Here is a 144,179-nt window from a genome sequence, read left to right on the forward strand (position 1 = left end):
GATCACATTTCTGTTTGCATTGTATTATAAAGCCAGCACAATAGAGCAAGCATATATTTGAATTATATTATGAAAGAGAAATGCAGTTTTTTTTTTTTCTGAAAATATTTGCCTTATATGCAATCTGGGGTGATAGAAATGGAGGAATATTTCAGAAAATTTTCCTCAAGAAGTTACTATAAAAATTATTATGAAGGTAGAGGGATTAAATTTCTTCCTTCTTTTTTTTTTTCACCATAGTTTTTCTCCTATTTTCTAAATCTCGTGTCTGAAAATCATTAAAGGGAACTAACTTGCATAATCTTATTTTAGACTGTACAGTTAATTATCAGCATTCTGATAAGGTATTCCTTTGAATGATTTAGATTTTGAGGTTGCCTATTTCTTTCTCCACTATATATAGCCAGCCTCACGATGTTCTTCACTTGCAGCGAAAAATTGGCAAGAGAATTTCACTGATGTCACTGAAAATACTATTCTAGGAACAACATAATAAATACTCCATCTGCGAGCATCTGTTCTGTAACAGTATTATTTCACTAAACCTTTTCATACTTATTTTCTTATATTTCCCCTCTTTTTGATTTTGTCTAATAGAAGCCCAGATACCAAAAACACAAGATGATCCCAAACAAGGATTTACTCAATTCTTAACAACAGCAGGACCTGCTTTTTGTTTCCTATGAACCGTCTCTCCAAAATGATATGCAAAATGATATGCACAGTGACTGTCACGGCTGACTCCCCAAACACCATCCTTTAATATTTTGTCTTCAATCTCACTGCTTCTTTGTACAATAAAGGATTTGGGCAGTATATGAACTGTCTTATTTATATGCATATGAAACAACATATGTATTCCTGATCCTTTCAGGACACTTTGTTACTCTGCACAGAGTAAGTTGCTTCCAATTACTGTTTTTCGGGTGAGTTCACTGTATCCATGTCTACAGTTATTTCGCTCCAGGCCATTCAGCTAGAACTGTTAAATTAAGAGAATTTCCCTGTGTAGTTACACATGCAGTGAGCACAAGGTGGCAGTAGAATAGTTGCTGAAACGTAACTTATTTTCCTAGCTGTACTTGTTACCTTCTCAAAAAGGTGTTTCATAATTAGTTCATGGAATTGGTTAGGGCTGTCTGATGATGCTGCTGTTAGAGTGGGAATCATGATGATGGACCACAAGCGCAATGACTTGTCTTGTCCTACTCCCTTGGAAAACTATATCTATATTATATATAATATATATACACATATCTCCATCTCCACACGTCTATGTAAACAACATTGTTCTCTGAAAGTTTTTTTCCTAAGCAGAAGAGGTATTAGATCAAACAGAATCTTATAAAAAAACAATATTTTATATAAATACGCTAAATATTTACGATAAAATGTTACAATAAAGTAATTGCATATTTAAATTTTACTTAATCCAATTACTGTGTTTCCTCATGGTTGGAGAAGGATATATTTTCTTTGCCATAACCATGTAACATATTTGGATAAAGTCATTTCTATGCGCATGAGTCCTCTCAGGAATTACTGAGGTGTAAAGATATAATTTTAGAAAGAAAAAAGATCCCTGGCATATTTGTGTTTCCTTCTGATGTTCAACATCACAGAAGTTTCCTAAACGTTTGTCTGAGAAGCTAAAAGAGCACTGCAAGGAGAATTGGTAAACTGAGAGATAAACTGAGAGGAGAAAAAATGAATCTGCGTTTTTCTAACTCCTCATTTAATTAGAAACACTGGGCAAGTCCGTAATTGTCCTTCCCCAAATTCACTGCCATTTTCTGCTTGCCTGGACAAAACACGCACTCCTCAAACTCCCCTCACTTTTAGAAAAGTGGCTTTGTCCATTTGGCAAGAAATCTATTAATTTTATATAAACTTTGCGGATAACCAGATCTCTCAGCCTAGCGCAGAGGCATTTCGTTTTTATAGAAACTATCTGTAACAAACACCCTGTTTTCGGCTTGATAAACACATCTGCTACTGCTACACAATTGTCTCCTTAGGATGTAGGAGCGAATTGCAGAGGTTTAAGCGTGAATTACAGAGGTTTAAGTGTGAATTACAGAGGTTTAAGTGTGAATTACAGAGATTTAAGTGCGCCAGGAGATGGGAGTCGCTGAGCACAGCCGCCGTTTGCACTAGGGCAGCCTCTGAGCAGATCCCTGCCCTCTTGGCGCTTCTTTCCGACATTCCACCTCACAGAGGCCCCTTAAACATTAAACCGGCCGCCGGATCCCAACGTTAGCACCGGCCGCGCCTGTGCGGCCTGCAGGGAGGCCGCCGCTCGCCGGGGCGGGCCCCTCCCCCGGGCGCCGCGGCGCGTGCGCGCGGCCGCCCCGCGCGGCACCCCGGAAGCGGGCGGCGGGGCGGGCCCGGGGCCGGGCGGGCGCAGCGCAGCGCGGGGCTCGGGATGGTGCTGGCGGCCGCGCGCCGCGCCCGCCCTGCTCCCCGCGCGCGCCCGCCGAGCCGCCATGGAGATGCTGCTGCCGCCCGTGTGAGTGCGCGCGGAGCCGGGTGCCGCCCGCTTGGGCTTCGCCGTGGCTGCCGTTCCGCGCGTTGGCGCCGTTACGTTCGGGGCAGCGCGGCTCCGCGCCGCCGCCTGTGGCGCGTCTCGGCCGTCGCGGAGCCTCCGCTTTGCCCCGTGGCTCCCGAGCCGGGCGGCGGGGCCCTGGGGTCGAGGCCGCTCCGCGGGGCTCCGGGGCGGCCCGCGGGCAGCCGCGGCCTCCCCTGCGCGGCCGGGCGGTGCTCGGGGCCCTGCGGAGCTCCCCGCGCCGCGGGGGCCGCAGCGGGAGCGCGACCTGCCCCCGAGAGGAAGCCGCTACGTGGTTATATATATATGTATATATATATATATATATATGTATGTATATATGTATGTATATGTGAGTCCCTTCTCGCATCCTTGGTGCCCTTTCCAAAAGCGAGCCCGAGACTTCCAGCTCGCAGCGGTCTCATGTGGCTCCCGCAAGCTGCCGCGAGTTCTGCAGGTGGGGTTGTTTGGTTAACCTCTATCTTTCGGGCCTTTTTTTAAAAAAAATACTTTATGTTTTGTTTATTTTGTTTCTTTCTTGCTTGGGGCTTCCTGCTGCGTTACCCCAAAATGTTGTTGTTGGCTTTGGGCTTTTGAAAAATAAAGCCAGCGGTTTACGGCTTGTTGTAGTGCCCGGCATGTAGCATCTCAGGCTAAATTCTTAATTATCCCTGAGTTTTTCTTTAAAGCTCCTTCAGAGGTGCCTAAGGAAGAAGAGTGAGGTGGGGCAGAAGGGGGAGAGACTGGAATTCTGGCAGGCTGTTAAATTTGTGTGTTAAATTTGTCCATTCTTACTTTAGGGAAGTAAGATCAAGTTTCTGGTTGAAATCAGCTCTGATGTGGCAGTCAGCTGCCCTGTGGACTGACCTTAATGACGAAGATGTTTTCTCTGTTTTTACTTTGGAGGTTAGGGAATAAAGTTACATAATATAGGTGAAAACAGTGCTGGTACCAAGTGTTTTCTAAGTACAGCAATAATGTAACTTCCATCGTGGCTGCAGACAAGAAACTTACTTGCAGGGCCTGAAATTTAGGTAGTCCTAGAAAATGCACAGCTGTTTTTTCTACAGAACGTAAGCAGTTGTTGTTGTTTTTGTGAAGAGATAATTATAATGAGCTCCACACTGGAAAGTTTTCCTCCTGCTATCTTGGATTATTATTTTTCTTAATTATTTTTTTGTGAGGAGTAAGAAGAATGTGAGTTTGGTCATTTGGCCTTTTGCCTTTTGAAACCTGCAGTGGACCAGTGCAGCTGCCCCGTTGTTGTCCTGCTGTCCCGAGCTTGGCGGTGCCCCTTGGAAAGGACGGGATAAGGGCAGTTGTGGTCATGGAGAGGGGCAGGAGGCAGCAGGAATCGTGAGCGAGGCCCTGCGGAAGGACAGGGACCTGCCCCGGCTTGGAGACTCATGGCCATGGATGCTTCATCCCAGTGGGAATCTGTGCTGGCGCCGGCATAAAAGCCTAAGCCTCTGCTTTACTTGGGATTTCAGAGTTTCTTGGGAACGGTCTAAGGCGTCATCTTCGTATTCTTGTTTATGGAGCTTATTGGCAGCTTGAAATGCCTCTACTGACCTCGTTAGTAATGAGGACCTACTTATTGCTAACTAGGGACTTTGCCAGCGTTTTCCCCCCTCCATACACTGTTAGTGTGGAAAGGGAATTTGCCTGAAGTAACAAGTAAGTCAAAGTGCATTTTGTTTGGATTTTTGTTTGGATTTTGTTTGGATTTTCCTCCAAGATAACAGGGGTAAAATAGAGCCACAGAACTGGGAGTAGACAGAAGTACTAACCTTGTCCTCTCTCCTTTCCAGATGTACCAAACTTTGCCATCAGAAGCCGTTGGATCTGAAAGATGATAACACTGAAAAACACTGTCCCGTTACAGTGAATCCATGGCACATGAAGAAAGCTTTCAAAGTGATGAATGAATTAAGAAGGTACTACTTTACTGCATGCATCTTCCCACTGTCCATAATAAGTTTCATTTGCATGCATTAAGTTCTAAACAGTGGAATATGCAAACCTAGAGTTGGAGCTGATAGAGTGAAATATACAATAAAATGATATCTGAATGATAGTCATGTGGTGTAATGGGTACACTATCCCTTTGCCCCTCAGAAGTTAGGCAGAGCTGGCTTTATGGGACTGGAAAAACACTTGGAAGATGTTAAGGAAATACAGCTATTGATCCTGTGTTGGATATGGTTGATCCTGGACAGATTAAAAGCTACCTTTTAATTGAGCCTGACACTCTTAATATGTCTGTCATTGATTTTTCACAGCGGTCTGCAGACTGACAAAATGTTAAAATTTTTCGATCTGGCGACACAGTTCCCACTCTAACAAATGTAAAGCAACTGACAGTAGACTTTCTTTTCTTACTATTCTTTTGCCTGTCCCCTGGAAGAATTAATGAACTCCCAGAGGGCTATGAATCTTATGCTGAAAATCGCTTTTTGAGATAAAGTTTTGTAAGACCTTGAGCGAAACCACCATCAGCTTCCGCAGAAGTGGGAGACTGGTGCTGTTCTTAGCACCCATATTGATTTATTTTGTGCAGATGGGTAGGTGAGATGGTGCTGAAAGCTGTGACAGCTGGTAATTAGAGCTCACAACTGAGCTCTGGTAATTAGGGCTCACAACTATCACTGACAGTACTTGAGCTTCATAGCTAAAAGCAACAATGAAGAAATAATAATAATAAAAAACCCTCCAGCATAGATAACACCTGGAGGTGCTAAAAATCCTGTAGCCTGCTGCTGTGTCTTGTATGAGCTTAAAAATTGGAGAGGCTTCATTTGGTAAATAAAACCAGCAACTAAGAACTCATAAAAGATGTCTACTACTTTGATCTTCTCTTATTCTTTATGAGTAAACCTTTAATACCATGGTAGGTACTCTGATGAGTTCAATATATTTATCTAGCTTTGACATTTTTTTTGTGCTGGAAGACTGGAGAAAATCATGTATTCTGACTGAAAATGCTTTAAAACTAGCTCAAGGATTCCCATAATCTGAGGATAATGAGGCAAAAGCAGAAACTATTTCTTTTTCAGTGTGTAAGAGCTTAGTTAGCTGATGCTGGAAGGAGGACCCAGTAACTGGGTTCACTGTCTCCAGCAGTATGGCAGAGCACCAGTAGACATAACTCTGTGCAGGTGAGGAAGACTTTAGGTAAAGAAACCACCTGCTAAGGAAAGATTGTTTTCTGTATCTAAACTCTTGGCTTCTTAAATGATGGCAGTTTCAGAAGTACTAAACCTTACTTAGATTCTTTTGTACTGCAGGTAAAACAGACCTGATCTTCCAGCAGAGTGCGTTGTTGAAGGCTGTGGCTTATTTTAAGAATATACTCTAGTTTCCATGGTTACTTAAATTCAGATCGCTGTAGAAGCGATTTGAGGAATTTTCTCACACTTATAAATAGTCCAAGTTTGAGCAATGCCAGGTGAACCTTAAGTGGGGTTCTCCTTAGGGTAGCTGACACGTCACTATTTAGTTGAGAACGTTGATCTCATGTGAGCACAGCTTCTCTTAAAATGTAATGTGTTAATTAGGTGAGATTAAAATATTTACATTTATTTAAGTTTGAAATACTAAACTTAAATATTTTAAATCAGTTTCAGTCTTCATTACTCAAAATGAAGACTTAACTTTAATCAAGTTGATGATATTTCAGGTTTTATTGACTATATTGTTAAGGAGGTTTCCATCTCAGTTCCTTCTGTTAATGCAGTACAAGTAGGTATTTGCCACAGCTATACTGTCTTGGAAGTGTACAAGTAATGAAGAAATCTCCTGAAACACTCTAAAATCTATTATTTATCCAGAGTGCTCAAATCCGAGGGTGTATGTTAGATTTTTGGCTGCTGTCAAGTTACCTGGTTTTATTAACCAATAAGAATTTTTCCTTGCTTTCAATTTTGACATTTTTTTTGAATTTTGCTTTGAGTAATTTTGTCCTTGGTAATTTATATCATTTCTCTGCTCACCATCACCTCAACACTGAGTCAGAGAACTATTAGGATATCTAATTAATTTACGACATATGAAGAAACAGCACTTGAATGTTGTCTCTGTTCTTCATTATAACTTACTTTTGTCATCATGGGATTTAACCTCACCTAAAAGAGACTTTACTAAATAAGACTTTACTGATTTTTTTTTTTGATGTGAATAGTGACTTTTTTCCCCTATACCCCAGTGGATACAGATTTGCAGGTAGACAAAGACTATTTTTGCTCTCCTTCCACCTCTCGAGGGTGTTCTGCTGTGGTTCTTCGCATTCAGCCAGTCTCTACAAGTGGATTGTTAAAAATTGCAGCAGAATGTAAGCAAAACAAATTAGGTGGCCAACTTGAAATCAGTGTGCCAAATGGCTGTAGAAGCCACAAGATGCGTGCACCAGAGTGTGTAATTCAGCTTGAGCTTATCAGCCCTGCAGGGATTGTTCACCTAGTGCAGTTCCAGCCTCTGTAGATGTGTTTGGGCTCTTCCCAGCATAAGCAATTGTGTCTGTATTGTGCCATGTAGCTAACGAGCTCGAGTTTTGCACTGATGGACACTCAGTGCTTCAGGCTTCTCTGTTAGCTTTGCTATCTCTGTGCAACCACATATAAAACATTTTGTGTTGCTGTTGTCCATATCTCTGGAAAAGCTGGGTATGTGGCTGATGACCGCTTGCTTGGCCACTTTCTGTGTCAACTTTAAACGTAAGGGCCGATGCTCTCAAGCTCCTCTGAATTCCGTGTTTCATATGGGCCTGGTCATGGCACAAATGATAATTTTTTTTGATAATAACCATATTGCAGCCTCAGCTATTTACTGTAAGTGCTAGGAGCTGAAAGTGGAAGAAACAACCAAGCAAACCCTAAGGCAAGGCCTGCAATGTGGCCCTCAATCAGCAGGAAGAGGGGCTGTTGGCTTGACACAGGGCTCTGGCCCCGCTGTCAAAGCACCCTCTTTTCTCTCCTCCTCCTCCTGTTTGTTGCTCTTGCTCCGAGTTTTGTCAGTTTTATGTTAGTTTTGTAAAAACACCTCCAGAATCAGGAGAAACTAAAAGATGGCTGTTTAGCTGCTGGGAAACTGCAGCCTTTTTTACTTCTTTTTGGGGGGGTAAAAAAAAAAACACAAGTCTGATGATAAAAATTAACAGTTGTGATGGATTTAATTGGAAGATTTATATTCAGTAGCTGTAAACTGCATTGGAAACATCTGTGTTAGGAATGCTTAAAAAAAAAAAGATTACTGCAACAGAAGAAAAAGGAAATACCATGTGTTACAGTTAAAAAAGACAGGCATACAAGTGAATATAATGAAGATAAAAATTGCAACAGAATATGGAGTTAACTAAAATTCTAAAGTAATTTTAGTTTTTTTTTTAAAAAAAGCTATTGTGTGCATGAACTGTGTATGAAACATACTTGAAAAATATACCTTAAATATAATCTAGTAATGGTTTTAAATGCTTGAGTAGGCGTGAGATTCCAGTGTTGTACCCAGAGATCACAACTGAACTCTGTGTTTCTCATGATCTGGAAAGTCAGGAAGTTTCTTACCTCAATTTGCTAGTGTTTGTGCATATCAAATTCCTTTTTTCCATCATAGGTGTTAAAAGAGGCTCAGACTTCCAGTGAAAAGGTTTATCAATTAGATCCAAATTTGAGTTATCGAGTGCAGAAAGCTTTTTCTCTATGTCAGAAACCACAATTCAAAGCCCAATTGAATTATTTGCCTTGAGGAAGTCCTGTGTACCCAAGCACCATCTGTAATCCTACTGAGTAAGAGTCATGTGGTTTTGTAACACATTTAAAACATTGCCTCATCAACGTTGTCTCCCACCTCTTTTTGAGGGTACAAGAAGAGAAATCCTGTGATGTTGTATGTTTTTCTGCTGTAGTTTGCATATGTAAAACCCCTTTCTCTGGTATTTCTGAATAGTCAGAACTTGCTGTGTGATGTGACGATAGTAGCTGAAGACATGGAAATTGCAGCGCATAGAGTTGTGCTAGCCGCCTGCAGCCCCTACTTCCATGCCATGTTTACAGGTACCAAAAGTTTCAATACTTTCTTCTAATCCAGTCCAACTGTGTAAAGCTCAAAATTAATTTAATTATGCTTTTGAGAATCTTATTTAATCTGTAAATAAGATAATCGGAGGCTTGTGTGTGTGGTGGGGTATAAATTTGTTCTCAAGTTAAGGACATCCTGGCATCTTAATCTTAGTCAATATGCTGCATGCTTTTATGAAGTCTCCTTTATGTAGACAAATTTACATGTTAAATAAGCCAGGAACAGGAGAGTTGTTATACCCCTTTGTGGCTACAATTATCTCACTCGTACAAAAGAAGGTTAAAAGAACTTTCATTGGAGTTTTGCAGTAAATCGTGTCCCGTAACAGCTGTTCTTCCTGCTGCTGCATTCTTCAGGCTTTGAGTGTTGTGGGCTGCTGGTAGATGGGGAAGCTGCGTGCCTGGTCCTTAATGGAAACTGGCTGAGATAGAGAGAATTCCCTGCAGCACGTTGCTTGTGGCCACCAGCTCGGGTTCAGTCAGAACGGTGACTCTGGCCATGCTAGTGTATGCAAGCAAAATGGAATTTTATTAACACTAATACTTGTTCGCCATTGGAAGGTTGATACAATTTGGAATACTTTAGTATCCTGGGGAAGAAGCTAATTGTTAGCAATCACTTCATTGCAATTGAATAGGTATATAATCCAGCATGTTCTTAGTTTGTTTAATGCATATCATATATAATAGGGGTATTTCGACACAGCCAGAGCTAAACAACGAGTCAGTGCTAGCAGAAACAAATGCTTTATGTCCTATGTGTAGAATATCACGAGCTCCCTTGAGTAGCCATCTCTCAAGCAGGTCTTTGCTTTTACATCTGTGCTGGAGACAAACACTCTGAGAAAGTGAAGCTCTCTGTTTTTGCTTCTGTGTGTTGCATTAACACAAAAACACCTGTCCTCAGTTTCTATCCTTCACCTTAATAACAGAGAAACTCAAGCCTTTTAAGCACTGTTGTTGACTTTCACATTGGAGATGGTCCTTCTCAGAGTTTAATTCTACGTTTCACGCCCCGTGGCAGGGAATCCTGGTTGCAGCATTCCTGCTTCCTGGCTTTCCCACAGAAATTTGTGGCCCTCTGGGTGTGCCAATGCAGCTGCGTGTGGCCGCTCTCCAAATGGCATTGCTGAAATCCTTGTTCTCTCACTTCACTACCTCTTAGAAAAGTTGCTTGCCTTATGCTTTAAAATGCAAGTTTTCAGGGCTACCCTGTGGTGCAGAGCTCACCTCATGGAAGGCTGGGAACCTTTTAACCCACTTATGGAAATGTTTGTGTGGTTGCAGTGAACCAGGTCATGGAGTTTTCAGTAGAATACCAGACTGGCTTCGAGATTTATCGACAGGTTTTGCACCATCGTTATATGTGGTTTTCAGCAAGGACCACCTCTGTTTTTGGTGCATTTCAACAGTTCTCCGCAGAGCTAATTCCAAAGTTCAAATCAGCAAATTTGTTCCATTAACCAGCTATAGCCAAAAGGAAAGTCTCTTCCGTCTATGACTGAAAACGGATGGCTGAAAACAGATTTGAAAAACTTGCACTTTTATGCTACAGGAATACTTGTTCTTGATTTGAAATTAGAAGCTTATTTTTAGCCACGTTTGCGTGTTCCTTCCATCTTCCTCTGAGTCATTAGGTGCTGCCTCCTGTGCAGGACAGGGAATGGCATTGGCTGTGATCAAACCCCTCACCTAAGGGTTTGTCTTTTGCCACTCGTTACAATGGTAGAAGTAGCCACATGGTACCTTTTTCTTTCTAGGTACTTAAGGTTTAGTAAGTTAATAATGATTATGTTTTAAGAAACAAGAGGGGAAAAAGGAAAAGGATAAGAATGTAGGGCAGCATATGTCAGAAGGAATAACTCTTCACTCTATATACAGTGCAGTTGTTCAGAAATGTTGTGAATGCACTTAAAAGACTGGAGCCAGGAAGACACAACCTCGGTGAAGGGGAACTTCAGTGGCCACAGGACCTGACTTGGGACGTGTGTGACCTGAGTTTAGTTTTGTGTGTCACAGCAGTTGTCTTTTAGGCAATTACCTGATTTCTTCACTTCCATACATTTCTTCCTTCTGTAAAATTATATAAAAGGAACCAAAAGCTGAGTGATGTACTTTGCTACATCCCTGGTGTGAGGAACCGGGCTAGTAGGTCAGCTAACCCTTTAGTAACTGCAGCCGGAGGGAGTGCTCTGCTGCTGCTGCTGCTGGAGACGTTGGGCTAGCCCGGTGCTTTCCTTTCCTTGACACCACAAGCTCCCTGGAAACATTCTGCTGCAGCTTTCCAGTTGTGAAATAAGTTCTTTGTGCTCTACACGGAGAATGGCTAGAAAATGAACCTCTGGTTTCCAACATACGATCTTTCAAACCAGCTTTGGATCACAAGCGGACTGGTCTGGAATTGTAATGGGACTGCGTGCCCTTTTAGCGTTGAAAGGAGAAGTAAATCTGCTCTTTTGTAAATCCTGGGCTTTGTTGCTAAACACAGAAGGTGCCTATCCATGGCTCCAGGAGCCTTCACACAAAATCTGAAAGCAAAACGAATGTGCCTGCAGAATATCAAACTCTGTGCTCTCCCACACACACATTTTCCCCAAGGACCACCTCCACAGAAGCTTGCATAATAAATAACTTGCAGCTTGCAGGCGCTGAAGATCAATAGGTTTAATCTGTCAAGCTGGAAGGAGAGACTTGAAATAGATGGCCCTTCAAAGAACACGCTGCAGTCATCTCTCAGAAGTGGAGGGAGATGTTGCCCTGGAGCGGGTGGAAAGAGCAAGTTCTGCAGGGGTTGGGCTTTGCTTTCTTCATGCAGCTCCTCAGTGCTTTGTTGCTCTAGATGGTCTCCTTGCCATTTAAAAGGTTGGTTTTTAAAATGCCGTTGAGCATTCTTCTTGAGAAGGGTATGAATAACAACAATGAATTTCTCATTAGCCAAATGCACTAAGTAACATGGGTTTTGTCATCAGTCCTAGAGCCCACAGTTACAATCATGAACCATGAAACTGTATATGTAATTCTCAGAAATATCAGCAGTGATGGCCATCTTGTTGATCACTCCCCATCACTCCCTGCTTTTAGTCTCAAATGAACTGAATTTGCTACCTCATTAATACCATTTACTCTAGCTGCTTAGGGAAAGAGATAGGCATGTATCCAATATATAAAAGTAAGGAATCCATGCAGCAATCTTGAGCTGTTCCTAAGCCAAATATTATATATCTACCAATGTAGCCGGGGTAGTTTGTATTTCACTTCCCAGTGTGTAATCAGTGAAAAAAGCGTTAAATATCTGAGATGACCAGATCTTTGCTTAGTAGTCATGTAGAAGGCTGTGGCCATTACTTGGTGTATTTTTGGACAGTTATTTCAGATACAAACAAAATGTTGCATTTTGAGAATCATCATATTTTAGAAGGCAGAAGCTATTTTGCAGGCCTTTCTGGGAAGATTAATTCTGGAATATGGCCAGTATTTCAGCCTCCACAAGTTAAGATCCAACAAGTTTTCCATTACTTACCATTTTATCTTAGTTTGAGTTTTAAATCGGAATTGTAACAGAGATGCACATGCTAAGGGACTGATAAGTCAGCAGGAGGGTAGATTTTTGATTGAGGTAGATTTTTTGTTGTTGTTTCTCTGTTTTGTAAAAGCTCTACAGCCTGCATTTGATATGTCCTTTCCATTAAGGAGTTAATGCAATAAATACTTTGGTGGTTTGCAATGTTAGTAAAATATTTTTGTTTGGAGTTGAAGCGTGTTATTTAGGTCTGATAACCATATTTACTGGTGTATATATACACTGGAGAAAATAGGTCACCTGCAATAATAGCATTAACCCATATAACATTCAGGTGGCACTAACTCCTACAGGGAGGAAGGATGGAAGGAAATTGAGTTCTTCTCACAGTGGTTTTATTATTACAAGTGATCACAGACAAAAAAAAAAGTCTGCTGCAGGCAAGAGTAGTTACTATTAAATTCTTTCTAAGTTGTGCTCTATTTTTGCCTGATTTACTTGACTATCAAACTGTATTTTCAGGTGAGATGAGTGAAAGCCGAGCAAAGAGAGTGCGAATAAAGGAAGTTGATGGCTGGACACTAAGGATGCTTATTGATTATATTTACACTGCTGAAATTCAAGTTACAGAAGAAAATGTACAGGTAAGACTGAGATGAGAATGCTTTGTGCAGCAAAACAGATGTAATGCCTGGAAACCTCTAGTTTGCTAGTGTGTTCTGGCCTGGATATGGGAAATCTCATCTGCAAACTGCAACTTTTTTAAGACCCCATGCCTACAAAGCAAGTAGTCATACTGCTGAGATTCTGGGCCACGTGCAGAGGCTATTGAATAAAATAAAAAGGGACAATTGACTTTAATGGCCCTTACAAACAATCATTATTTAATATGATAGAGTAGATGGTCTACTCTGCCAAAAATGCCTGCTAGACACCTTTACCCCACTCCTTCCCTGAAACTTCAGTGCAACTTACTAGTTGCTTACAAAGCAGATTTATCTTCAAATAAGAACCATGTCTTCCACTGTGTTTTATTTGTTTTTTTTTTTCCTGCTAATTTTAAAAATAATTATTTTATTAGTAGCCCATCGTTCACAATTTTTTTGGTGGTTCTATTTTTTTATAATTCAATTTAATTCCTTGATTCTATGCCCTTGTTTCTCCTGTTGCTGAACACTAGATTATTAGCAGTCATTTTGCTGCTCTTGCTGGGGATAACCTGTTACTATTGATAACCTGTTGATAACTTTTATTGCATCCTGAAGTTAATCACTTGTATTAAGAGCTAGGCTGAAGTTAATCACTTTTTATTGGCTGCTGAATCAGGAGTTTTTGTCTTGGCAGTGCTTGATCGAAAACTTTGGAATTAGATTTCATGATAGCAATTCAATAAAAATAAAAACACCCTCCTACTGAACTGCTGTGTTTTAGGCCTTACCACACATCTTCTGATCCTGCAGGGTTATTTCCTGCATTACCTACTTCTTAAGGTACTTTTTACTACTGGTCAGATGACAGGTGTGAATAGTGAAGGACCTGTATGAAATTGTGTTGTATTTTTGCCAATCTAGCTGTTGCCAAATCTCAGCGTCACTGAAGAAGGCCTCTTGCAAAATCCAAGGGTGTCATAGATTCCTTTTGGGTAGGAGCAATCTAGTATATTTTGGCTGCAGCTTCTATCTAGGAGGCTGCATTTTAACAACGCTCACTCTTTTCTCTGCTCATGGGGAAGAAAAATCAGTCTTCTATTTCTTCCTTGTAGGAGACTCACTAAAGGCTGGAAAGCTCCACGTTTTAAAGTCCTAAGTCTGATGCAGGTTTTCATTTTCATATCTTCAGATTACCTGTCTGTTTGAAGATATATCTCGTGATGTTAGGGTTGGTAATATAAATAATATGACCTCATGAGTGGTATTACAGGTTTGTATCTTCTTGGGTACTAGAAAGATAGTTGAGCTTTTAAACAGATTTTCATTTCTTGCAATAATAATTGTAGTTTAATGTTGATATTGAATATACTTGTAGTAAATGTAAAGCTAATCTTCCTTTGTTGCCTTCATCCTCCTTGTACTATCAGTATTAAATATGTACTATTTATTTATATTAAGGTGGAGCTGAACACTGAGTAGGACCAAGTGAACTGATGCAAGCCCTGTTCTATGGATTTAAAAGCAAGGGTCAGCACAGGCTGTCAGTCCTCTGTTAAAGCTGTGTTCTCTCCATAAACATATTGTAAAGTCTTAAGACTTGCTCAAGCTTTCAATTTCCTGTCTGTATAACAGGACTACGTATATCTGGAAGGTATCATGAAATATTCTAATGAATAGGAACCCTCGTAGGAATACAAAACCATGAATACCAAAGATGCAGTAATATAGTCTCTATAGCTTTTAAATATTTGGACTGCAGTGATTAACTGGGGCTTCAGCTTGTAGGTGTCTTAAACTTGATATTCCTCATGGCATTTCAGGCTCCATTATTCCATCTCTTCAGATTATCCATAGCGAGCAGTTGTATTGAATTAGTTTTTTACACATGATATAATGTTTCCAAAGGGCATGAGCCCTTTTGAGCCTTTCACATTTAAATAATGTGAAACTCCTGCCATAACTACACCGTGTATTCATAAAGGTGATAGCCACAGGATAGCCAAGCTCACAAGGTGTTGCTCAACAGGCAAATAACTATCACCCTCCTTCATTGGGGCATTAATGTCTTCCTTGATTAAGACATGAAACAGAGCTTGTTTCCTTCAAGTGCCTTGTGAAGCTCTAAGCAAGGACCATTCTTTTCGTTTCCCACTGTTGAGTTCTCCTGTGTTGGGGCAAGGAGGAGGGGAAAAAGTCCGGAATAGCCAGCTACTGAGAGTGAAAAAAGTGAAAGATCAGGTTAATCTCGTGCATGAGCTATCAGCATTGGTGGCCCGTGAAGCCGGCTGTTGTCACTACGTTAATTAAACGTCAATTAAAATATTTGTCCTTTTCTTTCATTTTAGTTCAATGCCAGTAGCTTTATTTTTTCTTTCCAACATAGGTTATCTGGTGTTTGAAAATGATGTATGCGGGTTCTTGGTTTCCTTCTAGTATTTTTTCGTTATTTCGAATGAGTTATTTTATCATTCATCTCTAATGGCACTCAATTTGCATATCCTGGTGTTTCTATCACATTTGCATATTATGGCACTTTTTCCTATGTGCTCAATTCTCTGTGTTCCGTTGCTTCAGAAGGGAAATTAAATGTCAGACTTAATGCAATATTGCATCTTTTTTGGTGTGTTCTGGTTTATTGCGTGGCAGAGCAGAAAAGAGGGTCGCAGATAATGCCATTTCAGAGCTCTGTGCTGACGTGTTCTGTCCTGGCGTGTCCTGTCCTTTAAAGAATTTGTTAGCCAATGCAAAATCCTGAATAGAATCTTTTTTAGAATGACATGTTTTTGGTGTTTGGTTTTGGAAATCATTCGGTGACAATGCTTGCACAGTGAAGAAATTATTATGAACATAGGGACATATATTGCATGTGTATTTCCTTTATAACTCTTAGGGCCTATGCAGCTCTTAGCACTGTAGTGCAGCAGCCGTGCTTCCACGTGAGCAGGAGCGTTTCAGGACACGGTCACAGGGATTGGTGACACAGTGACCCCGAGTGGCCCTCAAAACGAGGGGTCCAAAGAAGCTGCCTGTTTTCTCATGAAATTGTAAGGAAAGCAGTGAGGTGTCTGCTAAGCTGATCTCGACTGAATGTTTCTCTAGTGCGTGCAGTGACTTAAAGGATATGGGGTAAGAGGGATTTCTATATTTGTGTCTGTGATCCATTAGGAAAAGAGCAGTGACCCAGCTGCAGATAAAAACCTGCATTCAGATGTTTTTTCTCAGCCGGCAAATGATACATTCCTACAAACAGGACAAATTGGTGCGTTTTCCTTTATATTTCCTTAATACTAGAAGGAAACCAAGTATATTCCAATATACTGTATTATATTGCAGCTCTGGGCATTCAGAACCCAACATATTGGGTTCTCCAGCATGTCACGGGCTGAGATCTCCTTTCTGGTACCGTCCCACTGTCATCGGCAGCGGCAGGGGAGGAGGAGGACACGGAGCCATCGTGCAGGGACGCTCGGTGGGAAGAGGCCTCGTGGCTTCCCCTTGATTTTGATACGTGCTAATGTCAGTGGTCTGTTGAACTATTCGTGCTTATTAATGCAATACTTGTACTGGAAATGGAACCGCAAGAAGTCATAGTCTGAATCATAGTATTTTTCCATAAATTTAATAGGCAAGGGTTCAATTTCACATCGGGAACTGATCTATTATAAAAAGGTGCCATTTTGCAAGCCAATTTTCAGGGTACAGCTGTGTTTTAAAATTAGATTTAGATTAAAAAATAGCAAAATTAATTATTTTTGTTTTGGTCAACTCATAACCTTGAATTCAAGAAATGCTCAGTTATCTTTTGGCAAGAACAGAGAAGAACAACCCATTGAATGTTGTGGAAGCTTCTCCCTGACCTTCTGTGAGGGTCTATAAGAAGAAATTGTGTGCAAGGCCATTTAAAATATTTGAGAAATACGCAGAATATCTTTCAAGGATAGTATTACATAGAATGCAGATATGAAAAATTCATATTTGTTTCTGTTGAGGAAGACAAAAAAAAATACAAAGAGTGGGGAGGTTGGACTAGGTGATCAAAATACTCAGACTAAGTTCAGAATAAATATCACATTTAGAAGTGGTGGTCTTGTGATGCATCCCCTACACTTTTATGTGGGTGGGACATGTAAAATGTTCTCTTTTAGGGGCTAGCAGTTTCTTCTGAAATGGCTGTATTTCCAGAGAATCTGATAAGGTTGTTTTTATTTCTGGATTCCCCTCCACCTTCCCTCTTTCTCATGATTGTTTCCAATCCCTTCCTTCACTGCCCTTTTCACTAGGGGTTGGACTCGCTGATTTATTGAAGTTTAATCCCCGAGGGATCCAGGATGGCGGTGGAATTACCTATTTAAGAAATTACTGTATATCAAGAGAACACTAGTAGCTGTTTGTGTGCTTTTAGCTTGCAGAAAGTAAAAAGTGCCTTAGCCTAAGCCAATTTAAGACTCACATCAGTTTATTTGGTATTTGGCAGTGATCAAATTACTGTAGCTTAAGTTCCTGTAAGCTTCAGTAATGTCTTTATATCTGAGCTCAGAGACAAAATACACCTAGGACTATTGTTCATGTTTACCGAGCTTTATCCTCGGAAGAAATATTTTATGTTTATAAGCTGGTGATTAGACTAGAAGTTTTATATGAGTTAGCAGCATTATGGTGTAAAGATCTTAAAACACATGCTGCATTTTTGACTACATTCAGTTTAGATACTCAACATAGAATTTAGTTTTAAGAGTTTGCAGTAAGTTATAATCTTTGAACACTGAGTAGCATCTCTTTTCTCTTACCGAATCCAATGATGTCCCTCACCTCTCAAAGGGATTTTTTTCAGTTTCTTTATGGACACTGGATTTTTTTCATTTTAATCAGGCTCTATTTTTCCCTTTAAAAACCAAAGACTGTCCTTTTCAAGCACATGATTGGAAATCGTAAGGAGAAAGGGAGTTAATTGAAGTATTTGAACAGCAAAGTGCACTCTGTGTCCTCAAAGTAAGCATGCTGCTGTGTAAGTGGGTAGAAGCAAGAACAGAAATATTTATTCAACTGAGCTGACTGTTGCGAAGCTTTAGCTGAATCTTTTATTTAAAACAGAACCTACTTTATGATAATATCATGTACATATATAATGGCTTTGAGTCTAAGTAACAATGAAATTGGTTCCACAGGAACTCAGCTATTCAGAGAGCCCATGAAAGAAAGAACTGGAGAGAAAAATCGCTACACTTGGTTCAGGAACCTAAAAAAGGGCATAAAGAGAATGAGTTTTATCTGGGTATATTTACAGATGTGCTCTTCTGTCTGCCTTTTAAGGAGTTTGTGGTAATCAGGGAAACAAGCTGAAGGCAAAGTGTGTCCTGGAGAGCAGCAGCAGGAGGAGGAAGGCTGGATTTCAGCAGTTATGGGTGGATTGATCATCTCTAACACCTTGCACCAAAAGTGTCAGAGGGTTCAGGTGGGTCCAACACCCCCCTAGCCGTGGTCCCCACTGAGATGCAATAATCCTTAGGCATTAATTAAGGCAGCTCTAGTTTCAAGTGCAGCAGTATCCAATAAGCAGCACAGCTGAGCAATGAAAACACAGTAGCGCTAGCAACGCTCGTGCCTAGAAAAAGACAGAACTTTCTAGCGGATGCAAATAACTTAAGGAAACTGGGTAAGTGCTGCAAAAGCCTCTATCCCATTAATTTTTCTGAATTTTCAGAACCTATAGTTCCCATTGAACCTTTCACTCTGTAGTTTATTTGTCGATTATGAGTTGTGGATTATTAGACGTTTGTTTTAAGTCGGCGATTTTCCATTTTTCTCCCCACAGTTATTTGCACAGCTCTTCTCGGGCACCTCCACAGCCCAGAGTCACCCGTGGAAGCTCCGGGCCAGGAAGGGAGCCCGGGAGGCTCCAGGCCCTTTTTTTTTTTTTTCCTTATAAAATGGCTCTCATTTTTATGTGGCCTGCCTTAAAATTCATCAGTATTGTTGATGGCAATCTAAGCATCTTTTGAGCTGAAATCTGTGAATTTGTGCTTCCTGTGACTTAGCTTTAACTTGCCAACAACTCTCAGCTAAGTATTGGTACAGCATGTAGTTTTTTAGACAAACTGTTAGGCCAAATGTTCATCAAAACTCTACAGATATCTTTCAAGCTGTTCATATAGTTATCTTTTTTTTCTGAATTCATATCTAATGTCCAAATAATCAGCTGAACATTTTGGAAAGGTTTGGTCAATAGCAATTGATAGAATTGCTCAAAACTGGGTTTTCTTTCCATATAAAGTTAAATAACACAAAATTTCTTCTTGACACTTAAACCAGAGTGACCTTTGTACTGTGTTCTTAAATGGGCAGGCCTGTTTTGCTATATATGTTGAGACTTCATCATCATTTTGCAGAATGCCACAACTGTGTGTCTTACCTGCTGCTGTAGCCAGTGGCATAACAAGTGATCCCCCATGATCTCCTTAAATTATTTTTGAGGGAAATATAGAGACCAATTGAACTGAAGTGTAAAGAAATGAGTGTTAAACCAGGAAATTAGACTCCTTTTTTTCTACTTCTGTGAGTTCTCTTGGGTAGAAGATGATTTATCAGATATGAATGGGGTACAGGTACATCAGGTCTCATAACACAGAGACAGATTATGCCCAGACAAACTAAGTTGCATCACTTGCCTTAATTTTTAGATGAAATATGATTGTCAAAAATGTCCAATCAACAGAACTGCTTTACTTATGGGGCTGTGCGCATGTAATCGAGGCTAAAATTCAGGAATGCTACTACAAAACCTTTGTCCTGTGTCTTAGGAGCGTGGAAGCGTTTGAAGACCGTGTGGTGTTTCCGTGACTGAGAAGCTACGCAGCTTTACTGCGTGTTCCCTTCACTGCAGTTTTTGGGTTAGGTTCTCATGTCAACATTTTTGGAAGGGAAGAAGGAGGAAGGTTCAAAGCAGCGTATGTTAAGGTTTTAACAGCAGACGATGTCTCAGCTTTGATGTTTTCGAGTTCATGACTGATAGTGTTCCTTTAACAGTCTTTTGTGTGGTGATTCATGTGAAATATCTGGAAGTGCCCACTTGGTTCAAAGAGACTTGTAAGGTACTAACTGAGGAACCCTGAGGTCACAGGTTAGGATCCTGCTCAGTTCTGAAGGAATTGAAATGTTTCTTGCAATCTTCTGCCCTTCCTTGTTCCTTAGCCCTTACCAGTGGATATCTTCAGAACAAGAGGAAACGGCCACAGACCGATGCACCAAAAGTTCCACAGGAACTTAAGGTGACTTTTCTTCCCAGTGAGGGTGCCCGAGCCCTGGCACAGGCTGCCCAGAGAGGCTGTGGAGGCTCCTGCTCTGGAGATCTCCAACCCGCCTGGATGGATCCTGTGCCCCTGCTCTGGGTGTCCCTGCTGGAGCAGGGCTTGGACTGGGGGATCCCTAGAGGTCCCTTCCAGCCTTAAGGATTCTATAGACTCAATTTGACTTTAAAACCCCCAGATGTTTTTATGCTTTTTGTCGTCATATTTCAGCTTACCATCTTATTTACACTGCCTGGAACCTCCTGCCCATAAACTCCTTTCTTAGCTATTATGTCTCAGACAGCTGCATTAATGGTTAACACCATTTTAATTTGCAGCCTTCTGTGTAAAAGAGCTATTGTGTATCAAAACTATCAGTGGTTGGCGAACCTATTTCCCTGTGACAGATATTATTAAAGCTTTAGGAGGAGAGGGAAATCTTTATTATATATCTTAACAGAGCTGGAAAAATAACCAAGCTTTTTATCTTTCTGTAAACCTCCATCACTGCTACTGTGTTCCAAAAGCTCTTGCAATTTCTGAGGGCATGCAGTCATTTACATTTATTGTTTTCAAATTATCTGGCTCATCCAAATGACTTCATGATTAAAAAAATCATGAAGATCAAAAAATCAGTGAATCTTAATGTGTGTTGAAAACACTCTTTATGTGGTAATCAAAGCTTTTTTAGTTCTATACCAGCACAGTTCTTACAATATTAGGGGATTGCTGACACTGCAGAGAGAGAACTAGATCCAAACTGGCATGTATTTCATTAAAAACTCTTTTTGCAGAAACATTTTAAAGTCTTACTGGGCACAAATTTAACATTGGACTCAAGAGCCTTATGCTATGCCTCTTTAAATGGCTCGACTGTGCTGAATACCAGTACCAATGGAATACCACTGTGTTTTGCCATTATACATATTTTATATATTATGCCTCCAGGAACCATCTGGTTACCTCTTGTGACCCAATTTTTGGCATCTGTGACAACAGGTTTGAGGATTTTAATGCTGTGAGGGCACAGCTTATATGTGCCTAAAATTTATATGTGTTGTAGGACACGTCAGGCAGCAGTAAATGATCTAATTTTCCAGTGGGAAAAAAAATCTACTATGCTTTTTTCTTTAGCTTATACATGATTGCATGTCAGGAGAATGTAGGAGGGAAGAGAAAAAAGAAGGGTGATCTTTCTATAGATGTGTTTTATTACCAATAGAAACTTCGTTAATATGTATTTTAAATGAGTAAGACTTGCATAAAAAGCAGTAATCCCCAGAGCCCACTAACTAAAATACAGAGCAAATATCTTTGTGGGAAAACTTTGTATTTTGTTCTCTGTGTCAGTTTTTAGATACGCATTGAGTAGTAGATATTTCTGACTATATGGAGCTTTCCTTTTGCCTGTCTTTAGCAGGTTTAGCTATTATGTATGTGCAGGATAGAAACTATTCATTTTTGATGCACCTGCTAGTTCATTATGTGCCCTGCAGGCTAGATCTGGGCTGTATCATCAGTGCCCTTTCTGCGCTTGTTTTTTCAAAGAGTGGAAGAATGAGGTGTTTAGTTTGGATAAATTCCCTGGTTAAAAATGTACTCCAGAGCCTCATGCTTGGCGGAGATGCGTATCCATATCTATATATCTTTTTTGGGTGCCCTGATAAAAACTTTTCTGATTTTGCTTATTTGATGATACTTGGTAGAAGGAAATCATGTAAGTGTGTCTTGACATGAGGAGGGCGTTAGGGGTTGTTGAATCTGGTAGCGGTGAGGCCCATCCAGCTCTGCAACCAGGTCCAACCAGCAGCGAGGCTGAGAGCACCAAGGAGGTGTGCACACACACACACACATATATGTATACAAATATACACGTATGGCCAGGCACGCAGTTTGATGCAGATGGAAACACTCAGCTGATCAAGATGAAGGCCCACAGGGGAAATATGCCCATCTAGACCACATATATAGCACCTATATGTGGGTCCCTCCAGGAGCTGGGCTCAGTAACTGTCCCTAGTTCCTTGGCCACTCTGTTGCTGACACCTGGGCACGCAAGTCCCTGAGACCCTCAGCTGCTGGAACAGGCCCCTCTGGAGCAGACACTGGTCCTTCTGCTGTTGGGGATGGAACACTTGGGTGGTCTCGTAGCTGACCCTGGATCCCGGCTCTGCCCGGCTGCCTCCCCTCCAACCACACAGATGGCTCTCGGACAGCTCCAGGCTCCCTGGAAGTTGGCTTGGGCCTCCAGGTCTCTGCCTATGGTCCTCCCCTAAATGTCCCATGGTAAGCTTTGCATAACCCCAAATGATCTTTCCTGCATCTCTAAACATCCCATACCTTTGTAGCAGTAACCTGCCTTGATCTTAAGGTGGAGAGCCCTTCCGATGCCTCGTCTTGATGGGTGTTTGGCTGCTCCCAGTGGGAGCCCTGGCAGTAGCTGGAGAGGGTGCCCCATTTCTCTGACGGGGTTATTTGGGTTCCCTGGTTGCTGTAGTGCCTTTGTGTGTGTGGAGATGGGATTTTCCTCACAACCTGAAGGTGAGCTGTTGTCTCAATTCTGTCCTGTACTGGGCTTTTCTCCTAAGAGGTTTCTTGGATGTATCTGATCTCCTTGGAACCACCAACACCTTTTGCAACATGGCATCAGACCCATACGAGGTCTTCCCCCATGGTTTTAAGTAAAAAGCTGAATAATTTAATGCTGTTCCAGCCATTAAATCTTTCTGTAACATCCCCTGTGCTGTGGTCTTGGTGAATGAGGGAGCCTGCAACTTTGGCCATGGAAGAGAATTGGGTAGACAGGAGGGTATCAGCCTTGCAAGAACAAAGAAGAATCTAGGTGGAAATCTGAGCAAAACACTTTGCAGTTTTATGAAGAGAAATATGGAAGCAGGAGAGAACTAAGGACATGCAGAGGAATTAAATGATGGTAAAGAGTAAAGATGGATCAGAAGATGAGAGGAGTGAATTAACATCATCCTGAAGCTGTAGGATGATTTATCTAGGGTAATGCTGGACCACCGAATACCTGGTGGAAGGGAGATGGAGAGTCTGGATTTTCTTATGATAAAAAGAGACACTGAGCTCTTATGGTCTGAATCACAGGACTTGATCTCAGAATTTTTGTTCCTTCAGAAGATGTTTTGAGGGGAGAAAAAGCTTCCCCTCATAACAATAAGTTTCTGCTTATTTGGAAGAGAGATTTCTGGGCAAAACAAGGTGAAGACACTTGCGGCTGGAATATATCGGAATGGTCTGAGCTAAGCAGTTGGCGAGTTCAAGTAGTGAATCAGAAAATGATGGAGGAGGTGACGGGGTGAGAAGGAAGTGGGATTAAGGAATGAATCAGAAACTCCTGGAGGAGGTGATGGGGGGAGCAGGAAGTAGGGTTAAGACAAGAGTCTATTACAGAAAAGAAACTGAGCTGTAATCCTGTATTTGAGAACATGTGATTCTGATTGCGGTGGGAGGCAAATGGGAAGTCACTGAGGGATTTAAACAGGCATGTTTAATTTAAATGATAAAAAGAATAAAACACTTCTACTCGGAGCTGCAGCTCTAAATATAACAGCTGTTCATTTCCTGCATATTTTTTCTTGAACGAGTGACTTAGAAGCATGTAGGCTTCCAGAGCCGTGCACATGCAAGGTGCTAGAAACTAATTAAGGTAGAAAGTCCCAGTTATGCCAGTGTGTGGTACAAGGCGCATCCTCCTACACATCAAGGATAAGAGTAGAGAAAGGGTCAAAAGATGCAGCACACCAAGGAAATTAATCTGAGGATCAGGTCACTAAGGCAGAAAGCATTTTCTCCATCCTTTTCTTCCTATCCCTCCTGCTCTCCTCTTCCTCCTTCTCCTCAAATATATGCACACACACACACACACAAACACACATATATAGGGTATATATCAAGGAAATATTTATCTCATATTAATCCTTCAAGACCCCCAAGTGAAAAAACTTTTAAAGTGAGGTGACTGAGTTTATGGAAAAATGTATTTTATAACTGGGTATTCCTGACATTCTCAGCTCACATTGTAGTAAATTGTAGCGCAGTGCTGCTAGTTTTCCTGAGTACTAGAGAGACTACAAGGACTTTTTTGTTAGCATCAGGTAACATAAGGGATTTGGACTTTGCGTGTTTTATAATTCCATCTGAGTTATGTATATGTCCTTAAAGTCTCTTATAATTCTTCAAGTGTTCAGAAATAACCAAGTCAAGTTTTAGTCCCTTCTAGGTAGCAAGAGGTGCAGATGATAAAACAGGATTAAGGATTTGTCAAGATCAGATAAAAATAGGAAATTTCACAGCTTTCTAAGATAGCTGTAGAAGTAACATGATGACAAAATTTAATGTTGAGAAATGTTTAAAAAAAAAAAAAAGTTCCAAAAGAATAATTTTAATTACTCCTACATATTGCTATGTTCTACATTAACAACTTTTCCTAGAATAGAATAACATACTGCAGTCAGTTTAGGGGGGAAAAAAAAGGCTTCTGCTCATTGTGAAGTAGGAGCTTTTAAAAGAAGATTGCAAGAAATGGCTTCTGTTTGTCATTATATAAATGGGTGTCCTCACCTGTAGCTCTTTGCTGGATGTCTGGAATAGCGCACACGGGCTGAAAGGGACTGTAGCTATTTGTAGTTAGAGTCTGTGTATATGGGGTCTGGAGAGAGGTCTTTTTAGGTTGAATATGAGGTGATTAAGCAAGGATTCAACATTTTTCTTCTATATCTATTTGTTTTGAAGACTCCATTTATCCTTTCTAAGGGCACAAGAGCAATAAGTTTTTCCTTAGGATGTGTAGAGACAGAGATGCACAAACATGTTTAAACAGTGGGTAATTAATGAATAGAGCCTGATGCTGCAAGAGACACATGAGAAGCCTCCCTAAGTAAATGAGAGCATGTGAGGGCCCCTTCTGGGTTGGGTCCACCTGGACTCCTTTCCTTCCTCCTGGGTCTCGCTTCCCCTTTTCCCTGTAGGAGAGGAAAAGGATAGGGAGAGAGGAGGGATGCTGAGCCAGGCAGAGCAGCGCTGAGGAGCTCCAGGTCGGGGAATGTGGATTTGAACACAGACTGGGGAAGGGAGGAGGACGCAAGAGCTTCATTCCTGAGCCAGCCGCTAACCAGACCATCTGTGTGGATGAGATCCTGGTTAGTTCCAGCAGAGGCTGACAGAAATAGCTCTCGGAAGGGCAGGATTTTGCCTTTTTCGCCTCCCTCAACAAGCTCTTGTCTTGTTGCAGTCCTTACGTTTCCCTGAGAGGCACCGAACGCTGCCAGTTTGTCTCAAGTGACGTTTGGCTTCAAGCAAAAATGCTTTTTTAGGAGGCAAGATGCATCCAAGCTCCTCTGTGCATTTTAAGGAAATGCTCTATGTTGGCGCTGATTATTTACTCCAGTCTTCAGGGTTGCACCCAGTTTCTCTGCTTGTGGCTGAAATGGGTGTTTTTAAATTGCTTACATGAATGGACCTGGGCTCTGGCCTAATATGTAGTTATCCCTGTTAGCAGGAATTAAGGGCTTTCTGGGAAGTGCTAATTGACCCTCTCACAAGCATGTTGCCCTTCTGAAAACTGCTCAGGTATGGGAAGGATGTCTCTCTCTTTCTTTTCCTGTTTAAATGACATCTTACCCATTCTCTGAGCATGTGTTTAACTGAAAAAGCTGTAGAGTTTTCGGTTAGCCTAGAAAATACTTTTTAACTATTTTACAAGGCCAGCTGGGATCGGGATTCCCTTGTTCCTGGAAGTATAGCAGCAAGCTCCAAGCTTGGCCCTGTTCTAAGAAGTTTACAGGTTTAGGCAGATTCTAAACCACAGGGAAGGAGATACTGGTGATACCCATGAAGTGATCTCAGTCCTGATTACTTCTGATCTGAATTGTGATGATTCGTAAACCCGGTGCCTTCCTTTTGCCCCGCCAGGATATGGTTCACCTGGAACTGGATCCCAATGAATCCAGGCTTTCCTGTGTGAGCTTTGGCTAGTGCCAACAGGGAACGTGAAGGAGCGGGACTGTATCGTGATTAGTAGCTCGATTCCTTCCTGTGATACTACAAAACTGTCAGTCAAACCTGTATTTTTTAATTGGGACTCATTAAGCTAAGGCTGGATTTTCATATCCAGGGCTTTATTGGAGAATGGGCTATTGTCAAGAATTGTCAAGATAGCCAAAAAGTACCTTTATAAGATACTCTATATTATGTTATAAACTTGCAATTTCTGTGTATCTGTAAACCCCATACAGCATTCTATTTATGTGTGTGTTTCAGCCCGGGGAAAGTGTGCTTAACTTTTATATCTCGACCATGTAAAAATGCAGAATAGTTGAATTTTGGAGCTTCACATTTTAATGCACAGAGGCAAATGTTTGTATGTATTTTGGTGTTCTTATATGCTTACTCTGAACATGTAATTTCATTACAACACTCAGTGGTTTCACTAAAACTTGGACTATTTTTCAAACCACAGTTGTATATACAGCACAGGTGTGTATAGATGAAAATTAAAAAAAAAGGATAAATGTGGAGGGTCTATGATCATTCTGATAATTTCCTTCTTCCTTATGTCATGGCAATATAAACATTAAGTGAAGGACTCTTAAATTGCTGGCATGATTTTTTTAAATCTTAAAAACGCAGAGGTTACGTCTTGCTGTGTTTTCTCAATATTTGTGTTTTTTTCGAGGAGTATTAAAGTAGGTGGTTTGCTCGTCTCTGAAACTGATACGATTTTAATGTTATAATGGACAATTTGGAGTATCTGCACTTAGTAAGTGTATAACGTGCTGTGCTGAGCATGTGTATTGCACTGCGTGTCACTTGTGTTCTCACTCATCCGCTTTCCAAGGTTAGTCTTTCTCCTGTGTTACTGATGTGTCATAAAAAGGATGACACCTTTCCATTTTTAGACAACACGTTATTCACTACTTTTGGCATAACCTGCCTTGATTTTATTGGCTTATTTCTGTGCAAAGAACTTAAAATTTCTCAGAACATTTAAGTATGCCAGAAAAAACGGGGAAAAATATGCCTGTTTATTCTGTGAAAAAGACTTGAGATTTTGTTCCTGACACCTGCCATAGGTTCTTTCATTATCTCCACTGTGAGATTAGTAACTCATATGTAGAAAAATCTGTGCTAAATCTGTCTCATTAACACTTGCAAATATTTTCTCCCCATGTAAGAATAGTAACAAACATTTTCTGGGAAAGTTCTGACCATAATATGTTACTGACAGCCATGAATTTGGGCTGTAATATATGGAAGAAAGCTAAAAGAAATTCCAGGAAATTTAAAAATAGTGGAAATTAAAATACTGCCCAAATACTGTCTTGATGCTGTATCTGTACAGCTGGTAGCACTGTATGTTCTGATCAAGAGAATATAGCTCTTCAAAGAGGAATGCAAAGGTAAGAGATTAATAAGAGATTAAAGGTAAGCGATTAAAAATTAATAATAAAAAATAAACTCTAGTAGTTAAATCAAATTGGTTTAAATGAGCACTCAGCTAACTTTAATCGATTTAAATTTTACTTCTCACTGAACTTTATGAAAGTGTGTCTGAAGTTGGCTTTTTGGGGGTTTTTTGTTGTTTTTTTTCTAGCTGAGTAATCACCTCTGGGACATAGTAGTTCTCAGCTATACATTAGCATTTGTCTCTATGCGCTTAAACTACATGTTAAATGTTTCTTTGATTTAAGCAACTAAATAACACAGTGCAATTTTGTAATTAGGATTTTCTTTCTAGCAAATGATTTAATATTTACACATGATTTGTATCAAATTATTAAGTTTAAAATCAGCTTTCAAAAATGAAGAAAATATCTTTGTAAAATTTATTTGAATTACACCGGATGAGTAAGTAATTAGGTTTTGAAAGTTTGTTTTGCATCTCAAACAAACTTTGTTTCAAACAAAGAAAGCACTGTACGGAGCCGATCAGCTGAATGCATTTGGAAATCAAAGATTCTTTCTTTGCAAACTTCTGTTGAGTTTTCAGTGAACCTATAACTCAACAACTTCAATGAACTCAACTCATAAAGATCCGAAATTAATAGAAGAAACTGAAGTGGAAATATGTTCCCTGTCCGTACAGGAGAGGCTGCGGTATCAGAGCTTGGCTTAGCGCGTTGTCAAACTCGCTCCAAGCGTTTAGCTGGCAGTGCTCTGCAGCAGTCTTCCCTTCGAACTTCACGTGTTTTGCTATAGTTTTTAATGCAAGTTTTAACTTTTTTTATGGTTGTGATTTCAAAGGGTTTTTTTTGTTTGTTTGTTTGTTTTTGTAAGATAAGTGTGTTATCATTCTGACTAATTAATCCTACTGTTATATGTAAGGATTTGTTTATTTTCATAGACTCAAGGAATAATCTACGTTGGAAGGGAGCTGTGAAGGTCAGTCCTTTCAAAGCAGGTCCAGTTAGGAGCTGTGTCTCTCCAAGGCTGGAGATTCCTTGGGGCAGCTAAACCACCCTCGTGGTTTCAACACGACCATCCGTTAATGAGAATTTCCTGTGCTCCCACTGGTGTCTGCTGCCTCTTTTCCTATTACTTAGCCATCCTCAAGAGCAGCCGGGCTCATCTTTTCTGTACGTGCCCGTTAGGTAGCCGCAGATGGCAATCAGATCCCCCCTCGGCCTCTCTCTGTAGGCCCAACAACTCCAGTTGTCCTGATATCTCCCGGTAGCGCCGTCGCTCCAAGCTCTTGGTGGGGCCTCCTGAGGCAGCAGGGCGGTGATGGCGGCACGTGCTAGGCCGTGTCGCCGCCATGAGGCGGGTGAACCACCCACCTCTCCAACCCCGTGTGTGCACCGGGGGTTCCCTCTGCGCCTGGGAGATGTATTTAGTGTGTCTGGCAGGTGCACGTAGCTCCGGAAGGGAGGAAATAAAACAGCCCTCAAAAACTCGCAGTGCTTTAAGTGATCTATCTCAGTTACTAGCAGCCCCTCCAAAGTCATCGCTGCTGCTTGGAATGGGAAGAGGGAAGAGGATTTCTATTTCCTTACTTAATATCTGTAATGATAATCTGTTCAGTCGCTCTGATTAGTGAGACAAGAGCCACCAGGATGAGGACACATTTTCACGGTGTAGCTGGGTGGAAATTATTTCCCCCCTCAGCATCTCTTGTGCTAGGAGGCAATAGGCTTATGAAAGAGGTCCCGATCTTTAGAGGAAAGTCTGGATACCCTCTAGCGGTTATTTCTGGAAATAAATCTGAGCTGCATGTACTGGGGTGGGAGACAGCACCAGCTAAGCTCAGTATCAAGCTGCAGTTTTAATGGAGTTTAATACATTTGGGGAGGAGAGGCTCTTTTTTTTTTTTTTTTTTTTTTTTTTTTTTTCCCCTTCCATGCGCCTCTGTCCCTGGTTTCAGCAGGATGGATCTTCCCGGGTTACAGCTGTGTTTTTAAATGCAGGGCATTGGAGCCTCCTGCGCTTCGGCAGCTCCAAGTGGACATGGCTCGCTGCTATCACAGCGCCTGTTGCCTAGGAACCAGAGCTCAGCATATAATTTTAACTGGAGAAATTTGATGCATATTGCCTCTCTTTTCCTTTTTACAAGTGGTACACACATAAATATGTTTAGATCTAAACACATTATTGTATCACTATAGCTTCTAATGCCTTCTGGTTATCAGACAAGCTTCATTACAGTGATTTAAGACCTCACTTAAATTTCACCTAATAAAGATTGATCTTCTAGTTCTTGCTCGAAACTTTTCTTTTACAGTTATGTGAGTGAGCAAACTGCTCAGGGGGAACATCCGTGCATATGAATCTTACTCTTTTCTGCATATTCTAAAATTTTACCTTTTAGTTTCTTGTACTGTTTTGATGTTAATCATACATTTTTCTCTGCTAAATTCGCCAAAAGGGTTCTGAGAGTGAAATGTTTGCTTCATTGGAACAACTTGTATAAATAAATACTTGTGTTTAGTAATAGAAACTATATTATTAACATTATCTTCACTTTTTCATGTTCTAATATAAAATGAGTTCATTGGACTGTTTTGATCTTGTGTATTTATGTTTGTTTAATTTATTTTCTATTAACAGTAGGTATTCAAAGTAATCTATTATTCAAGACTTTTTTTTTTTTTTTTTTACTAATGATGGTGATAGCCTTTTATAACACTTGGTTATAGTGGGTTATTGCTTCAAATTGAGGATTAATTAGTATTTTAAGAAATGTGAGGTGGTTTTCAAACAGGCTTCATACATGGCAGGCTGAAGGGAGAGGGAAAGCCATAAATACTGGAAATAGAATCAAAAAATGACGTTTAAGGGTATTCCAAAGTTGCACCACACAGTCATTCTTTTTCATTTCTTTTAATTTTTGTCAAAATTCTTAGTTTTATTTAAATAAATCTAAAGTAGATAGATGCTTGTAGAAGCAAAGTAGATAGATGCTTACAGAGATGCTGGAAAGTATTTGCTTCCACAGAGAGCTGCTGAAATTAAAACTCCCTCTGAAGAGCAGTAGCTTAGGAGTATATTCTGCAACTTCAGTGTAGTAAGAGTTGCCTTGTTTCCTTCACCCAGCTCTTCCAGTTCTCATTCTTTGAGCTTCTGAAATTATGAGAACTTCCTTTCTGTTTTAGTCTTTTTCGTCTTTCAGGTTTTTTTTTTTTTTGTATTTTCTGTATTAACATTGACAGTACTCTTACCTAAACTCAGAACTGAAAGGGATCCTGACGGCCTGTTGCTTCTTGCAGGTGCTGCTGCCAGCCGCCGGCCTCCTGCAGCTGCAGGACGTGAAAAGGACTTGCTGTGAGTTCCTGGAATCTCAGCTTCACCCTGTCAATTGCCTGGGGATCCGCGCCTTCGCTGACATGCACGCGTGCTCGGAGCTCCTGAGCAAGGCCAGCACGTACGCAGGCAAGTGACCTCCAGCAGAGACTATAACGTAGAGGAATTTTTCTTTTTCCCCCCTATCTCTCTGCTTGCTCTGTTTTTTCGTACTTAGACCTAACCTTCTGCATCGTCCTGAATCAACCCATATTTTGATGCATCCATGTGGTAGGTTTTAAAGCAATGCGTACTCTGTCCTTGCTCCTAAGATAATAATGCTGTGCCCAAGGGTGTGAGCTGCTTCCTTGCATTGCACTGGCTTCATTGATCCCTAGAATTTTGTCAGGCAAGTATAGCTTAGTACATGAGAGCAGTGTGGAAAAAAAAATAGAAGAAATAGGAAAATATCCCGATACAGAGCCTTGGACAGCTGAAGTCCTGGGAGGAGTTAGACTGTGACTGCAGGGTCTAGAAACTATGTATGAGAATTAGATTTAAAGAGCAGTGAGAATTTCATCTTTCTAGAGAAAATGGAAAGCGCTTGCACTTAGCTACTCCCAGTCTTTGTTTCTCTACCATGAATATTTGATATTTAGGAAAAAGAGGCAAAAGAATACTTGTGCTAGTAAAAAGGGATAGCATAAAAAGATATGAATGGAGATGTAGAGCAGACTTTCCTATAATAGTGACAGTCTGGATTGGCCTTCCAGTGGGAGTGAAAACCCAATTTTTGTTAAAATTGGAGCTTCATAGCCCTGTGCTGGGCTTCATCCTGCTGCAGCCATGTGTTACACTTCTGCAGCTTAGCTGTTCACATGCATCTGTGATACATATGGGGAGCCTGAAACTAGCAGGCACTTGGTACAAATTCCTTGGAATTAGTTCTCTTACAATTCAGCTTTGTAACTGAGACTCTAGGTGTCCTTGTGGTGTTTCAGAATGCAATCCTGTGCCAGGTCTTGCAGCACTTGCATAGGAAGGGAATAAAAGCAAGGGAGGCTCTTGTCTTTCTGTTGTGAGGAAATACTCCATTCTCAGGTATCTTAACTGGGAGAAGGGTTGAACGAATCCTCTCTGCTGATACTTCCCCGGGAAGATACTTCTGTGGGACAGAGTGGCCGTTCCAGCTCTCATGGAGAGTGGGATTTCCGGAGAACAGGAGCAGGAATCCAGAAGGGTTCCTAAGAGTATGCGGTGTGAACGCTGTTAGCGAGCACCCGCTCTCACTTGTACTCACTGATGTGTCTTATCTGGTCTCGGAGAACGTTCATGAAAGAAAAATCGTTCCTGAGAACATGTACATGTTCTTGTAGTGGTATATATAACTTTCTGAGGATAGGCTGGTGAGGCCTTATAATAAAGGAAAGAGATATAACTCTTTGGAGGTGCCAAGTAAGATAGGCAGTAGAAAGGCCACATAGAAAGGCTAAACTGAAGGTCTTGGGCAAGGAAACAGATCAATCTCCTGTTGCTCCTGCTAATGAAACATTTCTGGTGGAGTGTGCGTGTTTTTTGTACTGCCTCATTACTAAAAGTTTATGGTTTTAGGTAGAAGTGTTTTTCTACCCTTTAACATGTCTCAGAGAAGCGGGTTTCCCTTCTGAACGTATCGCAGCCGCACGACGAGGTTCTCCCCTGGCCAGTGCTCCATAGCCTCGTGGTGGGCGAGAAGCCCTGCAGAGCTTCACACGGTTCCTGCTTGCAGCCAAAGGATAATAATGCAGTTCCACCAGCTGCGTGGCCAGCACGGGGTTCGGAAACAGCGGATTTGCTGTGGAAGAAGGGTCTTTTGATCATTGCTTGTGCACACCACTGCGTAAAGCGTCTTGGCCTCAGCATCACACTGCGGGGCCGTCAAAAGAACTTTGTCATGGAGGCCTAACATAGTTAAGATGCATGTATTGCTCTATTGTACTTAACCGTGGGACACAACACTTCGGATTCGGGTACTCTATGTGCAGTACTTGAGCCCTGACTAGATTTGGATATATATATATTTTTCTATAGGCTGGTCTTGTGTACATTGGTATGCAGGAGATGTAAAGGACACAGCAGAATCTTTTTACAATTCTATTTCGAGTAGCAACTTCTGTTGCTAGGCTGCTGTTACCTTGGCTGCTGGGAACCTCGTGGTGCTCTGGAAAGCAGTTACTTGAGCATAAAATTTGATAACTAAATCCTTTTTCTTTCTTTTTGTTTTAAATCTGCTTCTGAAATGCTCACCTGTAACCTGTTGCTATTTGTCTGTAATGTGGTTGGGTCACTGTTTGCACCTTCTGTTAGACTGTTAATGAAGACCTTGTGCCCCATTACGATTTTTTAGCTGGAACAGTATGAAATGGAGAAATGAGAAATGTGAAATTTCTCATGTGAATGTGAGTTCTCGGAAGGCATTTTTTCTTTCATCTGTTTGAGTGATTATCTCTTATGCCAACTTACCCCTTGGGTCTTTCCAAGTTCCATACTCTGCATCAAAATAAAAAGGTACTGATTTAGAAAGAAGTGACGTGACGTGTCTGGGAGGTTCTTGCTAAGTTTATAACATTTCAGAGAGATTCAAGCACTCCATTTGGTTTATAGAAATCTGTTTGATGGAATAGAAACAGTTGGTCCAGAACAGACAAAAGATATTTGTGCGACTGCAGTTGTTTCCTCATATTCTTTGTTTCTCAAGCTAACAGGCATTGCAGTTTTGCAAGGTCTGTGGCTTCTTCCTTTTTTAGCTGCAGCGTCTGGTGCTGATAAACTCTGGCCAAATGTTGTCATATGTGTTAATGTGGATGTGGGATGGTCTTTGGGCAAAGATTTATGGAAGCGTACCAAATATTAAAAAGTTTCATGGAAATAGGTGTTAATGGATATTCTCATCAACTGGTGGAGCACACTGGAAAAATGTTAGAAAATGATTGAAGTCTAGTAATCATGGAATAGATATTTAAGCTGCCTTGAAGAATAGAGCATTTCCCCAGAGCAGCGCTTAGAACAGCTACTGTCATAAATCACAAATTAGAAGATAAATTTCAGGTGCTTTTGACACGAGGATTTTCTGCAAATTTCTTTAAATCTGTCAGATTTTAAGTAGATGTTTACTTCTGTATTTATGGCATTTGAAGGCAGCTGACCCAGAGAAGGCCTGACTACAGGCATACAGACGAGCGTAAACATGCTTATGAATTAATCCACCAATGTTTCCTGCATAAGATGTCCTCAAGTGATATCAACTGTTTCAAATTCCTTCCTATGGGCCTAAAAAGCACGGGATTAGTGACAACCTCTCAAGCGACAGCAGGCTCGAGATGCTGGAGCACCTCCTGGCTAGAAGGTAGGTGAGTGCTTAGGTGCCTGACTGGAGAACAAGCATCTCCAGAGCGGGAGCACCACGAGTGGCGATAGCTCGTGCAAGTTCCCTGCGCTTGCTCTCTGCTTTCACAGTGATTTTTGTGCTCCAGACATCAAGTTCCTTGGCCTTTTCATATTGCTGCACGTTGCTCCTCTCTGTCCTTCTTGTTTGCCCCCAGAACTGCAGTCCCATCCTAGAGATACAGGGCAAACGAGGACAGGTCTCAAGCTATCCAAATAGAAACTGTCTTAACCAGTTACGAAGGGAATAGTGATGCCGTTTTGTGGAAAATGTCAAAATCTGCTGTTGGAATGTAATTGGAACAGATATTTTAGAAACTTCCTAAAATGGTATGGATGTGTTTAAAAAGGGAAGAAAAAAGTGGAGGGAGAGGTGGTGTTTTGATAATAACGAAGCAGAATCCTGCTCGCTTAGGAAGTGCGGATTTGGGAGCCAAGCCCGTGCAGCTCCCAGCCAGTTGGTTTCCAGGCTGCAGGACTCTGGAGCCAGCTGGCTTAGCAAGGTGACAAGCAGGCAGGATTCCAAAGGGAATTTTAAGTCTCACGCTGTGTGGAAAATTTGGATTTGGGAAACAAAAAAGTAATTCTGTCCTAAGAAGTTCCAACCAGGCAGTTATTGCTGTCTGCTGCCGAGGCCTGGGAGATGCTGGGGAGGAATATCCCGTATCCTGACTTCATGGGGGAACAAAGCAAACGCAAGCAAAGCCAGGCAGAGGTTTTGCAGAAGACAGATGTGTGAAACGGTTGGTCTTGTCCTGAAGCACTGCATGGGCTGCAAGAGGGACGTTTTTCAGTTTTGCTGAGATTTTCCTGATGCTTGATATTCTGTAATGAAAAAATGATAAAGGAACTTAGTTTTTATTGAAAAGTGCAGGGAGTGATCTCATCCTTGAAGACTTAGTCAATAATATGGGATAATATGAATCCTAACATCTTTAAAACATAGAAGCCAGAAAAGAAGAGCATTGTTTCCCCAAAAATGATTATTCCGTCATGATTTTTGAAGGAGGAGGATCTAAAATAGAATTTTTGGAACTTGTGGAAGTTAGTAATACTGAATCACTGTATTTCAAAGTAGGATGTGGATACCCTTCTTTGGAAGAGAGGCTTGAATTTCATAAACATTTTTATACCCAACAGAGTAAGTCCTTCTGTCCTCGGTGATTGAACAACGTAAGACAAGTTACTGCTGGCAAATTATTTAAGTGGTGCTTGTGAGTTTCCTTGTTCTTCTTCAGTCTCAAATCCCTTTAGCTGTAATTTCAACTGGCTTTGACAAAAGGGTACATACATCAGTTAAGATGGTCTCCTTGACAACAGATCTAAAGAGACAAGTGATTTCACCTTACCCTTTTTCATAGCTAAAATTTATTCAGCCATCTGCCTTCCTATTTCTCTGTTTTTGATCATCCGTTTGGATGAAGACTTGTTTCCAACTATTGCTTGAGGACTTCAGCGCTTGATTTTGTTTTAATTTCTCCTTTTTCACTTTTTATCCACTTGCCTCATTTTATTAAGGTTACATGTTTATTTTTTAATATGCTGTATACACAGCAGCTGGCATCCAGTAAAATAGTCTCTTTTTATTAGGTATTTGTATTCTTCCTGCTTTTCTTCTACAATTCTTTTTCCCATCTTGAAGACAAAAGAGAGCCTGACTTTTATTGTACTATTTCAGAAATGTTGACTTTTTAATTAGAGTGGATCTTTTCCTATTCTTTAAAATATGTCATAAATCTATATGATCTCCTTTAAAAGAAGGCTTTTACATATGAGTTTGTAAAATCAACAGCGTAGTTGTGGCTTATGAAGTGTATCTTGTCAGATGCACTGTTGAACTGGCATTCTTAAGGAAAGATGAGCAAGGCTTCTCTATCTCATATTTCTCTGAGATTTGGAGGAATTTGGCTTAAATACAACTCTTGCCCTTCTGTGTTCTGCCCAACTCAGCTTCTTGGCAGTCAGGCATAGTTTTGTGGCTGTCACTTGAAATTTGGAGTAGCTCATAAAATGAATTCATGTGAGTTGCCATTCTCCATTTCTATTAGCCATGTACAAATAGTTTTTTTTTTTTTTTTTTTTTTTAAAGGTATTCAATAGGGGTACACCTCAGAAAACTCAACTTCAAATTAAGAAGTTGCAGTTTGGAAAGGCAATAGGCAAAGATTTGTAGGAGTGAAAGAGTAATGGTGCTGTTATATAATCAATAGTATTCTCTTCCGTTCTCTCCCAGAGCCTGAAATATTGCAGAAATTATCATCTGTTCATTTGAAAGAATGCTGCAGGACTAGAGGGACTTGTAGTGATTAAGACTAGATGACAGGAGAGGTTGAGGGACTGAAAAGGTGAGGACTGCCTATGTAGAGATGAAAGATAAAAAGGAATATAAAATAATGATGCTGTAGACAGGCTTTCCTTATCGTATTTCAGGGTTAAAATGGGGGGCCATTAATTGAAAACTTATGGTAAACTATGTTAAGTTTAGTTGTGGGGTTTGTTTTTCAAGGAGGCTGTAGAATTATTACTATAACTAGGCACTGCAGTCACAAAGTTAGCATGTTTGGTGGGGCAGGGCTTTCTAGCAATGAAGTAATTTGCTTTACAGCCATGAAGTCATTCTAGTGCCATGTAGTAAGGCAGGTAAAATACCATTCTTCTGGCTACCAGGAATCTTTCATGATGACATTGCTACAGGAGGAGGTTTCAATATTGTGTTCCCCTGTCAGATGTCCATGGAGTTTGATCTGCAGGGCTGCATGTTTCGAGGAGCAGCGTGCTGAACTGACAGGAATACTCATACAGATTGATCTTCTCGTGCTCTCCAATCTATTGGAACAAAAAAGCCTCTGTGCTTAGCAAAGCTCATCTAGCAACAAGTTAGACTTGCTCTGGAAGACTTAACATTTTTTAACTTTTCTCTTTAACAGTTTGTGTAAAGCCTGGTGAACTGCACCAGCCTCATGTAGTGGTAGAAAAGCCTTTAGGAAAGTAATTTGAATATGTTTGATAATTCATATTCTAGTTGTAAGCAAAATCTTAAATTCTCAGTTTCAGCTGCCCATTTTGATTTCTGTTAAGCATAGCCAAAGAGGTTAACTGGATGGGGCAACTATTTGAGCAGTTGTATGGTGTAAAAAAACTTACTAAGAAGGGAGAACACAACTGAATAAGTGAAGGAAAGCTTGATATATGCTCTGTGTTGACAGAAAGCATCTGGTCCTACAGTCAAATCACTAAATTGTGTTGAAAAGTTTATTCTGAGGCATTAAAAAATAATCTGTACAAAATGACACGGCTTCTACAGCTTGTGGAGATTGTGATGTGTATTATTTTTCTGGCCTTGGGTAAGTAAACTCAGAGCTGCAAGAGGATGCAAACCTCTGTTGCACAGTTTTTTTGATTCGCTCACATTAGATTGTGAAACTAATGAATTGGCCATTCTTTGTGTTGAACTGCAGGCTTAAAACATGTTTGCTAACAGCATATAGGGAACATTCTTTTTTGGCATCTTTTTGATGTACGCTTCTGAATATAAGGCTAGCAAAATGTGCATTAAGTTACTGTCAAGGACAACACTGAGCTAAAGTAATCCAGAAAATGTTAAATTGCTATAACTAATCCTTAAAGTATAATGTGGCTTACTATTTACATTAGGAACCTTTGAATATAAAAGTCATTTGTTAGGCAAAGCTTATATAAAACGTTTTTAACTTCTATAAAATGTTTTAAGTTAAAATATTGCTTCTAGATGTACTAAATAATCATACACATTGAATCAGATTTTTCCCTTTTTTTGTATTGTTTTATGCTTATTTTGGTTACATGCAGCACTGTATGTTAGAGTACTTTTTTCTTCCAAGCAGAACAGCACTTTTCTGATGTGGTACTTAGTGAAGAATACCTCAATCTTGGCGTGGAGCAGGTGTGCAGTTTGATATCCAGTGACAAACTTACCATTGTCTCAGAAGAGAAGGTAAGATGATCATTTTGGATGAGAGAGAATAAAGCCTTATTCTTAACTGCTCTCATATACTCATTTGAATCAATTCTTTGTTTACTCAGTGAAATTAAACCTATGCTATGCTCTATTTCCCCAAAGTGTGGTCAATTTGCTGTAAATTAATCTTAACTCTTAGGAGTTCTAAAACTGCTTAAGCCACTTAATTCTGTGTTCCTTAAAAGCAAAATTAAATTGAAATTCCTTTTCACCCTTGGGTGGAACCAACAGAGCTCATGCTATGAGTCACTTGCACAAGGGTTTGGTTTCCCAAGGAAGGAATATCTCTAAAACAGTAGTATAAAAAGTGACTACGTGCCATTTACCAACTTGTGAACAGTGTTTGTGTTAAAGAACAGATACTGAGCTCTGTTAGTTTGTGCTTACGGGCGGGTGATCCGAACCAAACCAATGTGGGTTGTGAAGGAGGTGGCTAGGTAGCTTGTATAATCAAAGTAAGTTCCAGTAGTCTTTGGCTCACCTGCAGCTACATCTCATCCTTTCTGAGGCATTTGTAGAACTGCCTGGACTTCGGTGAGCCCCGTGCCATGTCCTTGAGGCTGCCGTGGCTTTCATGTGCAGCCACCTTCATTTTGAGCTTACGTAAGGTATACGCAGTTGTGATCACTTAAAAACATGTTGGTTTCTTTTGAAGGAATATATAGTCATTCTAACACTCCTCATCCAAGAGGAGGATAACTCCTACTGAAAAACGTGTCTGAACAGCAGCTGAATGGCCAGCTAGTGTTTGGTTAAAACTTTTTTTGCATATTGTAGAAACTTTGAGCCTAAGAACTATCTGCTTAAACTGCAATGGCTGTAACACCTGAAGATCCAGATCTGCCTTGAGTGCTTACCATACTGTTTCTGTGCAGTGTAATTAAAGTTTTAATGCTCCATATGAGTAGTTAATTGTGTGCAGTAGAAGAGAAACAAGGCTTAGGATTGCTTGCTGTAGTAAGACATAATGATGTTAATTGAATGACAATGTGGCAGGTCCATTCCACAGGGCAGGAAGGAAGAAAAGAAGGTTGTAAACTCTTTGCTCTTTTTTTTTTTTTTTACATAGTTTATTGCACTTTCATAATTAATTTTGTCAACGCATTTTGTAAGTGTAGTGCTGTTATCCTTGAAACATGAGTAGAGGAAGGATACCAAAAGAGACTGGCTAATGCATCTTTGGAACTTGAGATTCGATAAGTATGGCAATAATGGGAGCTGGCTCTTTTTCTCAATAGGAATTTTAGTCTAAGCCAAAGTTGTTTGTGGAGGCACACTGATACTCTCATACTCGTTAATTTGTAAGCCAAGGGACTCGCATTTGTTTGTTTTCTGGAAGGTGTTTGAAGCAGTGATAGCGTGGGTAAACCATGACAAAGATGTAAGGCAGGAGCTAATGGCACGCCTGATGGAGCATGTTCGGCTGCCTTTGCTTTCCCGGGAATATTTAGTTCAGGTAAGCACAAAGGAATACAAACACTTCTTCCCTCTTATTTGTTTTAATGCCAAACGAGTAATTTTAAAGACTGTGCAAGATAGTGGTAACAGAAGTACAAACCTGAAGACCTGCCCTTCCCCACCAGCGCGTGGCAACGTGAGGCAGGGCCGAAGCGCGCGCGGCCCCAGCCGTGCCCGGGGCCTTTGGCGGGTTAATGGGAAACTATTTAATTTGCTGGGATCCAGTTAGTTTTCATTTGTAGTATCATCTCTGGTACAGTACTACTTTTCATAAATGTATTTAAAAATTATATTTTTAAAAAAGTTAAAAATTACTGACAAAGGAACCCTGGAAACCTGTTTCTTTACCTGGTTTCTTTACCTATGCTTCATTTTTTTTCAATTTTTGTAAGATCATTTTGAATGTGTTGGTGTCAGAAATAATTATTTCACTCCTAACGTTAGTAGATATAATAGCATGTTGGTAGATGCTCACATTAGAAATTGTGGGGGTTTGTTGTGGGTGTTTACTGTTGTAGGCTGGCATATGGGTTCATTAAATTCTTTCCCCCTCCCCATTTTAAGTGCCCTGGGCTTCCAGTATTTGAAAAGTTGAGCAATGTGCATGGCTGTGAAGAAAGTGATTTACTATTTGCCTAACACGTTTCTAGAGAATCTGCATCTCCTGATTCTTTTTCTAAATGATTGCATGTTGCCATCGCATAATTCTGTGTCTAACTGTTTGAACTACGATCAAAAAGTCAGGGATGTGCATTTGTTACTGTGATGCAGACTTATTTGAAGTTGTGATTTGTGTTTTACTTCATTTTTGTGTTTTACTGCATGCTCAGATCTTGTCAAACTTCTATTAATAAACAGAGAGTTGAGGAAGAAATACTGGTTAAGAACAGCAGTGCTTGTAAAGATTACCTCATTGAAGCTATGAAGTATCACTTGCTGCCAACGGAGCAACGAGCGTTGATGAAAAGCACTCGAACCAAACTGAGAACGCCCGCCAGTCTTCCCAAAGTGAGACACTTTTCCAGTCTGCTTATTTCTTCAAATGTTGGCTTCAGTTTTATTTAGCAGGTTTGATATGACTATCAGCCAGTGTGTTCCAGTGGGGAGGGGGAAATGTGCAGGAATTAGTCCTTAAAAAGATGCAGCGATTGAATTTTAGATCTATATTATGCTTTGATATGGATAGGTTTTTTTTCTCTTAAAGAAATTATCGAGGGTGACTCTCCAGTGTTTGAGGAAAACTCCTGGTGCTAGAGAGGAAATCGGCCTGGTAGGAATTATGGAATGGTGATTTTGAGTGGAGACATTTCATTTAATTATAGCTAAATGTAATCCTTTGATTGATCTCAAAGGAAAAAAAAAACAAACAAAAACACCAGATAGTCTTTTTCTTTTTTTTTCTTTTTATTTCTAGTGAGCTATGAAAGCTTTCTCAGAGTACCATTATGGGAGCTCTGGAATGATGGTGTAGGGACTGCTCAGGTGAACCATTCCTTTGACTTCAGATTTTAGCACTTTTCTCTCAGAGGAGCCAACTAAGCCTGTTCTGTGATGGTCCTTCATAGCTCCACTGAATTTTATAGAAGGTGAATTCTCATGTGCAAGGTCAAAATATGCTCTGAGGATCCAACGGAATCTGCCTCATTCATGGGAGCTCTGTCTTGATTCTAACTGCCTACTGTTTTTATACTTCAGATATTTCCACTGAACACAAAGCTTACAAGTTGCATATTTAAAATAAAATGGCAGTTTTGACTATTTGCAAGATCCATACTGCATATTTAGGAGAATCATCCTTATTTTTTTACAGAAGCTTCCTTTATCTTTAGCACTTCTTTCATCTTTTGGGTGCTCTCATATATGCAAGTAATGGATGCATGTTGCTCCCTTCTTCCTAGCTGATGATGGTAGTTGGAGGCCAGGCACCAAAAGCTATCCGCAGCGTCGAGTGCTATGACTTTAAAGAAGAGCGTTGGCATCAGGTGGCTGAATTGCCTTCCAGAAGATGTAGAGCAGGTAAATGACATCTAGTATTTTGTTGCACTTTGTAATCCTGCAGGACCGAGGTGTCTGCCTAAAGCGTACTCTTTGGAACACTTAGGAAACTTCTCCTGAGAAGGGATAAGAAGGGATAAATCTTAACCTTAGTGGGTGTTGTGAACATTCAAATTGCTTATTTGTTAATCTGGGACTATACAAATTAAATAATTTGATTTTAGTTTGTCCTTCAGTTTCTAATCTATAAAATAACCTGCTTCATTACATCACATGGGTAAATTAATATGTTGATGCGTAAGAGCATTATTTTATATATTTTATATTTATATTTTAAATACCTTATTATTATTCAATGATATGAAGAAGCTGAAGAAGTGCCCATTTGATCCTAAAAATGCAAATATGCTATCTTAAACTGAGATGTAGGCAGGAAGAAATTTAGCAAGCCTAAGCTTCAGAAGTGTAAACTCTTAGTAAGAAGCATCAAAGCTTTGTGTTGGGTCTGTGCACACACTGTGGATGCTCCTAGAGCCCCACGGTGTTTGGAGCCCTCTGCGCTGTGTGGAGGGCAGCGTTAGCCCCGCACGGAGAGCCGGGGCCGCTCAGCTCTGGTCCCGCTGCCCCTCTAGGGATGGTCTACATGGGGGGCATGGTCTACGCGGTCGGCGGCTTCAACGGCTCCCTGCGGGTCCGCACGGTGGATTCCTACGACCCGGTGAAGGACCAGTGGACAAGCGTGGCTAACATGCAGGACAGGAGAAGCACGCTGGGAGCTGCTGTACTGAATGGCCTTCTTTATGCCGTGGGAGGATTCGACGGGAGTACAGGTATCTATCTTGGCCTTGACATACTGCTGAAACCATTCGTTTTGACTCCTCTAGATGGAATTCTGTCGGATTTGAATTCCTCCTTCCTTGCGTTGCAATGAAACAAAGCAGGAGGACAGCCTGCATCTTGTGGCACGGGAAATGCTCTGATGGCCACCTGGTACTGGGCCTTGGGGCTGATTCCTCGGCTCTTAGGAGTTTAGGCCTAACGGCAATCAGAGCATAAACACCATATAAACCCTGGAAAATCAAACTTTGGTCACACATAACTCATTCTCATCGCAGATGCATTAAACCATTTGTGTAGAGATGATCCATTTCCTTGAGAGTTATTTCTGATGAACATGTGTAGAGAGGAAGAATTTTTAGTTGCACAAAAGCTGTTATCCAGTTGCCTATTTTGAAAAACCAGGAATGTGATGCCAGTAATTGGCTATCTAAATACCATCACTTGTGCCTTTTACACAGTAATTTACAGTTCTTAAATTGCAATAATAATTTCAATTTTGAGATAAAACAATTTCTGAATGGTAGGCATTGTATTGCTGCTGAATTTCTAAACGCTCGACAATGTATTGCTCCTAGATTTTGTAGAGAAAATAATGCCCTCTTGCTTTTATAGGTTTATCATCTGTTGAAGTTTACAACTTAAAGACTAATGAGTGGTTTCATGTAGCTCCAATGAACACAAGAAGAAGTAGTGTGGGCGTAGGTGTTGTTGGAGGTAAGTTCTTTTGCTATCTGCAAAGTTAATTCATAGCAGAAATGTCAGGAGATGTATAAACAGTGGAAAAATGTTTTAAAACAATATTTCCAAACCCTGTCAGTGACCCACTGTCTGTGACAATGAAATGAAAAATAAGAGACTGAAATGTAATCTCTACCCTACTCACATGTTAGAAAAAAATATTTCAGATTTAGGTTTTTGCTCAACTCTATAATTCAAGTGGTGGCAACAAACCAAAATTTTCCTTTCAGCTAGCTTTTACCATAGTTACTTTCAATATTTCTTTTATTACTGTGCAAAGGTATTCATTTTATGTAACGTGAGACTACGCATTAAACTGGTTACCCTTCACCTTTGGCATAACTGTTAGAAGAAATTGCTTTTGCATTAGTGTTTTTAATAGAAGTGTAAATAAATTGTTTTCTGTAATAGCAATTTTTTTTAATGGTGAGAGGATCTTAGCTTACATTTGTACCCTGCCTGTTATAGACTAAATAAAAAGTAAGCCCAAGCTGTAGATCTGTCCCCTGTAAAGTACCTAAAAAAGCTCTCGGTGCGTGGGGCCGGGGACGGTATTCCCAGTGCTCCCAGTGCTGGGAAACCTGGCATTTTCCGAGGATGGCTTGGTGGCTGGGAGCCTTGCTGCTGCCTGCACGGGGCTGGGAACAGCTCGAGGTGGCCGCTTGCACTGTTTTTCAGGTAAGCTGTACGCCGTCGGCGGCTACGACGGCGCGTCGCGCCAGTGCCTTAGTTCAGTGGAGTGCTATGATGCTAATACCAATGAGTGGAGCTACGTGGCAGAAATGAGCACGAGGCGCAGCGGAGCAGGTGAGTGAACAAGAATCCATGCTCACAGTAAGGCCGGAACAAGCTTGGGGTTTTCAAAATGTATTTAAAAAGGTAAGCTAACATCTGAGCCTAATGGATGTGTCTTAGATGGCAGAAGTATTGCAGGTTACAAACCCATCCTGTAGAGTAAGATTCAGTCCGTTAATGGTAAACACCTTCTTTTGCTTTTTGTATTCTTCATATTCCCTCCTGTTCCCCAGCTTCTGAGATTCTTAACACACAGATTAATATACACAGTTTGTGTCAACCAGTGTAGCGTTAGTTGAATACTGAAATGATGAGCAAATCAGGTTGACTTTGCCTGTGAACTGGGACTAGATTTCACCTATTTGGAGGACTTGTTCTGCCTTCTGCGTTTTTGTAGGAAATTGTCCTTGCTCATTATTTTGTATAGTTGGTTCTATCCTATTATTTCCACTTAAGTATCATTTTTTCATCTTCAGTAACTCTTCTCATCACCTGATGTTTACATTCTTTGGATATTTACAGGCTATTATATGTTATTCCCTCTTTATCTTTTAGCCATAGTGTATCTGTTTAGTGTATCTGTTTATTTCTTCATAATCTTAGAAATCCCCTTTTATTTTTTCCTTAGGGTTTTATTTCTTTTTTCTTGAAACTGAGTATGTCTATATCTCTCCGAAAACCTCAAAAGTGCTTGTTTTTGTTTAATCCAATGAGGCTTCCACAGCTTCAAAATGACCTTAGCACTTTCATTATCTATTTACACTATGGACTCGTGTCATTTACTGTTCACTGTCCTCTATTTGTGTTTTGGTGTTTCAGGTTTTTTCAGCTTGCTGAAGTTGTTTTATTTCTCTAGATGCATTCACCTGGACTTTTTCAAGTCAAATTGCATGATATTATTTTTCGGCCTTTATTTCTTACTTATTTAGGTCCTTTTTGACACGTACTCAATGGTGCTTTTTAGCACTACCCTTCTAATGCCTATTGGTGATTGCATTAATATGTTTCATAATTGGAGGAGATGTTGCTACAGATAGAACTGGATGGATTTCTAGTATGCTCAGTTCTCTCAACTTTCCATCTTGCCTTCCATTTATTCTCTGTTTATTAACTCTGCACAGTTTTTAATCTGTGTTAACTGAGTTTACACTCAGTCCAAACTAATTATTTCAGCTGACATTTTTAATAGTTTTACAATCAGTACTAAAACTAAAACACTTTCTAGTACTTCCATTATGCCCATGCAACACTGTTAAGTGGATCTGTCTCATATTACTAAAAATAATACTTTGGTTGCATTTTAAAACTAGAACTGTAAAGTTAATAAAGGAAACATGATAGGGTGTATTCAACATAGCTGGCTTGTGAAACTTCTGTTTGTTTAGTTTGTCTGTCTTGGAAGTGTGCTGGGTTAAAAACTGGCCAGAGTTTGCAGTAAGGGTACTATCAAATGCTATTGGCTACTATTGGCATTTTTTGAGGAAAACATTTATATAAAACAAGCAAATTGTTTGTATTGTTACGAAGACAGATAATGTCAATGGCTTGTGACAAAGCTTCACGTTATAATCTGCCAGCAGACCCATTTTATCTGAGTGTTTAAAAAAAGAAAAATCTGTTCCCGCACACTCCCTTTGTTCCTGTAGCCTGTTTATATGCTAGAAATTTTCAGGTTTTTTTTTGATGGTGAATTACTCAGAAAAGAGAAGAATTTCGTGCTTTAGGTACCCGAACTACTAGAATCTTCCTGCCCCCTCGGCCCTTCCCTCGCCCAAGTGTTCAGAGCCTTGCTTGTTTGCTCGGGTCTCTGCTGCCTGTCGCCACTGTCCTCTATGTTAAAATAAATAAATAAGTACGGGGGCGGGGAGGGATATACATATATATATATATATATATATATATATATATATATTTCCCCTAACATGGTTCAGTGCTGCTGTGTTCAGTAAGTGGGAAATTGTACCTGGGGGAGGAGTGGCTGGTGATGTTCAACTCGTGGCTGTTGGTTGTGCTGCCTGTGGAGGCCAGGTACCCCAAACCAGCACAACCGCTTCAGTTGGCCACCAGGCCTACAGCTGTGACAGGTACTAACCTGAGAGAGTTGTGTTCCTGTGTTAAACCTATGGATTTCTGGTCATCTCAAGGAACCTAAGCTCATCTCTTCTGTTCCTATTGCTCCAGCTTCATCTAAAGGCAACTTCAGTTTTTCAGTAACCCTCAGTTACTCTTCTTTAGTAGCAGCTGCTTCTCGGTTATCAGTATGGGGAGAGATCTGTTTCCGGCAAGATATTGGGATGAGGAACTTCAAATCCAGATGTAGGCCATTTGGGAGGGATGAGAGATGTCAGACAGGGTCCTGAAAATGGGCAGGGAAGAAAAATAACAAAGGAGAACTCAGAAGACGGCAACAAGAAGATGCAGACGGAAGGAGCAAGAAATAAGGTAGGACTTGGAAACTGGGTGTGGGCTCAGGGGAAAATGAAGGACCAAAGAGGACCGGAGGAAATAATTAAAATTAAGGAGCCATCAATAAAAGATGGCAATGTGGCAGAGGCAAAAATGATACACACTAAACAGGAAAGTTGGAAACGACAGAGGAGGATGGGGTGGGGGGATAAAGTATCAATGAAGCACATTCTTTCACTTACCTGCTTGATTTATAGCATGTTACACCTGTAAACTAAAAACTGTAGCCCTCCTTCCAGTTCTGTAAGGTTTAATGCTACAAAAGACATAACTTATATTACCCTGTCTAACTAAGTGATCAGAGTGGGAGGGAGAAAAGCTGTCACATTATGCTGTGACAGGGCAGCAAGAAATAATAGCAGTCCAACAGGAATTATGTTAACTGGGACGGATATGGGGAGATGATAGTAGTGAATATCACTGATAAAACATTAGAGAGCATGGTTTATCAATCAGTATTAACTTTTTTTAAAAAAAAAGATTTCCACCACTTTGCCATGTCTCTCTCCCCTCTTCCTTTAATTATTAAAATCTGTCTCTTTAATAAGAATATTTACTTATTTCAATAGAGGTCAATTCTGTCCCCCATATGACTAGTCTTTATACACAGTCTTAGTAATATATTTCCAAAGCTGTTTCAGCTGCTATTTATGTTTCTGTTTTTTCTGTTTTTTCTTTTTTTTCCTTCCACAGCATTTTTTAGGACTTAGCTAATCTTTTGTATTTACTTTTTTTTGTTTGCTTTTAAACTTTACTAAAGATTTTAAATCGTGCCATTCCCATGCAACTCTTTAAGAACTATATTAGCAAATCTGTGTATTATGCTCAAAGTTCACAATCTTAAATATGACATATATTAGATCTCCCAAAATACTCTCATAGTACTGAATGTTAATGCTCTTGCCCATTACTTGCCAGTTTTAATACCTATAACTGCATTTCTGAAATCTACTGTGCTTAGATTACCATATTACATTATAAAGTGATAGATAAATAACTAGGCCTTCCTTTCTGGTTTCCCTAATACTATCTTTTCGATATGTTCAACCCAATTAGCAAGTAAATCCAGACTAGTTTTACTTTGTTCATTCATCCCATACTTATAGATGGCTAAACTTTCTTGTAAGGAAGTGTGGTGCTCTCCTCCAGTGCTGGAGGAGGTAGGTGCTCCCTGCAGTTGCTTCTTGACTTTTGTTTTATTTATGTTTATCAGGTATTCCAACACTTTAGCGTTTACCCATTCTTCTTCTACTGTGTAGTTTCTACTTTCTAAAATTGCACTTATGCTTTTTCATCACGTCACAGCTGAGCATACTTGTGTCACTGTCACTCCTAATTGGTCCTAAATTTCAACGGTCTTCATTTTCCTGCACATCATTTTTCTCCTAAATTTTCCTAAATCTTTTGTTGAAGAACAACTCTAGTCTTCGTGTGTTGCAACATAGGAAGCCATGCAAGGCAATTTATCAATGTCTTGCTTGAGTTACTGTCACTCTGCTCTAATGCATCTGACCCCCTTATCTTCTCAAATAGTTCCTGACTGGATGGAGGATTTATGTTAGGACACACGTTATTCGCTATTCCTCCCTTGTGTCAGTCACACCGTTCTCCAGTTAATTGGGAGTATTTTTGTATGTTCACAGGTGTTGGTGTGTTAAACAATTTATTGTATGCAGTAGGTGGCCATGATGGCCCTTTGGTAAGAAAAAGTGTTGAAGTATATGACCCTGCTGCCAGTACCTGGAAGCAAGTTGCAGATATGAACATGTGCCGAAGGAATGCAGGTGTGTACTACGGCTACATTAAAATCCTGGTAATATAACTGGGTATTACAATATCTAATTTTTCTTAACTGCTCATGCTTCTTTGTGTCACAGAAGAGAGAGCGTGCTTTCATGGTATAGCAGGTGATATATTTTCTGAATTCATTTCCTATTTTTTAGGTGTTTGTGCTGTAAACGGTCTCTTGTATGTGGTTGGAGGAGATGATGGCTCCTGTAATTTATCAACAGTGGAATATTATAATCCAACAACTGATAAATGGACAGTTGTGTCATCTTGTATGAGTACAGGAAGAAGCTATGCAGGTAAAGTGCATAACTTCTTAAATAGCCTTTCTGCAGTATGTTAAACAGTAGCACGATAGAATGGGATGAGAAATTTGACAAAGCATTCCAGCAAAATACTGGCAAAGTTAAAAACCTTTGAAGATACTGGAATGGTACGAAAAATGTGATGGTTCACTTTGGCTTTAAATAATTTTTCACTGAAAAGGCGGCATTAGACTCTGCTCGTGGCTGATTTAGCAGTTCAGTGGTCAGTGTGAAAGACAATGCTATTATGACTTGCCTTCTTTTTAATCAACAACAGATCTGTATCGTGTCGCAATCTGTGGGAGTCCTGCATTGAACTTTGTTAAAGGGATTCAGTATTTAGAAATGCTAAAATGCTCCAGGGTTCTTTTTCTTTAATAAATGCAGTTACTCACATGAGTTAGTTAAGCGTTACAGTTTTAAAAACCGATGAGAAGACTGCTTAATGATTTATGCCCTTTTTTCCCCCTCACTTTAGGTGTAACAGTTATTGACAAGCCGTTATGATCCGTGAAGGGATTTTCAACTTGATTATGCACTAGAAGCAGTCTTCAACAAGTGTATTTGAAGTGACTGAGTATCTAAGCACTTCTCAACTTGTAGCTGCACCTTGAGTCACAGTGGAAGATGTGGCTGTCTACAATTACAGATGACAGATGATGAAGATTACTCTAGGCAGAAGCAATGTGTAGGATTATTCTGCAGTCGAGCAGGAGCTGATTTGAGTTTTTCAAGGCTAGTGGACCGTTTTTCTTTGGATTTATTTTTTAAATTCTTTTTCAATTGCAAGGTCTTCAAACAAAAGAGCCACTTTCATAAGGACCAACTCATGTCAGTCATGACTGAGAAATGGATTGTCAGTGAAGAATGGTGTGTATTCTGGTGAAAGTAAATTTTTGTCTTATTTTTTCCAGAGACTAATAAATATATTTAAAGAAATGAGCTGTCAGTCTTCATAATAGATATTGAATCCCACTTCAGTAATTCAAGCTGGCATGGGGTATATTTGTTTGCTTTTATAAAACTTTTGTTACATAATATGTGCATATGTAAGTGTGTTGCTTTTCATTAAAGATCTTCAAAATCTGATTTTACTATTTATAATTTGGCAGAGTACTTTGAATTTGCCAGTACTATGTTGTAAAACAGAGTTGTATTTTTTGATATTTAACAATGCTTAACACTACTAATTTTCACTGAACGAGCCTGGAAATGGTATAATATTCCTTGAACAGGTGTAATTTCAAGCTTTTTCTTTATTTTAATAAAAATGATGTCTGTACTTATGATTTTTTTGCTTCTGTTTGATATTGGTCATATTAAATGTTTTTATCGAAAAGGTGATTTGGCATGAAAATAACTGAAAAATTATAATGAATGTATTGAAGTTGAACTTGCATGGTATTAAGGTCTACTTATGTGTATAAACTTGGCTGCTATTAGCTAATATCTGAATATACTGTATGTGGCCATGTTTGTAGAGCAGCTCATTTTTATTTCTTCTTAGATGGCCTTCTTTTTACATGACCAAAGTTATTGTCATATTGGAGACTTTCTTTAAATAAAAGTTTATATATTGTTTCATAATGCCAACAAAATTGCTTAAAACTTGTGTTTCTCAATACAAGTCTCACAAGTAATTTGAGAATAGTGCTTTTTTTTGGGAAGAGAATGTTTAAAAGAGCTGAATGCAAGTGAGTTGAAGAGAATTATGATTAAAGGGTAGGAAGTGGCAATATAAATACCACTAGTTTGCTGCTGGCTTGTCTCTGAAAGCTTTGGTCTTCAGTTAAGTAAGATAGTGGCCATGTCTAATTTCTTGTGGGAGGAAAAAAAAAATGTATGAGCTGTGAAATTAATATGAGAGCTGAGAACTCAGTTGCTGGTAGAAATGCTAATATTGGAAGAATATAAAGAAGAATAAGAAAGGCCGCGTTGGCGCAGGGCCCGTTCCTGCCCGGGCCGGGGGCGACAGCGGCCCCCGCGCCCGCCCAACGGGCGCTAACGGTCCCGCGGCGCCATGGCAACGGGCGGCGCCATGGCAACGGGCGGCGGCCGGCCCGCCCTCTGCCCACCTGCGTCTCCTCCTCATCACGTCGCCGACGTCACGCGGGCTCCCTCCCGCCTCATTGGCCGCGCGCCGAGGTCTCACTATGCTCACTCCACCCCTGCAGCCAATGGGCGCGCGCCGGGGCCTCGCCGCCAGCCGGCCTGACTCCGAGCCGCCCGCGCCCGCCAGCCAATGGGCGCCGCGCAGGGCGGCGCTCGGCGGCCAATGGGCGGGCGGGGCGGGGCGCTCTTGAGGGGCCGCCGGTGCCGGGGCCGTTAGTGCCGCGCCGGGCGCCGCCGCCACCAGCACCAGCACCAGGACCGGGACCAGGACCAGGACCGGGACCGGGACCGGGACCGAGGTGAGGAGCCGGGCTGAGCGCTCCCTTGGGGGCTTCCCTTTGGGGGTGCGGCTGCGTCCGCGGGCGGAGGACGCAGCCTGAAAGCTGCACGGGCGACCGAGGCCCCGCAGATGGGGCCCTGCGTGGGCCCCGGCCTGCCGCCGCGGAAAGGGCCCGGCTGAGTGAGAAAGCGGGTGACGGGGAGCGGTCCTGGGTGTCCCAGCGGGTTTGGAGCCCTCCTGTCCTCCTTCCTCGCGGTGTGCAGCTCTTACTTCAGTCTCGGTTATCTAAAACCGGTGATGAGGAAACATGAGCTTTTTGCTGCCTTGGCTCTGCTTCGAAACTTGAGAGCCAGGTGGCCTCAACCTCATCCTAAAATTTCGTCTTTTACACTGTTCTGTGGAAAGAGAGTGTGTATTTCTCTGGCTTCAAATGTGATTAAAAACTAGTTGTTGTTGTTGTGGTTTGTTTCTTTTGTTTTTCAGGAGACACTGCTTCTTAATCAATTTTCTTTTCTCCAAGCTCGCAGGTGATCTACACGCCCCCAGAAGAATTGTGCCTTGATGTTTGATGTTTGAACGATGGCAATGAACGACAGCGTGAATATCTTGAACTCTGCTTACCTGGCAGTGGAGTACATAGACTCGTTCTTGCCAGATAACCCCCTGCAGCAGCCATTTAAAAATGCTTGGAACTACATGCTGGATAACTACACCAAGTTCCAGATTGCCACCTGGGGATCGCTCTTAGTTCATGAAGCTTCATACTTCCTGCTCTGCGTGCCAGGATTTGTCTTCCAGTTTATTCCGTACATGCAAAAGTACAAAATTCAACAGGTAAGGCCAGGCCTTGAACTGCTTACTGCCTGGTTTTTCTTTTACCATGCGAAGCCTAGATAACTCTGGTGTATTGATATCTGGTACAGATGAGCACACGTGCCTCTGATCACTATGGATGTCCTGGAAGTGACAGGCCAAAATTGCAGCGTGTGGGAAGGGAGGAATGGGCATGAGTTTGGGAAAGGAAAGATGCTTTTGCTGAGCCAGAGGATCCTGTTCTCTGTGGCCATGGTTTAGAGAAAGCATGGGGGGTTTGTTGGTCTCTGTACCAGCAAAGTAAAACATTCTTTAGGAAAGTTTAGCCTGAAGAAGACTTGAGAGAGGATCTCATCAGTATGTACAAATACCTGAGAGGAGAATGTAAACAGGATGGGGCCAAATTCCTCTTGGTGGTGGCCAGTGACAGGACAAGGGGAAATGGGTACAAACTGAACCCCAGGCAGCTCCACCCCCATGTGAGGAAGAACTTCCTTGGTGTGAGGGTGCCAGAGCCCTGGCACAGGCTGCCCAGAGAGGCTGTGGAGGCTCCTGCTCTGGAGATCTCCAACCCGCCTGGATGGACCCTGTGCCCCTGCTCTGGGTGTCCCTGCTGGAGCAGGGCTTGGACTGGGGGATCCCTAGAGGTCCCTGCCAACCTCAGCCAGTCTGGGATTCTGTGAAACTTATGCATAGGTGAGGAAGATATCTGGAAGGTGCAGTAAAGTTGGGAGTTAGTATTGCAAAATAATTATTTCACCTGGTGGAATTACGTGGTATTGAGACTTAATAGCGATAGTCTTAAAGTTTCTTCATGAACACCCTCTTGAAGTGATTTCAAGGTGTTTTAATCATAGAGGAGGCTTCTGATGGGCCCGCTGGGTTTTAGACATTGATAAGTGGCAAATGTGCCTCCCCAACAGCAAGGTTACTGTTTTCCCTCGGCTTCCTTATCTTTGCTTGTAATATGAATTGAAATGAAACAATGTTACTTTCTTATGTTGCTACAGTAATTGGTAATATGTGTCCCTGAAAAAGCTAAAGCTGAAGAAGAAAAGCTAATAGGTTAATGTTAAGCTGTTAAGTCTGAAATGCTGCTGTTAATTCTTGTTATTTCATTATTTGTAATTGTTTGGGGTGACTGGTAAAGACTAACTTTACTGAGAAAACCTTGCTTCAGGTTTTAAGAAAAACTGTCTTAACAAATGAGAGACTCTGGAATTTGTGATGAAACTGAATTTAATCCCATCTTGCACCTTGTGCTGCCTCAGTTGATTTGTGCTGTGGGAGGAGCTGCTACTTATTTTCCAGGTGAAAGCATTTGAGAAATACAGCACAGAAGAGAAGTTCTCAAAAAGAGGAAGGGAACCACAGCCTGAAATGTGTCTGTTCTGTGGCCTGGGCACTTTTGCAGGGCTTATATGAATGAAAAACTGAATTTTAAATGACTTTCCTAACTAGATTCTGAAAGAAATTTAGGCAGATATTTCAGAAGCAGCTTAAGCTGACTTTCTTCTTGGATACATTTAATATGTTTAGGGTAATACCACAGTATCAAGCAGAGTCTGTGAGCGTTTGAAAGTAGGTATAATCTGCTTTCCTCTCAAATATGTGCTTTCTCCTCCTCTTAAAAACTACCTAAAGTTTAGTTTGAGGATTTTCGTATAAATCCTATCTTGAACAGGAAAGGACAGCTTCACAATATTATTTCAGAAACACCTTGAAACTTACTGGTGATAAAACTTCTTCAATAAATGTTTTGTCAGGGTGCTTCATCAGGTGTTAAGATGGTTTTGTTTTGTTTTTTTTTTTTCTCTTCAGCAGTTTGAATTCATGCTGCAAAATCACATAACGGAACTGTCTGTTTCTTTCTAGGATAAACCAGAAACATGGGAAAAGCAGTGGAAATGTTTCAAAACACTCCTCTTCAATCACTTTTTCATTCAGCTGCCTCTGATTTGTGGTACCTATTACTTCACAGAATATTTTAACATTCCTTATGAGTGGGAAGAAATGCCTAGATGGTAGGTAGATATTTCTTCTACTTGCTGCTGAATTGTATGCAACTGGAGGCAAAATGTTTAATAAGTAGTATCATTAACTCTAATGTACTGTAACTAGACTTTTGTGTCTTGTAAATTCTGTTAATTTTGTGTTGGTTGATACCTAACTGCTACAAGAGCTAATTAGAGCTTTGTAGAGTATTTTTTTTAATGATCCCAAATTTTCAAAGAAGAGAGGGGATTAGAAGGGAGTTGGTGGAGGCAAAGCAAAATTCATGATGACTTGGATTAGATACTGGACTTTATGTGTCTTTTTTTTTTTATTTTTTTTCTTTTTCAAATCAACATGTTTTGATTTCCTCCTATTTCTGTTAAGTGTGTGTTTTTGTTTTTCCCTCCACCCTGTTGCTTTATTTCTTAGCAACAATATATTCCCCAAAGAAGAGAATGCACCTGCTCCTCTTTCCTCTAATTTTTTCTAAATTTCCACTTTTGCACAAAACCAAATCTACCCAAAAGTGCTTTTATTTATTTTATTTATTTATTTATTTTTTCTCCCCTTGAAGTTATTCTTTACAACAGCAGGTTGCCTTTCTCATAAGGTATTTTCTTATTTTCTGCCTGGTTCAGGTACAGTTCTGCCTTTGCATATCTAGGTCTTACACTGACTAAAGATGTTCATTACCTACAGTGTGGTATAGTACCAAAATTACAGATAGTAACTTGTTATACCACATGCTAGCTTGCTTCAGCATATGACCTGATGAGCTGATAGGTGTAAAGACTAATGTACTTGGTAATTAACATTTTAGTATGTTAAGTTGGTGGTGCCACTGTTATCGAGTCAGTAGCAATGTGACATTGCTCAGATATATTGCATCCTTATTAGCATATAAACTGTTTTGTATTCCAAGATAAGCAAATATTTTCTGTAACTAACAGTTCTTTGCTTGTTCTCTGATTTCTGAAGGTACATTCTGCTTGCCCAGTGTTTTGGATGTGCAGTCATCGAGGACGCCTGGCACTATTTCCTGCATAGGTTGTTGCATCACAAGAGAATATACAAGTACATCCACAAGGTTCACCATGAGTTTGTGGTATGTATTCCTTCAGGTCTTTCAGGTTGTTGTTAATGCATGCATTAAATATTTGGGTAATATATGTGCTCCTGGAGATGCCCTGCTCTGGGCAGCCGGGCAGCAGCAGCGCCTGTCTAAGAGGTGGGATAGGCTCCCTCCAGGTTTCTGGATCACGGGAGTCAGGGTGTTTCTGTGCTGCATTCATTCAGCTTGTAGCTGAACTGTGCCCAGAGTAAGCTGCAGGCTGCTGCGCGTGGGGCAGGGCTGCAGAGAGCAGGGTACTGACCTGTGCCTGCATCCCTGCACAGGCTGCAGCAGCTGCTGCTGCTTCCCTGCAGACCTCAGCAGCCCCTCAGGCCTGTGGCAGGAATAGAAACAGCTTCAGGGCAGGTTCCCTGTGAGAATACATAGCTGTCCACATGGGAGTTACCTGTAAGCTAGTAGTTACTTTACTAAAAACATTTTCTACTAATAAAAGGTTTAAACCTTCCTTAAGCCAAAGGGTACTTTATTTCATTTTAGATAAACTTACATCCTTCAGTATTGGCCTTAAAAGTTTAATTATTATTTTTCCCAAAACATTTTTCTTTTTAAAGCTTCCTATGATGTATTTTTTGAAACCAAATGTAGGAATGACTATTTAGTGTATATAACTAAAGGAAAGAAGATGCTTTATTTCAGTCTCACAAAAATATTTTGAACTGTAAGGACTTGCAAAGTGTTAAAGATGAGTGCTTTTTGAGGGTTCTTGGGTTGTTTGTTTTATATTTTTTAAAAAATTGGTAATTATCACTCTGAGAATATTTGAACTTTTTTTTTTTTTTTTTTCCCCCTCTCCTTCCAAGCCTGGAACCATAGCTAAACTGACAGGAGCTTGTCCAAAGCTTTAATGTTCTTGAAACAACTCTTTGAGGTAGTGGTAAACTGAAATCACATTCTGGTGTGGTACAGTTTTTGCTAATTGGGTCTTCACAGCCCTCGTGACCTTGGGATGCTGATTTCTGTCCTACCAATGAGGAACTGACCAGTTGTGTTCCCTGAACTCAACACAAGGAAGGTGTTTCTGTGCCTCCTCTGCAGTGTGGAGTTTTGCTCTCACAAAAGGGTGAATCTGATCTGAGGTATAGGAAGAAACAGGCATCCTTTTCAAACTTCTCTTGTTTGTTTTTTGTAGGCTCCCTTTGGAATGCAAGCAGAGTATGCACATCCTCTGGAAACGCTTATCCTTGGAACCGGCTTTTTTATTGGAATTGTTGTTTTCTGTAACCATATGGTTCTACTGTGGGCATGGGTAATATGTCGCTTGATGGAAACCATTGACGTGCACAGGTAAACTACTTAGAAGTAATGAGCATTTTGTTTTCCTCCCAAGTCTGTTTTAAAATTAACTGTTGGTTTTTCCAGTTCTGGAGCTTTCTGCTTTCTGTCTCGTTAGCATTGAGGTGCTTCTATGTGTATGGTAAAGCAGTCATTCTCTTCTCAGTCTTTTCTTCAGTACATCTAGCAGATGACACAGGCTGGACAGTAAATACTGCCTTCTGTAGTAGTCTAACTAGCAAATCTTGCTGATTGGAGGAGTGTAGATTGTCTGCTATCACATCTTGAAGAGGGCCCCAGAGGCTACATACATCCTTGTGATGGGTGATTTGGTGCTTTGTGATTAATCTCCAGTCTGTAAGTCATCTTACACATCCCAGAACATGCCACCACTGACTGCTAAAAATCAGAATGGGCTGGAGAGGCTACTTGGCTTTGTGGCCAAAGCGTAACTGCTTTCAGATTGGGTTCCAATATGACAGCACAAATGCCTTACAGCTAGTAGTAAAGAAGTATATGCTGTAATGTGTCTATAAGGATTGAATGAAAAATATGAATCCACGTGGGCAATTATAATTCCGATTTTCTGTCCCTGTGAGGTGTTCATAACAAATTATCTTGCACTCTCCCCACTAGGTGGTGGTAGGATGCTTCTCAGGACTACTAAGCAACAGTAACTCTTTAAAGCAATGGCTCTGAGTTGAATATTACTGTAATTTTATATTTTGAGTTGCTGATATTAATCATTTACACATTAAAAGTAATCTGACAATAATCAAGAATAGAAATTGGTACAGCATGACTTCTTTCAGCCCCTGAATTAATCAGCTGCTTTTCTAAAGGGAGGGTTTATGAGCCTCTCAAGAGTTGTAGTTGAGTTCAAATGCAGTCTGAGAAGCAGAGATAACGTGAGCCACCTGGATCTGCAAACCAGCTGCAAGTCATTCACTGTTGTCCTAGAGGTGTCCTGTTCCAAGGAGATTTTGAGGGGGAAGGGGAGCCACTTACTAAACTGAAGAGATCAGAAAGTGCCAAGGCCAGAGTGGGGCAGTTTACAGAAGCCTTTGGCTAGGTCAGGAAGTGGTTCTGTTTTTCCTTTATTTTTGCAGAAGCATTGACTTTCTGTTGCATCTCATTTTATGCAAGTGCACACTGTAGCTCTTCTGTTAAGCCAGTGTTAAGGTGATTCTGGACTTTGGAATGTAGAAAGATGTTTCTGTTAAGTTATACTCTCTCTACATATATGTGTTTTGAGAAAACAAGCAGACAAACCAACAAAGTTACCGTTTCCTTTTTTCCTTCCCCTGTAGTGGCTATGACGTTCCTCTGAACCCTCTTCACTTGGTGCCTTTCTACGCTGGGGCCCGCTTTCACGATTTCCATCACATGAACTTTATTGGCAATTACGCTTCAACCTTCACGTGGTGGGACAGGATCTTTGGTACAGACTCTCAATTCATTGCCTATAAAGAAAAAGAGAAGAAACAGCAGCTCCTAAAGAAAAAGAAGGCTAACTAAGCTTCCAGTGCAAACCTACTGATGCTAATACTGGCATTCTACTTTTGCTTTCCTTTAAAGCAAAATGATGGTCGGGTATTAAGCATAAATCTTGTTCCTTGGCTACTAAGTGGTAGGGAAAAACTGCTAATTACACTGCAGTATCTTCCTAATGGGAATGCTTTCTATTTTATACATAAGTACTGCATATGGATGTTAACTAAAGACTTAAAGATGATCCAGAAAATCTTAGATCGCTTGGGTCCACTTGTGTGCAGGAATTTTATTCAATGGTATCTTTAATATTGCCCACTTTGGATCTAGGTTAAAATTAAAATGTCCACCAAAATTGGACGTATTTTTGTTTTTAAATACTTATTCTCAAATTTGCAATATGAAAACAGCAGAACATGTGTTCTGCTATCGGCACTGTTATTTACGTAATGGGTAAAATTTGCTTAAAACCAAAACATCTGTTAATAAGGAGCTTGGGCAGGCCATTTGTGCACTGAATAATGCGAACTGTTAATAGCAGAAGAGCTGGCTGAATGTTAGTTAGCAGAGACATTCCTGATCTTGATGTATTACATTATTTTAGATTACAGATAAAAAGGATAGAATTTTTTTATTTGAAGAAACCATTTTTGCTGCTCTCTGAAGTTGCTTTGTCAGTGTAATTAGCATTTACATTACATTTCTTTGTGTGTTGTAATTTGCTGAACTGACTTGTTGCTATATTTGCACTTGTGACTGATGGAATAAATGTGGTTTTGGTTTGAGGTGTATTATACCTTTCATATGTTTTTAATACAAAGTGACAAAAATGGTAGGATATGGTGTATTACTCTGTTAATGAAGGATTATTTTTAAGTGGCTTTCTAAATAGTTTATGGCTGAAGTGGTTTTATAGATACAGTAAGAAGTAGAAGCTTGAGAACATCTTGTAAATTTTTTGATTTTATGTTTTGAAGGACTTTACTACACTGAGTAGCTCTAGCCCTTAAGCCAAGCACACTTTGAAGTTATGCTTACATATTCTACAGTTCAAGGACCTTTAGATGTTAAGATTCTGGTTTGTACTACTGAGAGAAACAGAATTGTAATGTTGTCAAATCTACTTGCTAAATAGTTGTCTGTGTTGCACAAAAGTAACAGTGAAAAAACTTAGGGCTAAATCCTCATAAAGATTTTCCACCTGGCATTTTAATTTGTCTGTTGCTCTTTGGACTTCAAATACCCCTTTATCTGTCCTGGAAATCCTTGAAAGATGGATGTTTGCACTTCTCCTGCGCCGAGACCCTGCAAGTCCTGATGCTGCTTCATGTGCAGTCTGGTGTGATCCTCAAAGTGAAACGGATGCGCCCAGGAAATTATGGATTTAATACGAATAGTTGCTCTGTTTTGTCACAGCCCAAGGGGGCTGATTGGGACATTATTGGAGATGTGGTGGAGGGTCAGGCTCCTTTTCTGCAAGTGTTTGGTGGTACCTTTTACCTTGGATTCCCTTGGATCCTGTGGAGTACAGTCAAGTGGGATTCGCTTTCTTGTCCTCCCTCTTGCCTTTCCATCGAGAAAGAATTAAAAACACTTGGCTAGGCCACCCCTGTATTGCTCAGTGCTGTCAGGGACTGGCAGGCAGCGTTTCCTGAGCCCAGATGTGCCATGAGCCCTCCTGGACCTTGCTGCACGGGCCGTGCGTGCAGCAGTGGTGAGAACACCCTGCCCCACACAGCGGGGAGGCTGCTCGAGTGGGTGAGCAGCCTGAGAAGCCGAGTTGCCACTAGGTTTAATGGGATTTAGCCCAGCCTGCTGGGTATCTCCCCCATAAAACGTGGTTCCTGGGGCGCTGTGTGAGGAGGCGAGTGCAGGCTGGCACTGGGGACCCAGCCCGTGTCCAGGGTGAGCTGCAGGGACAACCATTGCAGGAGGGAAGGAGAGTTGGGATAAAAATCCTCATACCTGCTCCTATGGGCAAGCCGGAGGAAAAACTGGTTTTAATGGCAACTAGGGAGTGGAAGATGTTTGTTTTAGGCTTTTTGTTTGACTGGTTTTATCAATTATCTGCTCATTTTCAGTTTAGGCTTGTATTCTGGTCAACTTCTCCCTAGGGTGGAAAAGGAGCTAATGGAAGCAGTAATTTGTACTGTAAAATACAGCAAGTTCTTCATACAGCTTTAGCTTAGAATTCATGGCTATTTTCCTTGAAGTGGAAGGTGCTTTCCTTACATCGAAGGTGATTGTTCTCAAGTATCCATTAATGATTTAACTGCTCAATTGCATATTGCTTTTCTTCCTATTATTCAAACTGCAGTAGCTCTTCGCATTACTCAAACTGTTCCATCTGCAAGAAAATCATCCCTCCCTTGTGGAGATTGTTTTTATTTAAAAAAGAAAAACCGCCTGACAGGACCCCATCCGTTCATTCACGTTTTGAAATTCTGTAAGTGAGAGATTCTGTAATGTTAAATTGAGATGGACCACCATGGTGACTGTCTGCTTTTCAGTGCAGTGCTTTCCTACACCTGCAAGGCAGCTTTTAAACACTGATTTTCTTTCTACAGAGCCTTTGCACCCAACCCCTTGCCATGTGAATAGTTGTGATGGTTAGTGCTTCACTGACTGCTCTCCCTCCTCAATAGCTCAATAATGCCATTTAAAATACCAACTCAATTTAAAAGTGTATTCATTTTTACAGGTCTAGAATAGGCTTGAATTACACGATAAGCATGGATTTAGAAAATACAATTTATTTTTAACAGCAAAGCAAGTATTTATGCTTAGAGGTGTTACCTTATTCTTCACGCTGCCTACCTGTGAGAACATCTACTGAAGAAAGATCCCTGTGATGTGTCCAGATACTGCTCACGAGTTAGAGAAAATGACCCAAAGTTGGTAAATGTGAGTATGAGAGGACTCTAACTGCAAGGAAATCTGCAGCTGAATTATCTGGGTTCTCTCCAACAGTATCATGTAATGGTACATGTAGTGATGCATGGAATACTAGTAGGGTATGGAAAAAAGATGTGGCGTGGGTGCTAATGTTCTAAAAAGGCTTCCAGGCTCCCATTGAGTAATTGCTCCAGGCCTGATGCCAGATTCCCTGTTGTGGAGTGGCCAGGGAGAGCCAGCGGCAGCGCAAGGACGGCCGTGTTTTCCTTCATGAGTTAATAACAGATTTTGTTTTTATCCTATTCCCACAATATCCTGCAGGAAGGAGTATGACAGCTTGATGGATTCACCAAGTCTTTTTCCTGATTTTTTTTTCTCTCCTGCAAGCTGCATTCTCAGCCTCCTGGCCAGCTGGTGCACCTCCTGCTATTTTGCTATCCTCTTTCTCCACCGCCCTAAACTTTTAACCTACTGCATAGCTTCACACTTCATAACTTCACAGGTAAGGATCTAAAAGGTGGCTTTCAGCATTTGCAGCTGATGAATGCGCCTGTTGAGAGATGTCCTGCTCCCTGAGCTCAAAAAATGGTTTTTCTTGCTTACTAGCAATGAACTTGCTCAGCGGGATACCTGGATACCTGAGGATTTTGGAGAAAATGGAGAGAACCGAAGGTACTGGAGAAGAGTTTAGGGAGTGAGGGCCCTCTAAGGCAGGGTAGGAGAAGGGATGGAGCTATTTAAGTGGACAGGAGGACGGATAGCAGCTGTGGGAAAAGATGAGCTTGTTGTAGTTAGATGTTTGTAAGTACAGATCATAATTTATGAACAAAACAGGTTCTGATAATCACAGCAAGTTACTCTTTTTCCAGCATGTATTTTGAGAGAGATTGTTCTGAAATGAGTTTGATATAAATATGGCACAAATAGCTTCTATTTATGAGAAGAAATAAGAATAATGAAGAGTTCTCTCTTTCTGGCTTATATGCTCCTGATTGTAACGTATGATGTGTTATGAGGGTTTTTGATCCTTCTAGTTAATGGCTTTACTCTTCTGAGCTTTGGGTGGTGGGAAGGATTATTATTTATTTATTTAGTACCTTACTGAAAGCGTGGCATTAACTGAAGAATTGATCCTGCTGTAGTACCTTTGTACTTTATTTTTTTTTCCAGTGAACTTACTATCATGCAGCATGGAAACCTCATTTATTATATTTATTCTAAGCTAAGAAGTGTATGTTTCGAGCTTCTTGCTGGAGGCTGACATTTGTTAAGAATGAAACTTCCAGATTTCCAGCCAGTTGCTCAAGCGCGTGGTCATTTGCGTTGTTTAAGGTGATGCATTTCTTGGAGTTGTGAGAAAATGAAACTTCAGATGCTCGTGTATTGCAGCTGAGTCCACCTGATGGTTCCTTTCTGGAAGGAGGAGAACATCCTGACCCTGTTCTGGTCTTCTCTCACTCTGCTTTAAACCGATGGCATTTGCTGACCTCGTGCTGTTCTCCTGCATGCACCTGGTTGTCCTTCTGCCGGTGGGTGAGTCGATGTGGTTTGTCGGGTACTCTGCTCTCAGCTGGAGAAGCTGTGGGAGCAAATGGCCAGGAACACACACACCTCCCCTCCCAAAATAAAAAAAAAGGAAAAATCGCCTGTTCCCTTGCTAGATCCACTCAAGCTGTATCACACAAGCACCGTGCGTGCAGGACTCAGAGGTGACTGATTGCTGTGGGGCCGGTGATGACGGCTCCATAGCGCTGAGGCAGCTGCTGGCGAGTTGTTTTTCCTAACACTTTTCTTTCCATGCTGGAAGTGACCTCTTTGGCCAGGTTGCCAATGCTTCCAGTACCCTCCTTGCCTTGTCCTCTCCCACCCTGCAGCTGCACCTACACATTGCTTTATTTCCCTGGAAGCACAAGGATCTTCCCATGCTTTGGATTTTCACCCCTGCCGTTTGTTCCTAGGCTATTGCTCTGTGCCTGCATAGGCTCTATCACACTTACGTGTAGCTGTGAGTCCAGTGAAGGTGTTTCCAAAAGACCAATGTCTCATCAGCCACTGCAGCACTAAAACCTTCATGGTTTAGGGTTGTCATATTAGATTCTATTCTTCAAGAGGCTTTTAGAGTTATAAACAAAATAGTTAGCACATTGTTTCATGCCTTTTTAGGTAGGTAGAATGTGCTTTTTTATTATTATTTTTAAATGGCTTGAAGTCATATTGTTTTACTCCTTGAAGAAGGAGTAAAATTCTATGAGAAATCTCAAGTGGGATAATCTTAAACTAAAGGCAAGTTAATTTATGCAATCATCCACCAAAAGACAACTCCGTTATATTAAACCACAAATGACTTCTCTATATTTAAGTAATGTAAAGGGGCAGACTAAACCCTCCAGGCATGAAAATTTAACGCTTGGAAAGCTGGAATTCTGGTTTAGCCCTTATTTTGTGACTTAAGGTTTCTAGTTACCACTCATGCAATATAATCATTATAATTTGTGCTTTCTGGGGAACAGGTGTAAAAGGAAAGGTGCCTGTGCACCCATGTTGGAAAAGCAAGACTTGTGAGATTTACATTCTGCTTGAGTTTCTGAAAAAAGCCTGTGCTGCTTAGGACAAGATATCCCTCAGGAAAAAAGGGATTTCTTTGGGGCTTGTGTGGAATGTAGCCGAGTTGGTCGGTGCTGTACCCAAGGTCGGTCTCTGCCGTGCTGCGCCTGCCCCAGGTTGCCCCGGCTGCCTCCAACGGGATAGCACAAGCCCCGAGTCCTGCACCAGCCTGGGAGGCATCGGGAAGCTCGTGGGAACGACCGCGGTTCCACACATGAGTGCTGCTCTGCTCTCTGCTTGTAGCACAGCTGGGAAAGGTGGTGATACCCCCATGGAGCTCATGGGCAGCAATGCAGTACCAGCTTGCACTAGTGCTGGGACTCGGAGGGGTGTGTTAAATCGTGCTTTTGAGACCGTCAAATGAGGCCTACGAATTCTTCATGCAGTTAAGTAAACAGAAGTATCTGACTTGTGTCTAACCCGGGGCTAACTGAAATGAGTGGGATTTCATAGAATCACAGAATGCTGAAGGTTAGAAGGGACCTCTAGATCTCATCTAGTCCAACCCCTGCACACACAGGGTCACCTAGAGCACGTGGCACAGGACTGCGTCCAAGCGGGTTTGAAGATCTCCAGAGAAGGAGACTCCACAACCTCTCTGGGCAGCCTGTTCCAGGGCTCTGGCACCCTCACTGGGAAGAAATTTTTCCTTAAGTTCCTGTGGAACTTTTGGTGTTTCAGTTTGTGGCCGTTTCCTCTAGTTCTGTCGGTGGCCACCAGTGAAAAGAGGCCGGCCCCATCCTCCTCACTGCCTCCCTTGAGGTACTTGCAGACACTGCTCAGGTCCCCTCTCAGCCTTCTCTTCTCCAGCTGAACAGGCCCAGCTCCCTCAGCCTCTCCTCACAGGCCAGATGTTCCAGGCCCCTGATCATCCTCGTAGCCCTGCGCTGGACTCTCTCCAGCAGCTCCACATCCCTCTTGTCCTGTGGAGCCCAGAACTGGACACAATACTCCAGATGCGGCCTCACCAGGGCTGAGTAGAGGGGCAGGATCCCCTCCTGCTGGAGACGCTCTTCTTGTTTTAGCGAGGCTCATCACTTAAGTTTGCCAAAGGCGTAAGCAGTGTTTTTCCTCCCTTACCTATCCACCTTGATTTGAAGAAATGGAGAAATAACTCACTGCTAATCAATTCTGTTGATGAAATACAAGCGGTTCAGCTGGATAGATAAACGTGTCTGTTCTGGTCAATTTAGCTTGCCTGCAACTTCTTCCTGTTGCTTCTTGTTACAATTTTCTGTGGTTGATTCAAGACTCCTCGTGCTCCGTGTTCTCTGTCCATGAAGATAAGAAACACAATAAATCACTTCTCAATTATATTCTTCATATCAGAACATGTCATGCCCTCTGCTGCCTCAGGATGATTCCTCTGCTTCTCAAATGTGTTTTGTGGTTTGTGTCTAGATGTTCAGCAGCATCTTTCAGGCGTGGGCAGGAGAACTGCACGAAACAGCTCCGGGTCCTGCTCCCAATCCCACCCGATGGCATCAGCACATCCCTCAATGCCTATAAACATTCAGAGGTAAAACTGGCTCTCTTGCCACAGCATTGGGCTGGAAAATATGTTTTAGCTACCTGTTGAAATTCCTAGATCCTGTTAGAAAAATTATTTGCCGGATAGTTAGCTCTTCCCCTTGTTAACAGTGTGTGTTGTACTTGCTCGTAGGTTTCATTCGATGTTTTCTGTGCTGCAAAATTATTTCTTTAAATGGATTTGATTTGCCAACTAACCCAGATCACACCCCGGAGCTTCTCTATCCTCATTATTCACCACTTTGCCAATCTTTGCATCATCCACAGTTTTTCTCTGGCTTGATTCATATTTATTTCTGCAATAACTGAATAAACTAACCCCAGGATTTGAAATATCGATCCCAGCGGAAGCCCAGAAAAAAAACACCTCCCATTTGACAATGAGTCACCACGTTTAAAAATCCCTTCAGCCAGTTTTCAACACTCTGAGGATGGTAATGCCAGAGGTACCGCCTCTGCAGAAAGATGCTTTGCAGTGTCACCGTGATGTCCCTCCAGAACAGGTCACCACCAAGGGCAGGTAGGCCCTGCAGGGAGAGGGACAACTGCTGTAATCCGAAATGAGGGGCAGGAAAAAGCTGCTGCCACAAAAAAGATGAAAATGTTTTCTTTAAGTTAATTTTAATTATCGCATTCTATCCATAATTTCCTGATCAGCTGAATCCCTTATCCATGTTTTTGTTATCTGACTTGGTCTTTTAGAGCATATATGATCTATAGCTACTCTTTCTGAATAATACCCTATCTAGTCTTTCAAAATTTTATCATCCTTATTTAACAACACATCATTATTAACAATGTCTCTGTTCTTAGACAGGCTCATCACAGAGTGTTTTTAAGGTTTCTTTTGCTCCTACTGAACTTTAAAAGTGGCATATAGGGTTCTCATTTATGGTCTTTTAAGTAGAATTATCTCTGTGTGGAGAATCTTTAAAAAAGATATTTATGTATATTCATGCTGGTGATTTGCGAGCCAGAACTACTCGAAAAGTATCACATTCACCAAAGAGAGGGAGTGAAAATGGATCTGAAATCTGCAGGTAGGTCGTTTGTCTGGGCAGGAGGGAGTACCTGGGCCTATTCCCATTTTATTTAGCATTAGCAGCTTGTGCTAGAGCATCCAGGAGCCTGGGAGTGTGGCGAGGGTATTTCTTGGATATTCAGGCGAGTGCAAAACCTTTTTCCATATAGGCAGAAATGTGACCTTCATTTCTGATGACTATGCTCATCGCTGAGCTATGAAAAGCCGGAGAAGGGAATGGATATAAAGGAAGACAACAATTTATTCCACCAACTCAGGTCTGTGGATGCTCCAGAGCTCTCTGTGACTCTAATCTTTGCTTCTAAATCACTTGTTAAAAGAGGTTATTGGTGTGTGAACTCAGAAAGAAAGACTTATTTGATAACATACAGAACAGCCCTTTCTACACAAGATGTATGTATCTATTTTGATAGAAACACATTCACTTTTTTTTTTCTCCAGGTTTTTAGTAAGAAAATTAATGTAAAAATAAATGTAAATTAATTCAGAGTTAATTATGAGACTTGAATTTTGTGTAGTGAAAATAATTTATTACTTGAATAGTTAAAACAACAACAGAAACTGATATGTTAAGCCTAGTTTTATTTTTGCTTTTAATGATGCTGTATTTGGGGGAAAAATTGAACAGAAGCCAATGAGAGTTGCTGCCCAGCATCAAGTCCTTTAGGACTAGTCAGAAAGTTCTCCCAGGTAGTGATCCTGCAACTCCAAAATCACAACACAAGGAGTAAGGTAATTCCCAGGAATTGAACTGTGGGCAATGAGATCCTGGACCTGGTTGGCTTTGGAAGACAGTAAGGCCAGGGCAAGCTGACCTTGAGGCATTTCTGTGGGGAAAAAACCAGCAAATAGCCCAAAACCAGCAGTCAGGACAGGGGAAGATGCCACGGATGGGTGTGTGTGCACTGTAAATATGTGGCTGGTGCGTTGCTGGGCCCGTGACAGAGCTCTGCTCTGACAGCGGAGCACGAGGGGCTTCCACCCTCTCTGCAGATGGTGTGTCCAGGCGGTTCAGAAGGCTCCAGCCCTGGGCACACGTGTGTGTTGTGGCACTTGGGATGCCCGTGTGGTCTTCAGGGCTATTTGGGGGCTGTTTCAGGGCTGTTTTCAAGGGGTCGTCAAATGCCAGCAATACTGAGGATGTTCTCCTAGGAGACCTTATCTTCATTACCTTCTTGCTTTTAACTAACCCACCTCTAATTTAGGAAAACAGCCATTGGGTTGTAAGGAACCGATTGGTTATACTGTGATTTGGTAACGGAGATGTCTCAGGCCGGCGTTTCAGGTGCTGTTAAAAGGCGACTTTAGGGGCATGTGTTGTAGGAAAGGGGGTTCTCTTTCTAGAAGGACTTGAGAATCTGCAAACTCAAGTGAGGCTTTGTGTCCTTTAAAGGATATCTGCATGCAAGTCGCTCTTCAGCGTGTCTGTTTTCGCACAGCCACCTTTCACAAACTCTTCTGCCATAGCCTAAACTCTTAGGAAAACGTGTTGGAAAACGGGGTGATTTCAGAATTTCTTCAGTACCCGTAGTGCAGAATTGCCTGTGCTTTACTGATATGTGGTGAGCAGGCTTTATTTTTTATTTTATATATATATATATATATATATATATATATATATATATATATACACACCAGCGTGGTGGCTCCCTGCACACGTACCCTTCCCTGTCCTGCTTTGTGGGCCCCAGCCACACTCTGCCCGTCGCCTTTAGCTCCTTTCGCTGCGGGGCCGGGGGCAGTTCTGTCCCTGCGAGTGCTTTGGCTTCGTGTGAGGCTGGCGGTAGCAAGGGCAGGGCCCTGCAGCGATTAGGGTTAAAAATAAGTATATATAAAAATATATAATTATAATTATTTAAAATATTTTCATAGAATCATAGACTGCTGAAGGTTGGCAGGGACCTCTAGAGCTCATCTAGTCCAACCCCCTGCACACGCAGGGTCACCTAGAGCACGTGGCACAGGACTGCGTCCAAGCGGGTTTGAAGATCTCCAGAGAAGGAGACTCCACAACCTCTCTGGGCAGCCTGTTCCAGGGCTCTGGCACCCTCACTGTCAATTAGTTTTTCCTTAAGTTCCTGTGGAACTTTTGGTGTTTCAGTTTGTGGCCGTTTCCTCTAGTTCTGTCGGTGGCCACCAGTGAAAAGAGGCCGGCCCCATCCTCCTCACTGCCTCCCTTGAGGTACTTCTAGACACTGCTCAGGTCCCCTCTCAGCCTTCTCTTCTCCAGCTGAACAGGCCCAGCTCCCTCAGCCTCTTCTCACAGGGCAGATGTTCCAGGCCCCTGATCATCCTTGTATATAAAAAGAATAAATTAAATTATAAAAATACAATAATAATAGATATAGCGATGGAGATGGTTACTGGGGATGCGGGGGAGCGCAGGGGCCGCGCGGGCGGTTCCCGCTCCGCCCCGCTCCGCCCCCGTCCGCCCCGCTCCGCCCCGGCGGCGGCAGCGGCGGCTCCGTGCGCGGCGGTGCGGGCGGCAGCGGCGGCGGCGGTTCGGAGCGGGCCATGGGGATCGCGCGGCGGGCGCTGGTGCCGCTGCTGGCGCTGGTGGCCGCGTGCGGCGCGGCGGAGCCGTGGGCGGGCGGCGGGCGGCGGCGGCGGGTGAGCGCGGCCGAGGGCATCTCCTTCGAGTACCACCGCTACGCGGAGCTGCGCGAGGCGCTCGTGGCCGCGTGGCTGCAGTGCCCGGCCATCAGCCGCATCTACAGCGTGGGCCGCAGCGCCGAGGGCCGCGAGCTGCTCGTCCTCGAGGTGTCCGACCGGCCCGGCGAGCACGAGCCCGGTAAGAGGCGGCCCCGCGCATCCCCCGCGTTCCCGTTCGCGCCCGCGCCGCGTTCCCCATCGCGGCTCGCAGGGCGCTGCGGAGGGAGGCAGCGCCACAAAGCCGTGCCCTGAAATGGAAAATAATCGTAGGAAGCGCCGTGGAATTTGAAACATCTCTTTGTGCTCCGTTGCCGTCTTGGCCGGGAGGGTGATGTAGGATTAATCTCCCACCCTGACGTAATTCGCACCCCGGCTCCATGCGCGGTTGGCAGCGCCCATCCACCTGGCGCGAGCTGCCTGAAACGGGGAGGGAAGGAGATGGAGAGCGTGGGTCTTCCCTACGGAGACCGTTCCCAGGATTGCCACCGAGCCCCGGCACGGGAGAACGCGATTCTGCACCGGGGAGCGATGCAAACGGCAGAAAAATTGCCTTTGGATTCAATCCACGCGTGTGGGTTTGCCCAGCGGGCGCCACGGACACGATTCCTAGAAATGCGCCCAGTCCCTCACGGAAGGAGCCGCATCTAGACGCAAATGCCCCATCTTTCAGTGCCCAAATCACACGCCGGGGCGTATGATGAGTGCTGGCAATCTGCAGTGCCACATGCCAAAAAACCTTGTTTTAGTGGCAGATGCTGAAAATCTTATATATATATATATGTGTATATATATGTATTTTTTTTTTTTTCTGGAGTATCAACCCAGAGCTGAACCCGAGCACTGACGTGTTGTATTTAACCCTCGGTCTCGCAGTGCTTGGCACGGAGCCCCTGCAGCAGCTTTTGTTCCCTGCAGCGGCGCTCGGGCCCTCGGGATCCCCTAGGAAGGGCACCGAGCCAGACCCCTGTGCTCAGTGTCCTCTGAAATCCCCCTGAAAACACCGATACCGCCCGTGCGTCCTCGTTCCAGAGCGTAAATACCCAAATGTTACGCGAAAGATTGAATTAGAGGTTTTCCTCTTAACAAAGTACCTTTTCCTCTGCTGTGTAGTAAAATTCAGCACTGTTCATTTCCGTATGGGAGCTTTTCCCAAGGTGGGTAGTAAAAGAAGTGGAGCCTTGTGAGCACCTTGGCAGATTAGGAGATTCCTGCAGCCCTCACCTGAGGGACAAAGTTCTTGTTCATTGTGAGAAACTGATTCTCAGGGCAAGAATATTATGTGCAATTAAAATTTCGCAGGATCAGGACTGATCTTCATCTGTTATTAAAGAATTATAGCTGCACAGACATATGTATAGATGTATGTGCATGTATGTGTGTATATGCATATACATTGACATATATACACATGCACACACCTTTTTTTCCCTCTTTTTTATGACAGGCTAAGGAGTCATTACTCCTGAACGTATCTTGTGCCTACAAGATCTCCTGAATCATAAGTTTTATTTTTAGCTACGTCTGTGTATAAATGCAATGTGTAATGTGGCTGACGGGGTATGATCTGTAGACAGCTCATGCTTCTAGAAGCTTTGTGAGTGTGCAGGGATGATACCTGAATTATTTAGCGAGCTGCTGTGGAAACAAAATGTCTCCCTAATGGGGAATCTGATGACTAAATTAATGTTTTTGAAGAGATAAAGAAGTATAAAACTACATTCTTTGCTTGTCTATGGGTTGTTTTTTTTTTTTTTGCATGGGGCTGAACTGGAAGTTTGATCTCATACATAACATAATCATGCATGTTGGATGCCCTTGCAGCGGTGCGCAAGCGCATTCGATCGTACGTAGACATAGGAACTGAATAATTGAAAGATTCGTTCTTTGTGGATAAGAATTTGTGGGCAATATTTATAAAGGGAAAATGCAGAAGCATCCTCGAGATTACCAAAGCATTTGGAGTGCATCCTTAAGGCCTCATCTTTTTTTAGGGTAAATATATGTTAAGAGGATTTTTTTTTTTTAATCCCTGTTAGTGCTTTAGAAACAAGAATGGCTCCGTATGAGTAAGTCTGTTTTCTTGCATAAGCATGAAGTGTCTTGGCAAACCTTTGAAACACAGATTAGTCACTTGGAAGACCAGGATGGCCTCTCCAATATGTGTTGAATGTCAAATGTGAGAGAGTGCCAAGACTTTTTGATCAAGCATGTGTCTCCCCTTCGATTCATGCCAAACAGTTTGTTCTGATACTTTGCATTTTTCTTTTCTTTTTTCTTTTTGATGGCAGTTTTTTATTTTTTAGGCTGATACTGATATGGGACAGCAGAGCCTGGGAAAAGGAATTGTAGAATAAAGAGAAGGAAAAGTAGAAGATAAAGATATTTGACCTTTAGCAAGTAGTTTCATACAGAGGAAGCTGCTTTCTGCTGATAACTTCACTGTTAATCAGCGAGGACTAGAGGTTAGGGCATAGGAAAATCTTAATGAGACTCTATCAGTGCCTGTATCTTAAAGGCACGATCTGAACCTAGATTCAAAGTGATCAGAAAATGCGGAGCGGCTTTGATCACGTAAGAAAATGTGGTTTTGTCCCTGGGCTTGCCAAAGAATGAGCAAAGTTGACAAAAGATAGCAGAGAGCAAGGCGAAAAGGAGGAGATTGAGGCAAGTTGATGATGAACCAAAGGAAAACAAGAGAACTGTTCATACTAAGCCAGGGATTAATTCTGGAACAAAGCAAGCAATATTATGTCTTAATTTAGGTGCAGAAGAATAGTGACTGCGTTTGAGAGTGGTAAATAACCAAAGCAAGAGTTTATCTGATTTTTTTTTGAGTAAGCACCTGATACATGCTGATCTGAAGGTTTTATTTTTAAATTATCATAAAAAAGCTCTTGTGGGGTGTAAGCTTGTATCCTTTAATAGCTCTGAAATATATTCAGAATTAATGCAGAAAGCAGTTTTTGCGCCATTAGTGTTCAGCCATTTGTTTAGGTGATGCTGCCACTTCTGACTCATTTGTGCCATTGATTTTGGTGGCACAAGAGGTTTCTGTTCATGCTCTAACACGTGAAAATGAAACATTCTGACACTTTCAAGCCTTTTAGGGGTTTCGTTCTTCACGTGAAAAAGTGGTAGCCAAAAATGTCTTTCCACTCTTACTTTGTCCAGAAATATTCAGATTTGATGGTTGTTATTTGTAAGAGCGCCTTTAAGAGTTTTGTAAAGAACTACTGCAGCAAAAATTATCAATAAAATGGTTTTGTATATGGGAAAACCAACGTTGTTACAGGCAATGTGGCTGTTCCGGAGATGGTGCCGGGGAGCCCGTATCTGTTCTCGTGGTTCTGCTGAGCTCATTGGGTGCTGCTGCTGCTGCTCTGATTTTATCATTTCCCATTTTGTCACTAAGTTGTGCTCGGTTCTGTGAAGCTGCTGCTTCTCCTTCTTGACGCTTTAGAAGTGAAAACACGTGAGCTGTTTGATGGCTCTATTAATATCTCCGAGCTTGGCAAAAACATGGCTACAAATTCACTATGGCAAGAACTTGTTAAAGCTGAATAGTGGAGAACAAATCTATTTTTTTTGCATGTTTAAGCTTTAAGCAAGCATCAGATTTTATCAATGGCTGCTTCTTTAGCGTTATTTTTTCTGAAGGGAGATGTTGGAAAATCTGTGACTTGTCTCTGGTAATAGCAGTGCAGTGATTTCTTATTCAGTTGCATTACAGGGGACTGTAAATGCTAGGCAGGTTTGGACATGAGCAGACCGCTTTGTATGAGGAGCACGAGGGATGTCCTCTGCTGTTCAACGTTTCTCCTCATGGATCCCATGTTCTCAACCCCCTTTAAACATGCCCTGCTCTTCAGCTCTTGCTGTCTCCACATAGACGTGCGGGTGCGTAAAGTAAAACGTTGAGATCCTAACGACAAGGCCACCTACCTTTTAGGTAGCAGCTTTCTGCACATGGATTTTCTTTCTTTGTGCGTTACGGAGCGGATTTCCTCTTGGGATGTTTAGGGAAATTCTGCCTTTTCCCCTGGAGCTTTGCTGGGGATGGGCTGCGGATTTATATTCTGAGAGGGCTGAAAACAGAGGGCAAATCTGGGGCTGGTTGTGCCACCATCACAGCGCAGAAGATGAAGAGGCTGCCACTACCTTTGCCAGGTACCTTTGTTCCATATGGGAACATATGCTTGTTCCTATGGAGTCTCAGAGACGGGGTGTTAACGCTGCCTGGGGTTAGGGTGGGATGTCCAGGATCCTCATGAGCTTTTCCAGGTTGCACAGATCTCGGGATCGCTCTAGGACTTGCAGACAATAAGGTGAGGGCTTCTCCAAGCTGTGCAAGTTTCAAAAAGGCATTTGTTTTATTTTGAAGAGCCTTGAATCACTTTGCGGTCTTTGTAGTTTCATTATTAGCTCTAAATTTTTGAACTTAAAAGATTTTGCTTCTTTAATATACTAGGAAACTTTTTTAAAACTTAAGAAAGAAAATAGGCACATTCATCTTTTCTTCCTATGTCGTCTTAAAGCTCAATGTAAGCTGGAGATATGGAGTATCCCGAGCCAAACACAGTACTTGGGAAGCTGCTGCCAATCGGGATGCGACGGCTGCTGCCGGTGCCGTTCGCGCTGCCGCTGGAATCCATGGAAATTCCCAGGAGGACGGTTGGGCAGGGATTTAATCGCTTCCCGTTTTTCTCAGGTTATTTAAAAGGGGGTTAAGGTTTACCTGGGATTTACCTGGGGAAGTACCATGGTATTTTCAGTCCCATTGACTGTGTCCAAGAAGTGGGTGTTCTCTTTTACTTGATGGAACAAGGAAAAGGGTGCTCAAACTGTAGCAAAAAGGGCTCCAATAAGGTACAATATGACTCCACTGAAGGCAGTTGTTTTATTTTTCAGTCTTAATAAAAATTAAGACTTTTTATGAATGTTAACCCAACCATGCAGAATTCTTGGATCTGACTGAGACTGATTTCGATAATCCTGTTCCTTTTGAAGGACTAATTACTTTGACTCAATTTCTTTTAAAGAGAACAGTTGTTATCGCTCTCGGCATCTGCAGAATTCCTTAACAGTTTCTAGTGAAAATAAAGTGTTTTTTTGTCATTGATTTGGGCTAAATGGAATGTTTTATTACAGTGAGGTTAATATGAAATCCAAAGCATTAGTAAGAAATGTACAAAACCCAATGATTTCCTAAGGTTTTCTGAGGCATTTGGTTGAAAGCAGTAAAATGTAATCATGTGATTTATCAAAAAGTGACCTTGCCATCATATAAATAATTCTTCATCCAGGAAAAGATATTTTATGCTTTTATTATTTTGTGATCAATATCTCAAGCCTTTAAAATATGCAGAAGATGAAAAATGCCCTCTTACTTGATAGTAAAATGCAGTCACTGTTATGCTCAGTTCATAATTTATCATTAGGACTGGTTTGGAATGAGTCGCACTCATTCCACCTATTTTGGACTTTCCAATGGAGTGTGTGATTTAGAAGCCTACATGCTACACGTGCCTATCGGTGTTTTAATCTCTTTGCTATTTTAGCAGATAGAGCTCCTAGGAAGGCTGTAATGTTCTTTTAAAGTATTTTTTTTCCACTGACTATAAAAGGAGGTTGTTTTAGACTTGTAACACAGGCATTTGTGGAAAAGCTTATGGGCAGATGCAATGGATCCCAGCTTTCATGTTCCATCATATAACAGCCCTTGTTTTATATGATTACTTTGTGACACCCACTATTTATGAACTGCATGTTTTTTTTGTCAGTGGATTAATTCATATGGTTAATTTTTCATTTTCATTTAACTCGTATTCCTTTAAAAAAAGTCATTTTTCACACCTTTTTCCTGTCCTAAAAATGCTTTTTAAACAAAAACTTCATATCAGTGTTGCCTCAGATGCTTGGTTAGCGATTCCGTTGAGTGAAGTAAAATGGGCAGAAGGTTTGGGAGCTTAGGTATTTTGATGTGCTGAGGCTGAAGGAAGACACCCAAGGCCTGAGGTGTTAAAAGGTTGAAGAAACTGCCCTCCCACCCCTGCCAAATAAAATGGTGGGTTTTATTTGCAGCGTGGCATCAATCTGAACTCATTTGAGTGGCGCAGACCGCTATGTGTTATCTGGATTTAATGTGAATAGTTGATGCCACATTAGGAATGGCTTAGGGGAGGTCCGTATGAACAGCAGTGCTAGGATAAGTCAGCTGATTCCCTGGGATTTTGGGTGTTGGAACCGGACTTCTGCCACGTGTTTCTGGGTTTATGGAAAGCCATCTATAGGAGGTGTTGCTTTAGGGCACTGGGGTCATCACTTTGCCCATTTCTTTCATATCCAAGCGTGGTCTTGGTACATCCCAGCCTTCCCTTTCCTGCAGAGGTTTCCTGCAGTGTGTTGGTTGGCGCTAGCTGAGTCATCACCGGCCGAATCAGCAGTGGTTGTCAGCAGCCTCTGAGGCTCAGCCCGTTTTAAAGCCCTGCTCCAGAAAAGTGCACAAAGCCAAGTAACAGAGAGCCTTTAACCTATGATAGCTGTTCCCAGACAGTACAAATTTGGTTTTATTTATTTTTGTCCCAAAATGAGACATTTATATCTGCAGAAGCTAGTAGCTCTTTCCTAGCAGTGGTTCATACTGAATCCTGTGCAAAAGCAGCATCCCTGTTTACTCCCAAATGGGGAGCCAGCTGAGATAATCCTTCTTTATGTGGGATTGCTCTGGATGCTCTGGCCGCAGAGCTCATCCACAAAGACAGCAGCCTCCAAATTCCCCAAATCTTATCCCAAAACTTGGCTGTGCCTTAAGGCTAGTGAAAAGAAGCTGTTTGGTCAGGTGGCATATGTGACTGCTTGATTTAGTGAGCCGAGATATAGTGAGATGGTTTCTTGGCAGGGGCATCCTTGCTGACATACCAGTTTAATGATCTACTTGATTTTTCAGTATCTAGAAAGTCTGACCTTCATTTCATGACCTCTCCAAACAAAAGGAAATCTTGCAGTTCTTTGCTGCAAGAAATAGAATTAAGGTTTGAAATAAACAATAAAAAAGCAAACATTTCGTGACATGTTTCAAAACTTTTTGCATAGTCCTGTTTGCTCTGTTACGGTAAGTAAAGGGTTACTTGGTAACAGGTGTGTAAATTATTGTGTATTTTTCCCTCTGAGATTTCTAACTGTAAGATATGATATTTGAGTGACATCCCTCAAAATTAAATCATGACCCCACATGGATTATTTGAACTAGACATGGCAGCCCTTCAGGAATACTATGCCGTGGGCGAGTGAAACTGTAGTGAAACTGTTCTTCTTGCACTTTTATCTTTCAGAATGAATAGTGTAACCTTTTTTTTTTCTCTCTCTCTCATTTTCTCCCCCGCTGCTGTGGCAAACTGAGGGTTTTGTGGTTTTGTTTAGCTCTGGATTTGGGCTTATTGGACAAAAGACTGATTTAGAACTTAAGCAATGATGGGGGTAAGCCTAAGACTTAAATATACTCACTTGAAAGAAATAAGGCCTAATGCTCTTCATACAGGTTAAAAAAAACCCCTCATACTTCAAAAGGCGCTTTATGGATGTGGTAAAGTGACTCTCCATGTCAGGTATTCACTTGGTATAACCTACACCTCTCCCAGCTGCTGAGTGTGCACAAATTAAACCCAAATCCATGGGAACTGTGTGTCTGTATCTCCACTGGAAACAGGAGGCTTACAGATCCTAAGCCTTGTGTGAATACCCTTAAAAGAAGGCTTAGTGTGACTTCAGTGCTGTAATAGCTTGCAGTTAAGGACAGAGAAATTAAAATTTTTCTCCTTTCTGAATAAAAATTCTTCTTTCTTTCTGTTTGTGATAAAAACAAGGGTGGATAGAGGGGGAAAATGCTGTGGAGTTGGGGCCTGGGCCCAGAAAGGATGCCTGACTTTTCCCCTGGCTCTGGCATCTATTTGTCATCGTCTTTTAATATTCTGCCTTGGTAGCAGAGATGTTTAAGGAAGTTATTGATTCCCTCCTTTTTTTTTCCATGCTGGTAAGCAGAGTCACATCTGTATCTGCAAGGTTTCTATGTATTACATTAGGAGTGCCATGGAAAAATCTATAAACAAACGGAAACAGAGGAGCATCTGTTCCTTGATACTCAGTGTACGCGAAGGAGCCGAGAAAAATAAATTTTGCATTACAGCAGTAACAAACGCACAATGAAAATGTACCTGGCAATGCAAGATCCCTGAATAGAGAAGTTTAAGAGCCAACGAGCTCATTTGACTTGAAAATTGAAGAATTGTCTGAAATAGATGTTGCCATAGTGACAGAGAGGATTAGCAGTCTGCGCCCGACTGCATCGGTCTGCTCCTAGCACAAGTTGCTTGTTTGAGTAGCATTAATATGTTGTCTCATGCTGCTTTATATGCTGAGACCATCTGGCATTAGTGGTATTTAAAGGTGCAGTTCTGCTACAAAAGCATTGGGCACCGGGGTTTATGTTTGTAAGACAAGGTGTAAGGTCTTTGAAAAGCAGGCTCATGCACGAAAATCATTCTAAAAAGTCACAGCACATATAACAACAAAGTGAGGGTTTTGGGAAAGCACACCGAGAATTTCAGATTTTTTTTTTAATATATTCAGTCAATGCACATTTAAAATATTTACTGCATAGGCTTGTGTTTTTGTGATGCTTCTTTAGGTCTGTATGTGTGTATACAAAATATATTCATTTTGAAAAGAGGAACTTGTCACCATACGCCGTGAAGCAGCTCAGAAGCCACAGATCAAACACATGTGCAAGGTGGTATTGCCCCTCTTATTGTGTCTGAAAGAAAAATATGTCATAGCACTAAATAAATAAAGCCTAACCAGACAGTGGGACTCCTCTAAGCTATTCCTCTAAGTCCATGTTTTCAAGAAGGAGCCAATTCCGATTTAATTTTAATTTGTACTATTTAGAGCATTTTTTTATGTGGCCAAATATTTGATAAGAAAGACATTTTTGTAGACAGTAAGATAAATCCTATCTTTAATTTTATTTATAGCTGTGAGTCTTCATCTCCTTCTCTTAATACCACTGGGCTCCAGTGTGGGAGTTATCTTCCAAAGGAGCTTATATGACAGCGTTGACGTTCATCGGATGTCTGTGAATTTTCATTATTTTTCCCTTGGTATTTTTTACTATGCTGTTTGACTGTTCTCGAGGGTATTTTCCCAGACAGAGCTGGGTGATTTAAGAGTGACCGGCTTCTAACTGAGAAATGTTGCTGCCAGAGCCTGTGAATTTCAGTGCGGAGGTCTGTCTGGTCCAAGAATCATCTGAAAATGGCTTGGGAGAAAATTTGGCTCAGGGCTTTGGGTACTGCCTTCAAACCAGCCTGAATTTGAAGTTAAGCCTTAATAATGAACACTGTCAAAGCAATTGGAGAGTAGGAATAGAAACTTTTTTTTTTTATTATTCTAAACTTGCAATCTTTTCCAGGTATGCTACATTTCACAAGTATTGATATGATTTTCATTAGATTAGTGGTTAGTTTATTAGCAGTAATTTAGTGTATAGTACAATAATCAAATGAAATAAAGGGCTTGGGATCTACTTCACAAATCTTTAGGTTTTGAGCTTTTATTCTGAAGCTTTGACTTTGAGGCCAAAATAAATTCCTGTTATAAATTGCCCTTCAAATGTGAGACCCAAGGAAATACATAACTGTAGATATTTTAACTCCTTTAAATAATTTTAAATTTATTATCTTTGATGCATAATGTTTTTACAGCCCAGTTCTGTTTTAAGTCTGTCAGAATGAATATAGGACACATGAAGATTGCCAAATACCTTTTCTCCCAAGCCCCAATTCCTGGCTTTTCTTGGAGTGAGTCAATCAGTTCTCTCTGAGACCAAGCTTTTGGTTGGGGATTTGGGGAGCAATTCACTCCAAACTGGTATGTACAGGATTTTTTTATTCCTCTGCAGCCTCCTAGTATTGCCTGGTTGGGTCTCACAGCATCACATACGTGTAGATACCCTCACAGGACACCTAGGACGTGCCACATCATCTCAGTGTTGTAAATTAGGCTCATAGGCTGTGGCATAACCTTCACACAGTTGCCAACACTTTGACTTAAAAAAAATAATAGGAAGGAATACAGGAGAAAAAAAAAATACTATTTAGCCATTAGGTAGGCCCCAAAGTAGCTTGGGCTACTTTAGCTTAGGCATTTGGATGGTCAGAAGGAACTAGGCCTAAGCAACATGGAAGTGAACTGCTTATGCCACTTGATTTGAGGGCTCTTCTGGGTGCTTTTAGCAATGCAGGCATGGCCATAAGTGTTCATCTCTAGTTTTACAACCATAGCTTGTTTTTGAAAATGATTTGCACTTAAAGTAAGCTCAAATAGCCTGTTTTGGCCAGATGGAGAAAAGAAGGCTGAAGGGGGAAAATCTCATCAATGTGTATAGATATGTGGATAGAGAGCATAGAGAGAGCAAGAAGCATAGAGAGAATGGGACCAGACTGTTTTCAGTGGTGTCCGGTGACGTGGTGAGAGGCAACATCCACAAACTGAAACACGGGAAGGTTCATCTGAACGTGAGGAAAAACTTCCTTACTGTGAGGGTGCCTGAGCACCGGGCCAGGCTGCCCAGAGAGGTTGTGGAGTCTCATTCCCTGGAAATACTCGGAAGCCGTTTGGATGCAGCCTTGGGCCAAGTGCTCTAGATGACTCTGCTTGAACAGGGGGTTTGGGCTCGTTATCTCCAGAGGTCCCTTCCAACCTCAGCCGTTCGGAGATTCTGTGAACATTAATGAGATGGGAATTTGCTGTTGAGATAACCAACCATAAGTGCCTAGTAACAAGTTCTCATAACAGGTCCATAGATTTGATAAATCTATTTTAACAATGTATTTTCTATGTTTAGAATGTGTCTGTTTTGTGGATTGCTCTAGTAAACATTACTCCTTGTTATTGGCCTAATTTCAGAAACCTGTACTTAAAACCATAGCTGAAATACTAGTAGGTGAAATGTCTGCTTTACAAAGAATCAATGAAAGGCTCCAGCAATACTCTGTTTAAATGTAAATAGAGCTGTTACGAGATTTATGCCTCTTAATCTTTGTACTGGCTGAGCTGCACCTTTGGCTAGTGTTCATGGAATAATCCCAGGGAAATCTCTATATATTAACTTCATAGGGATCTCACTGTGGAGTGCCCTGGTTTAAAACTTGACAAAGATTTAGTGCCCATCTGTGACTGACTTCCATAACCTTGAGCAAGTTAGTCAGTATATCTATACTCTAAGAAATGGGGGTAATAGTACAGCCCATTTCTTAGGAATTTTTGAGAGGGAAACCATTAAGGTCTATGAGTTACCTGGCCACCACAGACACTGGAACCATTGATTAATGCAAGAGTCCTTTGATATCCTCTCTGAGGGCTAGTGGTGGTGTCTTCTCTACTGATTCATCCACTGTACCAGTATCATCTAGCACAGTGCATAGCACCTCTGTAAATCCCTTATTTGCTTTAGAGTAAAATTTACTTTGAATATATATCACAAATCTCACATTTTATAAGCACAAAATAGATTATCGTGAGGCAAGAGTATCATTCTAGTGTTATTGCCATAGTGAGAAACAGAGATTTAATTTTTAAGAACATAGATGATTATCCAGCAGCTTAAACTGAGCAACTTAAAATTAGCTTATTGCTGGTTCCTGTCACCTGGGAGCACTTTCCAGACTATTTATATTAAAATTAATTGCAAGGACACTGAGTTTGAGATACTTTAACCTGTTGCTGATATAGCAAATGGAGGTTGAAACCTTTATGAACTTCCAGTTCTACTTTAAACTCTTTGCATTCTGGAAGGCATGAATGTTACTTTTTTTTTTTAATATGAGCTCATTTAAAATACATTTTTTTCTTTTTCCTTTCTTCTCTTTTTGTTTTTATTCCTATCTTAATTTTTTATCATAGCAGTTCTTTTAAAAGAGTCTCTCAAAATATAGCAAGCTGAGATGGAGGAGACTAAAGAAAATGTGGTGCAAGAAAATTGCTGCAGATTCTATAGACTTTTGTAGGATGTATCAAGACTTTATGTATCTATAGACTTTTGTAGGATGTAGACTTGTAGGATGTATCAAGATTTAGAATATCTAGCAGAAAGCTGGATTAAAACTTAGTGAAAATTTACAAGAAGGAAACGCTGAAGTAACAAGCAATCTGTTTCTGACATTGTGGTTTAGAGCAAAACTTACCCTTTCCATAAGAGAATCTCTAGCAGAATCTCAGAAAAATCAAAGCAGTTGCAACTGTAAAAGGAAATGTATATTTAAAATGCCAGGGAGAAACCACACGCAGGGATCCTCCTTCGTCGGTTATAGCTCTATCATTAAATGTCCCTTTCAAAGCTCTGAACGGAGATGGAAATCGCATTTATAAATAGATATATAAAGGGAATGGATGGCAATGATGATGTTCAGCAGATGATCAGATGGCTGGTGCCGTCTGTGGTGTTCCGAGGTCCATCACAGGCACTGGCAGCAGTAAGAGCATGGGAATGCAAGGTGCAGGAAGCCTGCAGTCTTACTGGATTTATAGTGAGAACACAAAATAAGTACAGATTTCACTGTTACAGTTTTTACAGAAAAAAATGCTGATTATTTGCTTATTCAGATTTTCATGGCTCAACTGGAATGTGGATCAAATAGTTTGGTTTCTGTAGGTGAGATGTAGGTTGGCTCTGCTTCAGTCATTCCTCTTGGCTGCCCTTGCGTTACTCTCTGTCCTTGCAGAGCATTGAAATGGATGCAGCACAAATTCTCTTTGTGTTTACTTGGCAAATTGGTTAACACAGGCTTAATTTTTGGAAGAGTTTCTCAGAAGTGTGCTAAGTGCATTTTAAGAAAAGTATGCCAAGAGTTATTTCTTCTAGCCTTTCCACGAACTATTTTATGGTGATGAATGTATTTTCCCCTAATGCAGTCAGAATTAAATATGAAAATCTATATGAATTTCAGTTCTGCACACCATAAAGTACACTGAGACTTTGTTAGAGGCAACAAGGCATCCAGAATTTAACATACTGGCTGTGTTGTTAAATACTATGAAATTGAGACAAGAGGCTGGTTACCTGTGTGCCTTCTCGCACGTTATGACATTAATAACATGAAATAACTTACAATAAGCTAATGTCAAACATGGATGTATGTGCATATTCATGTGCAATGGTACACTTTACATCGAAAAATTTCCAGAAGGTCCTTGTAGAATGAAAAAAAAAAAAATCTGAAAGCAATTGGCTGTGCAGTGAACCTGTTTCTTGGGCTTTCTCCATGCAAAACAATTCAAAGTTGTCCACAGAAATTCACAGGGGAGGTGGTTGTTACTGAGGGAAAATAAGCACAAAGCCTATTTAGATGGCTAAAGATTTCCCAGGCCAATCTCTCTCTCTCTTTCTTTGTTTTTATTTTTTTTATGTTTGTTTTTTAAAGTTGGTAGTAGGAATACTTTTTCTCTATGGTCATACTGAAGTTATGCTTTTCAAAAGGCATGATATGAAAATAAAGAAGCATAGTAAGTGTTTTATTTTAACGTTATTAAAGTATTACCATTTGTTGCTGTATCGGTGAGGTGTTACAGAGCCCTTGAAATTTTGTGGGCAGGGAAGGCAAAGAAACAGGCAAAGATTTTCAGATTTTTAAAATTCTTTTGTTCTAAAAGGGAATTAACTCCAGATCACTTGATTATTATCTTTTGGGATATAAAAGAAACAGGTACAAGTTAGAATAAAATAATGCTTGAGATTGCAATGCAAAGTTATATAATATTAACAGTTTTCAGTTTGACAATAGATGAACACTATGTGAAACCCATGTATTTTTTTTGCCTCCAAAATACTAATGTGACTAATGTATGTTCTGCCTTTCCTGTAGTTGTTGGCAAAGCGGCATGTGACTTTACCAAATTATACCAACACTGTGGCAGTTTCTTTTCTGATACTGTGATTCAAAGTAGGCTTTGCTAAGACCAATTTACTTGTCCAGCTTGCAGGATTAAGGAGTTAAATGCTCAGGGTAGCATTTTGAACGTGCATTTTGCCTAATCCTGGAGTAATTTTACTTTTCCAAAACTTTAGAGCGAAGCCAAATGTTCCCCAACGCTAAATATAGTAGAACCACCTCAGAATGTCCCATTTCCTTTGGTTGTGATAATAACTGGGTTTTTCAATCGTGTTGTGGCTAGTGCTGCTGATTGTGGCTTTGCTTTTGGTGCTCTCGGATGCCTGTGGCCCTGCTTTTCCCTTCCTAGCAGTGGCAGCTTTGCTCTCCACCGCAGGATTCCCCAGGCACAACGGGAATTGCAAATCCGTGCACAGCTTGCACTGCCATAACACGTCTGCCATTTGAGCCACAAACTGCATTTTGCTTGAAGATTTCATTTCATATCTTTAGGTTTGTGGAAAATTGCGGAAAATAGAATGATTACGGATAGCCTGGGTATAAGGGTTTTTTTTCCTGACATGATATGTTAATCTTAAGTTAACGCGTTATGAAAAATGTATATTGAGAGCCTCTATTTTGCACGTGATACTATATATTTTGTACTTCAAAGTTCATGTTAAATTTTCAGATTACTACTTCTAAAATAAAATTAAAACTTTCAGATCTCTATGCTAAAGAGAGTATAATATGAATATTATTCATATTCATAAGCATTACTTATGAATTGCAAGTTAGGGAGAATAAGGAAATCAGTGCAGGAATATAATGAGAATTGTCTGGGGCCTGTAGACACACTGGAGATAGTGATGTGAGCAACTTCTCTTTTCAGATGAACTACGTAAGAAAAGAACACCAAACATTTAGAAGATGGTTTATCAAGGAATTGCCTTGGTAAATGGCAGAATGAAAGATTCCGCTAGTCAGTGGATTTTCAAATGTTTGGATTGAGTTTAAAACTCTCTAGGATATACTAAGCCCAAATTGTGTGCAAGGCACTTTGCAGTTCAGTAATTCCAGAGGGGGGAAAAACGTAAATAACTTTAAAAGGAAATGGTCTAAAAGAACAAAAGTATCAAAGGTAACTCCTAAAACTTTCTCATATATTGAAGGGGTAAAGGCTGATAGGTTAGAGGTGCGTGATGCATCTTGAAGAGTATTTTATTCATTGCTCTGCAACTAGAGAAAAGAAATAAAATAATCAACCTAATCCTAAAGTCTGTGAAAACTCTTTAGGTTGAAAGGGAACAGAGAAAATTCTCCCAAGGGAGTTAGCGTGTTGCTATGTGAACAATTATAGTGCAGTAGCAGAGGGTGTTTACTAAGTACCCACTATTCTGAGGAAGGTTTTATTTGGGGTGTATCAAAAGAGAAGGAAAAGCGCTCTGATGCCAGTTAACACAACTGGCCCATGATGTGCAGTGGCTTCAGTGAGGTTTCTTCTGAAGGAACCATGGCAAGTCCGTTTACCCGGATCCGATCGGCCTTTCAAAGTCGTGGAAGAGCCTAGAGGACATTGGAGTGCAAGTCCATTTTTGTTGAATGTTGATAAGTGGAGCATGGATGTGATGCCTCCTGCTGTCATACCTCCAAATGCAGGATTTCCTAGTGCAATCTGAGTGAAATCTGGAATGAGGGCCAGGATAAAAACCTCATCCTTGAAGGAATCATCACAGAATGTTTAATGAGGATGGGGGCACATTATAAGGTTTCCTAATCTTCTGGAAGTTGGCAGGCTCCTAAGGAGAAGCGTTAAGTGCAAAGTGCCTTCAGCAATTTACTCAGAGGATGTTCTAGAATATTCAGGATTTCAGTGCTGTTGATGGCTGAATTGCTGTTATGAGGTTTTCCTCATTTTTGTGTGAAATATTACGCTTAGCTGATATCACAAAGGCGTTGTGGAATGTCAGTAGACATCTTAAAATGTTTTTTTTTCCACATTTTTATCATAATTAGACACAATTCGTGGTAGTCGTCAAATATACTTAAAATGATTAGGGTTTGCTACATATTTCCCTTCAAGGAAGAATTTGGAAATTAATGGAGATCTTATCTATATTTAAAGATATCACACTACCGCTTTTGCCTCTTTATTATGTTTTTATGTGTGTGTGTGAATTACAGTGCTGGAAGGAAAGTCCTGACCTTTTGATTTTTCCCATGTATTTGACGAATCAACTCATAATGTTTTCACAATGTCATGACTGTAATTTCAAACCTATATCTCCATGGGATTTCCTCAGGAACCAGGAATCCTAAGCAATACCTCTAGATATAGTCTGAAATTACATTTCACTGATAAGTGAACAATGAACTAAGTAATAATAGGTAAACAGTGAATTAAGAAGTGTTTATAGTTAATTGTTAAACACAATCATTTTTGGCATGATTAGAAGAGAAAACTGGGGAAAAGCTCTTCATAATTCTAAATGAAATAAAATATTTGAGTATGTATGATTTCTTGAAATGAATGAATGAATTTGGCTTTTGAAAATCACCTAAAATTGAAGGCCTGACAGCAGATAAATGAAACTTTACGTATTTGCCAATAATTTAGGAGACAGCTGCTGCAGTCATGGGTGTCCAACAGGCCATCGGATAGATGCTGATTATGGTGCCTAATTGGTGTACTTTTCAAGATGGATAAACAGAAGCAAAAGGATAAAGATTTGGATTAAACAATGGTGAGATCACATGGCGAAACTATCAATTTTCGAATACCTAATCGGAGAGAAAGTAACCAACTGTGTAAATAGAGGATGGCTTATGAGAAAAAGGTGAAAATGTGAACTAGGATAATTTGCATGGAGGAAAATGATAAAAATAACATTGAGTAATACTCAAAAGGATTTGATTTCCTCATAAGAAAATATTTATTCTAAAATATTCGAGTTTTGAAATTAGAAATTTCTGTTCAGAACTACATATGGGTGAATTCTCTGTAGAGAACCATATATGTTATAAGACGTACCCGGTATATTCCCCTCTTCTGTCTGCTGTTTGTCTGTGTTTGGTATTTTAAAAACCAAGATACAGTGCAATTCCCTTGGAAGGCAATTGATGTGCACCATGTAATGGTGTACAAAATAGACCCCAAATCCCATATGCGCCCCTGTGTGCCTGGGGGGAATCCCAGGATCCTTAGATGGCTGCTTCTGGGATGATAGTGCAGCAGCTTGCATTGAACAGGCTCTCCTAAGAAGAAATGGCTTTTGGCTTGGTCTGTAACCGAGTATTCTGCTTCCAGGATAATTGTGTAGATCACTATGATATTCGTTTAACTGCCCGCCTCAGGCTTTGGGTAAAATAAATAGAATTATGAACTTGTGCCAGCAAAACTGGGGTGGTTCAGGGTTCAGTATCCACAAGCATAAAATACCGATGCTAAAGTGAACACCAAATTTCATATATTTCATGGAAGAAAAACATATTTAATAAAGAAAAACAGGCTCTGAAGGGAACCAGCCTTATCTTTTTAAGGTTCTGAAACTTGCAATGTCACTCAAGATACAGTCTTTGTTTTGGGAGTGAATTATTTATGGCAGACATCTGTGTTATATGCTTGCTCTCTAGAACAATAGTGTGCGAATTCTGTGGTTCACTGCCACCCAAAATAAGCTGTGTCCATCACTGTCTGTTATTCCTTTAGAACCAATATTAAGGGAGGGAGAAGTGTTTCTCTTCCCACACTTCACTATTCACACACTTAACATATACATTTATGCATTTGACGTGTTTGTGTTTGGTGTTTATGCATTTGATGAGTATTTATAGCTTTCCATCATCAGATCATCACTTCTATTAAATGCTGGATACTGAAGTTAAAAAAAAAATCACTGTTCTGAACCGGTATTGTTCAGTATCACCTCAAGTGAACTGATTTGGTACTGTTTGGACAAATCTCAGATGTGCTAAGACATTTTCATGTTCTGAAGAATGTTAAAAGTGCTAAAGAATTAATGATTCTGGCCTTTCAAACAGCCAGAATTCTTTTTGAGTTTGCAGGTTCAGACAATAAGGCTAAGAGACTCTGATGTCAGTATGAAGAAAAACATGCCTTTGAACTCTCATGATGAATTGGAATATCATCCCTTACCCTCTTACTGATGAGTTTAACAGGCAGGTGCAGTTTAAGAGCTCGGTCACTGCAGTGTGTGCCTTGGATAGTGACTCTGGGACATTTACAGTCTCTTAAGCTCTTCACTCCTAGGAAGTGAAAGGAAGTGAAAGTCAAAGTCATTAAAAAAAAATCCTGGAAGGATCATGAGATGGGACAACAATCTCCTGAGGATGTCAGGAGGGCTCAAAGTTTAAATGAGTGAATAAACACAAGGATATTTTTGATTAGACTCTTCTGATAGTGGAAGGGATATATACAATATTAAAATAGACCTTGGCAGTTTCTTTGGCTTCTTAATTTAGAAAAAAATCCTGCTTGTCTTTTGCTTCCTACCTGTGTGCTGAGATTTGGATGATTCGTGAGATTTAAACTGCACATGAAATACACACAGTCTTCTCTCTTTTATCTGATTTACCTAGAAAGATGTTACGCTCACTTGGTGTAACATTGCTTTCCCACCGTCTACATAGTCCTGTGTGGGTGTAATCACAATTCAGAAATCTGAAAATAAACCCCAAAGATAGCACATTTCCTTCCTTCATTTCAACAGAAGCACATGAGCTACAAAGTCCAATGAAAGTAAACATCAGCTGAACATCGCATGTCCTCCTGGTCTCTCTCATGCACGTCAATGTGCTATCAAAATGACATCCATTAGCGTATTTCTGTAGTGATGATCCATGAAGAAATAATTGCACGGCACAGCTGCCTAAACTTTCAGAACAATATTGTAGTAATGCCTTTAAATTTTAATTAGTAGAAACATCATATATGGAAACACATTCTGTGTAGTTGCTATGTACTTGTTCCCCTGACGGTGCTTAACTTCATGCTGGTTGCAGAATGAACTCAGTTTCATGTTGGATATGCTTGCCTTCCTTAAGCAAACTTCTGTTTCTTCCCTTCTCTTTCATTAGGTGGCCAAGCAAACTGTTCCAAAACTGTATTCCTATTCAGTTGGCTGTTTCAGCCAGCTGTTGCCCATCCTGCTTGCTGGGAGGTTTCTTTGTGTCCCCTTTCAAAGGCCTGGAGCATCATTTTGGATTGTTATTTGATTTTGTTGCTGTTCAGAAAGCACCTGCCAAAATATTAGTAAGGATTAAAATTTTAATTAATTTCATAGTGTCCTCCAGGACACTAACTGTTCGCTTTTATTGTCCACTGAGAAAATTTCCTGCAGTAGCAAGGAATTTCCTCACAAAAATCACAAATCACATGATTTGATGTTCTCTTTCAGATCTCTCCAATATATTTATTTTTATCATGGCAATTAGAAAAGATGAGAGAAGAAAAGCAGTCCATGACACCTACGCCAAGATCATCATGTGTTCTGTGCTTGCCATAGGCTGAGACTGCAAATCCTCTAAGAGCAGATACAGTCTTTTTGCCTGTCCTCTTAGGGAGGCTATTAAGGACTTGTGATAATAGTATAAATAGCTGTATAAAGTATCACACTATTAAAATGGCAAACTATTTAAGATTCCCTGCCCAGCTTTCTCAGCTTAGGCTATCCTGTATAATCCTAGAATCACAGAATGCTGAAGGTTGGAAGGGGCCTCTAGATCTCATCTAGTCCAACCCCCTGCACACGCAGGGTCACCTAGAGCACGTGGCACAGGACTGCGTCCAAGCGGGTTTGAAGATCTCCAGAGAAGGAGACTCCACAACCTCTCTGGGCAGCCTGTTCCAGTGCTCTGGCACCCTCACTGGGAAGAAACTTGCTGAGGGAGCGCTCTGTGCCTTCATCCAGGTCATTGATGAATAAATTGAACAGGACTGGACCAAGGACTGACCCCTGGGGGACCCCGCTAGCTACAGGCCTCCAACTAGACTCTGCACCGCTGATCACCACTCTCTGGGCCCTGCCATCCAGCCAGTTCCTAATCCATCTCACTGTCCACTCATCTATCCCACACTTCCGGAGCTTGCCCAGGAGGATGTTGTGAGGGACGGTGTCAAAAGCCTTGGTGAAGTCGAGATAGACGACATCCACCGCTCTCCCCTCGTCTATCCAGCCGGTGATTCCATCATAGAAGGCTATCAGGTTAGTCAGGCAAGATTTCCCCTTGGTGAATCCATGCTGACTGCTCTTGAGCACCTTCTTGTCCTCCATGTGCCTGGAGACAACGGCCAGTATGAGCCGTTCCATCACTTTTCTGGGGATCATGCCTGTGACACGTAGATAAGGAGGTGCTATTGGCTCAGACGGATGTTTTTAAAAGTGCCTTTTACTTAGTCATCAATAAAATAAATTATCATCAACCTTTCCATATTTGTGTAAATGGCTCGTCCACAAGCAATCTAAAATGGCAGTTTTTTCTTTGCAGGGAAGAAACATCTGGTCGTTCTGTTAAATTTTTGCCTGGAAAGAGCAGTGAACCAAAGCATGAACTGCTTGTCACAAGCATGAATAATACATAACTTGGAAAGCCTGGTGGATTCCAGTTCCTGCATTTTAGTTTTTCTTACAATATACAGCTTTAGTCTGGTTATGTGGTCCTGATAGAAGAACAGCTTGATGAAAGTCTGAGGACAGCTTCTAATCAAGAAACTCTTACGGTGCACGAAATTCTTGCTCGTTTTGCTTTTCCTTGCTATTAAAGACTTAATTTTGCTCCATATCCTGCTTCTGTTAACACTGGGAGTTGATTGTTTGGATCCAGTGGGGCCTTCTGAATAGTATGAAACGTGACAGTAGTGTGGTTCATAATGTGCATAATGTTCATAGCGCGGTTCATAATGCAATTTTGTGAGGAAGGCTTGGTTTGAGTTACTTGCTTTCATGAGATGATGCTAGTAGACTAATACATCCAGTGGGGGGAAATGAAGGTTACTCAGCACACATTTATTCCTAGTGCAGCCTTGTTGCTAAGAGGAACTTTGACTGTTCTATGTTGAGAAAAAAGAGTAATTCTCAATCACTAAGGGTGTGAAATAGTTGTGTTAGCATAGCAATAATATAAGATTATACATGCATTTTTACTTTCCCTCTCCTTTTTAAGCAAAAGAAGCAAACCCCCGAAGTTAAATGTTCTAATTTGTGTCCTATCACTGTCCTTTTCCATAATTAATTACTAAATGTTTATATCTGCAGAGCTGACAATGAAATAATACCTCCGTGCAACCTAATACTAATATTTTGTATGCACATATTTGCTTTGCAAACCAGTATCATTATTCTAAATTTCATATTTCCTATTGCAAAATGGAATTTTCAAGCTTTTATATATCTGTTGTTTTATAACCATCTTGAAAATAAGTTCTCAGTGAAAACAAGCCAACTGGAGAAATCCGTCATGAAAAATTCATTTCTTTTCTGAGTTACACGTGTACAAAGAAAAAGTCTTTAAAAATTGTTGTCCTGAAAGGAACTATACTGATAAATAGGCAGAAAGATCTTGATTTAAAAAAGGAAAAAAAAAAAAAAAAAAGATTTGGAGAGAAACAAAAAAAAAAGGGGGAAAAAAGTCCATATGGAAAGACAATTTTCAAAAATAAGGACTTGATCCAGAACCTAGGGCAGTCATTAGGAAAATCTCTTCTTGAGTTTTTTGCTTTTGCATGAGGCCACAAGGCCTCATTCTGGCAGTCCTGAGCGGGTGCTTGATGGTAAGTTCCAGCCTAATCCCTCTGAAGCTACTATGCTCAAGTTAAGCATATGTTTAATGTACGTTACTTGAGATCTAAATAAATGGACAAGAGAATATAGCTGAACTCGCAGGGTAATTCAATGATAGTTCCTGGTACTAGTAAAGCTCTCATAAAAGAGAAAAAGTCTTTATTGTACAGGTATAGAAACTTCTATGGTTAGAAAAACAGCCATGTCAGGTCAAATATTGCCAGGACATTTTGGGGAGAAGAATAAAACTGATAAGTATGATCCCAACCTGCTGGTTTTACGTGCCCCTCTTTCCAGAGCTTTTTCATTAAGTGCAATTTTTAACAGATAATGTCTCCTGTCCCTTTGCCTTCACATTTCTATATTCCTATAATATGAACACATTTTTTAGATTATTTTATGTTTTGCAACAATATATCTCTTTTTTGCTTAGTAGACAGCTGGAAAACATATACCAAAACATGCTTTTGGCAGTCATCACGGCTGTGATCATAAAAATCAAATTCAGGATGAAAGAGAAGGTTAAGTAAAATGCATATAAAAAGGAAAAGAAATAGAAAACAGTGCAATGACTGGATTGCTAATATTTTATAAAAACAATACAAGCAACCTGAGGATATATTCATTTGCTAGAAAAGGATTTTCTTTCATATTATGTGGTTAAATGAGGAGGAATCATTAGATTAAAAAGAGTAAGGGTTTTAGCAAAAAAGGGAATATTGGGTTGCTTCCTAAAGGGTTTGGTTGGACTCTCTTGGAGTCATGTGGTCTTGATTTTGTTAGTGAACTGTGCCAAATTGGTCCCTTTTTTTCATACATTTATGAATGCCTGCAGATGCTATTCCGTAAGCAGAGCGTAGAAATGTGTTTTAGATCTAAGCACCTAGTGAACGGAATCAGGAAAAATATTTTCCTGACCTGGCAGTGAACTCCGCAGGACCCGAGGCCCTCGGCGAGGAACATCTGGGTGCGTTTGTGGGCACACGCAGTGGGGACGCGCTTGCAAACACGGCCAGGAAAGCGTCTCCCGGCCACGCTCCTCCGTACTTTTCCACCCCTGTTGAACAAATTACGGCCTTGCCGTAGGAGACAGTCACACGTGTTTTGGATCACCGTGTCTTTCCCCCTCTGGGACTGCAGTAATTAATTTTCCTAGACTTCTTTTTCTCTTCCTTAGGAAGCGTGATGGCCTTGAAGGCTTCTCATGCAAGCGCGGCCATAGCGGCCTCGTCCTCTGAGGAGGGCTGCAGGTGTAGGCAGAGGTGTAGCCCAAAGATTAAGGAAGAAAATGGGGGCGCTTCAAAGAAAAAAAAATAGTGAATGATCCATCTGTTCGTCAGGAGTGACCCCTCGTTATCTCATGTCTCTTCATAATGTGAATTCAATCTAGAGGGTGGGTAAAACTGCAGCTCTCCAGACATGAATGAGGAAGCTTTGCTTCTGACATAGAAGGTAACAGAGCTGAATGGGACCCTTGAGCCAAATTCCCCAATTTTGTGTTGATCAGATGATTTTTTAAGTAGTTGACTGTGTGTGACTCTGTCTTTTACAGATGTGTGTATTTCTGGGACTTCTGGGTACTATTGCAAGTTTGTTTTATCTTGAAATTATCATTTCCACATAGGATTTTTCCACTGTTGACTTTTTTTTTTTTTTTTTTTTTTTTGTGAAGGACTTGTTTTGGGCAGTTTCACTACGTTTCTCTTTTGTTTTCAAGGTATATTTAACCACTTTCCAGATTGGCTGAGCTGAGCATTCAAGTAAAGGTTCAAGCTTAAAATTATTAAAAGATTTTCTTTGTATTCTGATTGTATCTAGCATTTTCCACTGAGGTTTTTGAGATGTGTCCTATTTATTCTGATTGCTATTCTATGCGAAGAGACAATTGATGATGATCAAAAAGTGAAAAAAGACTGATGTTAAACAGAGATAGTCCAAAGTCTTAGAACTCATATCACTTTTTTTTCATACATACAAATATCTTTGTGTCCTAGAGCAATTTCTTAATAGTGGTCGCCCAGAAATATTAGCTATAATAACAGGACAAAGAGAATATTTTCTTAATTATGGCTTTTCAGTAAGGGCTTCAGCTTTCATTTAAAGAAATAATTTCTATTAAACCTCAAAAAAATATTGCAGTAGTGCTTTTCAGGAGATGCCTTTTGGTTGTGTAATGATCTTCTCTGAGGACTGGCCAGTTGGCTACTTCATGGAGTCATTTGCCAATAAAATGATATGCCAGGTATGAGAAATTAATACATAACTTCAACCATTTCAGAATATTTAATCAATACTTGTTGATAAACAGAGGCAGAGAATGTATGAAATTGGCTTTTGAAAAAGTGCTAGACATTATTTTCTTCTTCATTATACCTCCCTAGCCTTTAACACCTGCATAAAATTTATAGAATGTGCTACAAGACTGGAAAGCAGATTGCTGCTTTCCTTTTACTTTCACTGCTTCAGTATTGGTTGAATTATTGAAATATGACAAAATATTTCAGCTTCAAGTGTCTTGTCACCTTTTCTTAGCACAGTTAGCATGGTCAGACTGAAGCGTGGTACCACTAATAGCAGTAACAAAAGTCCTTAGAAAACAGATCAGAAAGTGTATAATTTCACTAACATGATATTTCCTCCTGCATTTAGAAGGAAGGGCCCCTCATGTACTGCCAGCAACATGAAAAAGAAGGAAAGTTTCAAGTGGCATGAAAAGAAACAAAAAACCACACAGAAACAGATTAGCTGTAGCTTTTTGTATGGCTCTAAGGAAGAAAAATAATTAGACAGCACTGAGGAGCTGCTCAGTTTCTGATCCTGCTCGTGGTCACACTTTGATGTACTAGGTGTAATGGAGGCATAGGTAGTATAATTGGAGGAAATAACCATTTTTTGACCTTTTGCAGAGAACATGCCTTATTATTTTTAAATAATCTTTCTGCTTGCCTGCACTTAGAAGAATAAATCCTGGGTAGGTTTATTTTATACCAAACGGCACAAGGCTCTATTGCCATTTATAGAGCTCATTATAAAATTTCTTGTTGCTCAGCTGCTTGTTACCTCTTTGAGCAGCTGCTTCAGGCACAGGACTGTGATTCTGTTGTCCTTGGCTGTAGACCACATGGACAAGAGCTACCTGCCTCTTCCTTCTCTTCTCGATGCAGAACTGTCTCATTCCTCTTCAAAAGGAAACTCTGGGGAAAGTTGATAAAGGTATCACTCTTTAATATTTTCCCCCCATATGGGGAAAAAAAAGTCTGTCTTTTTGGAATGAATGTCCCTGAGCAGATATAGAAGTTGTTACAAAGCTTTTGTTAAGCGTTATTTCTATCTTAGGAAGGCTGATCTGTGTCTCACAGCTGGATGGCTCTTCTGTGGTTTGTGGTTTTGAGGTCAGTGTCCATGTGTCTTTTTTTTTTTTTTCCTCCCTTTTTAATCTTAAGTTCCCACATCTAAGCCCAAACATCATCTCCACTCCCCTCCGCTATTGAGACAAAGGATTCACCTGGTTCAGCCATTTGACATCCTTATTCTTGGGTCAACAAGCCGTTATGTGACCCACTCCATCTTATGCATCAAGCCAGACTTTATTACCCTTTGCATCAGTTTAGCTTTCTCTCCTTACGCTAGTATCAACAGTTGGAAAGCACCAACTTCTTTCATTTTTAATATTTAAGATATGTGGGCCATTTTATAATGAGTACATATGTTTCAAATGTGTGAAGAAATAGAGCTCTCTAAGCCTTAAGATCTGCATTTCTACCTGAACTGGATATGAATCATCGAGGTATGATTCCAATTTTAAGTACATTTCATATATAATAGAAAAACTCTAAGATATATGTTGCAATGCCCTATAGCCAGGCTGTCTGGAGAAGCAGTTGGGCTATAAACGGGATGTTACTGGGCTATAAATCTGGATTATTTTGACATCCATGTTATCTTTTTTTCTACCTCACACTGACCCAGTTTAATAGTCATTATCTCAAGAAGACAGACAATCAAGTTTTAGTGCTGGTTATCATACCACATTCATACCTTATGTGCAGAAACTTAAGAGAATATTAACTGCTAAGATCAGGCTGGAGTTGAAAGGGAGCAAGAAAAGTGATCACAGTCAACTAATACTTAATCAGTAATCACAGTAAATTAATACATGGCGTCAGGTAGTTTACCAGGTTTTTAAGCCCACAGTGCTGCTGCTGTTTGTTTCCTGAAAAAGGCAGTTAATTTCTAAAAGAGTGGGGGAGGTTTCCTCATATCAAAAGAGTGATGCTAAAGTAATACTGGGAATAAGAGAAGCTACCTGCGTAATTCTTAGTTCCTGAGGATCCTGACATGAATCAGGTTAATGTTCTGACATTAATGATGGCCTCTCTTAGTCATCACAAGTCAGCCTTTCACATTTTTTTTTTCCGGAAAGGAGCAACCGAAGAGCATAGCAGCTTTTTCAGTTTGCCCACTCTTCCTGTAATTGATTTCAAAAGGGCACATTATGATTTTTTCTATAAATTTCCTGGGCAATTATCAGGCAAGCAAAGATCAGTAAATACTAGGGCTCATCTAAGCGAGGAAACCTAAGCAAATATGGGAAAGCAAGAGCTGTTCTTATTCTGTAATGTGTTGTCTACATGGTGGGGCTTGTTACACACATATATTTATGAGGAGATTTATTCCTCCCCATCCCCTGTAAGCAATGACCAACACACTTGAGCATCATTTAAAACTGAACCACAACTCTCTAATGCCCACAGATTTTGTCACGCCTTCAAGACAAAAGAGGAATAAAATAATGCTATGGGGCGAAGAAAGAAGGAGGGTCCATTATACACAACTGTGGGGTGCCAAGTGCCCTGGGATGCCTAAGAAAGACTCCCGAAAATCAAGAGAGGAAGTGTAAGGACAGTAGACAGGATTTTACTATGGATGATCCTTTATCATTAAACTCAAAGACTCTATTTTCCAAGGACCTACAATGTTCTCCTGATGGAAATTACAACCTTTTCACATCATAAATAACTCTCCTCCAAGGAGAGGCAGTTTGAGGAGTACTAATGCATGGAGATGAATGCTGTGATGGCACATGGACCTGAGGTACCAGAGCCCTGAAGGGTTTCTTCCCAAAATATGACCTCCCAGTGAGGATGGGGACATGAGCCCACAGGGGAGGAACCCTAACCTGATTTTACTCCCTCCTCTTCCTCCTTAAGGTTTGTTTTCTGCTCCGGGCCCTCTGGCCTGGAGATTACCCAGGGGTGGCTGCTTCCTCCATGGCCTGGTCCTGCTGGCCACTCTCTTTGCTGTGTATATACTGCATATATACTTAGCAACCATACTGGATAAATAGCTGTATCCAGCTGTTTATTTTATGTTTGCTTCCAGTAAAAAGGGAAAGATACTTACGTTCCTTGTCATCTTTGTCCAGCATTTCTGCCTACCGATTTGACTGCGGAGTCTGGGCTCCGGGTAAAAACGGGCTATTTCAGTCTTCTGTTTCAGCCTTTCACAGAATCAGGTTGAAAACAAGAGACCCCCAAGTCCCAAATGTGTCTCCTGCTGGCAACTGGCATTTGAAGTAGTTTAGCTTTGAAATCTCCCATATATTTATTTAATGCACGAGGAATGAAATAGGACCGACTCAGTCCTTTAAAATTACTGTGATGGCTGGCAGTGAAAAAGCTGATTATATGTTTTGCTGAAGAGATAAAGCTCGTCAAAGGAACTCAAGACAGAACTATCGTAAATACACATCTAAATTCTACAGAAACTTTCTCTTCATCAAAAAGCTTGTTTTGATGATAAATTGACTGATTAAAGAAGTAGCATTGCTCTATGCGCCAACTAAAACTGGAGGAATACAGTGAGTGTCTTTGAAATGAAAATTCACTTGGTCACGCACAACTATGAATAGCAAAGTTCACTATTTTCCTGAGCACAGTGGATGAATAGAATCCGTTGTATTCCGTGGCCAGCGTCCTAGGGACATTCGGGGAGTTGCTTGTGTCATCTCTGAACTTCCAGTGTCCTTCACAAAAGGATCCCAGGTGGTGTTTTGGGTTCTTTTTTTTTTTTTTTTTTTGCCTACCAGGGCAGCAAAAACATGGAAAATATAAGGCTGTGCCTGCTCCATACGCTGCCACTGATAGGTACAGATCTCTCAAGCAGTTATTTAATATTTTTCTTTTATCTTCAATGCTGACCTAGTAATACCTGCCATTGTAAAAATATAATGAAATCTAATAAATGGAAAGTCCGACTGATTTTTCCAAAAGTATGAAAAATGCAGTGTAAAACCAGTCTGGTTAATCTGGTCGTATAAATGGGTATTTGTTACGTCTAAAATTTTGATTTTTTAAAAACATGCTTGGAACTTCAAATGCTACGAAGTCAGGAATTGGTTTATGTTTTGGTGTTTTGATTAAATAAGTAAATTTTATTTGCTTTACAAATTATTTGTTGTAGTTTAAAGAACAATAACTCAGATACATAGCATCATCAGGTCATATGCAGTAACAAAAAATTAGTAGGCAGAAAACTATATTCTATTTATCATCTGCTAAACTAAGTGAGTTTTACCCAAAGTATCTCGTTTGGTGTAACTAGTGCAGCCTTCAGTGGGCACTGACTGTTGTGGGAAGATCCGTGCTGGAATGTGCCGGGAATGAGCTGTGCATGGAGATTCATGAAACGGAGCAGATGCTTTGCCCACTTGTTGTGAGAGGCTGTGCCAAGTTGTGTAACTACTGTCTTGGGAGTAGGTTGTTGGAAATCTGAAGAAGGCATCCAACTTATGGTAGAAACTTGAGCATGAGGTAAGTATTCAGAATATTCATCTGCGTAAGTATCTGGAGTATTTACTTTCCAAGACAAGGACATAAATGCCGTTTCAAAGCCTTACTGGTGGTCTTTGTACTCAGTAGAATGGAGATTCCCTCCAAATTTATAAATGCCAAGGTCAGCAGCTGAAGAAAGCTGTTCTTTGTGAGGTTTTACTCCTGGTTTAATACACTTCACAGAATTGGTTGTTCACTTTAATTTTAAGCAGTACTGTTCAAATATTTATGAAAATTTCCAGAAAATTTCAGTCTTAAGTCATGGCCATGAAAAAAAAAATATAATACTGTGTTTTAAAACAGGAGTTTGCTAAGAGTTCCTTGAATTTCTGTCCCTCTTGATTTCTTTGCCAGGTGTTCTGTAACAGGTAATGGCAAGATTGTGAAAGACAGTTTTTTCTTTTTCTTTTCTTTTTAAGCCTTCTGTGCTGACCCATTTCTGCTTCCATTAAACTAATTGTGAACGTTCTGTTAGTTTCTGCTACATCATGGTTAGACCAACACTATAAACACTATATATTTGTAAATTCCAGTGTAATCCTATGTAAGACTTTTATAAGGATTTAGAAACTAATACTGCATTGCAGATCTACCTTTCAACACTGTGTTCACACAAGTTACAGAGATCAATATTTCCACTGAAATATTGTTAAGGCAGGTTGCCTACGTTTAGTTTCCAGGGTGATAGGAATCTGTATTTTCATAGAATCACAGAATCGTAGAATCATTAAGGTTGGAAGGGACCTCTAGATCTCATCTAGTCCAACCCCCTGCACACGCAGGGTCACCTAGAGCACGTGGCACAGGACTGCGTCCAAGCGGGTTTGAAGATCTCCAGAGAAGGAGACTCCACAACCTCTCTGGGCAGCCTGTTCCAGGGCTCTGGCACCCTCACTGGGAAGAAATTTTTCCTTAAGTTCCTGTGGAACTTTTGGTGCTTCAGTTTGTGGCCGTTTCCTCTAGTTCTGTCAGTGGCCACCACTGAAAAGAGGCCGGCCCTATCCTCCTCACTGCCTCCCTTGAGGTACTTCTAGACACTGCTCAGGTCCCCTCTCAGCCTTCTCTTCTCCAGCTGAACAGGCCCAGCTCCCTCAGCCTCTCCTCATAGGGCAGATGTTCCAGGCCCCTGATCATCCTCGTGGCCCTGCGCTGGACTCTCTCCAGCAGCTCCACATCCCTCTTGTACTGTGGAGCCCAGAACTGGACACAATACTCCAGATGCGGCCTCACCAGGGCTGAGTAGAGGGGCAGGATCCCCTCCCTCGACCTGCTGGAGACGCTCTTCTTAATGCAGCCCAGGATCCCATTGGCCTTCTTGGCCACGAGGGCACCCTGCTGCCTCATGGTCACCTTGTCGTCCACCATGACACCCAGGTCCGTCTCTGCAGAGCTGCTCTCCAGAAGGTCGGTCCCCAGCCTGTACTGGTGTCTGGGGTTATTCCTCCCCAGGTGCAGGACCTTGCACTTGGCCTTGTTGAATTGCATGAGGTTTTTCACCGCCCAGTTGTCCAGTCTGTCCAGGTCCCTCTGGATGGCAGCGCAGCCCTCTGGGGTATCGGCTACTCCTCCCAGTTTGGTGTCATCAGCAAACTTGCTGAGGGAGCACTCTGTGCCTTCATCCAGGTCATTGATGAATAAATTGAACAGGACTGGACCAAGGACTGACCCCTGGGGGACCCCGCTAGCTACAGGCCTCATTTTCTAGCTCTCACTCTTTCTTCTCTCACCTTCTCATTTATTGCTTTGTTTCCTCTCTCTCTCTCTTTTTTTTTAATATTCAAATGAGAAATCCATTTTATAATTCTTGGACTGCCAAGCAGTCTCTGGAGACTTTCTCTTTGAACTACTGACAGAATTGTAGAGCATATGAAAGTCCCCAAACACATTTAGATTAATGAATTTCTTGGCAGCAGGAGTTCTGGGATTTTCAGTACTGTGTATGTACAAGAACATTTTACTGGTTTCCGTATTTAAAAATGACAAGCAACTGTAAATAATCAAAACACAAAATCTCTTTCAGAGTCATTGCTTGTTCTTCTGTAAGAAATGCAGGAAAAGAGAAGGATGCTATTTTTTAAGGATATTTCCAGCTTGTTTGCAAAACATTTCATTAAGCACTTAAACTTTCCAGCAGTTATTTTTTCTTCCAAATGGCTATGACTTCCATGACTGAACTATTATGCATTGTAAGGTTAACTACTTAATGTTAGGGCATGCCTGGGAGAATGACATTATCCTGATTCACAGACCTAGACCATGACATTAGCTAGACTCATAGTATGTAATTAGTAGCTGCTAAACTTTTTGCATGTGTATTTTAGAAAATAACCATCTTTACAAATCAAGTGTGTTATAACATGCTTTTAACAGGAGAGGTGCAGCCTGACCTGAAAATGGCAGTGGTTAGTTATGTTTAATTGAACACTCTGTCTACCTTCTGTTTCTAGGAAACTACAAAAGCCCTGAGCTGGCAGTAGCTGCAGAAGTCAATACTAACGTTTATTCTATCTACCAGTTTGTCACCGGGAAAGCGATATTTTTAAATACTTTTTCCTCCATTTTTTATCAATTTCTAATGTGCCAGGGAGTCAATCTAGGAGGATGTGAAAACCTTTTAAAAGCAGTAATGATGCAATGGCTTATATTTCAGCAGTGGAATTAAGATATTTAAAGACTTGATTGTTGCGTTTAATTTCTTGTGACTCATGCCAAAAGACATTAGTATCCACACATTCATTTGTTATCCAGAATCATTTCAAGCAATAAGTCACTCCAGTAGGAAAGGGGAATCAGAATTTGAAATGAGCTGACTCAATTTTCCTTTTAGTTTATGGTAATATTATTGTATTGTATGTATATAATGATGGATTTACATGGCCTTTTGGGTTTCTGTGAATAACTTACAACATTTCTAATGACAGCTGATGCTGTAGTTACAGATGGGGAGAATCCTCTTTGCAGCAGTGGGTTTTCACTCTATGTGGCTGGAGTCTTTAGGTGTAGCCAGCCTAGACTGAACGTGTAGGTGGCTGTGACCGGGCATTGCAACTCCTAGTACTGACACTCACGTCCCATGCTCTACAAGGCATTATTGCCTATTATTTTCCCATCTTCTTGTTTCTATATTGCCTATTTCCCCTCAGTTAGGATCTCTTCCATGCAGGGGCTTCCAGGGGCTTGAGAGATTGGCCAGCACTGACAGGGAAGCATTAAATCTACCTGCAGAGCCCCTGACAAGTAACAACCCTGGGGATGCATGAGCAGCAATCTGAAGATCTCAATGGGTCAATCTGCTCTTAAACTGTGTTGCCTGGAAGAAATGGATTTTGTTGTTCCCTCAGTACCTGGGTTGAGAAGATATGTAAACATTTAGAACTGTCATCTTCATTGTTGCACAAAACAAATACTTCTACTGTTGTGAATGAGAGATTATCTTTCAGAAGGGTGTTATTAGAAAGTTGATAATGACACTTAAAGAAGATTTTTAAATATTAAAGCAACAGAAATGTGCTTTTCTGTTTATCATATCTTGGACCCTGGGAATACACTAGCACTTCTTTTTTGTATGTGTGCATGGGTTGAATAAACAAGAAAAAACGGTTTATCTTCATGCTTCTCCCTTAATGCTACCCTCAGTTCTCTGTGGTGAAACAGGGGCACTTATACAGGCTTGGAGGGTCTATTAAAAATATATTTGCATCCAAATGAAACTTATAGAGTCTTTTTGTAAAAAAAAAAAATCCTGTGGGCAAATTATAATTAGAGAATCCTGGAGGGGTGGTTAAGGTCTGCATTAAATGACTCATGAAGGATTCATGGGAAGAGCAGCTCTTCCTCCTGCTGAGTAGCATGCTAGGAACAAGGGACAAAATGCTGTCCTCATGGAATGGCCTGTTTTCCAGAGAAGCCTGAAGCTTTTAAAAGAGATCTAGCAGGAGCCCTTGAATGACTAATCCCTGAAACCCAGAAGGTTTCAGTCATGAGATCCTAAATTGACCAGAAGCGGATTTGTGCACCGGATGACTGGCATCCTCAGCCCTGGGGAGACCCGCGTTAGTCCGTGCAGTGGAGGGCAGGGATTTGATTTCTTCAGAAGCAATAGTGGGCCTGGGATGCTGACTGAATTAAAACTGCATTACATGTGCAGTTACTCAAATTCAGGCGGTTGGTTTTGCTTAACTCGGCCATCACTGTGAATACTAAACTAAGCTTTCAAGCAGCATTGTTACTCAGCACTGTTATCTTTTCAGCTTTATTTCTTTTCCATTCACTTTTGGGTTAGTTTTTCAGCTTTTATTGTTAGCAAAACTTGGAGTTCTGCTGACACAGAATTCTTTGACACCTGGTTCCACAGTTTGTGTCAGGTGTAATTTTTTCTTTCTTTATATATCCAAAAATTATCATTGTTTCCTTTCACTGAATGTTACCATCTCTTATTTTGTGGAAAACAATTACCACATTTCAGACTGATTCTTCCATGCCACAATGTATGGAATACACAAATTTTCCTTTTTATAATTATTCTTTCTAAATAAAATAGAGCTGATCTGTTTGGTCTCCTTTCATAGGTGATTTTTCCTGTATTATCAGGGACTCTGCCTCTTCCCAAATTCTGTTTAGCTCTCAATAACCCTTTTGAGATGGGCTGATACTGCTGCAGTTATGCTGTAGATGAGGCTGTACCCTTGGGTTGCTATAGACGTTGTGCTTATTTTCACAAACATTTTTAAACACTGCTACTGTGTCTTTGGGGAAGTGGGTAAGTAGCACCTAATGGGAAACATGTCCTTGATTTGTAAAATGTAAATTCCTATAATTTCCTTCTTGTGAGATTAAAGTGGGAAGGAAAAGAGGAAAAGATGATTCATGCACAGGGCTGGGAATTGAGAGAAGGACTTGTTGATCATGACTTGAAGAAGATCACGAAAGGCAGAATTTAACCTACTTCATATTTACCATAGCAACAAATTTGCTCATTTGCTTATGAAACCCCTTTCCCATGAGTAACACAGCGATGTTCTAATTGTATATGAGATTCTATATGTATATGAGCATATATGTAATGTGCAGTGCTGCGTACTCTAAGAAATAGGATCCATTCTTTTTAGTGGGGTTGGGTTGATTGCATGGTCTGATTGCACCTGTGATTAGACCTTGAGTGTGCCCTGGTATTAGCAGGTAGGGAGAAATGGTAAATAAAAACTCAATACCCAAACAGAAAATGGAGGATTTTAGTCACAGTGATGGAACTATTTATACTGGATAAAATGAATGACCGAAGCAAAAAAAATCCCCAAAACTATTAGCTTACCTGTCAGAAATACTAGGGACTATTTCACAGGTACAAAAACATCTTAGCTGGAAGGAAAACAGTGATGACATAAATAGCACTATCTGCCAGCACATAATCGCTGGATTAAGGTTAACCAGCACAGACTAAAGAGTCGTAAATAGATACGGCTCTGTGCTTCCTCAACAGTTACTTACATCTTTTTTGTGTTGCACTCCTCCTGGCTTAGATTTGCCCCAAGGAGAGTCCCAAGGACTATCCCAAAGCATACTCAAAACTAGGCAAGGCATATTATTGATATCATCTTTGATTAAAGCTTTTCTAGCAGAAAAATGTGCATAAAATGGAAGCTAGTTAAGAAAGAAGAGCTAGTTAAGAAAGAAGAGCTGTGTTTTTCATTTCAGTTATATGATTTTGCTGTTAATTTAATTCAGATGTTTACACTTATACTATGACATCTCTGGAATTAGGGCCCTGAATGTTGAATTTTTAAAAAATATATATTCTGCACACCTCTCTAAGACTTCTCTTGTGCGTTCTTTATATCTGAGGTCCTGATAATGTTGGGAATATTGGACGCCGGGTGCCTGGTGTGTGCTGGTACCCAGCTCTAACACGTGCTCTTGTTTTCCTATTGCAGGGGAGCCAGAATTTAAATATGTCGGGAATATGCACGGGAACGAAGCTGTTGGAAGGGAGTTGCTCATCTTCTTGGCTCAATACCTGTGCAATGAATACCAGAAAGGAAACGAAACGATTATCAACCTGATCCACAGCACGCGGATCCACATCATGCCGTCTTTGAATCCAGATGGCTTTGAGAAGGCAGCATCCCAGGTGTGTAAGGTTCCTCACTGTAAGAAGGGTTTTCCACATCTCTATCAGTCTTAGGACCATAATAAGGGAACTTGAACTAATGATTTTGTACATACATGAACTTTCACCAATGTTATGGTGATTACCAAGTGGAGCAACAAACCTCCAGTATTTTCTAATAGGAGCATAGCCTTGTTTTATTTAACAGTGTGGTTTATGTTCTTGGGCTAGTAGTATAAATGCTTTTTTTAAAAAAAAGGCATTCCTTTTTAAAATAAATTCACTGTATTTTAAAATATTATATTTCCCCCCCACACACACATATTCTTTCATCTAAATTCACTCTCTGAAATTATTCTGAAACAATTATTGTATTACTAATTGTATTACGTCATGTTTCAAATATGGCAGAAAGGGATATTTCTGTTAAAAATATTCTTATATAAATGCGTTTATGCATTTTCTTAACATCCTTCAGAGCTGCGACCTAAACCAACCAAACTTTGTAAGCCATTAAAAAAAAAAAAGTTTGTAAGTTTTAGGCATGATGTACTTTTAATTAAGCTGTTATTCATAAAAATTTAACATGTTATTTAGGATGAAAACCAATCAAGAATCATGTGATGTGTTACTGGAAATTTATAAATTAGAGGTTAAGTAGGACTTTGTTATATAGATTTTTTTATTATGTATTTATGTGGTAAATAAAAACGACAGTTTTCTTGTTTTACAAGATGCATGGACTCTTTTTATTAATATGAAAATGTTGAATATTTTTATGCAGCTTTCTATTTATGATTAGATAATTCGTTATTTTTTTTTCAACAGAACCTTTAAAGCATGTTCGATGTTATGACTCCCTCTAGTGGCAGTAAAGCAAAAGCTGTCCTTTATTTGTGCAATATTTTACTTGCTGGAAATCTCCCTCTATAGTGATTCTAATTAGAATTTGAGAGAAACCTTTGCTCCTGAGTCAGTGTATACTTGCTTTTGTAGAAATGCCTTATAGTACTGCAAATATTTTATATATCTATTTTATAATTAATTATTATATATGATATACCTGGTAATATAATGCAATATAATACAATTTTACTTTTGTGCCGCTTTTGTTCTAACTTAATGATATATTAATAGCCTACAGAGTACTGAAAGCTTATAGAGACGGCCTGCAGAGAACCTAGAGAAAACTGTGCGCTTAGTGGAACTTGAAGGCATTTTCTTGATCGAAAGCAAAACCTCCTTTAGAGAACTAGCTTAAAGAAAAGATTATGCACAAGTTCTCAGTGTCTGTTTATCTGACACCATCGTTTCTCTGAACGAAGCTGACAGACACCATAGAAATGAAAAGCTCCAGAAAAAAAGATTAAGATCCTTCCTTACGCTGAAACCACCTAGAAGAGCTTTGACGTTAGTGCAATGTCAAATTAGTGTAATTAGTGCTACAGCATAGTGTGTAAATCATGACCTCAGGCATGAGGCCAAGGGGAAAAGCCAAGGCCTGGCAGAAGACTTGGAAGGCATCAACTTGGTAGGCCCTGTAAAACCTAGTGTTTTGGGTCATTTTGCCCACGCTCGGATCTGCTGCTACGAGAATGATCCTCTGGGGCTGGTTTTGTTCCTAGAGATCTCTATAAAGACATAGAGAAGACCCAGCTGTGGGCACTGCAGAAGTCTTTAGTCCCCTGTGGTCCCTTCTTCTTCTCAAGCGCATGAGAAGCAGAACTGTGATTTAAATATATATGGGTGTCTCATAAAGCTTAATTGGAAGTTCCTGATTTCCCGTCTCTTTTCTTTCCTCTTTCAGCCTGGGGAACTTAAAGACTGGTTTGTTGGTCGGAGCAATGCCCAAGGAATAGATCTCAACCGAAATTTCCCTGATCTTGATAGAATAGTCTACATTAATGAGAAAGAAGGTGGCCCCAACAATCACCTGCTGAAAAATATGAAAAAAGCTGTAGACCAGAATCCTAAGGTGAGCAGTGGCTGGGTATCGAGTCACTTAAAAAAAGCCTATCTCATTTTTACAAGCAGACACATAGCAAGTTCTTTGAGTAGCATGTGTGGTGATTCAAGACGTGTAAATGTTTTGTTTGTTTTGTTACTTTAAATTTATCCTTACTGTTCTTTATCTTACTGTTCTTCTCAAAATTTCTGTAGTAAACCCTTTTGATCCATATTGGTTAATCCTTAGAAAATTCCTCATTTAAAGCATATGTTATTTTTAAGGCCAGAGATTGCCGTGCCATCTTTCTTGTTTTAAAAATATGCTTGCAGATATTCTGCATTTTACCACTGCCAGAACTTCACTGTGTGTTGTGTTTAAATTCACTGCTGGCCAGATACCTATTCCTACATAAAACACAAGTATTTTTGTTAAGCATTTGGTATGCAAGTTTTTCACATCTGGAGGGATTTTTACCTTCTTATGTTTTCCACAGCAGGAGTTTTGAGAGATTACACTGTTGTGACTACAATATCATAAGGCTTTAACTGCCATATTCTGGCCTTAAATTCTGATTATTAAATAAAATAATTCTACTTCCACTACAGAGAATAGAGTATATAGTACCAGCAGTTATTTAAAATTTATTTTACAAATTTAAATTTGCCATACTATATATATATTTTAACTTCAATGGGCAAAGAGTTCGGCATTGAGATTTCTTTTTCCATGGTATCATTCTGAACTAATTTACACCAGTTCTAGGCAGTTATGAAACTGCTTAGGCTGCTTAGTCATAGAACTAACCATAGAACCTGATCTGGTTCTCTCTGAAGCCAAAATAAGATTGCTTTTCATTTAAATAGCTGGCAAAATATACGTGATTAGAATTAAGCCCCAAATCCACCATTCGGTCAGCTTCTGCACTGAATGCTGCACGTGCTCTTTTGTTGTAGCTTGCTCCTGAAACGAAAGCTGTGATCCACTGGATTATGGACATTCCCTTCGTGCTCTCTGCCAATCTCCACGGAGGGGACCTCGTGGCAAACTACCCGTACGACGAGACCCGCAGTGGTATGTGGGATGAGGGCACGTGAAATAGCAGGACATCTAAGTTATGTTCTGTATTTATTTCACTGCTACCTAAGATCCATTTTGTAAATGTTGGTGCGTTATGATGAATTATTCTAGTATATTACTCATTAATTGCTTACATCGTTAAAGCTCGTCACTGTCTGACTATGTTTTCTAGTTTTGAAGGTGGATAGCTATTTTCAGTTGAGTTACATCATAAAACTGATGTAATACCTGAGAGAATCGTGGTCCTTCATATAGGTAATCAAGGCAACTTAGATCCAAAAATAGTTAGGTCTGTTTTTACCCTTTGAACTGAAGCAAGAGACTTGTATCTAGGCCTGTCTTTATGATCTAAGTTTTCTCTACTGGTAGAGAAAATACCAAATAAATAGCAAATTTCTGAAAGTGATAATATGCTGATAGAAACGACTTTATTTGCTAACAGTGCCTTCTGGATTTGTTGTTTTCCCCAGGCAGTGCTCACGAATACAGCTCCTGCCCTGACGATGCTATTTTTCAAAGCCTGGCTCGCAGTTATTCTTCTCTTAACCCCGCTATGTCTGATGCGAAGAGGCCCCCATGCCGTAAAAATGATGATGACAGCAGCTTTGTGGATGGGACAACAAATGGGGGTGCCTGGTACAGTGTCCCGGGAGGTGAGTCCCACATCAGGGGCTTCCACAGCCTCTGCAGATTGCTTTAAACTTGGGTTTTTTCACCCATTTCATTACAGACTGGTGTGTCTTAAGGTTACCCAGCATTTTGGGTGTGTTTAAGGCCAGATCTACTGAGCTGGTTGTAAGGTAAAATTTCAAATCATTTCTGAACGCAACTGAAAAGCAACAATTTCCCTTTGCCTGAAGCTTTCTGTCGGCTTCAATTTGGAACCATTAAAACAAAAATTGAAAAAGGAAGTTTGCATGTTTTGAAAAAAAAAATCTGAAGACAAGTAAAATAGTGAACGAATTAATGGCTAAAACTAGTTTCATTTTAATCAAAAGAAAATCCTAATAAAATGTTAAATGTTAACTGTAAAATGTGGATATAATTCTTCCCTTGGGAAAATGCTATCAAAATCAGTATTTCCATTGTTCTGGTTGCACCTTTTGATTCTGACTAGATTGTACATGCCAATGGCACATTTTCCATTGGAAAAAAATGTTAGAAATTTGAAAGAAAGACAGCACATTTCCCAAGTGAGCTCTTCCTTTTTCCCATGCATTTGTATAGTGTACAAATTGGAAAGGTTAGTGAAAAGGAATCCTTGTTCTGGCTAGGATCTACGACCCCAGGATAATGTACCTAAGTAAAAATAGTGAGATGACAGTAGACTTAGGAGCATACATCATGATTCTATTCTTTCAAAGGTGAAAATCAGCTGGCAAGCTGCAGCAGTCGAACAAAACCTCCATGCTAATATTTGCCATGGTATGACTTGTAATTCAGCCAAGACAGTCCTGTCATTTCCATGTCTAGTTTCCATGTCTAGTGCTAAGAAAAACAATTGCACATTATTTAGTTCCAGTTAAATTTTTCTTCGAAGATTTTGTGTCAAAAAATCCCTGTGTTTTGCATCAGGGAGCTGAGATGTGGCAATTAAGTGACCTTTGGTATCAGGATCTCCTGCTATATCTGTGATAACATACTCAGAGCAGTGGTATGGGCTGTTGAAAAGCAATTAGTGTTAATTTTGGAAAAGCATTTAATTGTGCCAGAGTTTACAAGGAAAACTCGCTGAAGACCTTCCCTACACAGCGTGTGCTCTGGTTCTGAGCAATGAGGGATCTTCTCTGCCTTGGCACCTTAGGTTGCTGTAGGCTGCTCTGCTGATCTCCCTGGACTGCGTGGAGGCCAAATAGAAGATGACTTGTCCAGGCTTATAGAGAAAGCTGAGGAACAGGAGGTTTGTGATTGATTGAACATAGAGATAGGAAATAGGTAGATGGGGTGCTGAAACTGTATCTGTATAGAAGGGGGTGCAGGGAAAGGAAAAGGGAGGTCCCCTTTCTCTGAGGGAGAGCCGAGATAAGTGAGGCTTCCTGGACTCCTATGACAGCACCTCACTTCTTGGTAACAAATTATTAGAGTTGCTGTTGCTCTCTAGAGCTTAAGGTGCTCCTTGTTGTGCCTCATCCTACAGATTTCTATGTCCCCATCATTTGCCCACAAGGGCTCTACCTTCTGTTAGAGACAGCATTGCGTGGTGGATTGACAGCAGTCTTCATCGTATGAAGGGATATTGATTAAGTTAGCATGCAAGGATCATATTTTGGTGGCTGTCTGCTATGAGTATAGGTTGCTTCTGCATGTGGTTTTCCAGCATGCCTGATGTTTACTATAGGGAGACCGAATGTCTGGTGGCAGAAATGTCTGCTAGCAACTCTTGTGTCAAGCTAGGATTAGGGATGTACTCTCCATTAGGGATGTACTCTCCATTGAACTCACATTCTGTGCTTGCCCTCTTGTAAAGTCTCAGGGTTTCCTCATCAAATACCCCAGTCCTAGGCAAGGTAGCAATTCTCCATTCATGTTTTGGGGTAGAGAGAGCAGACACTATAGAAGGAATATTTGCCACCTGCCTCTGTGTGTTAATTCACCTTTCTGCAAGGAGATTTTCTCACCATTATCTACTCAATAGTTCCTTTCTTCTGTGGAACAGGGATGCAGAAAGAGGCAGGGAGAAGAGCTCTCCCATGGGATCTTTGTGCTAAATCCATGGTAATGTTGCCTGTTACACTTGGTTTGTGTTAGCTGTCATCTGTAATTAGTTGTTACTTGTTGGGTTTTCAGAGAGGAGCAAGCAAAGGTGAAGAGGTGGTTCTGTGTGTGGGAAAGGCCCTTTCAGCCACCCTAGCAGTGTGGGAACAGTTGAACCTGTGTACAGAATCAGTGCTATTTTAAACACTGTGTAATTAATGACTTCACTTATGCACAAGAAAGTCAAAGTGAATTTGCACAGACAACTTTAATTTGGTATTTAGCACATGAGTGCATGACTTTTCAATTCTAACAAGGTTCTTTTAATACACCTTTTATGTGGAATATCTATTTGGAAATATAAATGAGAACAGCAGATAGTAATTAATTACTATCCAGCTACATGTCTGTTCTGCTTGTCGTGTTGTTACAGAGTCACCTAAGTCTAATCAGATTCATATGTCATTACAAAATTAGCATTTAAAAGCAGCTTACCTTGCTGTGTAACTGGGCTTCTGTTTAAATGTCTTTTTAGTTTCAGATCCTGCTGATTCAGACTGTAAATCACTCTTGGCACTTAATTCGTTTGTTCATAGCTTGAATTAGTTTTGAAGCTATCAGTTTTCAAACCAATATTTAGGACCTTTTCAATTATTCCGTGCAAGCCACGCAGGAGGCACATGCTCTTCTTATTACACACAAGGCTGAAGTTCATCCTATCCTGTTAGAGATTATTGTTTCTATATACGTAGAAGCTGAACAAGCTTAGTGTTGTAATTCAAATTCTAAGCAAATTAGGTGCCAGATGATTGCTTTGGACTTGCTCTGTGCTGGTTGGAGTTCCTTTAAAAAAGTTGGCAGACTTTCTTTTTTCTTCCCAAAATCTGAGCTTATTTTTGTAAACTGTGGTCCTCCAGAATTATGGAAGAGTGCAATGGTGTTGCTCAGTTCTGAAAAAAAAAATCCTAGTCAAAATCAGCAGGACGTGAAACTCAGTTATGTCTGAAGTGTAATAAACATTTCTGAGTGATCCCTGCTAAAGTATGGAAAATAACTTTTCTGCTATCTTTTTTTTTAAGAAGGAGAGGCTTTGGGAGTGTAAGGCTGTGCATGCATGTGATAGTTCCCATGTCCCTAACAAGAAAGAGGGAATAGGGCAGCTCAAGGCTTGACCGATGGGTCCACAGCTGTTTGGAATTTGAACACATCATTGAGTTGTACTGAATTCTCGCATATTCCACCTTATCTACCACCAGGCTTAAGAAGTCCTTGAAGAGGGCAAACTGTAGCCAGCCTGATGCTCTCCAAATGGCAGACGTGGGTGGGCCACAGTTTAGAGCTAGGCTATCTTCACTCCCTTCACCATCCCAGAGATGCAGATCTGCAGGTCAGTGATGCACAAACTGTAGGATATGTGTTGCAGGATTCAGACAGCATGTGGACATTGTGCATAAATCAGGAAACCATATTCCTTCTTTATTCTGTGCTTGAGAAACTTGGGCATCATAGGGGATACAGTGAGGAGGGAAACCCCAAATTATCTTCCTGAGAACTGGAGCAGCAATGGTCAAGAACTGTTGGCATTACAGTAAAATTAAATCATGCTTTGGCTCTGAGCTCTCCTCTTCATTGATTTTTTTTCTTTGTTTTAGAAGAAAGACAAGAATCAAGAAAAACAAATTATCTAGTGTCTGGAACAGATGCCTGGCAGTCAGCATCTCTGTCATGACTCTGGGGCACTCTTGCTGTGTAGTGGCAAATGGGTCCATCTTCCTTTCTGCCTGGTGGGACATCAAACCCTTTCCTTCCAGGAGCATCTTTGCCTTCTGCATTGTGATTTTTCAGACTTTAAATATAAACAATCCTTTAGGAATGTGAAAAGTCCCGGTTCCTACCAGTAATTAGGAGTCTACTTGCGTGGTTGGCAGGAAATGGACTATTCACCCTAGCGCGTTGGCAAGATCCCACCTGACTCAATCTGCTCACTGCCCTCTGTGTTCTTTTCTGGAGGTGACATCAGCTCCTTGGATGTTGCTCTGCAAAGGCCAGTGCTTCGGTAAAGTGACTACATTGGGTCTCAAGTGCAGCTTGCATGGGGGCATATAGTACTAAATGAATTAAATGGGCTTGAAGCACTTAAAAATCCTTCAGTAACTTCTACTGTGTTGCTCAAAATGCTTGATAGCCCTTTTGTTTTCAGCCCTCCATCTGAGACTCCACTGACTACTCTGCTAGGTGGGTCAACTGGGAAGGGAAGAGGCAATTCTAGATCAGCTCTTGTGAAGAGCACATTTGTAACTCTCCTAGGGACAGCCTTGTCCCCTCTCCAACAGGTTGGTCCACTCACAAAACTGGAAACCATTTTGGATATCAACTGGGTCATAGCCAATATTTCCACGTAGTCAGAGAAGGGGCTCAGCAGTGCAAAAGAGTGTCTTTCCCATGACTTAGTATTCCTAGTGGTGATTATCCTGTATGTATTTTAAAATTCCTATGGTTAAAGTCATGTTAATAATGATGTTTAATGCATGGAGGGCTCTCTGGTACTTATTTATCGTATTTGCCTTTATTGTGTTTCATTTGCTTTATAACCAGTTGTCGTATACCATGCCTTACAAAGCACCATACCTGTTTACTTTCATCTGGAAATTATTTGAGTCATAATTGGAAATAATATTCAGTTTCTCAAGAGAAAAAAAGTAATTTCTATTAGGTATCCAAAGCCATGTGTTTGTTAGATGTCAATATATAGGCTAGGTGCAATATTACAGTGAAGTCTTTTCTAAATTCTCCTGGGAAGGAAATGTTTTTTCTCGATAGCTCTGATTTAACACAGCTGTGTTGAAATCTAAGCTGATGAAATATAACTGTACCAGTTATATTTACAGGTGTATTTTTTCCCAATATGACCAGCATCTCACATGTCCCTCTTCATTCCATGTACTTCAGAACAACTTAAAATACATCACCAACTCTCTCTTTTGGAATTGCAGGGATGCAGGATTTCAATTACCTCAGCAGCAATTGCTTTGAAATCACAGTGGAGCTTAGCTGTGAAAAATTCCCCCCTGAAGAAACTCTGAAGGGCTACTGGGAAGACAACAAGAACTCACTTATCAATTACATTGAGCAGGTAACAACAGCAAAAATACAGCAAAACTCTAGTACATGAGACTTCCAACCATTGCATTGTATAAAAATTCTAGTTCCAAATTTCTTTTCAATCCGGTTGCTGCTTCATACTTCTTATACATCTCTGAGGTGATAAATCCTGTGTGATCTTTCTAAAGATAAGGAAGAAGGGAGCAAAAGAAAGGAGAAGACGAATTAACCTCATGTTACTTACTTAAACTGTTACAGATATTTAATTTAAATGATTTATATCAGCTCCCTCAATGAAAAGAAATGCACATCTCCAGAGTAGAATTGCTTTCCCCAGTAGCACTGGGTAGGCCAGGAGGAGATGGATTACCCCCTACAGATAGGAAAGTGTGTTTACAAAACATGGAATCAGTCGCTCTGGCCACACAGCAATGACTAGTTTAGCTTATAGCTGCCTGGAAGTTCATTTTAACACCAGGAGAGGACTGTAATCCTGGTTTTGTAAATACTCCCTAGCTCTGTCATTGCATTGGCTGTGAAATAAAGCACAGAGCCATCTAGGTTATTAAAGAGGATGATTCAATTAAAAATAACATGGGATCAGGTTGGAAGTCTGAAGCACAGTCATGCAAAAGGGTTGTTAGAAGACTTCTAAAATCTAAAATCTGTGTTTTTTAGACATTTAATGCCCTTATAACAGACCAAGCTGAAAACACATTCCAAACAGTGTGGGAGTTAGAGATTTATGAAACCCTGATGTTGTAATGAAAGATGATGAATAGATCTGATATCATTAACAGGTGCTCACCTAGGACTGTGAAATCAGAATATATCTTGTTAGAGGAGCTGGTCAAGTAACAGGTGCATTTCTTAAGGAATTTGTTTATGCAGGAATGGTTACTTGGCCACATAGAAAAATCGAAGTAAGTTTGGGCAGCAGGATGTGTGTAGGCTGAGGGAAAGGCTGTATCTGCACTGCAGGTTTCTACCCATTTATTACAAGCTCTGTGCTACCCAGCACTTGTTTAGCTCCTTTGCACAGGGGTTAATTTTCTCTAACTCACATATAACCATGGTGTCACTGCATTTTCATAGCAGTCAAAGCGTGACAGCTTAACTTGCCAACTTCCTTTGCTCCCGTGGAGCTGCCAGCTTTATCCTGGCAGTTCAGATGGTTTATCTGGCATTGCTTTTTACCTCTTTTTACAGGGTTAGAGGTCCCTCTCCGGTCCAGCTCTCTAGTGCTTGTTGAGGACAGTGCAAATATGGATTTTTCTGCTTTTCTAAGTCGCCATCTGTCAGGCTTGTCCCACAGTGTCAATTAGAGGAATCAGGTGAATGCAATTATAGCAGCTGAATAAATCGTTTAGGTTCTTAAAAGGGAATGTCCAGCTCTGGGACCTGGAATGGGGCACACAACACAGGGAGTTTAGGCATTTCACACCGGATTCTTGATTGCTCATGGAAGTCCAAGTGCTTAAATTCAGCCTTGTTCATGTTTGCCTTTCAAGCAGTTATGTCCTTTATTAGCCCTAAATTCTTCAATTAGCCCACGAAACTAAAAAAAAAAAAAATCGTTAATTCCCATTAACAAAGTGTTTCAAGTGAGTGTTCATTTCTGACATGGTTTGCTGCTTTATTTATTTGTTTATTTTTCAGATTCATCGAGGAGTGAAGGGGTTTGTTAAAGATCTTCAGGGCAATCCAATAGCAAATGCTACAATCTCTGTAGAGGGAATAAGCCATGATATCACATCAGGTGAGTGTCGTGCTTCCAGAAAATGAGAAGTGCTGGAATCAGAGCATTGCAGAGCATGCTAGCTGAAGCTTATTTAACTGAGCAAATTTTGATGCCAGGAAAACATGCTGTGCCTCAGGAAGGTTGTTAGCTGCAGGGTTTCAGGAATATTCCTATGGTATTTGCTTTCAAAGGGGATAAAGGCTAGTTGTTGGGATTCTCTGACAGCTCTGGGCTGCAGATCTTTCCTTATGGCTGTTGGTGACTCATGTGTAGTTGCCTGCTGATTTGGGCTTCAGGTTCTGGCAGGATTTAATGTCCTGTTTGCAGTGCCATTTTGAGTATAAAAGCTAAATTGCAGTCCAAATCTCTTATATTACTTACAGTGTGATCATACCTTTGGTATGTAAATTCTTGACAGAATTTCAGTTTACATAATTTCCTCTGTGAAGAAAAATTCTACCTGCTGTTTACAATTATGTAACATGCTTTTCTGTTTTAGAGCTATCTTCCTAAAAATACTGTGTTGGTTGTTTATACCAAGTGTGTCACCTCTTCACTATTGCTGCACCCACCTAGTTCTAGAGGTGAATTTAAAGGTAGTTTGCACAGTGGCAGCTAGAAGTCCTCCCTATAGACCTGTGCCTTCTAATTTTGCACGACAATGTTGTATTTGCACAAAATAGGGGTTAGAAAAATAATAATAAAATGCCAGTGATTTGTGCATGACCTTACATGATGGTCATTTTCCCACCAATGCTTCTCTCTGTAGTGTTACAGAGGCAGAGAATATGGTGATAGGGAACTGATTAGCCCCCCAGTTGGTTTGTATTTTTTTCTCACATCACCCACAGCATTTCTGCCAACCAGGAGAATAGCATGAACCATCTTCTTTCACTGTGTATAGAAAGGGAGGGACAGACAGGATTTATGAGGAGGAAATAAGTGGTGGAAAGAGATATTTTGAGGTATTGGAGGTTGATACAGATGATATTACACCTCAGGGTACTATGGTACAGAAAAGCATCTGGACATGAATCCTCTGCCGTCACTGTGTGTTCATCAGCCTGAGAGACACCCATATTAACAAAACACTGAGAAAATAAGCACTCAAATTTTAGCAGCTTTAGAAAGAGAGAGGAACATGTTCAGGCTTTATTTTTGGCTACCTCTTTGTTCATGACTTAAAAGGAAAGTGTCAGGTAGTTTTGGTGCCAGGCAGTAGAACACTCATCATAGCTCTGCAGCAGTATTTTTTTCGTTGTGTTTTATGAAGAGAAGGATCTGGGAACAGCTTAGTTTGAAGCCAAAACCCTTTAATTGGAGATTTCCGAAATGGACTGACTGTTGACATTTTCTGACCATATGGATTGCAGACATTTAAATAATACTTCCCTCTGTGCTTGGGCACTTCCAGTGTCCCTGTTCAGTTGCAGAAGTGCTGAAAAAGTGTATTAGCAGTAATGACCCTGTCCATAATGTCCCAGAGTGTCTTTTTCCTCCATGTGCTGTGTAGCCTTCAACCTGACAAATGCAGAATCTTTCATGGAGCGGGTACAGCACAAGTTCAGAGTTTAAATGTAAGTTTTTGGTTACCTGAAGCAAAGAAAATGTGTGGTGCTCTATTTATACAGCATTTACAGAAGAATCCTTTCAGAGAGACAGAAGAAAAGGGCTGACAGGAATAAGGAAGATGCTGAGCAAGGCAAACAGCCCCTTTTCCTTAGTTTCATGATTACTTTTATGCATCCTTTCCTGGAGCTGATGTTTTCTGCTTCTCCACAGCCAAGGATGGCGATTACTGGAGGTTGCTTGTGCCTGGAAATTACAAACTTACAGCTTCAGCACCAGGCTACCTAGCAATAACTAAGAAAGTAGCTGTTCCCTTTAGCCCTGCGGTTGTGGTAAGTGCTCACATGTGTTTTGGTTGATCTTTTCTTATTAAAAAACTCTCTTTTTTTTTTTTTCTTTGATGGTGTAAGTATATTCTGAAATTACACTGCTACTCCTGGTAAATTCCAGCATGCTAATTTACAAAACAGTCTGGAAATCTACTCATTAGAGCACTCATTAGAGTACTCAATCTACTCATTAAACCTCTAAGAATACTCTCATTTTAAACTCTTATTTCATCTGCTCCTGGTCTTGTGATGGCACAAAGAATGATAATGTTGAGATAATTGTACTTGTTTTTATTTATGGATTAATAGCAAATCAGGTAGAAGATTACAGATTTCCTCTAAATAATGTGACTCAAGAAATGTTGAGGTTTTTGTTGGGACTTGATGTTTTTAATCTAAATTGTCAGGTGACTACCCGGATAACTTAAGAACAGTGTTCATCTCTGTGCAGAAGGATAGTGAGGAAGCTCTCACTGCATTGATACTCAGTATTTTTGTTGAATGAGATGCCATATTTAAGAGTTCAGAAACATTCTCAGTTTATCCTCTGCACAGGTGTGGATTCTACATTTAAAAATTCAAATAGATACTCCTTTCTCTAGTGTATATCCTATTGTAGGTTGAATTGTACTAGCACATCATGCCTGTACAAACGAGCCATCTGTTAGAAAAGCTCCGTCAATTTTCCTGATAACATAAAATAGAAAGCACATTTTGATATGCTTGGAAGTCTGCATTTGCTAGGTGTTAGATAGCAACACCCTCATGGTACATTTTAAAGTATGCTAAAAGATTGAGGCTATTACTCAATTCCTAATTACTTAGGCCCCTAATTTTCTGAAGTGTTTCTACAAGTTAAGGACAAGATAGATGTCTGCCTTCTTCTGGAACTTTTCCTGCAATAACTATCAGCATTTTTAGATACATTTATTGTGCTGGTATGCAAGTACCGCACGTTAAATCAATCTTTGGTGGGGGAAAAAGAAAACAACTAAAATGAAAGGTACCTTCCCTAGCTCCCTGTCCATGTTAAATACCTCCTTTCAATAAATGACTGTAAAAACTCACCCCTGTGTCTCTTACCTATGCTTACCAGTGTTTTTGACTCTGTTACTCAGGTTGATTTTGAACTGGAGTCATTATCTGAAAGAAAAGAAGAGGAGAAAGAAGAGTTGATGGAATGGTGGAAGATGATGTCAGAAACACTAAATTTTTAAATGAAAATTCTGGCTTTCCAGCTTTTAATCTATTCTATGTTGACTTAGTATAATGTACTGTGGAAAGTCCCTATATTTTAGATATTGTGCACTTCACGACAATTAACTTCAATTTTTTTCAGACATCTTTTTATTAATATGATTAAAAATATTATTAGGCTCCTAGCTAGATAAATAAGTTATTAATTTTCTTTCATATTGTTATGAAAATTTACTCTTCTATACAATGCAGAAAAAAAAATGAGTGAATGTCTCTGCAACATATACAGAAGTACAATCTCTTGTGTGTCATTTGCAAGTTCAGGATGTGTAGGTTAACTCTTGATTTTAAAAAAGAAACACGCTGTAGTCAGTTCCCAATATTGCCAGAAATATTTGACAGTGCATAGTAGTAGACAGTGCTCCTTACTGAATTATGTAATGAATGTTATTGAAAAGACTTATAATTATAACAGTGTGGTGGTGTAATAATGTTTCACAAGGATTAAAATTCAGTATAACATTTTGTATGTCTCTGGTGTTGGGACTATTTAAATATGTAAGAAACATAAGCTTCTGACTTCATGTTAGCAAGTGGAAAGAATTTGCATAAGCTCTTTCATTAAAAGATGGCATGAAATGAACCAAGGGACTAACAGACCTTTATTCCTTAATCGCTAATCATACTTCAAGAATACCTTCTATTTATTTTTCATTACTTATCAACCAAATTAAAAATTCTGAATAGATGAAGAAGAAAAGTTTGTGCATTTTGTTACTATGCCGCTTATATTCATGTTTGACAGCAAGAAAAAAAAAATTGTTTTGGATGACGTCTCTTCCATCTAACTATTTTTTCAACAATCTTTAAACTTGTTAATGTTGTTTAGATGTGCAGCTGAAAGTTCACATATCTACCGAAAGCTACCAAAAACTTCACAGAAAATGAACAAGAAAACAGACTGATAACAGGCACACAAGGCAAGAATGGGTTTGTTTTCAACTCTGTTTCTTCTGCTGGATAGTCATATTTAAAATTATAAACAAGATAGAAAAGTGGAAATTTCATCAGTACAGTGAAATTTTTCTGAGGCATTTGAAGGCCAAAAAAAAAAGGAATTTCCAATTCTCTAGATTTAAAACAATCTTTAAGCCTCCCTTTTAAAAATAATTGAGAATTTACCTTCTTTAGAACCTTGTCTCATACACGTGAAACTTGCAGGAGTCGAAGCATGCACATGACCTATCAAATCTTTAGGGGTGCAAATTTGGTGTAATTCTTTTGAAATCACTGCCACTGTGCTACTTTATAGTAGCTAAGCACATGTCTGAAAGCTTAGGCATTGTTGCTGGTCTATTTTAATTCAAGAGCAGATATTTGATTTTGACAGCGATGCTAAGAAACAGAGGAAATCTGTGTTTAAATTGGCATATGATTTTAGTTAATGTTGTAGGAGCTCGGTACTGTTCAGAACCAACCAACAATGCATCATCATGCTCCCACCTTAAATGAAAAAATCACATGTTTAGGAGCAGGTCCAAATTTACCTTCTTCGGATATTTAAAAATCTATTGAAAACACTTCCTTTTTTATGATTTTGGAATTCTTTAATAGGAATAGAGCTTCAACTTTTATACTGAAAGGATCAAGGTGCCCAGTTATGCACATTCGGTTATGTGTTAAAAGGCAACTTGAAAGAGTTGGATACAAAACGCACTCTGCTGGGAAGTAAAAATACTCTTTTCGACTGAACCAGATAAAATCAAGACAAATAGAATAAAAAATAACCAAAAAGGAGACTGCTGGCATGTGGGTAAGTGGCTACAGGAGAGTTTCTGGCCTGCAAATAGGTGTAATTTGTCAAGTGTATATTTGTACCAGTCACCCTGCTCTGCAAACTTTTAATTTCAGTCCAAGCAATATTATTACATGGTACAACTCTTGTCATGCATTCACCACCCATATGGTAGATATTCTGGCCTACTTTCTGCAGGCATTACATCAAACTGATCTCATAACAAATTTCTAATCCTTATATTATGTGTATAAGATCCTCTAGCCTACTATTTCATGCACTGGATCTATATGCAGTGTCCCATAAATGATCTCCTGGTTTTTCTTTGGAAAATCCTATCAACTTGCTTTTACTGTGGTGAGACAGGTTACAGAATTAAATGTTACAACAGCAGAACCACTGCCACTGTTCTCGCTGTGTGTAAACATTTTTAGGAAGAGCTTAGCCAGGACTCAGTCAATAATTAATTCTGCAGCTTTTCTAGCTTACTTGAACTGTGTTGTAGGCCTTTGTATGTCTAAATGGAAAAGTGTTGTGCGTTGCTGAGCATTTGGTTAAAAAGGCACACCATGTACTATTGTACAATAAATCTACAGGTTTATTTTAAAATGTAAAATGTGTGAATAATTTACAGGTTCAAAACACTTTTTGGCTGGGCAGGTCTGCAGAGTGTGCCATAATCCTCCTTGGTGAGACGTGTATGCCGATGGATTTGTTAGGTGAACAGAGATTCAACACTGGGATTAAAGCCCGTGTCCTGCTGAGATCAATCCACAGCCTTTAGCTTTATGCCAGAACATTTGGATGATGCTTTTAGACTCTATTTCCTTACATTTTCCCCTCATGCAGGTTTTCAAGTCTACATGGATAGGTATGAGATGTTCCACATCCGTACAGCATTAGTGGGGGCAGAGTACACTCATGGGTCTTTACGTCTTGTAGTATTTACAATTTTATTCTTTTTCCACATTAATCCTCAGGATTACAAAGAATAGTTTAAAGCAAAGCTGGGTGGTCCTACACATTCTTATAAGTCTAACTCCAGTGGCCAGGACTATCATGAAGTGCATGAAATAAAAGCACTGCATCTGGAATGTGTTTCCTTTTTCCTCGGTGGTGGTGTTCACCATGATGCTCCTAACTGAAGCATGCTCATGGCTATTTCTGAGTGGACAATAACATCAATTAAAATGTACATCACAATTAAAGGTGGCGCACAAGAAGTGGGGGAGAGAGAGTTGTACCGATTTCTTATTTTGTGGTATTTTATCCGTTCTGACATCTGATAAATAGCCTTCAGAGAAGGGTGACCTTCACAGAAGGGTGACGTTCCTTATTTGTAGCTCGAAGGTACTGCAAGACCCAGAAGCATCACTCCCCTCTTTCTGACCCTCTGAATCTTGCAAAGGGCCAATATTGATCATCATCTTGAAGGTTTACTGTAATTACTGCAATTGCCTGTCGTATAGAGTTACACATGCTGGGAATAACTTGCTGCTGCTCGTGTGGCTCAAAAGGCATCTGAGCCATCATATGAAGCCATCAACACGGTCTCTGTTCCAGAGTCTGACTTCTATAATTAAACCAGAAAACAAACCCGCCCAAGACGTTTTCTGAAAGCCATGGTATAAAAGCCCAGTGGGATTCTTTGTCTCTCGGCTTCTGAGGGTTTGGAGTGAGCTTGTGTTAAGTTTCCAATTTTAAAGTCTGCTTTAGGAGGGGAAGAAAGAGGAAACTGAGAAGCTGGTGTAACCCAATGCCTCCAGGAGCTAAGGTTTTAAGCAACATAGGAGGTTTTGGAATAGGCACTATAAAAATGAAAGCTCTAGGAACAACTGCTGTTTACTTTCACTAACAATGATAATGGGAGCTATAATAACTAAGTTAAATGGTCTTGTAGTGTTGATCTTTTTTCTTCTCTTTTGTTTTGCCTCTCTGAGTCCTAGCTATTATATGTCACCAATGGCTTAAACGTGGCTTTAATTAGGCTTTAATTTATCATAATGCTGAATTAATGGTTAAGACTTGTATGTTATTTTATCTTTGTCCTACTTCATATTAAGTTAAGCTGCCACAGATTTTTATAATCACGCATCCCTCTGTGCAACAGTGGAAATTGTCTATGATGGAAGCTGAAGAGTTTGGCTCCTACACTGGGAATGTTGAGGGAATTTGGCATCTGGGATTACACTGGAAGCTGCTTAGTATTGTGAAATAAGTAAAGTTTCTAGATTTTTGTGCTAATCATTCTTCAGTAAAGGTCTGGGTAAGATTATGAGCCTAAGGGGAGTGCAATATGTCTGTGGCTTTAAGGCTTCAGCTAAAGCTGCTCTGGAAAGATTCCCATGAACATCACTGGGGTTTTTATCAGAACTTCAGTCTGTGACTTGATTAATGGGAGCTATCTGTAGCCAAGGTTGCTCATTTTGGATTAGCAGTACTTTCCAGAAGGAAAAAATACGAAATAATAAACAAGGAATTAAGTTAATTTTCACAAAGTGAAATAATCCTTGTATAATGGTTATTGCAAGAGAAAAAGTAGAAATAATGGAGATTAACATGACTAGTTTCATGCTACTGCCCAGTAGACCTCTCAAGCTCCGTTCACTAGAAGGTAGGAGGACAAATTGGGGGACATTGTTGTTGCATTCACCACGAAGGATGTGATCAGGGCCGTAACCAGAGACAATACTGAACTAGATGAACTTCTGACCGGGTGATAGCAGGGTAACAGTGAAGGAGATGATAACACCATTGCAATACCTGCCAATAGTCTGAGGAGTCCTCCAGTCTTCTGAGGAGCATGTTCTGGTATCCAAGCGTGCAGAGTCAGCATCCCTCTTCCACATTCCAACACCTCTAGCTCAAAAGGTAAATTAAACACATTTCGAAAACTATGGATGAGATTCAAGAAAGGCCTTGGCAGCCAAGAGCAGTACAATATTACAGTTTGTCTTGCCTCCCTTCAGCTCACTAAATAGCTGCTCATGGGACTTTCCTTGGCTGCCTGTGGTTCTCGCAGGGAGTGTCAGAAACTAACCCAGGCTGAGCGCTCAAGGCCTGTGCCAAGACCTGTCAGGACCAGCTTGCAGGGCACGGCTGTATCCAAAGGCCCTATGGTTACATTCGCACCATGTGGCAGGTGCCCCCGGCATGTCCTGATGTCCTGGCATCCCAAGTCCTCAGTTATCCAGGATGGGGACTTCACTGGAGCAATACAACGGCTCATTTCTGGCCTGTGTGCCTTGGTGCCTTCCCATGGAGGTAGACATCTGCTTCACCTCCCTGATGGTGTAGCAGGGAGGATCTGGTCTATACTCCTGGCTCTGCATCGGATTGTGGCAGACGTCCAGGTTTGGAGGCTGGGAAGTGCTTCCGGATCCCAAAGGTCAGCCTTGGTCTCAGAAACCCAATCTGAAAAGGAATAGCAACAAACCTAGTACTTAATTCCCCTTCTCCCCTTCAGAGCCCAATAATTTATTTTAAGGTGCATTTTGATTGTGATGCTTATCCTTATGTACACACAGATCAGCTTTGTGTATTCAAGCGACCGGAATGCTTTTTAGTTTCCAGAAGCATTGGACAGAGCACAGCAGCAGCCCTGGGAGCAGGACGGCGCTGGAACGGGCCTGTGCTCCACAGCAGTTGTCGTGTGGTAGATGAGAAGTAATAGCTGCGATCCCAGTGGTATTAGGTATTAATGACTGTAATGAAAGTTGCTGGGAGGCAGTCTGAGGAACAGCAGCTCTTGCACATGTTCATAGGGCCCAGAAAGTTCTTATCCGCAAAGAAAATATTTCAGCATCTCAAGTTTTAGCTTTTGGGTGCACTGCATGAACATACGTAAATGCACAGGGAACTAAGGGGCAGGGATTGTGTCTGCAGCATCCTTTCATAGAATCATAGAATCACAGAATGCTGAAAGTTGGCAGGGACTTCTCGAGGTCATCTAGTCCAACCCCTGCACACGCAGGGTCACCTAGAGCACGTGGCACAGGACTGCGTCCAAGCGGCTTTGAAGATCTCCAGAGAAGGAGACTCCACAACCTCTCTGGGCAGCCTGTTCCAGTGCTCTGGCACCCTCACTGGTGAGAAATTTTTCCTTAAGTTCCTGTGGAACTTTTGGTGCTTCAGTTTGTGGCCATTACCTCTAGTTTTGTTGGTGGCCACCAGTGAAAAGAGGCCGGCCCCATCCTCCTCACTGCCTCCCTTGAGGTACTTCTAGACACTGCTCAGGTCCCCTCTCAGCCTTCTCTTCTCCAGCTGAACAGGTCCAGCTCCCTCAGCCTCTCCTCATAGGGCAGATGTTCCAGGCCCCTGATCATCCTCGTAGCCCTGCGCTGGACTCTATCCAGCAGCTCCAGGCTATTCAAGGCACCAAGTTGCTCAGAAGCCCTTGCCAAGAGCTGCTCCCTTGTCCCCAAAGGGAACGCAGCGTTATGGATCACATCTGAACCAGATGTGTGAGTCCCAGGCAGTCCCTGGGGTTATGAGGGAGCTCCAGAGGGCAAAACAGGTACCCTCAGAGAAGAGCCCTGGCAGCCGGCTTAGCAAACAGGCAGGGAAAGCCTGGGAAGCCCCTGCTCCCTGGAATGGTTTGAAGTAAGAGGCATTTACTTCTAATGAAGCCAGTGACCCTGTGGAAACCACCAAGGGGGCTCCTGTCTCAGCACAATGGTGCCTCTGCCTTGGCCTGAAGCACCTGTCTCCCTTTGAATCCAGTAGACTTGACTCTTTTACTGAATTTTGCCCTACAAATCCTATTTTAGCAGGATTTTTGCAAAAGCGATTTGTGAAGGGGATTATTTCTCGTGTCTTCTTTAGGAAACTGTAAGACTGAATGAGAAGAAGCCTGTTTTGAGCTTAACTGTGTACATAAAACATTCTTATCTAAATAAAAACGCATTCTGTCCATTGCAGAATCTTCTGCTGGTTCTAGTAGTGTCTCAAAAACTAGACATAGCTTGTAGGGGATTTCCACTGCAAAGAAATAAGACTCAGAGGATGTTCTAAATTAAGTCAGTGAATATCTGTTGGCCAGTGTACTGTATGGCATTAAAAGATGCCAAGATAAATTCAAATTAATCTGGAAACTATTTGGTAATATTAGTTATAGGATTACCTAAATTGCTTGGAAATCGTATATATAAAAAAAACTTAGAGAAATATTTGCCTGGAAAATAAAGTCTAAATGAAAAAATAAAAAATTGCATGTAAGATAGCTGAACAGAACAAGTGTCACAGAAGAATGAAATTTTTACCCAGTGTAACTTTGTTTCAGCACAGCAGTTAAATTTGTAGATATACTCACCTTTTCCAAATTAATGTCTCACAAACCTTATTTTAATTTTGAGAAAATTGAAGCCAAGATAAAAAAATAGAAAATAGAAAATCCAGAATAGAAATAAAATAATTAAAAATAAAATGATTGTAAAAAGATTGCAGCAACTATTTGTCAACTGTGTTGACTTTAGATAAAACTTCTTGCCTGTTTTGTACGCCTTTAAAAATTATAGAATGAAAGCTCATATTACTAATAGATAAATGATAAATTCTGCTTCCATTTAAGTCTTTCATTTCTAACCATTTCCATTAAAAAATAGAGATTTGGGGGTTTAATGTTAAACTTGGTTTAACTGGTTTAACTTTAACTTGGTTTAACTTTACTGGTTGTTTTCATTAATGTGTCCACATGACTGGAGCCGCCGTCTAGCAGAGAGGGTCCTAACAAGATGAAAAGGCTGCAAATGAAGCTAGGCAAGTTCAGAAGCAGTAGTTAAGTATTTGCTCAGTGATGCTTATTCCATTTTCAGTAGTTCATGTAGCTGTATAGTAAATTTTTCGTCATGTAGCTTTTTTTAACAAGACTGCTCGCTTTCTAGAAGACAGATTTGGGCCGCTTGTGTTCGTTGGCTGAACCAATCCTCTGTTCTTTACGGATATGCCCTCTAAGGTGGTTGTCATATTTGGATTAATTATTCCCTGACCTATTAGAAGACCACTCTGCCCTTAGAGCTTTTGTGTTATCATTCGAAGAACAATTTTGGATGCATTAATTACTGGATTCTGGGAATTCAGTCTTGGCTTCTGCGGGCAGTATCTCTGTGCCATTAAAAACATGTGGGTATTGATTTTCTAGGCATGTTTGCTTCTGGGTCCCCTTACTATCTATAATCTGAACAGGAAACGAGCTAGATTTTAGTTTTGACTCAAAACTGAATTTTAAAACATGCCGTATATCAGGACCTGCTGAAATGCTGTAACAATGTTCAATGTTAAGATCAATGAAAATACTTAGGATGACTTTCTCTCCTGCTTCAGGCTTGCAAGGGTTTCATTTTTCCCAGAATTACGGTCTTCCTAGAATTTACTAATTACAGCCTGACATACTTGCACAACATTTACAATGTCAGCAAGTTCAGTTCCCATAAGATTCAGGAAAAGTGCTTGTATTGCAAGTCTCCATGACTCCCAAATCCAGATACTTTCACTGGTGGGGAGAATGTGATGTCAAAGGCAGGAGTAATTCCTCCTGCTCCTCAGGAGTTTTCAGTTGTTCTTTCTCCATGATCTTCTTGTTTCATTTCAATGTCCCTGACTAGGAGGTGCCTGCTAAAATCCTTACGGACCTATGTGCAACAGAAGACACAGGACTCCAGGTCAGTAGATGTCAGATAAGTTGTGGTACTGCTAAACGTGTTATCTAAAAGATGAATTCAGGATTATGCTGATAATGGAAGGTTCTGTGGCCACAAAACTTTCCCTTTTTATCATTTTGAATGATCCATCTCATAACTCTGAGCCTTTGGACAATTCACCCAAATTTTGAAGATATGCATCCTGATGTTTAATATGGATTCATGCACTGTGAAGTTGCATGTGCAGTGGGTTTTTCTTAAATAACCTTTTAGGGGACACTTTAAGGAGATATCTCAATAAAGTAAGTTACTGCAAAGGATTGACCTTTTGAAAATGTTTCATTTTGCTGCTGGCTTCCATCATAAGGACACTATAACAAAGAATATGTATCTTTGGGTAATCTTTTTTTTCTTGGGGTGAGAGGTACAGGGCTTCTGGAGAATGAAAGAACATAGGTGAGGCTAAAAAGTGTGATCAAAAACTGTAGTTCAGTTCATTTTCTGTTTTCATTTATTCACAGTTCCTCATACTATTAATTCCATCATAACAAATAATTGCATGAAAATATATACATTATTGACCAAATGCATGCTTTGCTGAATAATGCTCAAACCATAAAAGAACAGTAAAAGTGGAAATAGAAATTAAGATAATTAATATTTTCTTTTACAAATATACTAGATAGCACACCCAAAGCAAGGCTTCCTTGACTATGGCAGATGCTTAAGAGCTTGAAATCTGCATGTTCATGGGGACTCTGCACATACAGTCAAAGAAGACAACCAAGGTGCACCTCACTTTTAATCTTAAACAACTTCTCTGAGGTCACCAGACAATTGTAGTACAGATTTTCACATCTGAGTAGATTATTAGGAGGGGAAAAAGTTGAAAAGGGGATTCTGTTCGATTTGTTCTCCCTCTCAGCTTTTTCCTGTTCAGTTGAATAACCCATACTTCTAAGCTGTACTTCTTCCAAAGTCAGGGTCACAGTCACTGTAATTGAGATCAGCAGGCTGTCAACACAAGCCTGTACGCTTGTGCTTTGATGTCTCCGAGATATTTCTTCAGGCTAGGATGTTGGACATGGGCTATGAAACCCTAGGAAGCTGAGGTTGGGCTGAAGGTCCAGAGCAGCAAGGACTGGCATTGCCATAGGGGAGCCAGCAGACACAAAGCAACGTGTTCCCATTGTGGAGCCAAGCAGGAACTTGCTGAAATACACTGAGGCAAAAGCTCACATTCGTTTTGCTTATTCCTACCGCTTTTCTTCCTCCTGTCTCTTTGTCATGTAGATCATTTGTTTGCAGTGAGGTTACAAAGAAGGGATGCAAATGGAAAAGACAAGGTGGGAACTGGCCTTTGTGGAAGAACTGCTTGAAAAGGGGAACTTGGAGAAAAACTAGGGCCTAACAGCAGTTTTGGCATTATAGAAGCTTTTTCGTCAAACACTAATAATAGTGACTATGACTACAGTCACTCAAGCTCCACCTAAATGTAAAAGAAATGTAAAACGTGAATCAAGGAGGGAAGAAGTTGGAGGGAAGACTCCATTGTAACTTCAGGGATTGGTTGATGGACTGAACCTCCCCTCAGGTCGGGACGCTGCCTGAGGAGACTCCTGGAGACTGGGAACCCTCTCCCATGGTCTGGCATGAGTGATGATTGCACATTTGGACATCAGGGCTAGCTAAGAGCCCCTCGCTGGGCATACAGGAGAATTTCCTGTATGGACACCCGAAATCTGCTTTCTACATGTTGCATTTGAATAAATCATGCTATTCGTGAACTTGACACGAATCCTCTGCTTGTTTTGAAGGCATTCAGACCTATCATCGACAGACTGTTCATGAAGCTGGTGCTGCCAGAGTTGGGCCTGTAGCTACCACAGTATTTGATATTCTTAGCCCCTCTAACCCTCTAATTTAGCTGGAATGCAAGGAGATTCATAGGAGATAAGGAGACTCTTCCCATATTTGCTCCCTCTTCAAACCATGACATCCTTGTGCACATGAACGATCCCATCCCCTACAATCCAGCAGCTCTCATACGTGTTGCAAGTCCAAGGCATGGATGTACCTCATTTACCTATTGCTTGCCAAATTAGAGAGGTATATAAATGTAGAAGACACCTTGAATCGTTCCTGCATGACCAGGGAGGACTGGCAAAGAGAATTGAGGCATCCTAAAGTAAAATGTGTCCTTCTTTAGCAAAGTCAAATATTTGCGCTTTTTACATAGGGATGGGAAATGAAAAGAAAAAAAAAAAAAGTAATATTGGGCAACAAACCACAGAATAAAGAAATGCAACATTGTTATTTATCTGAGGAATCAACAGATATTTAAATGTGAACTCACTTTTGTCTTTGGTCTGGAATACACTCCGAAGCCTGAAATAATAATACAAAAAAACTTGCATTTTTCCAGAGAATGTTTTCCAATATTTTCCTTTTAAAAAACTGCATGTCAAAAAAACCCAAAAGATAAAAATCTAGTTATGCAAATCCTTCCTTGCCATAACTTTTTTTCCAGTCAAAGCTTTTAATATCTGAACTGAAAAGTTGAAAAAATGTCCTAGAAAAAAATGGATGTTTAATGTCTGGGAAATCTAGACATAAAATGGAGAACTATGTAAATGTGGTAAATGCCCTTTAATTAGTAGCTGATGTCCAAGATTTTAAACAGGCTCCAGACATCTGTGTTATCTATTGTTGCCAAGACCACAATATTAATGTGCTTTTACTTGGGAATTCATCCGGGAATGAAGTAGGAAACACCTTGTGGGTCCAACCACCCCTGCCGGGTGGCATCCTCCTTTAGAGAGAAGGGACAGACAAATTTTTGGCTGGGATGTGACCCTCCTTTGAGTCTTCCCTTAATGCAGCACTGTCTGTGAGACCAACCAGCTCGGATACTGAAGTACCTACTAGGACCTCATCCCAAATACTTCTAGGGAGAAGAGCCCTGAAGAGGAGATCTTCGCACCTCCCACTGTGGTTAAGGGCAGGGTAACAAGGGATGGCAGCCAGATTTTATTTTCCACTCTCTATTTAGAACCTTTGACTTCAGTGGAATTATTGAATTATTCTGGGTTTAAATGCCATCCTTGGGAGTAGCAAATGACCTCGCGTCCCTTTCCACCGCAATCATCCTCTTTCCCAGCTTTTACACACTGAGCAACGGCACTTGCATATTTCTCCTATGCTATGCTCCTGCATATTTCCCCCCAAATTACCTGCTTCCTCTCCTGTGTGCCTTTCTGGCATAACGTGTCCTGTTCTGAAAATTCCCATACCTGACATATTTGGAAGTGCCGAGTTCTGGACACATCTGGATATTAGCTTCACTCCAAAGAGTTAGCTGCACTTTTTGTAATTAAAGCTCTGTCATAGGAAATTCCACTGAGATTTTCTTCTCTACATTATCATTTTGCCTCTGTTATTTTACTGCTTTCTCCATTAAAAGAGAAATAGAAAGCATGCAAAACGCTGCAGAAACTTAGATGGAAGATGTCATTTTTAGGACAAGAATGTAAAGTCCTGTTCTTCCACTTCAGGGCTTACGTCCCTCACAGCTAAATTCAGAGCAAACTGCCATCCACTGCAGCAGATGCAACTCAGTAACTGACAACAGCCCTTGGGAAACAGCTCTGTGAGATGAATGACAAGAAATTGTGTTTGTCAGTAGACTCTTGCTGTGAAGAGTTTTGCGTGAGCACATGATCGTCAACGTTTTTCTTGTTAAGTTATAGTTTGAGCAGCCTGAGAAGCCTCTTGCTTGACTCCAACTGGTGATTCATACTCAAATTTTTTTTTTCTTTTAGCAAAAATGAGGCAGATATACTTTCATTTGCTATCATAGTTAAATTATCATAGAGTTAAATTATCATAGAGTTAAATTCTTTCCATATCTTCATGCCTCTAAAGAAAGCATTAATTTATTCTACTAGCTGATCAGATAGTAAGCTAAAAATCATCTAGTTTTCTATGTATACCTTTATTAAAGGTTTGATTCAGCAAGATACTGAAGTACTTATCTCACTTCAGTTCTTGAGCAACCCTCTTGGACCAAATGCAACTATTTACTCATCTAGTGGTAGGCACAGGCATCAGTATTTTGCTTAATTAGTGATCAACATACTGGGAATAAAAGAGCTATAATTAACCTGGATCTCAATTCACACTTTCTTCCTTTCCTTTGTCATGATGCTTAAATCAGCTGTGCTAATGAGAAACGTTATCATCATTAATTACTCATCATCACCTTCCCTGCTAGAAGTTACTTAACTCTCTTACTGCCAGACAACATCCTTTTAGAGTTTCATGTAAAATTATATTGGTTGCCTTAAAAACTTTGTCTTTGCTACCTTGGCTCTTTTAATCTGAAATGAATGAGGGAGCTTGTGAACCCCCTTCTCTAGCTTAACTACTTATGGACTTAACTAAGTGTGTATTTGCATCCTGAAGCTCAGCGTAAGTAGAATGTGTGGGTCAATAGCAACTCAATGCTGAATTTGCAGGGGGAAAAAAGATGTATTTTGAATAGTGATTTCAGTAATAGCGAATACAAATGTATAATGCAACAACTGAGCAAAAGGCTACACCTGAAAGTAGCTTTCTCAGTCCCAGAACTAGGAAGTCTGCTTTTGAAAGCAGAGGCATATTTTATGGGTACCACTTCCCTTTCGGATCATATTAAGGATTCTTTTCTTTCTTTCTAGCGGAAAGCCTGTTCCTCTCTCTGGCAAACTGATAGATGGGGTAAGTGTGTGGCAGTTTTCTCTCTTTTTCTCCTCAGTGTTCCCTGCAAGGAAGGGCTTGACAGGGAGGTGACAGTGCTGCAGTGGCCAGCTGGAAGTCAAGGGCCCTTGGATGCGATGCTGGGGCACATACTTGGCCCTCTGGAGTTGGGAGTATGTTGTAAATTAACGTTTGCATTATGGATTTTTGCCCACTTTGTACTTTGAACAAGGACATCAGGACATCCCCCTAGTGCATGAAAACAGTTGAAGTTCCTAAAAGCTTCAGTAGATTTACCCTGTGAATACCACAGAATGGGGCTCACTTGAATGCCTGCTTTTAAAATAATACTTCGTTTGCGGTACTGAACCTCTTTGCAATACATATTGTGTGTTTCTTGGGACTGAGCAGCTCGGAGGAAAAGCATCTTTTCACAAAACAAAAAGCACTGAGATGGGCAGGTGAGAGAAATGTAGCTGCGCACTCCTTGCCTGGGCTTTACAGCATCCAGAGCACTAGATGGCAGTGCGATACCTGCACATAGAGATTGCTGCTGATTTTGGTGAAAAAAATCCCTCTTTCGGGCAGCTGCTGCAGCTTCTTTCACAGCAATAGGTTTTACCCTAACTGTTCTACTCTTGTGGTGAACAAATCTTCGAGTCCCGGGGAGAAAAAACATAGGACAAGTTCAGCTCAACAGAGGTCCCCTGAGTTCGATCCTCACTTGTTCCTGCTTGTTTAATAATTCTCAGAGTTGCATTTATACTTGTTATATCATCTAGTAATCATTTCACATGTGGAACTCTGCTCGTGTGTGATTTAATGTCCCTCATTAGGTTTTGCACCTCCTCTGCGTGTTTGACACTAGCTCAAATAGCTTTGTAACATCCTTCCCGCGTATTCCCCCCGGAACGCTCCAGGCATTGCAGATGTTCCATTTGCGCTTCCTCTTTTTCCGATGAGCAAAGTCTGTGCAATAGCACAGGGCACGAGGAAGCTTTGCTGCATGGATATTCCAGGTCCACCTCTTTCTCAGGCTTCTTTGGGTGGTTTTCTGGAGCTAGCCCAGAGCTAGAAAAGCCTGTAATAACATTTGACTTCATGTGCGCTGTATTTTGTGTATTTTCTGTTCAGGTGATTTTTTCATTCAAGTATGGCTTGTATAAAAGGGTTTAACATATCTAAGTGTTGAGTAAAGCTGTGTAATATGCTGTGAAGTTCTTTCTCTTTTGTTTCCTTTTTAAAAATATTTTCACATATGACTAAAACCAAATGTAAAGGAGATCTGCTGTGCTGAGCTCATAGGAGAACTCCTAATTAATTGGGAGAATGTTACCCTAGCATCAAGAAATATATAGAGAGGAATCACTTTACTGCAGTTTTTGCATTATGAACCAGAAAGCAAGTTAACAGCTCGATCATAACATGCTGAACTTTTAATATAAGTTTTATTTTAATTCCTATTCTTCAAAACTTTATTTACTGCACATTTGTGATGAAATGCTCCTTAGTGAAGCTCTGGTTTGGATTTTCAGTGAGTGAAGGAGCAGAGAGGTGCTCCAGGTGGTGTCTTGTGGTTCTGAGGTCCGGGTATGAGGAGCTGCTCTTCACAGCAGTAATCCCACACATCCCACAGGAATGTACTCTGTCAAATATCTTTCTTCATCCCATATAACTGCACAGCTTCATTTCTCAGGTCTTCATTTGCTGTCTACCCACTAATTCTTCTAGTATTTTCCCCATTAGAGCAATCTCTCTCTCACTATTTATTATTTCCGTCCTGTCCACCCATCTGCTTTTTTTAGCTACCTTTTCCTTCCTCCCTCCCTGCTTCTGTACGGATCCTAGTCACAGGGATCTGGAACTTATACATTGCCTTGCAGGAAATTGAGACACACTTAACATTTGTTCCCTCCTGTAAGGATTGATTGGTATTGCCCTTTCTTTACATCCATGTCCCTATCAGGAGTTCTGCTGATTATTCTTGTTCTCAACAGAGTATGCAAACGTGTTTTTACGCAATAAAAACTGCAGGAATGTTTAATCCTGAACTCCAACAACTAATAATTATGGTATGCTTTTGCTGATGGTACCTCTTCATTCTTGTTTCCAAATGCGATGGAAGCTCCAGAGTTGGGATTCTCTGTGTACCCCTTTTTCCAGCAAGAAACTGCCCTTTCAGGCAAGGGCAGCAGTGCCCAGGTGCTGCTGCCCTCAGGGTTTTCTTCTCAAGTGAAACAGAAAGCAAAAGTGAAATTAAGCCATTAATTTATGGAAAATGCCTCCCCTAACCAGGCAGCATGGCATGAGGTAAGAGTCAGCTGGAAATTCTTCATGAAATTGTTTTGGAGCCTTTGCCTGCTGAAATGGTCCCTGGATGAATTCCTCCATCCCTAGAGCTGCACATACTATAGAGCATCTTGCAGCGAGAGTTTATTGTGTGATATTATCAGCAAGTCACAAATATGCTTTTTTAAAGGTTATTAAATATTTTCCTTTGTACTTTAACCGCAGATGGTTGGAAAAGGTATTTTGAACATCTGTTATTTGATTTATGCTTTGATTTGACACGTTGGCAAAAAGATGTTTGTCCTTTCAGTTTCCAAGTGAGCGATCTCTTTGAGGGACGAGGTTAGCAGCCCTGGGTGAAAGATACCTATCTCAGGCTCACAAATTCACACCTGCATATGGAGCAAGAGATTAATGTATTAGAGACTGATTTAATGAAACTGATTTTTTCACAAGCGAGGAACAGTCTGAATTTGGGCTTAGAAAAGCAAGGCAACCTGTATAGAGCTGTTGTTTACTCTTACAATGCTAGGATTGAAGTTTTATGTAGTCACAATATTGTATTAGATATTTTTGTGCTTTATAAGGTACCACACAGTTCCGGGTGTTGAAAAAAGCAGGAGCTATTCCATATGTTGTTTTATTTGAACACATAAAAATAAAAGGTTCAGTGTATTTGGTTTAGCCTCAAGGTGTAGGTGTTCCATAGAAGCGTTCTTCACAATTCTTACTGGTGAATTCTGCAGAGTGGCTTTCTCAAGCAAGGGGAAAATAAAGAATAAAAATGTGTTTTGCTGCTGAGCAGCTTTGTTTTCAGAATGACCTCTGAGATAAAATCAGAAACTGCTTTCATGTGTCCCTCTTTGATCAAAAATTCCCAAACACAAACCAAAATTAAAGTTACGGGTGACTGAAATGCTTAAATATCTGTCTTGCATGGAGAGTCAGCTCAGGCTCTGTTCCGCTTCCAGAATCTCAGCCCTTTACTGTTTTGCCATTTCCAGATGAGATTTTGTTGTCATTATGTTCCTGTTTACACCTTGCTATCTGAAATATTGTAGTATATCTGATATGAGTTCTGTACTTTGAAATTTAGTCACAGAGTCAGGTTGTGGCAATGATTCCAGTAGCAGGAATTTGTTTTGTATTTTGATTGGATTTTTCTGGTCGATGAAGCCTTTGAGTTGGTAATGCAGCTCCCTTCCTCTAGGCTTCAAACCTTCCCCAGAAGGATTTTTTTTCTTAATTATGGGATTTAATTTCAGAAAGGAAATCACTTGCACAAATAATTCCCACTGCAGATCTTTGGCATCTGGCTAGTTAGAGTGTTTGACTTTCCTATCTGTGTTTTCTTTTTTCCTTTGGGTTTCTTGTTTGTTTGTTTTTCTCCTTCCCCTCCCCAGGGTTAACTATAGGGTTAAAGCAAATCTTGGCCAAGTTGGTAAGAAATGCCCTTAGTGCCTAGGGTCACCTGCACAGCTCTTAAGATACTTTGTCTTAGGCTTCTCTTATTGAAATCCTCAAAGAGAAAGGTCATACATTAGAAAAAATATAAATCAAAAAGTAGTAGTATTATCCAGTTCTGCATGTTTCATTCACTAAGACTACCTTGTGAACACATTCATTAAGAATTATAGGCATTCATCAAGAATTATATACCTGAGGATGCAATGTGGGCTATGATGGAAATTTTCTCTATAGTTTGCTTCAAAAGCTGAGAATCTATTTAATCTTTATGCCCTAAACACAAAAAAATCCCAAATTGTTGCTTGTCCTTCAGAGTAAACTTCCTTTAATATATATGACTTTATTTGTTTAAGAAATATAAGTGTAAGATGTTGAAAAATGCATCATGTTTATGTTGCCTGTTTCATTCCTTCTCCCTTCCTCTAAGGAATGGTTGCTTGATAGGTTATCTCTCTGGGACAAAACAAACAGAATGTAGTCTCTTTTGGTTGGGAAAAGGCTGAAGAAATAAAGCTAAGTTGGCCTTTGAAGTGGCACATTCATCATGCTTGTTAATTCCTTCAATAGAAACACATTAAAATGTAAAGGAAAAGGTTAGAGATGGCAAAAATAACCAATAACATGTTAATAGTGATAAAATAGTATGTATAGTATACATACTAGTATAGTATAGTAATACTATAAAATAGTATGTATAAATTAGGTGAAAAGGTGTATTTTTTCTTTTCTTTCCCTGAGAAACTCTAGTTTGACTCTTGGTGGCATAATCATTAAGATTACGAAATATTTTTTTTCTTTTTTTTTAATGGAGGGGATTATTTGATAACTGTAACATCTGCAAAGATCAGTAAAATTAAATCTTTCTATCTAAAGGAATACCTTTCCATCTCATGGAAGAAGAACAAGTACTTTAAACTTCGCTCATCTGAGTACTCTCTTTTTGCATCTTTTACAGATTTATTGCAACAAATAAATGGTCAGAAAAGGGGATGCTGCTATTAAGGGATAAAACAGACACTGTGGAAGATGAAGTAATGGAGGGGGCTGGGTGTAGAAGGAAGTTTGAGGGTTGATGCAGACTTGAACAGATGCAGAGAAGAGAATAAGGAGCTAACCTGGTAAAGGTGTGTTAGTGTGGGAAGGATGAAGGTTTGGTGAAATTTGGGCGATGGAGAAAATATCACGGATGGTGAATTTGGAGTGGAGGAGATGGTAGCTGAGGGTAGCACATGGAGAAGGAGGGCTCCTGTGCATCAGGAGGTGGGGTCCTGCTCAACCTGTATGCTCCACAGCAAAAAAACCCTGGAAAATCTCCCATCCAGACTGTGGAGGGAGCAATTATGGGAAGCAGTTAATAGCGGTGCAAGGTCTGGTGATTTAAAAAAAAAAAAAAAAAAAAAAAAAAAGCTTGCTGTAGCCTTCTCCTTTTGATCTTACCCTGGAGCCTGTCCCATCCATCACGGCTGTTGATTGCCCTATCTATGCACATTTGCTCTCTGTGGAACCATTCAGGCAGCCCATCCTCATTAGGCTCTCAGGTGATTGACTCCCTGTCCGCACCAAACCCGTGCACAGTGGGACCTTCCATGGATGTGCAAGGGGCTGCGGAACTAAATTGTGCTGCTCACAACACTCCAGTCCCTTGTGTGCATGTGGGCAGAGTGTCATTTATCCTAGTGTTGATGGCTCCACAGAACAGGCCTTCAAAATGGAGAGAAACTTGTGTGAGAAATATCTCCAGAAATACTATTTTCCAGCCCAATGCCTTGGGGGATAAAACAACCCGAAGGGGATCCTTCTGCTCCTTGTTTTTTAACAATATCTAAAATGGAACCTTTCAGTTTATTTCAAGACAGAACAGCAAGAAAGTTAGCATTTGGAATATTGTTTCCTCTCCTTTCCTCCCCCTCCACTTACAGGTATGACTCCCCTGCCCAAGTTTAGTCACTGACTACAAAGGATTTACTCAGATAAAGTATCAGGATCAAAAATATAGGTGCCTTAATCTCAGTACCTGTAAAATAACTGCAATGCTACACACAATATGCAATTAGAATTCCTCCAAGGGCTTCAACAGTTAATTCTAAGGATATTTTTAAATGAAAGGAATCAGGGGCCTCATCCATAATATATAATAAGTAAAGGGAAATACAGATTCACTATATGTATCTAAATCAAGGTGTATATATAAAGAATGCTTCTGAGATCCATATGGTGAAGCAGGAAGAGGAGTTCTGACAGTTTGTGAAAGGCAATGGGATTCACTACAAGTGATGCTGCTGTCACTTATACTCCTACCCTCTGCTTATGCTGCTTATTAGTGTCCCATTTTCCCCTTTTGAAGGGGCATTTTATTTTTTTCTTTTAGTGTTGTTGTTTTATCTTTTACCCTTGGTTCAAGTGCTTCAGAACTGCTTTGCTTCTCTAATAACTCAGCATGATTGTGCTCATAATAAGAAATATTTAATGGTTGTTGGGTAGCTAACGAGAAATGAAGTGTAATACAGCAGTGGTAACAAGCCTGCCATATGATTTCCCCTTGACATGCCAGTTCAGATTACTTTACCAAGGGACCTCAGCAACCTGGTGCTGATGTTGGATTTGATTAAGCTGCTTAATTTTGTATTTAGGGGTTAGTAATGAATACATAAAGGTCACCTGCTATGATACTATTATGAAATATTTCATGTCATCATCCCCCTTAGATAATGTCCAAACGTCTAATAAAAGCTGTGAGTGAGCAGGGTAACAGTTTGAACTGTGTGTGCAGCTACATTCTGAATGGATGTACAATATTAGACTGTTTACTTAGTACTAGAGCTGCTCAGGCTTTATTATTTTTTTTCTACAAGGGAAAAACTGTGTGTGGGGGGTGGAAATTACATCTTATGAACTACCAGGCACAGAAGTTTAGGTTTCACAGAACAGTCTCCAGCAGGGGAAGATAAATTTTCTGATAATGGCAGTACACTTTGTTTCTATAGACAGCACACTCAAAGAACACTTTAGAGTAAACATCCAGCTATGCAATATGTCTCTAAGGACAGACGTTAATTTGAGTCCTGAATGATGTATCGCTCTAATAAAGTCAAAATCAGGAGGAGCTGAATAAAGGGTGTCCTTCACCTGCTGCTGGAGCTGTCACGCATTTGGGCGATGAAGTAGTGGATTGCATTCACAAAACTAATGAAAGGGCCTCACAAATGAGAGGATATGCTAAAGAGATGGAGCAGTAGGTCTTGATTCAGTCGTTCCCGAACTTCCCCCTCGCTCCCTGTGATTAATCTGTATTTGAGATTGCTGACCCGAGTGATCGTTCCCAAACGATCGCCTTTGCTTGCAGACTCCGTAGTGACTAATAATCTAAAGCTGAAGCTATACGCTTAGCTAAGATAATTTCACTTGCTCTGCTTGCTTCAATAGGTGTTTTAAAAAATATGTATATATATTTTTTAAATGAAACTTGGAAGGACTGAAACCAAAGAACCCAGGAAGGCCTTTAGCACAAGAAATGGAAAGCTGCTAGTTTTTGATTATTGAAACAGTTTGGCAGAAATAATGAAGTACATTCCTTACATTTGCTGGGAAGGAGAAGGCCAGAAATCAACAAACCGAACGATGGCAAAGATTTAACCCTTGGGTATAAGAAAATTTTAGAAAGAAATACATAGGGTGATGATTTTCCAAGAGGGACTGGAACTAGAATTGAAAATCAGATCAAGATGCATGCAAATATATTGCATAACATTTGGGGTTTGTTCTCTGATGTCCTGACATTGCTTTGGCAGTACAGAAAGTAGCACTTTTATAAGTGAGTTCACACTCTCCTCCTGTGGGTTCTAGCTATAGGACCACAGCAACGTATGCGAAGAAAGGTGAATATGATGGATTGGATACAGTGCATAGATTAATAGGTGCTGGAGCAGAGAAAATTGTGCAATGAGGAGAAATGGGGCAAGGAAGGAGAAAGAAAACAGGTGTTGTAGCTTACGTAGAAGGTTTATGGAATTTGGCGCAGAGCTTGATCCCATGTTCACTGAAGTTGATGGCAAGGCTCCCATTAACTTTAATCATGCAGAATCCAGACATTTCCCAGGGTAACCAGAAGAAAGTAAGAAAGATTGCAGGGGAGCAAAATAATTGTGGAAAGATGGGAACTTGGAGAGCGGTCACACTGAAAAATACAGGCTTGTCAGGGGCTGGCCAGCAGAATGTGGTGATTTATTAACAAAAATTTTATTCACTCGGTCACTGACCTGGGGGAAAACTTCAAACAAAAGGCAGAACTGTTTAAAAAAAAAATCTGTGCAGTTATCTGCCTCTTCTTCAATATGAATATGACCAAATGTCACCTTGTGAGTTAGCAGGGCTCAGAGCAGTATGTCCCTTACTTGTTGATTGACTGTGGTCTTCTAGAAAGATTGAGTCTTCGGGCGAGGATGAAAACAAGCAGCATTTGCTCATTCTTGCTTAAGGAAGCATAGCTTGTCAGCCAAAAATGCCCTCGCCATTCTATAGCTTTAGCCTATTTGAGCATTTTTTATTTTGGTTGCTTTTTTTCATTACCTAAGTGTTCTTTTAAAGGTGGCTGAAGGACATCTGGGAAGGACTGGTGGGGTTCACTGCCATGTGGATATTTTGGATATCACATGGCAGTGAGTAGTTGGAAATATCCGAATGATCATCGGATATTTCTGATTCAGTGCTATATCTTGTGGAACAGAGTGAATTCAGGCTTCCTGCTCTCAGTCTGTTCAAATTCTACCATCGGGCAGCCTGTCCTAAACTGTCAACATTACCATGTCCTGGTGAATGCATCTTCCAGGCATTTTTAGCCCCTGAGCCATGTCTGAGACTGCTCGAAAGCCCCAAACTCTAAGTAATCCATACACGTTGGGAGGCGGCAAGGAAACCTTGAAACTAGGTATAGAAGCTGAATGAACACCAGCACTGTAGGGTTTTCTGTAGAAAAAATATGAATCTTACAAAGAGGTGGAAATAAAATGTCATGATTTAAGGGTCTTAGAACAATGTTTTTGGTATCTTCAGAGATGGAATTGTTTAAAGAAAGGTTTTTAAAATAGTGGAAAAAGTGGTATCACACTTACCTTGTCATACTTTGAATAGCAGAGCCCCATTCAGTGGTGGATATCCTTTTCTTCATTGCACTGCATCCCAGCGTGCTGGAGGTGCTGGGACCACGTTAGATAGACTCCTGGATTCTGTTCCAGATCCTTATCCTCCTAAACACTATTGTCCTTAGGGCTATGAGCTGCTCGTAATTATTTTTGGGAAGAGGTTGCAAATAGAAAACAAGATTTTCTACTTTTATTTCTGAGGGCCCCAGTTTCCAGAATTATTTTCATGATGCATGCCAAGTACCTGGGCTGGGGCTCTTGTGACAAAAGTGATCTGCACCATCGTACAATTTAAGCTCAATGCTGGTAACACGATGCACTTGGTGTAGGTGAGCTTAGAGCCAGGGAGAATTCAGCACGCCCTGCTGAATGACTTAAGAGGATCTAATGCAGCTGACTTGTGTTTTCATCCTGGAATATTGCCAGAAGTTTCTCTGGCACTTGGTTTTGCTCTTTAGGAGTGAAGCTGGTGTTCTTGGTGTGTATCGGGCTGGACTAGCTGGTCTGGGGATTGTCTCCTTTCTGCCCTCTGGAAAGGGGACTTGTCCTGCTGTTCCTGACGGCTGTGATGGATGTCCCGGGATAGACCCTGGTGAGGCTTCCCCTTCCTGGCAGGCCTGGGAGCGACTTGGTACCTGCCACCCCTGTGCAAGCAGCTGCTTCTACCCCATGTAAATCACCGAAGATCTGAAGGCTGCTCTTCTGGCAACCCTGGCTTGACAGTAGCATTGGATTATTTAGCATTTACTACTACTTAATTCTTAGCTGTCCTGGAGCTTGCCGTTTGGTGCAGTTGTTTTGAAGGCCAAGAATACTGCACAATTAACCATGGCCAAATGTGTGTATTTTGCATTCATACTTTTGGGAACGCTGGTTAGATACACTTATCTAGCTATCATAATTACAATCCATATGATAACAAAAAGCTCTTATCCACCTGAAAAACATTTTTGCCTATTTGAAAAAATCAGAGTGCCAAATCAGCATCCTATTAACACTGTGATCGTTACACAGATTTCTTTGTGTTTAATGACTGACTTCTACTTGCCTAACCATGCATATTCTTTTTTTACAAAAGTGCCTAATACTAGATATTTTTTTGGAGGCTGTTTTTTTAGAGGGAGATCGCAGTTCGTTGCATAAGAGCAATAAAGAGCAAAGCAGGGAGCGGGGACACAGAACAGCCTGAACTTGGAGCTTGCAGGAGATGGATTTGATAAGGAAGCAGAGACAAACAGCCCTGGGGGCAAGGGGACCTTCTGGTAGCCAAGCACAGCACTGGGTTTGTGTGTGAGACAGAAAGAGCAAGCACTGGAGCAGAGGAACATCTTGCAGGGCAGTCCTGTCAATCCAGGGAGTTATTTTTTAAACAAACAAAAGCTTTAGGTGTTTTTGGCCTTGTTAAGTGCTTGTTTTTGTGCTGTTGCTTTTTCAGCGCTTTTCTGTGCTGCCAATATGGTTAAATAACAACTTCTAGGGCTATAGCTGAAATAGATATGGATAATTAAATCTCATTTATATTACTTCTGTGTGTTGTGTTTTTTAGCTAGGGTTCAAGCAGAGCCTTCAGATAGCTGAGCATGTACTGCTACTGATTCAAAGCCATAAGTCTGGCTCGACTTTGAAGGAGCCCCAAAGCCCAGATCATCAAAAGCCCATAGGTACTGTCAACATCTGGAATTACGTGCCTGGATATCCGATTATAATGCTGACTGTCCCGGGTGTACCCTATGGTCTAGTACTGTAAATCTCAACATGATGAAGAAGATAATTGCAAAATTCTGCAATCTAATATGGATTATAAAGCTGATTTCATATTTCATTAAGACTGTCTTCAGTCTAATTCCATAAAGCCAACAACTTAACTTATGAGAGTTTTTGTGATGAAATGTCAATAATCTGCAGCACCCAGAATAGCTGTTTGAATCCAGACTTCAGTTTAGTGGTAGAAACTTTTTGCTTGCAGTACAGCAATGAGTTTCAGGTAATTGAGAATAGTATTTTATGAAGTATTTCTGAAGTATTTCACTGCTTTTGGAATAGCTTCCAAATAAAAATTGATGATAAGCTTGCAGAAAAAATTACTATTCAAAACTTCTTTTAATGATCCTTGAATGCAAGTGTCTTTTTATGGGATGAGAATAGCGTTCTCCAAAGCAGATAAAAATAAATATTGGTAGCCACTCGTTTAAAAATTAGTTGCTGAAAGTATTCCTGATAACTCGTGGGTGAAGTTGAGACTTATGCACTGTCTTGTGCTGTTCCCGGACAAGCCGGAGCTGTGCTGATGCCAGGTGTAACGGAGCGCTGTTGGAAAATGCTGCTCCAACACTTTGTGCTGCCTCTACTTCTGTTTCAAAGTTAACGCAGTTTCTCCTCTGCCTCGGACCTTATTTCGCTGATCGTAGCTGAAAACCAGAGTACAATACCACAAAATGACATTAAAGGGCAATACCTGTAGCTCTGAAGTCGCAGCGATGGTGCTTTAATAAATCCTTGCGTTCAAGATTTATGGCTGGCCAAACCTGCGCAGCCGCTTTGATTTCAGGGGAATTTTTAGCTTTTCAGTATAAATGCCTGCAAACCAGAATTATTTTTGCTTTGTTACCTACAGTGCCTCATGCCAGCTGAGCCTTCCCACCCACTGTGAGGACAAACATGTTACATCTACACTCGCTGCAGTATTTAAAGACGGGCCCATATGGTAATAACTGTTTGCGGGAGTGTGTTAAGATGAGCCCCAGCGTATTGCTAAGCTCACTTCTTTCTGTCTAAACAACTTTTATTTTTCTCTTGCTCTTCCTCTGCCGCCCAATTCATCTACTAGCAGTTACAGGCTTATAAGCATGCCTCATGCTAGAATGATGATCCCAAAAGCAGAGGAGAAGAGATATTCTAGTCTCAGTATGAAGTACATAATCAATCCACAGCAATTGAATGACATACCCGGATATAATACAATATTTTAATAAAGCCAATAAGACAATTTTGATTTCACTAGTGTTTAACCCCACCCTTGCTTCCCAGTTTCCTCTCTTTTAAAAGGATCCTCAAATCTTGTTCATATTGAGTGAAAAGAAACTTTTTTTTTAATGTTCATATAGACATGCTATTACTTTGGGAAGAATGTCTAGTGCTCTTAAAGGACAATTCCAGCAGCACCGAATGATTTATTTATGGGGTTTCTAGAGATTTTTTTTAAAATATATTTTGAACTGTGTGTAGAATGATATCTATATGTTAAAATGCTCAATCTGATTGCTCCCTATTGGCAAGAAGAAGAAGTTTTGAGCCTTCTTCTGGCACTTCTCCCTCCCCGAATCTGCTGCACGTAGCTGTTCTAGCGTTCCCTTTTCCCCAACATAGGCACAATGGCTCTTTGTCCTCTGCAGAGCAGATCAGCGTGCGGGGAAACCTCATCTCAGCTCGACCCCTGCGGTGTCCAGAGCCGGGTTCTGGCCATCTGTGCTGCGTTATTCTGATTCTAGTGCATCACTGAGGCTGGGTAAATCCATTGGGACAAGTTATTGGGGCTAGAAATGTTGCCTCTAGACTCCTTATTTTTGCAGATATGTTTATTTTGCCTCTCAACTTACCACTCTCCTAACTACATTATATTATTCAACCATTACTAGTCACTTTAACCATAAAAAACCCTTGTCTTCCTCTACAATGCAGAGCTGCTTTAATGCTGAAAATTCTTCCTAAAACACATCACAAAGGTATTTCTGTGAGACGGGACCACATAGTTTATTTTTTTCATATTCTTCAGCTTGGATCCTTGCCATGCAAGGGTGGCATGTATGCAGTGTCCAATGATGTGAGCATGTAAACGTGCTTATGGAGAAGCATTTTTTTTTAATTGCCATTCTGCAAAAGTTTTTTTTTTTTTCCATAGGGGCTTTTCAAAAAAAAAAAAAAAAAATCCAAAATAACGTTTACTTTCTCTTTAAATATGAAAAGTAACATTTCTTCTCATTTGTTGTTGCTAATAAAGAAGTAGCAACCAGATGCTTCAGTAAGGGATGGGATACCCATTTCATTAGCCATTCTACAGAGCAAACAGATGGTTCCTGCCACAAAACACTAAACATCTAAATGCATGATGAAAAATGAGCGGATATGGCAGTCAGGAAATGCAAAGAAACTCTATACAAGAGGCTCTGAGTGCACAGCTTAGGTGGTTTTTGTATGCAAACCAATGTGTGCTTTGATTGCCTCTTTAGCTGCATTAAAGGTGGGGGAAGATGAAAACAGGCAGTTCAGTAAAGCAAATCAGCAAAAACATCATCTGGCCCAGCTTGACACGTGCAGCCTAGAGCAGAGGGCTTTTGGGCACAGACCATTTGCACTATAGGGATCTGGAGGTTGTTTTGAATGCAAAGTACTTCCCACTTCTGGAAAATCAGCAGTCTGTATCACTTATATCATTCTGTGCATTTTCTTCTATTCATGGAATTTTGTTAAACACTTGAGAATCACATACCCATCTCTAATTGCTGTAAGGACAGGTAGTGTCATCTTCGTCATTATGAAGGTAGTTGCTGTCATGCTGTGTTAGATGCATGTTCACAGTAGGATTTTCTGACTAATCCATGGATACTGGTTATTTTATCTCCCCTTTTTTATACTTGGTAGTGATAGAGGCCTCTGTGAATAGGATCAAATTATTTCTAGCATTATTTTAATAGTCGTCAAATATCTTTGCCTTAAATAGAAAATAGGGTCCAAAACTCTACTGATTTGTTGAACAAAAATGAAGAGTGAAAAAATTGCATAAAGAGAAAGTGACTCATAATGATCTGAATGAGATTTGCAAACAAGAGACTTAAGCTGATCCCTATTCCAAAAATCCTCCCAGGTGAATGGAAGAATTCCCACCGACTCGGCCAGGTACTGCATGAGGGCATTCAAAGACACATCTCCAAAGCCTGTTTAAAACATCATAACTGAGTCTTCTGTGAAAAGGCGCTGAATCACATTCTTTAATTACCTTATATATTTCATAGGAATTTATGAATTGGTGGGGTATTTTTTTGTGCATGTGTATGAGTAGGTGTTGTATGAGTATGTGCAAGTGGCGGATCTAAATGGGGTGTAATGGGTGCTCCACAGCAGCTGCAAGCCCTTGGGTGAAGGACCCACGTGCTGGCTCTGCAATGACCTGGCACCTGTGAGCAAGTGCAAGCCTTTTGCAAGCAGAAAGGCTGATGCATATTGCACACTTTGAGAGAGATTTTGTCTTTTTAATAGCAATTTTCAAAATGTACCAATGCATTTTGAATATTCAACTTAGGTTGTCAGGGCTAGGAATTTTGTAGGCTATTGCAGATGATTAAGTTTTTTTGTGATCTTTCCTATTTCATCTC

At 40.5% G+C, this 144,179-nt stretch overlaps 3 protein-coding genes across 3 annotated transcripts; all 3 read left to right on the top strand.

Moving 5' to 3' along the window:
* Positions 1-2,472: 2,472 nt before the first annotated feature.
* KLHL2 (kelch like family member 2) lies at positions 2,473-50,209 on the top strand. The gene is made up of 15 exons (XM_088528136.1): positions 2,473-2,509; positions 4,357-4,482; positions 8,486-8,592; positions 12,659-12,780; positions 30,794-30,956; positions 38,093-38,202; positions 39,566-39,682; positions 40,543-40,692; positions 41,583-41,700; positions 42,312-42,509; positions 43,132-43,233; positions 43,936-44,064; positions 48,162-48,302; positions 48,462-48,605; positions 49,090-50,209. The coding sequence occupies exons 1-15, from the start codon at positions 2,487-2,489 to the stop codon at positions 49,116-49,118; spliced, it is 1,779 nt and encodes a 592-aa protein (XP_088384262.1). The 5' UTR covers positions 2,473-2,486; the 3' UTR covers positions 49,119-50,209.
* A 1,359-nt stretch (positions 50,210-51,568) lies between these two features.
* Positions 51,569-57,947, top strand: MSMO1 (methylsterol monooxygenase 1). Its single transcript, XM_010220595.2, has 5 exons — positions 51,569-51,837; positions 53,692-53,840; positions 54,790-54,916; positions 56,073-56,227; positions 57,526-57,947. The coding sequence occupies exons 1-5, from the start codon at positions 51,583-51,585 to the stop codon at positions 57,731-57,733; spliced, it is 894 nt and encodes a 297-aa protein (XP_010218897.1). The 5' UTR covers positions 51,569-51,582; the 3' UTR covers positions 57,734-57,947.
* A 10,335-nt stretch (positions 57,948-68,282) lies between these two features.
* Positions 68,283-117,271, top strand: CPE (carboxypeptidase E). Its single transcript, XM_088528127.1, has 9 exons — positions 68,283-68,568; positions 102,914-103,110; positions 104,897-105,064; positions 105,991-106,108; positions 106,585-106,767; positions 111,802-111,941; positions 113,570-113,669; positions 115,434-115,552; positions 116,668-117,271. The coding sequence occupies exons 1-9, from the start codon at positions 68,292-68,294 to the stop codon at positions 116,764-116,766; spliced, it is 1,401 nt and encodes a 466-aa protein (XP_088384253.1). The 5' UTR covers positions 68,283-68,291; the 3' UTR covers positions 116,767-117,271.
* Positions 117,272-144,179: the final 26,908 nt, after the last annotated feature.

This window comes from Tinamus guttatus, unplaced genomic scaffold (genome assembly GCF_059628265.1).
Source record: "Tinamus guttatus ecotype Peru unplaced genomic scaffold, ASM5962826v1 Tinamus_guttatus_pri_ptg000301l, whole genome shotgun sequence".
Taxonomy (NCBI): domain Eukaryota; kingdom Metazoa; phylum Chordata; class Aves; order Tinamiformes; family Tinamidae; genus Tinamus; species Tinamus guttatus.

Coding starts and splice junctions, on each gene's coding strand:
- MSMO1 (XM_010220595.2), top strand. CDS start 51,583: ATGGCAATGAACGACAGCGTGAATATCTTGAACTCTGCTTACCTGGCA. Junction 53,841..54,789: donor TGGGAAGAAATGCCTAGATG/GTAGGTAGATAT, acceptor TGATTTCTGAAG/GTACATTCTGCTTGCCCAGT. Junction 56,228..57,525: donor GAAACCATTGACGTGCACAG/GTAAACTACTTA, acceptor CTTCCCCTGTAG/TGGCTATGACGTTCCTCTGA.
- KLHL2 (XM_088528136.1), top strand. CDS start 2,487: ATGGAGATGCTGCTGCCGCCCGT. Junction 43,234..43,935: donor GGGCGTAGGTGTTGTTGGAG/GTAAGTTCTTTT, acceptor ACTGTTTTTCAG/GTAAGCTGTACGCCGTCGGC. Junction 48,606..49,089: donor TACAGGAAGAAGCTATGCAG/GTAAAGTGCATA, acceptor CCCTCACTTTAG/GTGTAACAGTTATTGACAAG.
- CPE (XM_088528127.1), top strand. CDS start 68,292: ATGGGGATCGCGCGGCGGGCGCTGGTGCCGCTGCTGGCGCTGGTGGCC. Junction 103,111..104,896: donor TTGAGAAGGCAGCATCCCAG/GTGTGTAAGGTT, acceptor TTCCTCTTTCAG/CCTGGGGAACTTAAAGACTG. Junction 105,065..105,990: donor CTGTAGACCAGAATCCTAAG/GTGAGCAGTGGC, acceptor CTTTTGTTGTAG/CTTGCTCCTGAAACGAAAGC.